Below are 144179 nucleotides of genomic sequence, written 5' to 3'. Positions count from 1 at the left end.
AGCAATTAATTTGGAATTTTACTTCACATGGCATTTAATTCCTGTCTTTTCACTGGTTTTTTATACATTGTAGTTCTGGAGATTTATTGCAATCAATTTTAAAATAAATTATTGTCATTAAATATAACAACCTACAACAAAAGAACAAAACTACAACTTGTTTAGATCATCTCATACACAAACATCTGCTCGGATACATCTTTACCATTTAAATTTTGTAATGATTGTTTCTCAAAATAACCCTAAATGAGGTGGCATTTCTTATATCGCATCATTTCTTATAACACTAAATGGGCAACTTTCCAAAATTATGGACATAGTTTCCTCTTTTGAGCTTGATTTCCAACAAGTAATAGCTATTTGTGATTCCAAGAACATTATTCATCTCACTTGGTGCTTATATAGTTATATACTTCAACATCTATTATGTCATATTTTGGAAAAGTTTTTAACAAAATTTTGGCAGCATGCCGACTGTAAAGTGAACATTTCAAAAAAAAAAAATTACTTAAAAAAGAATCTATATGTAAGAGCATGCGAGAACTTAGATTCACTACCAGCATGCAATACACAAATTTGCATCAGCCATGCAGAAGACATATTTACAACCAGTATAGCAACTCAATCTAGTATTTCACAAGAGATGCAATATAATTTCTGTAACGCCCGAGTTCTTAATCCTGGAACCTGTGCGTTATACCTGATAAAATCTTGATAATCCATAACTCAATACATACGCAGCGGAAAACATAAACATAATCTCCATAAATATAATACCAGAGTTTACTATTTCTATCTATAATCCATATTAACCATTCATCTACCTGTATTCACAAATCGATATACCTCCAAAAACTCAATCCACAACCAGTATTCACAATCATTCCTTTCTTAACGGACTTAAAACATAAAACATAAAAACTTAAACTTAAACTTTATACAACCCAACAGTATTATAAAAATATACCCTTTCTTTTTATAATCCTAAAAAATGCTATGAACCCTCGAGCTCTCTAAGGCCAACCTCGAGGATGTTCTGAAAAAGAAAAATTCATATTCGGGTGAGACACATCTCAGTAAGGGAAGAAATAATATATTAAAATAGCGTGTGGGTAACATGAGGTTTATAAATATCATTTTAATAACATTTGCAAAACGTTATCATAAACACTAAAATCATTCTTTGAGCCTAACCAAACACATGCAAAAGATTTAACCCACGAGATTACCCAAGGATAGGGGTGATTACCCGCCCATACAAGTAGCACCCCTCTGCTCTGATACTTAGGCAACCCGAAGGTTACTACTGAAGCATATCAGGGCACTCACCTTACTCAGTAAGCCCTCTAGTATTAGATTGATCTTATACTCACACAGTTCAAACAAAGGTTACCAACGAAGGCCCCAAGGATAGGGAAATCTACCCACCCATACAAGTAGGTTCCCTCTGCCCTAGTGCATTATGCAGCCTACTGCTACATCTGATACTACAAATGCACTCACCTTTCTCAGCAAGCCCTAGAGCGAAGAGTTTGCCTCGCCTAGCGTAATATGTTCTATTAGCATAAATACTTCTAATATTATATTACATCATTCTTTCTGTCATTATTCAACCATTCACATCTGTTCATGTTCATAGCTTTAACATTTCATTTCATTTCACTTTAAGTAACTCTTTCTCATTTACATCATTCACATTTCACATTTCACATTTCATTCCATTGTCATTTCATTCCATTTTCATTTCATTCATTCGTACTAAAGCTGCTCTTTAGCCGTCATCAATTAGTCCACATAGAAATGAGTTAGAATCTGCTAATACAGCTCCTTTTAGCTGTCATCAATTAGTCCACATAGAAATGCACTAGAATCTGCTAACATGGCTTTTAGCTGTCATACATCTACATGGTTGCATTAACATACACAAGCAGCATAGTTCATTTCATATTTTATTCTCAATTCATTACTTACTTAGCCTGCATCTCATACATGTAACGTATATTTGCACAGAACTTACATTTACTCATATCACACAATTTAGTAATAAAATTCATACATATTCCTATAAAATAAGTCAATCAACTTTTAATGTTCATATATTGAAAATATACCTTTCATTTCTTACTTAATTATCCAAAAAATGTTATTCACTTTCATTTGTTCATCTTTACACATACATAACTAAATAAGCAGCCCTAAGCTCAGAAAACATAATTTACATGATTGACATTTTATACCCACATGAAAACTCATATACATGACATAGTCCATTTTAATTTAATTTATAAAAACATGATTTAATATATAATTTCTCCTTACCTGACTTCTAAACTATGCTAGTAGGATCCCCGAACCGATATCCGAGGAGTTCACTTGGACCCTGAATCAAAACCCTAGTTTAGTCAGATATACCCCCAAATAACTCATTATTTCAGCAGCTTATCAACTTATAAACCTTAAATAAGCATTTAAAACCCCAAAACTAAGAATCTAGACCCTTACCTCAACTAAGGAGCATTCCCTAAAAACCCCAGTTTAAGAAACTGATCCGCTAGATGTGTAGAGAATCTTCCCTAGAACACCGTAGCGACTTCCGTTCAGCAATTCGGGCTCAATTCGGTCCCGATTTGTAAAGAGAAGGCAGAGGAGGCGATTTCTAGAGAGAGAAAATGAATATTTTCTAAATTCTTTGTGTGGAAGCAACCTTGAATCCTTTTATAAATGCTGCTTCCATGTGGATTCGTCAATGAGAAGACAGGGTTCGTCGACGAACTATTGAAGAGACTTCGTCAACAAGAAGATACATTCGTCGACGAAATTCAGAGTTTGAAATTATTCTCTCAGGATTTCTTCGTCAATGAGGGACTGGAGTTCGTCCACGATCTCTAGAAGGACACTCGTCAACGAAGACAGAACATTCATCGACGAGGCTTGCTATTCCTTCCTTAAAAATCTTTCCTTTTTCCTTATTATCCGTTAATCCATTTCATTTATTATATTTCCTAATTATTTTAATTTCCAGGTCATTACAATTTCAATAAGAGTGGAAAGTCTTAACACAACACTTATATGGTAAAAAATACACTAATAAGAAAGGAATATACATTCAAATGGTGAAATTTGAGATTAGTTATTCCCATAATTAATTTCCAGCAAATAAAAACCATCAATTCCCATAAAAAAAAATTGCATTAATTACCTACCTTTTGTTTGAAAGATGAGATTAAATTCTTTGATCTTGAAATAAAAGAATTTCGAAACTTAATTCAAACTAAGCAAATTAAAAAAGTCTAAAGATTTACTTCACATGGCATTTAATTCTGTCTTTTCACTGGTCTTTTATACACTGTAGCTCTAGAGATTTATTGCAACCAATTTTAAAATAAATTATTGTCATTAAATATAACAACCTACAACAAAAGAACAAAACTACAACTTGTTTAGCTTGTCTTATACACAAACATCTGCTCAGATACATCTTTACCATTTAAATTTTGCAATGACTATTTCTTAAAATAACCCTAAATGAGGTTGCATTTCTTATATCACATCATTTCTTATAACACTAAATGGGCAATTTTCCAAAATTATGGACATAGTTTCTTCTTTTGAGCTTGATTTCCAACAAGTAATAGCTATTTGTCATTCCAAGAACATTACTCATCTCATTTGGTGCTTATACAGTTATATACTTCAACAACTATTATCTCATATTTTGGAAAAAAAAATTTAACAAAATTTCGGCAGCATGTCAACTGTAAAGTGAACATTTCTAAAAAAAAAAAAATTACCTGAAAAAGAGTTTATATATATGAGCATGCAAGAACCTAGATTCACTACCAGCATGCAATACACAAATCTGCATTAGTCATGCAGAAGGTATATTCACGATCAGTATGGCAACTCAATCCAGTATTTGACAAGAGATGCAATATAATATCAATAAGAGTAGAAAGTCTTAACACAGCACTTATATGGTAAACAATACACTAATAAGAAAGGAATATACATTCAAATAGTGAAATTTGAGATTAGTTATTCCCACAAATAATTTCCAGCAAATAAAAACCATCAATTCCCAAAAAAAAATTGCATTAATTACCTAACTTTTTTTCGAAAGATGAGATTAAATTCTTTGATCTCGAAATAAAAGAATTTCGGAACTTAATTCAAAGTAAGCAAATTAAAAAATTCTGAAGATTTACCTCACATGACATTTAATTCTTGTCTTTTCACTGGTCTTTTATTAACTACATATCCAAATTTAACTCATCCTTGCATTACTAGCATAAATTTATTTTAGTTTATATACTTTTAATTAAAGCAACGAAAGCTTGTATTCATTAATTTGTATTATTAAAGTTGTCATCTAAAATACTTTAATAGGATTTATAAATTAGATTATCATAATTGAATGAAGACTTATAACCACACGGTTTAGAGAAATGGTTATACACCAATTAGGACAAACCCCATAAGTTCCTAGGACCAAGGGGCTTAGAGAAATGGCTTTAATTATACAAATGAGATGACCTCAATTAAGCTTAAGGAAACATGATAGGCCTCAAGGTAGGCATAGCTCATTAAACGATGGTAGAATGCCATATTCACATCAATTGGTACCCAATATGGCAATGAAATATATGCATCAATTAAGAGATCCCATGGTTTCTTAACTCACACAACCAATTTTGCTAAAAAAAAATACTACGTTTATTTAAAGGATTTTCATGCGTAAATTTTACCTTAAATAGCTTGAGCTAAATTGTAACATCCTTCCTTTTTTCCTTTTTTTTTTGTTTTTTTTTTTTTTTTGTTTATGAAGTTAGAAGATGAAAATGACAATCTATCAACATAATTTGAAAGGCTCAACGGAGAGAATAGTTGAGTATTGAAAAAGGCTACATTAAACAAAGGTACTTCACTAGCAAATGGAAAATTATGTATGAACTATTAATGAAATTTTAGTGCAACTAGCATTAGTTAAGGAACGAGCTAAATCCCTTCAATCAATTATTGACCAACTTCAAAAGAAGGTAAGTCTAACTAAAACATGACACTAAAGATATTCTTCAAACCTATCATACCAATATAGATGATTACGAGTATCAAACCCAAAAGATTAAACTATTCAAAGAACAAAATGCTTAATCATTTGATCAAATGAATTGAGGAATAGGAGGAAGAAATTAATTATTAAATCAAAAGTTAACTAAATCCTACAAAAAAAAGTTTAAGAAGATAGTTTGAAAGGTTTAACAAATTATGATCATGGTGAGCAACGTGAAAGATTTATGCTTTTAGACACGTCAAGCGTCTAAATTGAATCATTGTACACAATTATTTATTTGACAAAATGTTGCTAGTTATCCCAAATGTACACATACAAAACTTATGTATCAAATCATAAATCCATCTAGCAAAATGATTTCCTTTAAATTGGATAGCGTAAATTCCCCTTGAAATGCACAATCACAACATTGTTGAAATTTATACAAACCTTAGGACAATAGTATAAGGCAAGTAGTCATATCCTAAAGAGTAAAGATGTGCAATCAGATAGTTTAAATGGTTCAAATAAGAAATTGACTTTTTTTTTTTGTTTTATATGAATTTTACTTGAACTAATTGAACTATGCCTTTTAATCAAAATTGATTGAACGAAAATTGTTGATTTTTGGCCCAATCAAAGTAAACTAATCAGCCTCTATTGTTACCAATTACACACCCCAAAACCCAACATATTCACAAAACAATCAATCATTAATAGTCAAAAATGCGTGTGTGCTTTTTTAGAGAAAGAACGATAGATAGATAGATAGATAGATATATATATATATATAAAGAGAGAGAGAGAGAGAGAGAGAGAGAGAGAGAGAGAGAGAGAGAGAGAGAGAGAGAGAGAGAGAGAGAGAGAGAGAGAGCATAGATTGTAACAAAAGCAGTATAGATTTACAAAGGAAGGGATATGAAAATAACTAATCAAGAAATAACGACTTTGTACCAACATAGTTCCGCCCCCACAACCTCCTTTTTTTTTTGGCATTTTTGGGGTTTATTTCAGATTTAGAGGACAGACTTTTATTAAATTCACAAAATCTGAATAGTCTACTACTTCCCAATCAAAAAAATCTAACAAACATGTAGCTAATTACATGATAGACGCACAAATTATTAAACCTAATGTAGCACTAAAAATTTAAGCAAAAAGTTCAAACAACAAACCCGCACACATGATAATGCCATAAAAAAATTATGATCAAAAAATAGGTAAACAATTTTAACATTAATGGAAGTATGGAACTGCTTCAAGTTTGAAACTTCATAATGAGAGGAATGCAACTAACAAAAATAAAGGAAATAAAGAAGAAAATAAACAAAAATCTAGGATAACATGAATCATGTCACGAACAAATACTGTTCCAGCTGCACACAAAATTTTATGCACAAATTTATGGATATCAAATTTCACAACCATGAATAAGAACCAATTTTATGGAAGAAAAAAAAAAGCTCACAAGAAAGTGAAGAAGAGTCAGAGTATGACTTACCTCTGTGGAAACAAGGCCCGCGATCAAAACACCCACACCCGATCAATGCCCCTAGTTGAAGGCGCTCCACCCACTAGCCTAGTAGCCTGCAACCCCACTAACTCTGACCGAAGCCCTAGCCCTTTCGCCCGCACTACCCTCCTCATGTACCAAAATTACACTACTGGCCTCCGGTGGTTGATCTCCTCAGCAAAGGCGATGGGGACGGATCCGGACTGTTAGCGTTGGCGACAAAGAAAGATAGAGATACTGAGAGAGAGAGAGAGAGAGAGAGAGAGAGAGAGAGAGAGAGCGAGAGAGAGAGACCGGAGAGATTGAGAGATTGAGGAAAATGAGAAGGATTTGAGGGAAAGGCAGATTGGGGAAACCCGCGTGCGGCTTTACAATGTTAGACTATTAGTGATGAATGTCCAAATTCATCACTAATACTATAAAATAAATTTTTTTTATTTTTTTTTAAATAAATGAAGTATTAGTGATGGTTCCCAAATCCGTCACTAATAATGGGCTAATAGTGACGAATCTCCAAATTCGTCACTAATATTGTGAAATAAATTTTTTAATTTTTTTAAAATAAAATAAATATTAGTGACGGTTCCCAAATCCATCACCAATAATGGGTCAATAGTGACGAATGTCCAAATTTGTCACTAATACAATGAAATAATTTTTTTTTTCATTTTTTTAAAATAAAAGAAACATTAGTGACAGTTCTCAAATCCGTCACTAATAATAGACTAATAGTGACGAATCTCCAAATTCGTCACTAATATTGTAAAATAAATTTTTTTTTTTTTTTTAAATAAAAAAAGTATTACTGACGGTTCCCAAATCCGTCACTAATAATAGGCTAATAGTGACGAATCTCCAAATTCGTCACTAATACTATGAAATAATTTTATTTCATTTTTTTTAAATAAAAAAATATATTAGTGACGGTTCTCAAATTCGTCACTAATAATGGGCTAATAGTGACGAATCTCCAAATTCATTATTAATACTATGAAAATTGATTTTTTTCCATTTTTTTTAAATAAAAGAAGTATTAGTGACGGTTCCCAAATCTATCACTAATAAGGGGCTAATAGTGACAAATCTTCAAATTTGTCAATAATATTGTGAAATAAATTTTTTTATTTTTTTAAATAAAAAAAGTATTAGTGAGGGTTCCTAAATTCGTCACTAATAAAATGTTAATATGACGAATCTTCAAATTCGTCACTAATATTGTGAAATAATTTTTTTTATATTTTTTTAAAATAAAAAAAACATTAGTAACAGTTCCCAAGTCCATCACTAATAATGGACTAATAGTGACGAATCTCCAAATTTGTCACTAATACTATGAAATAAATTTTTTCCATTTTTTAAATAAAAGAAGTATTAGTAACAGTTCCCAAATCCGTCACTAATAAGGGGCTAATAGTGACGAATCTTTAAATTAATCACTAATATTATGAAATAATTTTTAAAAAAAAATAAAAGTATTAGTGACGGTTCCCAAATTTGTCACTAATCATGGGCTAATAGTGACGAATCTCCAAATTCGTCACTAATACGATGAAATAAATTATTTCTATTTTTTAAAAAATTATAGTAGTGACGGTTATTTAATCATCCCTAATAAGAGTTTTTTAGTGACAGATTTAATTCGTCACTAATACCGTAGAAATCGTCCCTAATATTTTTCTGGGATAATTTTTGCGCGAAAAATGTTTTCCCGCGATATTTTTCGATTTTTAGTGACGAAACTATTAGACATCAGGTGCGCAACTGTCCTATGACGGTGAATTATACACCTCAACAGCAGTAGTATGGGAGAGGGAATCAGGCATCTCGCGGTGGTCACCAGGGGCACATAGCTCAGGCACGGATGTATTTTATGACGTCGGGTGATGCCAAGCACGCAGGGGATGTAATTACAGGTATTATTTATGTGTTTTCCCATAAAGTTGTTGTGCTTTTTTATTCAAGTGCGACCCACTCTTTTGTATCTAGGGGGTTTGTTAAAGTATGTGAAATAGAGGCTCAGCCGTTAGGCGTTGAGTTTGGAGTGGCCACGACGATAGGGTCGGTTATTGTATGCAGTAAGGTGGTTAAAGACTACCCAGTGGAGATTCAGGGAAGAAGGCTGCCTGCTAGTTTAATCATCTTCGATATGCACGGATTTGACATTATTTTAGGGATGGATGGGCTAGCCTCTAGCTATGCAAGCATATACTGTCATAGGAAGTAAGTGGTATTCAGGCCTCTAGGGGAGCAAGAGTTTAAATTCATAGGGTTGTGTGTGCGCTCTTCACCACGGATCCTTTCAGAGATTCAGGCAAGGAGATTACTTCTGGGGGGGGTTGCCAAGGGTACTTAGCATATGTGAAAGAAGCACCAAAGGAAGGACTAAAGTTGGAGGATATTCCAGTGATACGGGAGTTCCCAGATGTTCTTCCCGAAGACTTACAGGGTTACCTTCTGATTGTGATGTGGAGTTCGCCATTGAGTTGACTCCAGGGACGACACCAATCTCCAAGGCTCCATACCGAATGGATCTGACTGAACTAAAGGAGCAACTACAGGAACTTCTAGATAATGGTTTCATTAAACCAAGTGTATCACCCTGGGAAATGCCAGTGTTGTTTGTGAAGAAGAAATATGGGTCAATGAGGATGTGCATCGACTACAGAGAAATTAATAGGGTAACAGTAAAGAATAAATACCCATTACCGTATATTAATGACCTGTTTGACCAGCTGAAGGGTACTCAGGTTTTCTCTAAGATCGATCTGCGATGTGGGTATCACCAGCTGAAGGTGAAGTTAGAGGATGTATCGAATATAGCTTTGCGAACCCAATATGGCCATTATGAATTTTTGGTTATGCCATTTAGTTTGACGAATGTGCCTGCAGCATTCATGGATCTGATGAATAGGGTGTTCCACGCATACTTAGATCAGTTCGTGGTGGTATTCATTGATAACATCCAGATTTATTTAAGGAGTACTGCAGAACATGAAACTCATTTGAGGCTGGTACTTTAGGTATTTAGAGAGAAGAGATTGTTTGCTAAATTCAAGAAATGCAAATTTTGGCTAGAATAGGTGGCATTTCTGGGACATGTAGTGTCTAGGGAAGGAATATCAGTAGACCTAGGGCAAAGTAAAGGCAGTAGAAAATTGGGCGAAATCAAAGAAAATACATGAGATCAGAAGTTTCTTGGGTCTGGCAAGGTACTATCGCCTATTCATTGAGGGTTTTTTTAGGCTATCAGGTCCTTTGACACAACTTACGAAAAAGGACAGTAGGTTTGACTGAACTTGCAAGTGTGAGCAGAGCTTCTAGAAGTTGAAGCAACGTCTAGTCAAAGCCCCAGTGTTGACCATTCCATCAGGGGATGGTGGTTATGTGATATGTAATGACGCATCCCAAAAAGGACTCGGGTGTGTTTTGATGCAACAGGGTAAAGTTATTGCATATGCTTCTCGCCAACTCAAGAAGTACAAGAAGAATTACCCTACACATAACTTAGAGCTGGTAGTAGTTGTAGAGACCCGATGAATTATATTAATTAAATAATAAAGGGAGGAGAGGAAAGGAAATTGAAAAAGGGAATTAAACACGGTCTCGTTGACGAACGGGCTTCTTGGGCTCGTCAACAAGGACACGTGTCTCGTCGATGAGAAGATACTAAGAGGCTATTTTTCAGCTCTAAATTTCATCGACGAGGAATAATTGTTCGTTGACGAACTTCCTTCATGGCCTCGTCGACAAAGTGACATGGTCGTCGACAAAGGCCAGTGTATAAATAGCCCTAAACTCGATTTTCTCTCAGAAATTTCACGTAGCACACACACTCTCTCTCTCCTCTTCGGTTTCTTCCCCCTTCTCTTTAAGATATTGAGCCGATCTCTTGTTGGTTCGATGATCCGAGGCTACCACGACACTCCTGGGAAAGTTCTCTTTAACTCTACTGGAGTGGATCGTTGGTGGGACTAAGTTGGAATCCATCCCAAATTCAAGGTAAGGCTTTAAGTTAAGAATTTGGCTTTCTAATAGTTGAAGGAAACGTAGTACACATAGAAATACTGAAGTTTTATTCGGGAAAATATTATTTTCAGGGAGTTGAACGAGGAACCCTGCGGGTGTAGGCCTAGTCATTATAGGGGCTTTTCAACAGTCAGGTAAGGGGATAAACTAAAGCAGTCATTTTCCATGAAAATTGTTATTATTATTATTATTATTATTATTATTATTATTATTATTATTATTATTATTATTATTATTATTATTTAATAGTAGATTAATTTTCAGGAAGCATGTATTATATATGAGCATATTTGTGAAAATGTATATTTGGGGAAAATACTGCTATTATACAGAAATATTTTTTAAGTATGAAATGTCAAGAAATGCGATTTCAGAACAAAATTCACGATTTTATTTAGTTTGTGTGGCATGAATATTATTTTACGAATATTATATCATGTTAAGTTAGATTTATAGGATAAAGCATGTTTACAGTTATTTTCAGAAAATAACATGTTAAATATAGGAAATTATGATTTTAGAATATATGATATGTTCGGCGCAAGGCCGCAGTTATGCATGTTTTCGGCACAAGACCGTAATTATTATGTTATTACAAAATTCAAAAAATGCTATCAGTTTAATGTAAGGTTTTTTATGTAAGATCCTAGTTTTATCCTTTTGTGATATTTTGAGGGTTGTGTTGATTTAGGTGTAATCCCAAAAGGGGGGGTGAATTGGGTATTTTAAAAATTCTTTGAAATCTTATTCACCACTTAGTCCCTATGTCTAAATGTAACCATGTACTTATCAAGTTCTAGTAAAATTATCCAACAAACATACATACAATGTAAGTAAGGAAATGTAGTGCAGAAAGTAAAGAGATAAAGGAAGAGAGAATGCAAACACAATTTTTACGAGGTTCAACCAACCCGGCCTATGTCCTCGCCTTAAGCAACCCACTCAAGGATTCAACTATAATCCTTGCTCCTTAAATTGGGATGGAGCTTCCCTTACAATCCGCTACTTACAAGAGATACAACTTCCTCCTACTCCGCTGCTTACAAGAGATACAGCTCTCTCCTCAAATCCTGTTCACAACTCGAACCATGAATACAATGAAATCTGTAAAACACTCAAAGTTGCTTCCAAGAAAGCTAGTGAGTACAATTCAAATCCCTAATACATAATCATATGATGAAACTTGAAACTCAAAATGTATGAAACGATACAATCGTTTATGAATGATGTGCTTCAACACACAATTTCTTTTTATCAAATCTCCCAAAAAAAAATGATATATTTAAACGCTTGGGAGAATATTAGGGTTCTAGTTCACTTTATAAAAATGCAAAAATATATCTAATGTGAACTTATTCAAAAACTTTGTTTTGAATATTAGACCAATCAAAATCAACAACTTTCTTTCAAATATTCAATCATACAATGATCTTTGTAATAAGCCAATACATACATATATATATATATATATATATATATATGATTTTCAAAGATCACAAACTGAATATATTATTTTCCAAAAAATATCCCTCAATAAAATGTATATTTATGAACACCAAGGATATTTAATCAAGTGTTTTAATATATCCAAAAATATAGATCCTTTAACTAAACACACACTCGATTCAAATCTATTTAACCAATGATGAAACCCTTTATCAAGTAGTGAGATTATCTAAATATTCTATATGAAAGTATACTCACTATCTATCACTCGGCCTATTTCAAACAATAGATTTTGAAATGAGAAGTTTTTTGAAAAATATATATCAAACCAAAATAAAACTTTCTCAAGTAACAAAGTTGTAAAAAAAATCTCTATATGATTAGGAACACTCAATATCAAATTCTCTAACGATATTCAATAAAAGATGATGATATGAGAATCTCTTGAAAAACACTAAACGGATTTACCAAACCTCAATACCAAGTTGAAATCAAGATGTGTAAATAGATTCCCTTTGATTTTCTGAGTTGATTTGCCCAAATTTGATGATTGTAAGTTGGAGTGCAGGCAATCGTATATCAAGACGTTCAAGTTTCTTAATTTTCTTTTCAACAAGATGTTTTCTTAATTTTCTTTTCAACAAGATGTTCTCCTCTTTTCATTTGTCTTGGCTTATGCTCTAGGGTTTAGATGTTCAATATATAGGTTCTTAGACCTTAGAATCAATCTTGACCATTGGATTAAGAAATATCTCGCGAGTTCTTTTAATAAAAATTAATTTTTTATGTTTTTCCACAAGTTCAGGCAACTAAGGTCGATGCCCAGGCAACTGATGTTTCTTAGTGCTTCAAAAAAATCAACCTGAATATAGGGTCAGGTGACTGAAGTGGAGTTCAGGCTCCTGAAGTGATAACTTCAGGCGACCGAAGTCACAGGTTTAGGCAACCGAAGTGCCTCGGCCAGATTCTGTGTTTCACCATTAATTCTTCAGGCAATCGAACTTAATCTTCAAGCTTTTGAAGAAATTCTTTGGACGACTGAGGTTGAGTTCAAGCTACCGAAGTGGCCATTTCCTGAATTCTTTCTTTCTAATTTAAAATTCTATTTTGCTCTCTTTCTTGACTCTTTTATAAAAATATTTTACAGGGTTTTAAAAATATTTCTAAGTCCATGAATGTTCCCTAATGACATTCATGAGACGCATGAGTCCTAAAGTCATTCTAGGATATATGTTGAGCCTCAAATTAAATCATATGAAAATGTAAATACATGAGTTCTAAGTACCCATTCCCATGACGTTCTTGAACTTGTCGGTTGCATCTTCATTCTTATACTCTTTGAGTTCCATGGATCTGCCAAGTTATGTATACTTTATTCTTTATGACTTCCATGACTTGTTATGCTTCCGTGCATGCTTAATATAGTTCATGTTCATAATCTCAATGCACAGATCAAATACCAAGTGATTTGTCATTATCAAAACAGGATTGGACTCATAGAGTCAACAATCTCTCCCTTTTTGATAATGAAAAATACACGAGCAAAAAGTAGATAATGGGTTACGCCTAACAAGGCTCCCCCTCAAATAATGCGTTAAATATTCAATAAATGAAATATGTTTGTGTTCATACACACATTGTTTAGCCTGATTCCAAATGAAATATGCGCATGTTCATACACAAGTTGTTTAGCATGATTCTTCTCCCATTTACACAATTAGTGTTGCCAAACAATTTTTTTGCTTCTGATATTTCAACAATTTTTACTATTATCCTTCTCCCCTTTTTCTTCCAACAATATATGCTCCTGATATTTATCTAGTGATGCCAACAACATTGTTACTCCTTTTAATTTTTGCTCCTTAATTTTATCCCCCTTTTGACATCAACAAAAAGGTGTATAAGAATTAGTGCATGAGTGTACATAACCTTATGTTCTTATTCCATTTGAAATCTTAAAGTTTTAAACTTGTTCAACTAGTAGATTTTACCAAGAAAAATTACTTCTCCCCCTTTTACATCAACCATCCCCCTTGCTAATGCATAAATCTGTGTTGTGGGATGTAAATTGCATTGTGAACATACACAGTGTGCCAAATTTTAAAGATTATATGAGGATACCAAATGTTCATTAATATGATACCAAATTTTTTTCATCTTAAGTGACATTGCTCCCCCTGCATTATCATCTAATATAATTCTATGCAACCTCTCGACTATGCATTAGGCCTAGTTCACGCCTAATTTGGATAAACCTATCCTCCGCAAGTGGTTTCATGAATATATCTGCCCATTGTTCATCCGTGCATACAAACTCTAGTGTTACATCCCCTTTTTGAACATGATCACAAACAAAATGATGTCGTATTTCTATATGCTTAGTTCGTGAATGTAATATGGGATTCTTTCAAATGTTTATGGCACTTGTATTATCGCATCTTATAGGGATTGCTTCATAACTTAATGCTTAATCCAAAATCTTTCAGTTGTTGCTTCATGTATAGCGTTTAAGCACAACAACTACCTGTTGCTATGCATTTAGCCTCAGTTGTGGAAAGAGCTACTAAATTTTGTTTCTTAGAAAACTAAGAGACTAAGTATTATCCTAAGAAATGACAAGTACTACTAGTGTTTTTCCTATCCACTTTGCTACCCACAAAATCAGCATCTGAATAGCTGATAATATCAAAAGATGTCTACTTAGGGTACCATAATCCAATTTCCACGATTCCTATTAGGTATCTAAGTATTCATTTAACAGCTAGCAAATGTGACTCTTTTGGTGCAGAATGAAATCTTGCGCACAAACATACGCTAAACATTATATCAGGTTTACTAGCAATCAGATATAATAAGCTACCAATCATTCCACGATAAAGTTTGACATCTACTAGTATACCTTGTTCATCCTTGTCTAATTTCAATGAAGCGCTCATAGGTGTACCTAGTATTTTTCGATCTTCCATATTAAACTTTTTGAGTAAATCTCTAATGCACTTCGATTGATTTATGAAGATTCCATATTTTGCTTGTTTGATCTAAAGTCCTAGGAAGAAATTTAGTTCACCCATCATGCTCATCTCAAATTCATTTTGCATGATATTAGCAAATTCATTACACAATTCTTTATTCGTAGCGCCAAATATGATGTCATCTACATATACTTGAAATAGGAGAATGTCATCTTTCTTAGTCTTTATGAACAGAGTTGTATCTATCTTTCCTCTTATAAATCCATTTTCTAATAGAAAACTGCTTAGCCTTTCATACCAAGCTCTAGGAGCTTGCTTTAATTCGTACAAGGCTTTTTTTCAGCCTATACACGTGATCTGGATTCTTATAGTTTTCAAAACCTGGGGGTTGTTCTACATACACTTCTTCACTTATGTAGCCATTTAGAAATGTGCTTTTGACGTCCATTTAATATAGTTTGAAATCTTTAAAAGCTACATATGCTAAAAGCATTCGAATGGCTTCCATTCTAGCTACAGGTGCAAAGGTTTCTTCAAAATCTATACCTTCTTCCTGGTTATATCCCTAAGCTACTAGTCTTGTCTTATTTCTCACAACTATCCCATGTTCATCTTTCTTATTCTTATATATCCATTTTATTCCAATGATTGGTTTATCCTCATGTCTAGGAACTAATGTCCATACTTTGTTTCTCTCAAACTGGTTTAACTCTTCTTGCATGGACAACACCCATGATTCATCCTCTATTGCTTCAGTCACATTCCTAGGTTCTTCTTGAGACAGAAATGCAAAATGACTCATCATATTCCTAAGTAGGGATCGTGTGGCTACTCCATGTAATGGTTCACCTATTATTTGATCAATGAGGTGATTCTTTATGTATTTCCATTCTCTAGGTGGTTCATTAACCTCATTTTCAATTTGATTAGATTCAGTGTATGGTTCCTTAAGTTCATTTTTCTTTTCTAAATCATTCTCAATGGATAGTTCTTCAAATTCCTTGTTTAATTCAATTGCATTTTCATCGATTCTTTTGGAGAAGGGATTTGACTCATCGAACACAACATGAGTAGATTTTATAACCGTCAATGTTCGTTTGTTATATACTCTATAGGCTTTACTATCTAAGGCATACCCTAGGAAGATACCTTCATCAGATTTCACATCAAACTTTCCTAGATGCTCATTGTCTCTAAGCACAAAACATTTACAGCCAAAGACATGAAAATATGATATGTTTGGTCTATGGCCATTCCATAATTCGTACGGAGTCTTATTAAGGGATGGTCTAATCAGAACTCTATTTAGTACATAGTAGGCGGTATTCACTGCCTCAGCCCAAAAATACTTAGGTAATTTATATTCGTTAAGCATAGTTCTAACCATTTCTTGTATAGATCTATTCTTCCTTTGAACTACATCATTCTGTTGTGGTGTTCTAGGGGCCAAAAAATTATGGGCTATTCCTATTGAATTGCAGTAGTCTTCCATTCCTTGATTTTTAAATTCTCTACCCGTATCACTTTGAATTTTAGTGATAGTATATCCTTTTTCATTTTGGATTTTCTTACATAGGTTTATAAGTTGTTCACATGCTTCATCTTTGTGACCTAAGAATAATACCCATGTATATCCTGAAAAATCATCAACTATGACAAATGCGTATGATTTTCCTCCTAAACTCTAAATTGGGTGTGGACCAAATAAGTCTAAGTGTAACATTTGGAGTGGCCTAGTAGTGGAGATTTATTTCTTCTTCTTAAAGCTTGATCTTGCTTGTTTTCCTAATTGGCATGCATCACAGATTTTATCTTTCACAAATTTAGTCTTAGGCAGTCCCTTAACTAATTCTTTCTTAACAAGTCTTAAGATTAAATCCATGTTTGTGTGTCCTAGTCTCCTATGTCAAATCCAACTAATTTCATTCATAACAGAGAAGTATGTCACACTCTGTGATGTTAAGTTATCAAAACTGGTGGTATATACGTTTTCACGATGCTCAGCTGTGAATAGTATTTTATTATCAGTTATGTGTTCAACTATGCATTTGTCATGTTCAAAAGACACTTTGTAACCTTTATCACATAGTTGGCTTATACTCAATAAGTTGTGCTTTAAACCCTCAACCAGTAAAACATCATCTATAATTAATGACGAATCATTACCAACTTTACCTACACCTGTGATCCTTCCCTTAGCATTATCTCCAAAAGTGACAAATCCTTCATCCTTGGGTGTGATGGATGTGAACTTTGCTTTATCCTCGATCATGTGACATGAGCATCTGCTATCCATATACCATCTTTCTCTTGAGGATGTTAATCTTAAGCATATCTACAAGACACAATAAAACAACTAGCTTTGGTACCCAGATTTTCTTGGGTCCAGGGGGGTTAGTACTGTGTTCTCCTTCCGCCTTCCATACTTTCTTAATTTTGACATCTTTGTTTTTGAAAGGACAGTCGAAATTTATATGACCCAACCTTTTACATTTAAAGCATGTAATATGTTAGCTTTACCGTGATCCCAAGAGGGGGGGTGAATTGGTATTTTTAAAATTTATCCCCTAGGTATTCCTCCTAATAGCAGAATGTTCACAATCATATGGTCAATCTAGTACATATAATATAGATATAACAGAAATTAAGTAAAGCAGTTTAATCAATCAAACAAGCACCAAAAAGCAGTCAAGAGAGGGTGACACGCAGATATGTTATCGAGGTTCGGTCAACTGCCTACGTCCCCACCTTGGCTAACTAGCACAAGGATTATCACACTAACTTGCTCACTTAAACAGATGGAGCGGTACCTATACAAACCAGGTCAATTAGCACAGAGTTAACCTCAACCTTCACAACAATCCTTACCGGGCTGGATTACCGCCCCCTCAGGCCACGCCTGGAATCACTCAAATTACAATCAAATGGTATAATAAGAAGTGCTTTCACGTAAAGAAGATTTGTACCCAAATGCGTTCAATCACATACACCACAAATGATTTAAAATGTAAGCTCAGTGTGATCTAAATAGTTCAACTCTCAAAGGTATTTTCTATCAGTGTAATGCGTACGTGAGAGTGCCAACAAGCAATCTTTGTATTTCAATATGTTCTCAATCAAGATGCTCAAACAAAGATATCATGCAAGTTTCAAATATTTCAAATAGTAGAATGTGTCAATCATTTTAACTAGTGTATATGCTTGGTTTGCAAAAGCTAAGCAATCTTTGTATTCAGCAAGTAATATAAACTTGAATAAATATTGTCACAAAGATTAATATATCAAACACAAATATCTTTCCAAAAAAATGTCAATATGAATACCACAAGATATTTGAGTAAGTTTGAAAATATTTTTGCAAGTCAAAAACAAATACAAACTTGCTAAGATATTGAAATGAGAATGCAACACTCGGAAGTTCAACACCAGTCTTCTTAGGATAGGTTTATTAGAAAAGCCTCCTAAGAATACTTAGGTTATGCTCTCGTGAAAAAATCGATTCAAACACTCATGAAATGAGAGAGCAAACCTCTAACCAATAACACTCAATACACTTACAAATGATACTGAGGTGAAGAAGGTAAGTTTGAGTGGATTTGGAGATAGTATGAGCAATAGGAAATATTTTGCTTGAGAGAAAAATTTGGATTTTTGTTTTTACTAAACTTGCTAATTTACCCAAATGAAGGGGTATATATAGACATCCCATGATTTTTGACCATTGGGGACCTATTAGGAATTGTTAGAAAAGTTTAATGACATTTTAAACATTTTAACACTGTTTAAAAATATTAACTGCAGTAAAAAATGACGGGCAACCTGAGAGGTACGGTCGACCAGAAAGGTTTCGGTCGACCAGATCTCATATGGTTCGGTCAACCAAGAGGATTTTGAACTAAAGGCGCGGTCGATCGAAAGTGGATGATTTCCTATTTCTCCGAGGTTCGGTCGACCGGACCATTTTGAATTGGCTAGTTCGTTCGACCAGACTGCTGGGATTTTTCCCGAGGACTCTCAGTTGACCAGGTAGTTGGAGTACAATTTTTGCTCGGTCGACCAAATGGTCAATATGTTGACCTCAAGGGGTTTCGGTTGACCGAGGGGTTTTGAACTGCATTGGTTCAGTCGACCAGGGCCTTGGTCAACTGTAGACCCATGCCTGTTTCGGTCGACCAGGGCAAAATGAACTGCCTTGGCCGGTCGACCGAAAGTGCACAATGTGTGCATTTTGGTCCTATTTCAATACACATTCACCCTATTCAAGTGCCTAATGCATGCAAGGACAAAGGTGAGTGTCCAAGGGTTATTTATGCCCAAAATCAAGACACCGAAAGGATCCGGTGTTGGTCGACCAAAGGGTAAACCCTAAGGTCTCTCTATGGTCACTTTTAGTTCGTATTTGGTTTGAGCTTACATAATAAACCATGCATGTGTTGTGTGTGCTTATTACAAACCAAATGTCCTAATTACTATTACAGACCCTTGAATAAATATAAAATACAATAGAATTAGAAACTAGGTCTTCAACTTCACTCTCTTTTTGTGCATTGTGATTTCCCAATATAAGTTCCTACACAAAACCTCAAACGTCCATTAGTTGCAATGAGTATTTGTCATAATCAAAATCAGGCGTGACCTATAAGGTCAACATAATATTTCCATGATAATCCCTAGTTGGAATATATGATTTTGACTCTCTCGTAAAATATCCCATGTAAAAATGTCTCTTCTTTAGATCTTCCTTCCCATTAAAACCAAGTCCTTCCTTTTCTAGGGAATTTCTTTGAGCCCCTAGGAGTTTTTCAAAATTATTTTGTCCTTCTATAAATTTACAAATAATTTCGTATTTATCTTTCAAATCCTTTTCTAACTCCTCAATTTTCAAATCTTTATCTTTTATGAAAGATGCGTGAGATTCATTTTGGTGTTCCACTAAACTTGAAAGTTCTTTGACTTTACTTTTCAACTCATAAATTTTATTTGTTTTCTTCTCAATCATTTTAATAGAGTACATGTATTCTTGTTTCAGTTCATCATATGAAATCATGTCATTTTCATTTTCAGAATCACTAGAATAATACGAAGATGATGAAAATGATGATTGTACCTCAAGGTCAACATGTGCCATTAGACACAGATTGGAAATCTCATTGTCGTTGTATTCAGATTCTGAACAACTAGTGTCATGTGTATTACAGCCGAATTTCAACGCCTTCTTCTTTTTCTTTGAGGCTTTCACTAGTTTGGGACACTCAGGCTTGATGTGTCCAACCTCTCGGCAGTTGTAGCATGTTGGAGGATCTTCCTTCTTTTCCTTCATGCTTGACTCTCCTCTTTCTGATTTTGAATTCCGGAATTTTATGTTGAACTTCTTATTCTTCTTCAAGAACTTTCCGAACTTCTTAGTTAGCAAGGCCATATCGTCATCTGATTCTGAGTCACTTCCCTCACTCGAGCTATGAGATGTTGCCTTAAGTACTGTGGCTTTCTTTGATTTTCTTTACTTTGTTCATTCTTCCTCTCATTTATTGTCAGCTCAAAGATGATGAGCGATCCAATGAGTTCGTCAACCGACATCTCCTTGAGATTTCTTCCCTCTGCTATAGTCGTAGCTTTCGTTTCCCACACTGGAGGTAGTCCCCTGAGTATTTTCCTAATCAACTTATAAGTAGGGTCAGTTTTTCCAAGTGCATTTAAAGAATTTATTATGTGTGTGAATCTAGTGTACATGGATTGTATAGATTCATCAGCTATCATTTTAAATGCTTCATATTCACTAGTGAGCATGTCTATCCTACTGTCTTTTACTTCTTTAGTGCCTTCATATGTAACTTCTAATTTTTCCTAAATTTCTTTAGCCGAGTTACATGTCATTACCCTATTAAATTCATTTACATCTAATGCACAGAAAAGTAAGTTCATCGCAGTAGCATTTATTTGCACTGATTTCCAGTCCTCTTCAGTATATTCATCTTCAGTTTTAGGAACATTTACCTTATCAATTATTTTCATGGGAACATGATTTCCCTTAGTGACTATTTTCCATACCTTCCAATCTACGTTTAATAGGTATATGCTCATCCTACGTTTCCAATAGGTGTAATTTACACCATAGAAAATTGGTGGTCTAGTAGCTGAGTGTCCCTTACCGAATGGAGTTACACCGATATGTGTCATATGATCTCTTTACAAATAAACTGTTAAGTCTATGTAAGCCTGCTCTGATACCAAATGTTGATTTAGGTATAATCCTAATAGGGGGGTGAATTGGGTATTTTAAAAATTCTTTGAAATCTTATTCGCCACTTAGTCCCTATGTCTAAATGTAACCAATTTCTTATCAAGTTCGAGTGAAATTATCCAACAAACATACATACAATGTAAGTAAGGAAATGTAGTGTGGAAAGTAAAGAGATAAGGGAAGAGAGAAAGCAAACACAGTTTTTACAAGATTTAGCCAACCCGGCCTACTTCCTCGCCTTGAGCAACCCACTCAAGGATTCCACTATAGTCCCTACTCCTTGAATTGGGATGGAGCTTCCCTTACATTCCGCTGCTTACAAGAGGTACAACTTCCTCCTACTCTACTGCTTACAAGAGATACAGCTCTCTTCTTAAACCTGGTTCACAACCCAGAGCGTGAATATAATGAAATTTGATCATATCATATGATCAAACTTGAAGCTCAGAATGTATGAAACGATACAATCGTTTATGAATGATATGCTTCAACACACAATTTCCTTTTATCAAATCTCCCAAAAAAAAGATATATTTAAATGCTTTGGAGAATATTAGGGTTCTAGTTCACTTTATAAAAATGCACAAATATATCTAATGTGAATTTATTTAAAAACTTTGTCTTGAATATTATACCAATCAAAATCAACAACTTTCTTTCAAATATTCAATCACACAATGATCTTTGTAATAAGCCAATACATATATATATATATATATATATATATATGATTTTCAAAGATCACAAACTGAATATATTGTTTTTCAGAAAATATCCCACAATAAAATGTATATTTATGAACACCAAGGATATTTAATCAAGTGTTTTAATATATCCAAAATTATAGATCCTTTAACTAAACACATACTCGATTCAAATCTATTTAACCAATGATGAAACCCTTTATCAAGTAGTGAGATTATCTAAATATTCTATATGGTATACTAGGTTGTAGGATTGAACGTTGAATTAAGAATAGGGATAAGAAAATTAGTTAAATATATGGTATATTAGTTGAATGATTTGTATAGGGTATGTTGTGATGAGAGGGTCCTAAGTTAAGTTTATTGTCTTTTCAGGCAGGACCCTGGAGGTAGTAGTGCTCATGCTAGTGGTAATGAGGGTGCTGGGCCCTCAGGCGCTACTGGTAGTGAATCAAATGCAGTACTGCATAGCGTGGCTCAGCAAGTCATGGCTGAGATTGTAAGGAACTCGAGGGAGCAGGGTGGTCCTTCTACAAGCCATGATAGTTCAATCGCGAAATTTATTAAGATGAATCCTCTAGCTTTCTCAAAAGGAATTGATCATGCAGTCGCTGAAAATAGGGTGTAGGAGATTGAAAAAGTATTTACAATGCTGCAGTGTTCTGAGGAGCAGAGGGTGTTGTTCGCTACGTATAAACTAACTGGAGAGGCCGAGAGATGGTGGATGGCAGTGAAACTCCTAGAGCAGCAGAGGATAGTTCCTATAGAGATGACATGGGAGCGATTTAAGGAGATATTTTTTGACAGATATTTTCCAGCCTCATCCAGGGAAGCTAAGATTGAGGAGTTCCTGAATCTGAAATAGAGACCACAAACAGTGCAACAGTATGCGGTGAGGTTCATTGAGTTGTCTCGCTTCGGCCCGTACATTATTCCAGATGAGACAAAGAAAATGAGATAGTTTGAGAGAGGTTTGAGGAGAAATATATATAAGCAGGTGTCGATACTGAAATTGCAAGATTTTGCTGAGCTGGTAGACATGGCGACTATGGCAGAAGTTGAAGAGTGGTTCGAGGTTAAGGAGCAGAGGCAGAAGAAGAGATCCACGCCTTTTGGTTACCAGCAGGGGTTTGGTCGTGGTTTGTGGAAGAGAGGTGGTTAATATAGGGATCGGAGGTAGGAGTCAAGGAATCATGGTTTTCAAGGTATGCAACCTTTTCCAACTTGCCCGACTTGTGGGAAGAGACACCTGGGTGAGTGTCGTGCCAGGTAAGGTATCTACTACCGATATGGGGAGCTAGGGCATATAATGAAAGATTGTCAGGCTCAAGTTAGAGCTGCTCCTGCTCCTAGACATGTTTGAGGAGGTTATCAGGCCCCACGTGGAGGCCAGCAAAGGAATATGGCTTCAACTAGAGGTTTTGCTTTGACACCTGATGACACTGAGACAGCCGGTGACGTTGTGACAGGTATGATTAGTATGCTTTCATTTAAATTTACTATATTATTTGATTCAGGAGCCACACACTTGTTCGTGTCTATGGGATGTATTAAATTATGTGGGGCAGAAAGCAGTTATTAGACACTGAAATGTTAGTAGCTATACCGACCAGGTCAGCAGTGAGGTGTAGTAGGGTGCTCCGGGGTTGTCCAATTGAAATCTAGGGGAGAATTTTGTTTGCTGATTTGATAGTGCTAGATATGCATGGGTTTGATGTCATATTCAGTATGGATTGGCTAGCAACTAACTTTGCCAGTATAGATTGTCATTTGAGAGAAGTGATATTCAGACCTCTAGGAAGACTAGAATTCAGATTTATAGGGTCGCGAGTGCAATCCCTAGCTCGGTTAGTTTCATCTATTCAGATGAAGAGACTGCTCTTGAGTGGTTGTCAGAGATTCGTGGCCTTTGTGAAGGGAATGTCATAGAATGAATTGAAGCTCACTAGTACGCTAGCAGTAAAGGAGTTTACAGATGTTTTTCCTGATGAGTTACCAGGTTTGCCACCTGATTATGAGGTAGATTTTCCTATTGATCTTCTTTTAGGTACGATGCCTATCTCTAAAGCACCTTAATGAATGGCACCCTCAGAGTTGGCAGAATTAAAGAATTAGTTGCAAGATTTACTTGATAAGGGTTTTATACAGCTCAGTGTATCTCCATGGGGAGCTCCAGTACTATTTGTAAAAAAGAAAGACGGGTTTATAAGGATGTGTATAGATTATAGGAAAATTAATAAGGTGACAATCAAGAACAAGTATCCTCTACCCCATATAGAAGATTTATTTGACCAGCTTTAGGGTACATGGGTGTATTCTAAAATTGATCTCAGGTTAGGATATCATCAAGTAAAGGTAAGGGCACAAGATGTATCGAAGACGACCTTCAGGACCCGGTATGGACATTATGAGTTTCTTGTTATACCTTTTGATCTGACGAATGCTTCTGCAATATTCATGGATTTGATGAATAGGATCTTCCACCAATATTTAGACCAGTTTATTGTTGTTTTTATTGATGATGTACTGGTCTATTCGAGGAACTATGAGGAGCATGAGGCGCATTTGAGGCAGGTCTTACAAACACTTAGAGAGAAGAAGTTGTACGCCAAATTCGGCAAATGTGATTTCTGGCTCAATAAGGTTGTATTTTTGGGGCACTTCATCTCAAGTTATTGAATTTTTGTCGATCCTAGTAAAATTGATACGACAGTGAATTGGGCTAGACTGAGGAACATCCAGAAAATCAAGAGTTTCTTGGGGTTGGCTAGTTACTACTGTCGTTTTGTTAAGGGATTCTCAGTGTTATCAAAGCCTTTGACATGACTAACTAGGAAGAACGTCAGGTTTGAATGAGACGATAGCTGTGAGCAGAGTTTTCAGGAATTGAAGCAGGGGCTAGTCACGACACTAGTGCTGATCATCCCATTAGGGGGTAAGGGTTATGTTATCTACAGTGATACGTCCTTGAAGGGATTTGGCTATGTATTGATGCAGCATAGTAAAGTGGTAGCGTATGCTTCCAGGCAGTTGAAAGAGTATGAAAAGAACTACCCTACCTATGATCTTGAATTGGCTGTAGTTGTACATATATTGAAGATTTGGATGCATTATCTGTATGGCGAGCGAAGTGAAATATTCTCCGACCATAAGAGTTTAAAGTACTTTTTCACTCAAAATGAATTGAATATGAGGCAGAGAAGGTGGTTGGAGCTAATTAAAGATTTTGACTACACTATTAGTTACCACCCAGGAAAAGCAAATGTGGTAGCTGATGCGTTGATCAGGAAGTCTGTGGGACCATCACTGGCAGCTATGGAGATTCAGTATCCAATTATGATGGATCTAAAGAGACTTGGCATAGAGTTAGTCAAGAGTGATCCTTATGTATGTGTTGCCAGTTTAGTGTGCAACCTACTCTACAAGAAAGAATTAAAGCTGCTCAGAAAGAGGTTCCAGAATTAGCAGAGGTAATGGTCAGAGTACGAAGTGGTCAAGGAGAAGAGTTTTTTATTTCAAATGATGGAGTTTTGCGATTTCGTTCTAGATTATGTGTTCCTGTTGATGCTGATATCAGAAGGATCATCCTAGAGGAGGCTCACAGATCTTTATACATGGTTCATCTTGGCAGTACGAAAATGTATAGGGATTTGCGAGAGTTTTATTGGTGGAGTGGCATGAAGAAGGAGATTGTCGAATATGTAGCTTAATGTTTGATGTTCTAGCAGGTTAAGGCTAAGCACCAGAGGCCAGCAGGCCAGTTGCAGCCACTTTTTATCCCAGAGTGGAAGTGGGATCACATATTTATGGATTTTGTTTCAAGGTTGTCGTTGGCATTGCATCACCAGAATGCGATCTGGGTGACTATAGATCTTTTGATTAAGACCACCCATTTCCTTCCTATCAAGATCAGTTATTCCATGGACAGACTGGCAGAGATTTATATTTAGGAAATAGTCCGTTCACACGGGGTGCCAGTGTCTATAGTGTCAGATCAAGACCTGCATTTCACGTCACGATTTTGGAGGAGCTCGAGGAGGCTCTAGGGTCTCAATTATCTTTTAGCATGAAGTTTCATCCTCAGTTAGATGGTCAGACTGAGAGGACGATCCAAATATTAGAAGATATGCTTCGAGCATGCATGTTGGACTTTGGGGGTAATTGGACTTAGTTCATGCCGCTGGTGGAATTTGCTTACAATAACAATTATCAGGCTAGCATTGGCATGGCACTGTTTGAGGCGCTCTATGGTAAAAGATGTCGTTCTCCTTTATATTGGGATAAGATGGGTGAGCGGTGTATTGTGGAACCAGAGTTGATACAGCAAGCATATGATAAGGTTTGGCCCATCAGAGATAGAATCAGTGCAGCTCAGAGCTGACAGAAGAGTTATGCCAATAACCACCATAGGAAATTAGAATTTGATATTGGTGATTATGTGTTTTTGAAAATAGCTCTGTTAAAAGGGGTTATGAGATTTGGAAGGAAAGGTAAACTTAGCTCTAGATTCATTGGCTCGTTTGAGATTCTAGAGAAAGTGGGGCCGGTTGCCTACATGATAGCTTTACCACCTGTTTTGTCTATAATTCACAACGTATTCCACATTTCTATGTTGAAGAAATATGTCCCACACCCTTCTCATGTAATTAGTTATGGTGAATTAGAGCTCAGTGATTCGCTAGTCTATAAGGAGGTGTCAGTATAGATTCTGGACAGGAAAGAGTAAGAATTACATAATAAGAAGATTCCTCTAGTGAAAGTCTTGTGGAGAAATCACGCAATAGAAGAAGCTTCTTGGAAACTTAAGGAACAGATAAATCAAAAATACCCACAATTGTTCAGTGGATTTCAATTATAACCAGGTAAAGTGTAAACAATTATGTAATGTTTCTTTTGTAGGTTAGTCAGTGTATGTAGTAGTTTAGTTAGTAAGTAGTATTTTAGTTTTGGGAGAATTTTATTTTGTATATGTAATCTCCCAGAGCTTGGAATGTAACCACGGTATTCCTCCACCATAAGTGAGAGTAGGTAATAAAATAAATAGACCACTTTTCTTAAAGGATGGTAAATCATATGGATAGTAAATTTCAAAGACGAAATTTTTATAAGGAGGGGAGAATGTAGAGACCCGATAAATTATATAAATTATATAATAAAGAGAGGAGAGGAAAGGAAAGGAAATTGAAAAAGGGAATTAAACAGGGTCTCGTCGACAAACGGGCTTCTTGGGCTCGTCGACGAGGACACGTGTCTCATCAACGAGAAGTTACCGAGAGGCCATTTTTCAGCTCTGAATTTCGTCAATGAACTTCCTTCGTGGCCTCATCGACGAAGTGACGTGGTTCGGCGACGAAGGCTAGTATATAAATAGCCCTAAACTCGATTTTCTCTCAGAAATTGCACGCAAAACACTCGATCTCTCTCCTTTTAGGCTTCTTCGCCCTTCTCTCTAAGATATCAGGCCGATCTCTTGCCGATCTGATGATCCGATGCCACCACGACACTCTTAGGAAAGTTCTTTTCAACTCTACTGGAGTGGATCGTTGGTGGGGTTAAGTTGGAATCCATCCCAAATTCAGGGTAAGGTTTTAAGTTGAAAATTTGGCTTTCCTATAGTTGTAGGAAACGTAGTACGCGTAGAAATATTGAAGTTTTGTTCGGGAAAATATTGTTTTCAGGGAGTTGAACGAGGAACCCTACGGGTGTAGGCCTAGTCATTATAGGGGCTTTTCAACAGTCAGGTAAGAGGGTAAACTAAAGCAGTCATTTTCCATGAAAATTATTATTATTATTATTATTATTATTATTATTATTATTTAATAGAAGATTAATTTTCAGGAAGCATATATTATATATGAGCATATTTGTGAAAATGTATATTTGGGGAAAATACTGCTATTATACAGAAATATATTTTTAGTATGAAATGTCAAGAAATGCAATTTCATAACAAAATTCATAATTTTATTCAGTTTGTGTGGCATGAATATTATTTTATGAATATTATATCATGTTAAGTTAGATTTACAGGATAAAGCATGTTTGCAGTTATTTTAAAAAAAATAACATGTTAAATACAAGAAATTATGATTTTAGAATATATGATATGTTCGGCGCAAGGCCGTGATTAATAACCGGCGCAAGGCCGCAGTTATGCATATTTTCGATGCAAGGCCGTAATTATTATGTTATTACAGAATTCAGAAAATGCTATCAGTTTATTTATGATAAATAGTATATGTTCATGTACTATATGTTATCAGAAACTGAATGGTAGTTTAGTTCAGTTCCAAGAGCACAGTACCATAACTATAGAGATCAGTTCAATTCAGACTTGTGGTAATCGCCTCTGCTAATAGAGGAGGTGGGAGATGGATAGTCGATGTGACTTTCAGTATAGAGTTGTAGACGTCCACCTGGCAGTCCGGACCAGGGTGTGGCAGGCCCTTCGTACTTACAAACATTATTGACTCAGTAGTGGTTGGCCAGCCATTGTCGGGTCCCGCCTTCGGGCTACACAACCCGTCATGGGGGGTAATACATAACATTAGCTAACTATTCATCCTGGGTAAATTTCAAAATTATTAGTTATATCATATGATATATGAACAGTGAAATACAGTATGATTTAGTATATTTATGAAATGATATATTTGTTCAACTATGATATTATCAGTGTTTTTAAACATGTGATATGTACTGTATATTTATAGTAGCATGCCAATATTCATGTTGCCACACAACTGTATTTAGTTTATCTTCCTTTACTAAGAGGTGTCTCACCCCATCTTAAATCATTTTAAGGAATCCAAAAAGACAGGTATATCAGGCCCCGCGTCGTTGAGGCGGTTGTACTACCCCACTAAGAGGGTGAGTTTTGAACTAGGGTTAGTGGTTTTTTGATGTAAGATCCTAATTTTATCCTTTTGTGTTATTTTGAGGATTGTATATATACAGTATATGGTGGAATGTAGGTACTCTAGTATACTATGTTATATGGTTGAGTGGATGAAATTTTATATTTACTGTTGTTTAGGTTTCCGCTGTGTATGACAAGTGTGTCCCCGTAACCCACGGGTTCGGGTTGACTATGCTCTTTTATTAATTAATGGTATCGGGGTATTTAATACAATTGATTATGTAGTAAGTAAGTAGGTCATTACAGTAGTGGTATTTGCACTAAAGATCTGGCGGCACTACTTATGTGATGAAAAGTGCAAGATCTTTATTGATCATAAGAGTCTCAAATACTTCTTCACCCTAAAGGAGTTGAATATGAGGCAACCTAGGTGGCTTAAGTTGATTAAAGACTACGACTGTACTATTAGTTACCATCCCAGAAAAGCTAATGTGGTAGCCGATGCATTAAGTCAGAAGTCAGTGCCTGCATCAGTCTCAGCGATTGAGTTTCAGCATGAGATCAGGATGGACCTGGAAAGGTTGGGGGTAGAGTTAGTATAAGGAAGTCACCAGGTATTCATTGTTGGCTTGGTAGTGCAACCAACCTTACAGGAGAGGATTAGATTAGCTCAAATGAAAGATGTAGAGCTGGCAGAGATTGTGAGTGGGATACAAGATGGGTTAAACGCAGATTTCCATGTCTCGGATGATGGGGTATTGAGATTTCACACCAAGATCTATGTACCGAATGATGATGAGATTAAACGAACCATCCTAGAGGAGGCACATCACTCTTTATATACGGTACATGTAGGAAGCACAAAGATGTACAAGGATCTGCGAGGTTCTTTTTTGTGGTCTAATAAGAAAAGAGAGATTGCCCATTTCATAGAGCAGTGTCTGACGTGTCAACAGGTGAAGGCTGAGCACTAAAGACTAACGGGACCACTACAGCCACTTGACACTCCAAAGTGGAAGTGGGAGCATATCTCGATGGACTTTGTGACAGGATTGCCTTCGACGGTGCATAGGCAGAACTTTATTTGGGTTATAGTGGATCGACTAATGTAGACTATGCACTTCGTTCCGATCAGGGTCAGTTATTCCATGGAAAGGCTAGTAGAGCTTTATGTATAAGAGATAGTATGGTTCAGATCGAGACCCATGATTTACCTCTTATTTCTAGAGAAGTTTGTAGGATGCCTTAGGATCTTAACTCACCTTCAGTACCGCATTTCACCCGCAGACAAACGGACAGTCCAAGAGGACTATACAGATTTTGGAGGATATGCTGCGGGCATGTGTACTGGATTTTGGTGGTAGTTAGATCAGATATCTGCCGTTAGTTGAGTTCGCGTATAACAATAGTTATCAAGCCAGTATTGAGATGACACCATATGAGGCCTTGTATGGTCACTGGTGTCGATCTATGTTGTACTGGGACGAGGTAGGCGAACAGCAGGTGTTGGGACCGGAATTAGTTCAGCAGACCTCTGCAAAAGTCGAACTTATCAAGGAGAGGATAAAGGCAACACAGAGTCTGCAGAAGAGTTATACAGATACTCGCCGACTAGTGCTAGAGTTTGAGATCGGGGATATGGTATTCTTGAGGATTACTTTGATGAAGGGAGTGATAAGGTTCGGAAAGAAGAGCAAGCGGAGTCCTCGGTACATTGGGTCGTTTGAGTTCCTATAAAGGATTGGTCCAGTCGCTTTTTGGGTGGAGTTACCACTAGCATTGTCTAGAGTTCATAACATTTTCCATGTATCAACACAAAGGAAGTACGTTTCAAATCCTACACACGTGATCAGTTACGAACCATTGGAGATCGGGGATGTGTTGACTTACGAAGGAAATACTGTTAGTAAAAGTACTGTGGCGTAATCATGCGGTCAAGGAGGCTTCTTGGGAGCTAGAGATAGAATACACCAGAAGTACCCACAACTTTTCATTGATGATTAGTGTTAGATAGACCAGTATGGTTGAACAGGTACGTGTTAGTTTTAAATGCAAGTCAGGTAAGTTAAGTATATTCAGTTTGTCAGTTGTTATGAATTTATGTATGGATGGTCTCTAGGAGAATTATGTATGGTATTGTAAATTCCTAAGATATTATGTGTAACCACGGTATTCCTCCTCCATAAGTGAGGGCAGGTAATAAATTTAGGACGAAGCTGCTATGTGGGTGGCCGCCAGCTCTTCCTAGAGTTAGAGCAGTAACAGTTCAGAAGATGTGATAGAAAATAGTTAGCAAATTTTGAGGACAAAATTTTTATAAGGATGAGAGATTATAGAGAAGCGAACCTGAAAAACAAGGAAAATTAAATAAGAAAGGAAATTTTCAAAAAATAAAATGAACAGCAAGCTTCATCAACGAGGTTCAGGCCCTTATGTGGTTCATTGCCAAAATTCAGAGTCTCGTCGACGAAGAGATTTAGAACGGCCGAAAATATCAAGTTTAGGGTTCATCGACGAAACCTTTCTTTCGTCGACGAACAACCTTCTATAGCTCGTCGACGAAGGCGCCACTTCGTCGACGAATTTGACCAGGGTCAAGAGTCTATAAATAGGATTTTTGTTTGTTTCTTCATTAAGAAATCTAAATCTCTCTCTCTCTCTCTCTCTCTCTCTCTCTCTCTCTCTCTCTCTCTCTCTCTCTCTCTCTCTCTCTTTTTCTAGAACCACGAACCATACTTTCTCTCTTTTGATTCTTCGTCGTTCGTCGCCCGAATCGATGATTGGAGGTTACCACGAGGATCAAGGAGCGAATATCTACAATCCTAGCGGAGTAGATTCTTGATCTCGGGAAAAAGCTAGGGTTTGGTTTTCGAGCGTTTCAGATTCTTTTTTGGAAATATGTAAGAGGATTAAGTTAAGTCAGTTTTTTTATGAAATTGAATTGTTTGAAATGTTTATGAAGTAAGTATATTTATGTTTTCAGTTGATATTTCTAAAATCGACTGTTCAAAGGATCCGTTTTCAAACCTACGATATACGTTATGGTATTTTCAATATAAATGAACGGTGGGAAGCTCGGTTTTATGTTTTAAACTGTATATGTTATGTTTTCTTGGTTGCCTACGGGCTATATTCAAAGTACAGGAAATTGTGTGGCAGGAAAATGATATGTATGTACTCTTTTGAAATCGAAATGATGAATGTTTGTGAAATACTGGAACTGCTTATGAAAATGCAGGATTATGTTTACGCCTGCGAGGGCCAAGATGATGTTTACTACCACGAGGGCCAAGATTATGTTCAACGGCTGTGAGCCGAATTTTATATAACGGCTAAGGTTCGGAGGTTTTAAATGACATGTTTTATATGAAATGAATACGAAATATGTTTTTACTACTTAAATTGCACGATATTCTTTAGGAACCTTAAGGACCATTATGTTTTGAGCACAGTACTGTTGCTAGGAATTATATATGTGGCCATGTGTGCCCACATTGTACTATGAGAGTGGTGTGGGTGGTTTTAGCCGATTAGCCTTGGTAGAGGGTGTACCTTACCTGGAAGCTCAGACTTTCAGGACATAGTAGGATAATCGGAGCACGCAAGAAATTGTGGATGCCTGCATGGACTGTGTTAGATGCGGATGTATGTTTGACTTTGTCTAGATTGATCACCCCAGACTTAGTCCAGCCTTTGGGCAGCACAACCCTGACCACGGGGGTTTATACATGGCGGTTAGTCCCAGGAGGTGTCTTTTATGCATATCTGTATATTTATGTAAATGATGTTATATGATTAATGAATTGTTTATGTCAGGAAAATGAAATGAATGTTTTCAACTGTATAAGTACGTATGATGTAAAAACAGTTATTTTCTGTAGTGAACCGAGAGAGATTATGATATTTTAAATAATAATAGAGAGGGAGGAAATAAGAATTGGAAAAGAAAAGAAAGGGGTTGTAGGCCTCGTTGACAAACGCGAAGCGTTCGTCGATGAAGTTACAATGGGGCTCGTCAACGAGGTGACGTGTCTCGTCGATAAGAAATTACCGAGAGAGGGTTTTAAGAGATTCTGAATTTCGTCGACGAGGAGGGGGTTCATCGACAAGTTGTCTTCATGACCTCGTCGACGAGGTGACGTAGCTTGTCGACAAATGCCAGTGTATAAGAAGGGTAAAAATTCATTTTTGGCCAAATTCTTCAGCGCAGAACCCTCCTTCTCTCTCCTTTTCAGTTTCCCTCTCTTCTCTCTCAATTTTTGGGCTGGATTTTTGCCGGTTTGACGATCTAAAGCCACCACAACACTCCTGGGAGAGTTCTCTGCATATCTACTAGAGTTGATCGTTGGTGGGGCTAAGTTGCAAACCATCCCTAAATAAGGCTTTATACTCAATATTTGACTTTTTGACAGTTATAGAAAGAGTAGTACGCGTAGTAATACTGAACTTTAGTTCTGGGAAATGTCATTTTCAAGGTGTTGAACGGGGAACCCTGCGGGTGTAGGGCTGTTTGTTTTAGGGGCTTTTCAGGACTCAAGTAAAGGGATAAACTAAGCTATATGTTTTTATGAAAATTATAAGTATGATTTTATAGCATTTGATTAATATATATATATATGCATTATGTTCGGAAATACTGTTGAAAACGATACTATATTCTGATTATACAAAATACCCATTTTGTGTGGCATGAATAGATTTTATTATGAAATACTGTTTTTTGGGAATATGATAAAGATATGGATATGTTTTGCCGGCGTACGGGCCGAGCTATGTATATGATTTGCTGACGTATGGGCCGAGCTATGAAAATGATTTGTCAGTGTACGGGATGTGCTATGGATATTATTTGCCGGCGTATGGGCCAAGCTATGGAAATGATTTGCCAGCTTACGATTTGTGCTATGGATATGATTTGCCGGCATACGGGCCGAACTATGGTAAAATGTGAAATACCAACATACAGGCCAATGATTTTCATGATATACGTATACATACAAAATGATATGATTGATTTGATAATTAATGATATGAAATATCCATGTATCATTGTTTCAGTATATGCTCTATGTTATCAGAACCTGGTTGGCTTGGTCTAGGCTAGCACTTGCACGGTACCGATGCTACATGTTCATAATTTATCATGATATTTGTGTTAACGCCGCTGTACGGAGTGGTGTGAGATTGGATGGTTGATGTGGTTTTAAGAAGTGTGTGAGCGCCCCTGGTGTACGACCAGGTTTGGCAAACCCATCGGACTTACAAACTGTACTCTTGACTTGACAGTGGTCGGCCAACCATTGTCAGGTCCCACCTTTGGGCCACACAACCCATTCATGTGGGGGTAATACATAACAATAGTTAGCTAACCTTCCAAGGATGTTTGTTTTTGTATTATTATTTATATGAGATGAATTATGCTATGGAAACCATTATGTTCTGTCATGTTTTGGTTATACATATTTTTCCCAGAAATGATATATATACAGTTTTACTGGTTATGTTTATAATTATATGTATACCACAAAAATGCTCATGTTGCCACACATTAGTGTTAGTATATTTCCCTTACTGAGAAGTGTCTCACCCCAAAATTTTATAAACATTTCAGGAGCCCCTGATAGGGGAGCGGGTAAAGCTCTGTTGACTTAGTATTGTTGATCTGCCCTCTCTGAAGGGTAAGTTTTGGTAGGGACGGTAGGACTTCGTGGAAATGTCCCTAGATTTTTCTTTTGGGATGTATATACTTAAATACAATGGATGTAATGACTCTGGTATTATGATGGATGGTTTTGTATTTATGATATTATAATTGTATGTTTCCTGCTGCTTAGGCTTCCGTTATGTGTACTAATGTATCCCTAGTACCCACGGGTCCAGGTGGATTATGATCTACTGAGTTTTGTGATATTGTATTATATTATGAAAAAAAAAATATGTGGAAATTAAGCAGGTCGTCACATTTTCGGTTATATGAAAAATGGATGTTTTCTGTAAACACTAATGCATGTTGCCCACACACTGATATTAACTTGATTACCCTTACTGAGAAGTGTCTCACCCTAATATACAAATCCTCTTTTCAGGAAATAACAGGTATCGTGCTTGGTAGCGTCACAAGGGTGAAAGTTAGAATAGTCTTTTTGGGAAGGTATGTATGATCTCAGGTCTATGTAAGTTATGTTGTAAGTTAATGGATATGTATTATGGTTATTCGGACTGAACTAGTTGTCCAGTTTTGGATCAGATTGTAATATAGATGTTTAGGAAACCTTTATGCATTAAAGAACTTAGAACTCTGGTAAGGCATATATAGAGAATGTTTCATTACTTCTGCTACATGTTTATTGTTATCAGATGGTATCAGGTACACAGACGTCACTAAAGTAGCACCCCGGGCCCACGAGGCATTCTGGGGCATTACATTATTTGCATATACTCTCACTTAGCACTTAATCTTTGAAAATCATTTTTGAGAGTATTACTTGAATTTCTCCTGATTATTTTCATGATAAATATTTTTGGGAGAAATTATTTATTGCACAAATATTTTTTTCTTGAGCTTAAACTCTAGATTCTCCAAACGCTTTTATTTGTTAAATGTTTATTGGAGAACATATTTATCATTTATATATATTCGTAATTTTTATTTGTGCAAAATTTGTTAAAGAGCAAAACCCTAGGTTCTCCTATATTTTCATTGAAATATATTTTTGGAGGAAATGTCTTATTAGGGTTTAAATTTATTTTGAAAGAACTCTTACTCTGCTGAGCACACTTCATATCATAAAAGAGTGTGTGTATTTGAACTTTAATGATGTACAACTCTACTTGTATTTAGAAGCATGTTTAAATGTACGAAAAATATTTTTATTGTATCAATTGGGTTCAGCCCGTTAATTAAACTGGGGTGTCTCAGCCCCGTAAGTGAGACCGGTTAGGTTTAGCCCAAGAAATTGAATTGGGGAATCTCCGCCCTGTAAGGGAGACAAGTTAGGCTTAGCCTTGTAATTGAGTTGGGGTTTATCTCGCTCCGTAAGGAGAGGTTGTAATGGCTTCTGCTCTACCTGTTTAAGTGAGCAGTGTGAGTATAATCTTTGGAGGCTATGCCTATGGGGGATGTAGGTTGGTTTGGCCAAACCTCGATAACAAATATCATGTGTCCCTCTCTCTGTCTCTCTTTCTCTCTCTCTCCATCTCATTTATATTTCCACACTTAAATTTCTGTATGTGTATGTTTGTTTATTCATGGTTACAATTAATTACATGCACACATTTAAATTAAATGAGATTTAATGCACACATGTATGCCTAAACTCATAGTTTAATTATTTTACATACACATGTGTGCATTGAATGAGATATGATTTGTGGTAAATCGGCTAAATGTTTAAATTAGCCAAAAAGTTTTTAAAACCCAATTCACCCTCCTCTTGGGATCACACCAATTCCAACAATTGGTATTAGAGCTCAGTTTCAATAAGCTTAACCACATTTGCGTAAAGATTGCAACGGCTCATTTTTAGGTATATCCTTATTTTGAGGGTCAATACTGTAAAGATCCGAAGAATTATAGAAATTAAATAATAAAAGGAAGGAGAGAAAAAGGAAATTTTAAAGGGGGCTACAGCAAGATCTCGCGTTCTCGACGAAGTGGCTTATTGGGATCGTTGATAGGGACACGTGTCTCGTCGACGAGAAGTTACTAAGAGGACTGTTGTAGACTCTGACGAGGAGAAGGTGGCTCATCAACGAGGCCATGAGGACAAGCTTTTTATATAAGCTCAAGAACTCATTTTCTTGCGAAACAAATTTACAGAAACCCTCTCTCTCTATCTCCTACGACTCCCTTTTCTTCTCTCTTCGATTCCTACTCCGTCTTTCGCCGGTTCGACGATCTGAAGCCACCACGTTACTCTTGGGAAAATTCTCTACAAATCTGTTGGAGTGATTTGTTGGGTAGGCTAACTTGGGAACCATCCCAAAATTTGGGTCAATTAATTATTTTAATATTTGTTAAGGTATTTGGTATTTATGGGTTGAGAAAAGGTATTAGATGAGCTTATACTGAAGTTTTGTTGGGAGAAATACAATTTCAGGGTGTTGAGCTGGGAAACACGTGGGTGTAATTTTGGAGTAATTTGAGGGCTTTTCCATAAATTAGGTAAGGGGATAAAATAAGCCAGTATTTCCATGAAATTATTTATTAATATTCAGCCTTTATTTCAAGGAAATTATGTATGTTATAGAACTGAGTTTGGAAATACTGCTGTTTACAAGAAAATGATTTTAATACAGTTCAGCAGGGAATATGATTTTGGGCAAATTTTACTAATAGAACAATATTCATTTTGTGTGGCATGAGTATGAAATTCTATGATTTTATGCAGTATCAAAGTATTATGTTTTCAGACTAAGCATGTTATTACAGTTTTCAAAAATATATTAAAAACGGTACAGGGATTTCAAAGTCTGAATGTTATATGATATGCCAACATAAGGGCCATGATTTTTATATGATATGTCGGCATAAAGGCCGAGATTTTTATATGAAATGCTATGCCGGTGTAAGGGTTGTGGTTTTCATGTTTTACTATGTTAGTGTAAGGGTCGTGTTTCACAAAATACAAATGTCGGCATAAGGGCCGTGGTTTATATATTATGATATGCAAAAATACATGAAAATATTATTTTGACAAATGTTATTGTGAAGCAGCTATGTATTGTTATTGGAGATTTACTATATGTTATTAGAACCCGAATAACTTGGTTTAGGCTTTCAGGAAGCACGGTACCGTAGCTATATGATCACAATCATGTATGTGTTAGTGCTACCACATGTCGTAAGGGGCAGTGGGAGATTGGCAGTCGATGTGGTTTTATAGTAGTGCAAGCGTACCTCTGGCATCTAGACCAAGAGGGGCAGACTCATCATACTTATAGACTTATGTTGATCTAAAGTGGTCGGCCAGCCATTGTTAGGTCCCGCCTTCGAGCCGCACTACCTAGTCATATGGGGGTAAGGCATGACACCAGCCAGCTATCTATCCCGGGTGTTATTTCATGTACAGTTATATAAGATGATTTTATGTATAGAAATTCAATATGATATACCATGTGATGATAAATTATGTTTCTCCAAGATATGATACAAGTAGTTTTACCAAATATGATTTATATACTATTACATTTATAACACGGAAATACTCATATTGTCATACACTAATATTGGTTTATTTCCCTTACTGAGAGGTGTCTCACCCCAACTTACAAAACATTTTAGAGAATCCAGTTAGACAGACAGACCGAGCTCTGCGTCAGTAGAGACATTCTATACCACCCCCGTAGGAGGGTGAGTTTTTGAGTTAGGGTCAGATGGTTTTTGGAATATGATCCTAGTTTACCTTTTTGGTATTTTTGGGATGTGTGTATATATATGCTTAACAGATTTGTAGTACTATGGTACTGTAACTGTTGGATGGTACGTATGTATTTTATATTTCCCGCTACTTAGGTATCAGAGTTGTATTTCAAGTATATCCCCGGTACCCATAGGTCCAGGTTGATTATGTTTTATCAGGATTATTATATTAAATGTTATTATGAAAAAAAATTTACGGTAAAATAGGCGGGTGGTTACAAATACTTTGCAAATCCTGTACTACTTATATTATATAGATTTTACCGTTTGATTATTGAAAATGGTTTTGTAAAATCAATTGATTGGAGGATTTGGAAAGTATTTGTCAAACTTATTATATCCCATAGAAAAGTGATTTTGAAATGTAAAGTTTTCTAAACTTGAAAAAGACTTGAAAAAGCATGACATAGTTTTAATGCACATCATTCGAATGCCATGCATATATACTTTGCCTTAGTTACTAATGACTTGATAAGTTCATGTCTTATAGTAGTACTAAGGAATATTTGGGAACCATAAAATTTTTGAAAAAAACCAAGAGAGAGAGAGGAACGCCACCTTGAGCTCTAATGACTAAGAAGGAGTAAACTGATATGGTATATCTTCCTCCTTCTACCTTGTAGCTGATTCATATATTGAGGGGGAGTTCTTTAAAATTCATCCAATAAGCATTCTTAATGTGTGGTTATACCTTTTGGATGATCTGTATGAGCTGAATGCTAATATCCATCTTTGCTGAATGACTATGTTGTGGATGGATAATTTATGACATAAATTACTATTTGAGCTACTACTGTATTCCTATCTGAACTGAACGCTTACAATTCATTATTTGCTTAAATGTTTGATCATACTAAATGGATGGATTATATTTTTGAAATGAAATATTTGAGCTGAATGCCACTATCCATTGCTTGTAAGATAAATTTATTATTTAATGGATTGTCTATACTGATTATACTATTGGATTGCATGCTTGATCTGAATGCCTCCTGCATAGCTGATGCAGTGATGTGAATTGCATGATGGTAGTGGAAATATGTTCTCACATGCTTAAACTTGATTATTATGAATTGTATGCATGAATCTATCAGGTTTTTGTGCATAAATTTTTTGGGAAATGTTCTATTTACAGACAAAATGCTGCCGAAATTTCGGTCGAACTTTTCCCAAAAAATGAAGCCATGTACTAGAATAAATGATGATAAAATGCATGCTAGGTGAACTTTTTGATCATTTTTATAATGCATACAAAATAATTAATTAGTTAGTGTTGATTAAGGTGTAATCCCAAGAGGGGGGTGAATTGGATATAAAAAAATTAAGCCACTTAGTTTCCTTTTACACACTTCTTATCAATTTACCAACTACTTCTTGTTGCTCAATTATGTATGAGTGTGGCAATCCTATCTATGCATGCAATATACTCAATTTAAATATAACGCGGAAAATAAAGAGTAAAAGGAAGAGAGAAGACAAATGTGATTTTATGAGGTTTAGCCGACTTGGCCTACGTCCTCGCCTTGAGCAACCACTCAAGGATTCACTAAAAACCCTGCTCCTTAAAGTGGGACGGAGCTTCCCTTACAAACCGCTGCTTACAAGAGATACAACTCCCTCCTTATCCGCTGCTCATAAGAGGTACAGCTTCCTCCTCACACCCGGTTCACAACCCGAACCGTGTTTACAATGAAATCTGAAAATAACACTCAAAACAATGCTTCTAACAAAAGCTTGTGAGTACAATTCAATTTCCTAGCACATTAACGTATGATATAACTTGAAACTCAAGAATGTATGAAAAACGATACAATCGTTTGATGTATGATATGTGTCAACACATAAATTTGTATTTAATTAAAACTCCCAAGTAAAAATATATTTGAAATGTCTTAGAGTTAACTAGGGTTCTTGGTTTACTTTGTAAAAATACACAAGTATATTTGAAGCGAACTAGTTAACAAAATCTTTGTCTTGAATACAAACTCAATCAAAATCACAAAGCTTCTTTCAAAGTTCAATCTTTCCACCAAACTAGGTTTTTCAATAAAAAAAGCCCTATGAACAGAAAATATATATTTTTTTATATACTCTTGAATTCAATAATCAATGAACCAAGCTAACAAGACTTCTCACAAAATGATATTTACAAAAATCCACTTTTATATGTGTATGCGCACACTCAAGATCTAAAACTCTTTCTAAAGATACTCAAGAAAACACAAGATGTGATGAGAGGTTCTTGAGAAATAAAAACTTGAAAGATCAAACCTTATTAGACAATTGAAGTCCAGTAGAGTAAACAAGTTCCCTTTGAAAATCTGACTTGATTTGCCTAAGCTTGAAGATTTTAGATTGATGTATAGGCAATCGTATAACACTTTTCAATGATCTTGCAACAAGGTGTGTTCTTCTCTTTCTTGTGTGTCTAACTTGTGTTCTAGGGTTTACTCAGTCGTTGGATCAATAAGATACTTCACGTGTCTTTTTAATAAAGAACTGATTTTTAGGCTTTCTCGTGAGTTCAAGCAACCGAACTCAACTTCAGGCTCCTGAAGTGTCAACTTCAGGCGCCTGAGGTTCCAAGGTCAGGCGACCGAGATACTTCTGCCAGGTTCTATCTTTCCCTTTTAATTCTTCAAGCGACTGAACTTAATCTTCAGGCAACCGAAGAAATTCTTCAGGCTACTGAGGTTTGAGTTCAGGTGACCGAAGTCCCCATTTTCTCAAATTTTCATTTCTAATTAAAAATCTACTTGGCTCCTTTTCTTGGGTCTTTCATAAAACATATTTTTCATGATTTTGAAAACATTTTAAGGTCCATGAGAGTTTCCTAATGATGTACATGAAATGCATGAATCCTAAAACCATTCTATGTTATAATGAGCCTCAAATTAAATCATACGAAAATGTAAGTACATGAGTTCTAAATACCCTTTCCCAAGATATTCTTGAACTTTGCCGCTTGCATTTTGATTCTCGTACTCTTTGAGTTCCATGGATCTTGTCAAGATTTCTTAACTTTCCGTGCATGCTTAGTGTAAGTCTTGTTCACAAACTCAATGCACAGATCAAATATCAAGTGATTTGTCATTATCAAAACAAGATTGGACTCCTAGAGTCAACAGTTAGCTAGTGCATGTTGAATTATAAATGGCATGTGCTTAACAGAAAAGCATGCACAATCTTCATGTCATTTCCTAAGATGCTAGATAATTAAATAGATTGGTACATGTTAAATCCTATTATTTTGCGCTGAACTCAAAACATGTACACATTTTATGGACCTAGGAGAAAGTTAGTTCATAGACACCATTCGGTCCTAACCTTGGGATATGAACTTCATGAAGGACCCAAATGGTCAATCATCATGTTATAATATTCAAAGTCCATGTAACGATGAGCAATTGCATGACTTAGGGGGATGCTTCGTATTGTATGCACTCATTGCTTATTTTGAGTTGTGTCATCCTCGTAATTAATCCCCTATTGCATTACCTTTGAAGTATTGCCTTGATTGGCTATCATGTATTAAAATGAAATGTAATATGTCATGCACATGTGTAGTAACGACCCAAAAAAAGAAGAATATTAATTAAAAAAAATATTATTAATTAATTAATTATTATTAAGAAAATTAATTAAATTAAGAAATTTGAGGATTTTGGATATATATATATATATATATATATATGTATATAAAAGTATATATGTAAGTTTATATATATAAGCATATATAAGTAAGTATATATATATAAGTATATATTAAAGGTTAAAGTTTAAAGGATAAAGGAAAGAAAAAAAAAAAAAGGAAAACTTAATTCTTAAGTTTCCTGTAGCAAGCATGAAAAGGTGAAGAAAGAAAAAAAAAAAAAAAAAAGAAAGGGGATTCACGCAGAACAGCAGGGAAAGAAAAGAAAAAAAAAAAAAAAAAAACTCTCTCAGCTCACACTCTCCACTCCTCTTCTTTCTACGATTTCGCGGTGGATTCTTGCCCAATTGAAAATCCGAGAATATCATTGAACTCCATTCTCCGCCATGGACATATCTACCGAAGTGGATTTGTCGTAGGAGTAATGTGGGCATATCTCTTGGGGTAAATCAAATTCTCATTCTTGCCTCAAGTTTTCTTAAATTTTAAGTCAAATTGATGATCGGACACCACCATAAGAATTTAGGGATGATTCTCTACAAATCTAGTAGAGCGAATTTCTCGTGGGGTCGTTGTAGAAATAGCCCAAAATTAGGATAAATGGGTTATCTAGAAATTAATTATTATTTAATTATTGTAAATTAGGAAATGTTAAAATACTATTTTATTGGGGTTGATTTGATTGAATCAGGGTTTGGGTGAGCGTCGCGGGTATAATTTTGGAAGCCTTGCAGGGTTGGTTCAGAGAATCAGGTAAGGGGGAATAAAATTATATCAGTATTTTATTAAGGTGAACCGATTATTTATGATCATATGAAATTTATTATTTATCTATATGATTTTTAGAGCCATCTGAGTACTAGAAAATGATGATTTTGTTTAAGATTTATATTTGGGATAATTACATATGATATTAAAATCATGTGACATAGGAGAAATTTTTCCTAATAAATTACTGTGGTATTTTGGTTTGCATGTGGGGGTGTTTGGAATGATTATGACATGATGAATGAATTGTTATGCTTGACTCATGTGTGGAAATGTATTGATCTGTTGGGATACTGTGTGGAAAATGAATTGATCTGTTGGATTCCTATGTGGAAATGCATTGATGCATCTGTGTGAACTAACTGGTTTGGTTATTCGTATGCATCTCAATATAATGTTGGCATGAGGAGGTTGTTATATTGTCTAGATATAAATCATGATATAATGTTGGTAGGTCGAGGAGCTTGTCATATTGTCATTTATATGGGGTAGGACATTGGCAGGTCGAGGAGCTTGTTCTACTGATGTATGACGGGTAGGTCATGGGGATTGGATACTGGTGAATAGTGGTGCCTGTGTGGGCCACGTTATATCCTGTGTGGATAATAGCGCCTGTGTGGGCCATGTTATGTACTTTGTGTGGGTAGTGGTGCCTGTGTGGGCCACGTTATATCCTGTGTGGATAATGGCGCCTGTGTGGGCCATCTTATGTACCCTGTGTGGGTAGTGGTGTTGTGTGGGCCACGTGTAGATAAGAAGTACGTAGGTGCCTATGTGGGCCACATACTGATATGTACGCAGTTGCTCTGTGTGGGTCACGTACTAAGGACATTGGAAGATGAAGAATGAGATGCATGATTCCTGTGTGGATGTGTTGTGCGCATGTGAATTTAATTATAGCATAAAAATAATGGTATAGCATATTGTGAATGCATGTGTGTGCATGCGGCGAGGTAAACATACCACTGGGGGCTTGCTGAGAAAGGCGAGTGCTCTACTAGGTAGTTTTTTGGTATCAGTGCAAAGGGATGCTAGTTGTATGCATGGGTAGACATCCCAATCCTCGGAAACCTTTGCCTTTAAAATAATAAAGATGTGTATACTGACGGCAAGGTAATTCTTCACCTGAGGGCTTACTGAGTAAGGTGAGTGCTCTGGGAAGTAGTTTTTAGTGTCAAAGCAGAGGGAAGCTACTTGTATGGGCGGGTAATCTTCCCTATCCTTGGGGACTTTCGCCTGCATAAAAATTATGTACTTGTACATATTGGATGTGTGTATGACATTAGATGTCGGGAATGTTATTAATGGTACATTTTCTCAGTTGTTATTGATATTATGTGAGAAGCAATTTATTTTGATATGTAAATATTAAAACTCATTTGTCACACACTGTTATAATTTATTCCACTCTTACTGAGAAGTGTCTCACCCTAGTGGATTAACAATTTTTCAGGTTCTTTTGGAGACCGAGTTTAAAGGCCTAAGCTGGGATTGTATTTGGTGGTTTGCTTTTGGGGTATTGTGGGATACTGATATATGTATAGATATATTTGTACGGGATTATATTTTAAATACTGGTTATGGATATGGATATCTGGATGTTGTAGTGTTTGTTTTTGGGTTACTATATAGAACTCTAGTATTTACTTGAGGATATTTATTTGTGTTCCACTGCGTGCATGTTAATTATGGTATCAGATACAAGTGATTGGAACACGTGGCACCTAAGCCCCACTTGGCAGGTTTTGAGGCGTCACATGTGCTGAATGCTTATTATTTGCTACATACTGAAATCCTTTGATAGGGTGAATATATGTAAGGAATGGTCTTAAATGAACAACATCCTTGAACTTAATGCAAGTAAGCGTGTATGCAAATATATAGGGGGAGTTTAAGCTCCACTCTTAGGAAAAATGAACAAAGAGCCTAATGCCTATATTCTCTGATATGCTAAGTCATGTTACGAAGGATGAACATAGGTTGATTATGCTTAAATGAAATTCATCCTTGACCATTGTTGACCTTATAGGTCATATCCCTGTTTTGATTATGACAAATACTCAGGTATTTAATGTCTGCCAAGTTGATGTGCAGGCATTCTAATTTGTAGATCATAGTGATAGCACAAAGAGAAACTGAAGTTGAAGACCCAATTTACCATTGTATTGTTCATTTCTATGCAAAGGGTCTGTAATAGTAAATAGGGATTGGTTTGTAATAAGCTCACACACATCACATGCATGATCTAATAGGTAAGATCAAACCAACCGTAAACTAAAAATGACCTTAGAAAGACCTTAGGGAATACCCTTCAATTGATCAACACCGAATTTTTTCGGTGTCTTCAAAAAGACCTTAAAAAGACCTTAGGACACTCACCATTACACTTGTATGTGTTAGACACTTGAATAGGGTGATTGTGGAATAAAATAGGACTGAACTACACAAGTTATGCACTTTCGGTCGACCGACCTATACAGGTCATTTTACCCCTGGTTGACCGAATTAGGTCTGAGTTGACATGTTGACCGTAGTCCGGTCGACCGAGCTTCTAAAGCTCATTTGACCCCGATCGACCGAATACCCTTAAAGTCAATATTTGACTTCCTGGTCGATCGAGCGAAATTTGTATTACACCAACCTGGTCGATTAAGGGTCCTCAGGAGTTGTCCCAACGGTCTAATCGATTGACCAACTTAGTTCATTCTAGCCTTGGTAGATCAAACCACGCTAATTTTGAAAAATTGCCTTAGATATGCCATTCTGGTCGACTGACTAGTTAGTTCATTTTCACCCTAGTCGATCGAATCTCGCTAATTTGAAAAATTTGTCTAGGACATACTCATCCGGTTGACCGACCTAGGTAGTTCATTTCTGGCCCAGTTGACCAAACCATATGAGCTTGGGTCGACCGAAAGTATTCTGGTCGACCGGTGCTCTCGGGTTGCCCTACATTTTTATCGTGGTTAAATATTTTTAAATAGGGTTAATTAGGGTTAAAATGATTTTAAACAATATTAATAATACCCTACATGTCCTAATGACTATAATTCTTCCAACAATCTATAAATAGCCCATCATTTGCAAAGATTAGTAGAGGATTATCAATCTTGATTAGGAGAAATTCCTTGAAAATTCCAAAATCCATACTACTAATTTTCTCAACTCATTCACTTATACCTTCTACTATTGCCTAAACTCTCTGTAAGTTGATTGAGTGTTTGTTTGGAAAGGTTTGCTCTCCCTGTTCTGCTTGGTTGATACGATTTTCTTGAGAGACAAACCTAAGTGTTCTCAGGGGACTTTGTTAATAAGCCTCTCTTAAGAAGATTTATATTAAACTTTCGAGTATTGCACATTCATTGCAATATCTTGGGAAGTCTGTATTTGTTTTTAGATTGCAAAACTCTTTCAAAACATTTTCAAATATCTATTGCACTTTATCTTGAAAAATATTTGAAGAGACATTTGTTTATGTGATATTGATCTTTGTGGCAATATTCATTGAATTGTCTATTTTGCTGTATGTAAAGATTAAATCTCTCTTTGCAAACCAAACATAAGTTTAAATCTTCTTTTGTAAACCAAACATATACACTACTTAAGCATCATACGATTGAGAAAATCTGCTGATTGAAATATATACATATATATATATATATATTGTTTGGCTGATATCTTTGGTTGAGCACGTTGATTGAATACCTTGTGACATAAAGATTATACTGGTTTACACTCTCACGCACGCATTACACTGATAGTAAATATATTTAAGAATTGATATATTAAACCATATTGAGCTTACATATTATATCATTTGGTGGTGTATGTGATTGGACGTAACTGGATACATATTTGCTTTACATGAAAGAATAATCACTATATCATTGTATTGTATTTCAAATCTATTGTATTTCCAGGCACGGGCCTAAAGAGGGAGACTAGCCCTTTGAAATAGTCCTGGATTGACTTATACCCGGTTAGGAAAGCTAGGTGTACTATCCTGGTAAGGCGTGTTGGTTGAGGTCAGCCTCTTTAATTTACCTGATTGTAAAGGTTTAGGTCAACCCTGTGCTAATTGACATGGTTGTAATCGGTGTCGTTCCACCTTTAAGTGAGCCTTTAGTGGAATCCTCGGGCTTGCTAGCTAGAGGCGGGGACGTAGGCACAGTTGGCCGAACCCCGATAACATATTGTGTGTTTGTTTATATTTCTACACTTTATATTTACCACACGTGTATGTTATGGTATGAATGATGCACATGATTTAAATTTCTGTACATTATATCTACTTGCACATTTGGGATTATATAGAAAGACCCTAGGTAGTTAAATCATATTGATTTCTGATTTAACCTAGGAGAAAAGTTTAAAATTACGATTCACCCCCTCTCTTGGGAATACACCAATTCTAACAACCGTGAATATACTTATGTGTACATAAGAATATACCTAGGAGATTAAGCCCCATCCTTGAGAAAAGATGTATTATCACTTGTCCCATGGACTCACATTATTATTGTTTCTATTTTTTGAGTTTGAAGCCTTTTTAGGTACCATGAACATCATATCCTGCATTTATTGAATCAATATTTGATATGGATTGATTTTGGGGCATATGAACACCATGCATGACTTAGTGTTTGACTTTTAATGCATGTGTGTTTAGAAATGGTTTTATTGGTGAAATCAAATGGTTTAACTTATATCCAGTAAAATTTGTTTAAGAATGAAAAATAGTACTTATACTGTTTTCTCTCTAAATGACTGTTTTATAATTAAAATCAATATAAGTAGTTGACTGAATCTAAGCACAAACTCAAATTGATAAGGGGAGCATCTAAAATTAATTGTCCATTGTGTTATGCTCACCAACATTGTAGGCTTAGTTATGTTTTGAATCTATTGTGGCATGTGCTTAAATGTGATGTTTATATTGAAAATTTTTTGACTTAAAATGTTGCTTGGCCACAGTTCTTTGTTTAGCCATATGATCCCTATTTTTAAATTTATTTAATATCTTTGGATCCATATGGTTGCATTTTTCTGGTACTTTGTGATTTGTGCTTAAATGATAAACTGGAAAAATAATGCTTGCTTGAGTTTTGAATTAAAGTTTCTTTTTCAGCAAGCGTAAGCCCTCAGTATTTATTGAAAATTTTAAGGGGATATATTTTTATACATATACATATATATATATATATATATATATATTAAAAGTAAGAATTGAACTTATATATAATATATCTTTTATCTTGCTTATGTGCTTGAACGCCTTCATGACTATGCTAGTATTGTATTAAAATTTTATGTCATGAAATTTCGAGTGCTTTTTAAGGGTGTTGCATAACTAGTTCATTGATTATACATGAAATGAATGTGAACTAGTTAGAACAATCCTATGCTCCAACCTACTTTTCATTTGTCGCATGTTTTTAAATTCAAATCTTTTGCTGGGTCTTAAGTTGTACTTAAATTGAAACAGTTTGAGAATATTTCTGGTTTGGTCATATTAACATGTCATTTCAAATTTAAATGACCAGTTAAATTGTTTTGGATGCTTAATGTCATATTTTTCAAACATTTATTTTTATGCCCATAATCTATACTAAAAAGGGGAGAGTTTTTTAAGAAAAGTAAATATCATTTTTAAAAAGGAGGAGTTCTCTTTACTAAATATGTTTCTAAATGATCAAAATGTTTTCTACTTAACTTAACCATTTTGCTATTGACAAAAGGGGCAGAATGTTTTTGAGCAAAATGATAATGACCGAAAGAGAAAATTTTAGAGGCAAATCACACAGACAATTATCTGAGCTTGTGCTTTAACGCAAAATTTAAATGCATGATCATTTGTAATGTCTTATTTTGTGAATATGCTTAAGTTTTATTATTTGTATTTTACATTATGCATATTCTTGGGGTGAGCCTTTTCGGGCTTATCCCATTTTGCTCTTAGTGTTTGTCATCATCAAAGAGGGGGAGATTGTTGACTTTTTGAGTTTGATCCCTATTTTGATACTGACAAAGCACCAGTATCTTATGTGTGCATTTAGTGTGTGAATAGGTTTTTCATTTCAGTACAAACATAAGATACTGAAAAATGGATGCCAACAAGAACATAAAACTCACACTCTCCTAGCGAATTCAATAGAAAATGAAGAGTAAAAGAAAAAGAAATTTTGATTCTACTTGTATTGCATTTAATTTTTATTTTTTTGGTCTGTAATAAGGCATGCATTTGCATGATATGAATGAAAGCTCAGAACGACCGTAGATAGACCCTAGGGACCAATACACTTCACAGAAAACCTTTTTCGTAATAACTAAATCATACAAAAATGTTTAAATTGGTTAGAGTCAAAATCGGGGCAAAAACAAAGCCTTCGATCGACCGAACCCTTATGTACTAAATGACTTGATTGACCAAACCTGCCACGTGAGAAGTACTGTAAAGCCTCGGTCGATCGAACCTTTATATGTTAAATCACCTTAGTCAATTGAACTCGCACTGAGGGCATATTTGTAATTTTAGCATACTCGGTCGACCGACCGATTGTGTGTTATATTACTACGGTCGACCAAACCACTTTTGCCCAGAAGTCAAAATGTTGACGATGTCTTGGTTGACCGAACTGTTTTTGAACTAACCTTCCTCGGTCGACCGACCTATACAAATACACTTTTTCCAACTACTTGGTTGACCGAATGTATAGTTTTAAAAGAGTTTGTGTTAGCTTTACCGTGATCCCAAGAGGGCGGTGAATTGGTATTTTTAGAATTTAACCCCTAGGTGTTCCTCCTAACAGCAGTATGTTCACAATCCTATGGTCAATCTAATACAAATAATGTAAATATATCAGAAATTAAATGAAGTAGTTTAATTAATCGCACAAGCACCAGAAAGCAGTAAATGAGGGGTGACACGTAGATATGTTATCGAGGTTCGGCCAACTGACTACGTCCCCGCCTTGGCTAACCAGCACAAGGATTATCACAATAACTTGCTCACTTAAACAGGTGAAGCGTCACCTATACAAATCAGGTCAAATTACCACAGGGCTGATCTCAACCTTTATACCAATCCTTACCAGGCTGGATTACCGCCCCCTCGGGCCACGCCTAGAATCTCTTAGATATACAATCAAACGGTATAATATATGAGTGCTTTCACGTAAAGCAGATTTGTACCACAAATGCGCACAAACACAAACACCACGGATGATTTAAAATGTAAGCTCTGTGTGGTCCAAATATTTCAACTCTCAACTATGTTTTCTATCAGTGTAGTAAGTATGTGAGAGTGTCAAACAAGTAATCTGTGTATCTCAAGGTATTTCAATCAAATGTGTTCACACAGAATATCAGATAAACCTCAAGAATATCAATCAATAGAATATCTTAATCATGGAAGTATGTATATTCTTGGATTGCAAAATATATAAGATCTTTGTTTTCAGCAAAAATATTTGAGTGAATAAATATTGCAACAAAGATGTTTCACCTCAAACACAAATATCTCCTCAAATGATTTCAAAATAAAGAGCAATAGATATTTGTAAATGATTTAGAAAATATTTTGCAACCAAAAGAAAAAATGGGCTTCTTAAGATATTGTAACAAATATGCAATCTCAGAAGACCTAGTAAAGTCTTTTTAGGATGAACTTATTGGCTAAGTACCCTAAGAATCCTTTTGGTTTAGCTCTCAATAAAATTATACCAATCTCACAACCAAGAGAGAGTAAACCTTCTTATCTAAGCACTCAAGAACACTTACTAATGATTTTACGAGTATTGAATGTAGGCTAGAGTGTATTTGGAAGAGTATGAGCAAATGGGAATCAAAAGAAAGTATTTCTGCTTGAGAGAGATTTTCTTAATCTTTTTGCTAATCGATGCTTAATCCACAAAATGAAAGAGCATATATAAACATACCAAAGTTTTTGACCGTTGGGGACCTATTAGGGATTGTTAGAAAAGATTAATGACATTTAAATCAATTTAACCCTTTTTAAAAATATTTAACCCGCGGTAAAAATGATGACTACTTGAGAGGTCCGGTCGACCAAGAAATATTAAACTAAGGGCACGGTCGACCAGGAGAGGGCGATTTCCCAATTTTCTGAGTTTCGGTCGACCAGGGCATTTTAAACTACCTGGTTCGATCGACCAGACCGCTGGGAATTCTCCCGAGGAACCTCCGGTCGACTAGGTAGTTGAAGAACAAATGTTCTCAGTCGACCAAATGGTCAACTGTTGACCTAGGAGGGTTTCGGTCGACTAGGGCCTTTTGAACTGCCAGTTTCGGTCGACCAGTTGGTTAAACTTTTGATCTCAGGGAGTTTCGGTCGACCATGGCCTTTTGAACTACCTTTGCTGGTTGACCGAGTGGTCAAACTTTGACCCAAGGGAGTTTCGGTCGACCAAGGCCTTTTGAACTACCTTTGCTGGTCGACCGGGTGGTCAAACTTTGACCCAGAGTGTCTCAGTCGACCAGGCCAAAATGAACTGACTTGGCCGGTCAACCGAAAGTGCATCGTGTGTGCATTTCGGTCCCGTATTGAAGCAAACAAGCTCTATTCAAGTGCCTAACAAATATATGTGAAAGTGTGAGTGTCTTAGGGGCACTTGGGGTCCAATTTGAAGACACCAAAAAAGTTCGGTGTCGGTCGACCGAACCCTAAGGTCTTTATATGGTTATTTTTGGTTTGTATCTGGTTTGAGCTTACAAAATAAACCATGCATGTGATGTGTGTGCTTATTACAAACCGAATACCCTAATTACTATTACAGACAAATTTCACTAAAAATTATTACAATTAAGAGCATGAGTTTGTCTTCAAGCTTTGAGCTTTCATGTGCCATTGATGATATGCTAATATGAATGTGCACATGAACTAGATATTTATTAAATACTAAAGTATTTGTCATTATCAAAACCAGGGCGCGACCTATAAGGTCAACAGTTTGGCCGACCGAATCTATATGAATGGTCAACCGACCTTTGTCTTGGTCGATAGAACCCACGAAGGGTTCAAAATCGCCCTTAGACGGTTGACCATATCCTTAGTTCAAAGGTGTCCTAGTCGACCGAACTTACAAAAGTGGTCAACCGAACCTTTACTTGGGTCAACCGAACAGCTTGGGTTAGAAATTTTTTAAGGACTAAAATGTCATTAATTTTTTAATTAAACTTTTCCAAAATACCGAGGGTGTCCCTCAATGGTCAGATTTACTGAAAATCTATAAATACTCCTTCCATAATTCAAATTAACAATTTTGATTAACTCTAAATTTTCTCTATTCCATTGTTAATCAAAGTTTCCCGAAAATATTTTTAATTGTTAAAATCATTCTTTTGGGGCAAAATTTTTATACAAATCTCTCAAACTCTCTTTCATATTTTTATTTCAAAATCATTTTTGAAGAGAGTATTTTATTTAAGACATTCTATTTGCATATACTCTCACTTAGAACTTAATCTTTGAAAATTATTTTTGAGAGTATTGCTTGAATTTCTCTCGATTATTTTCATGATAAATATTTTTTGGAGAAATTATCTATTGCACAAATATTTTTTTCTTGAGCTTAAACTCTAGATTCTCCAAATGTTTTTATTTGTTAAATGTTTATTGGAGAATATATTTATCATTTATATATATTCGTAATTTTTATTTATGCAAAATTTGTTGAAGAACAAAGCCTTAGGTTCTCCTCTATTTTCATTAAAATATATTTTTGGAGAAAATGTCTTATTAGGGTTTAAATTTATTTTAAAAGCACCCTTACTATACTGAACATACTTCATATCATAAAATAGTGTTTGTATTTGAACTTTAATGATGTACATCTATGCTTGTATTTAGAAGCATGTTTATATGTATAAAAATATTTTAATTGTATCGGTTGGGGCTCGTTAGTTGAATTGGAGAGTCTTAGTCTCGTAAGTGAAATCAATTGGGTTCAGCCCAGAAAATTGAACTGGGGAGTCTTTATCCTATAAGGGAGACAAATTGGGCTCAACCTTATAATTGAGCTGGGATTTATCTCGCATTGTAAGGAGAGATTGTAACGGCTTTTGCTCCGCCCATTTAAGTGAGCAGAGTTAGTGTAATCCTTGGGGGGTATGTTCAAGGCAGGAACGTAAGCTGGTTTGATCGAATTTCGATAACAAATGTCGTGTGTCACTCTCTTTCTATCTCATTTATATTCTCTCACTTAAATTTCTGTATGTGTATGTTTGTTTATTAACGGTTACAATTAATTACATACACACATTTAAATTAAATGAGATTTACTGCAGACGTGTATGCCTGAACTTATAGTTTAATTATTTTACATACATGCGTGTGCATTGAATGAGATATGATTTGTGGTGAATCGGCGAAATGTTTAAATTAATCAAAAATTTTTTAAAACCGAATTCACCTCCTCTTGGGATCATACCAATTCCAACAAAATGGATCAATTCGGCCTGACCTATTTATTAAATATGTCATTTTATATCAAATATTTAAAAAATTTTAAAATTAATAAATAATATTTTTTAAAATTAATAACCCATTTATGACCCATTTATTTAAGGGGGGATTTAAATTTACATTGTAATCACTCATCAATAAATTGATCAATTCAAATTTGAACTTGTTTAACCCCCAACCCGTTTATGACCGCTCCAACCTAGCCCGTTAACGGGTTTTGCCATCCCTAAACAAGATCCTTAATTATCATAAGTCGTTTAAGCCTCACAGTCGGACATGTTCAGCATGCCGGTTTACATGAAATTGCCCGGATCCCATCCTTATTCGTTTTCCCGACCTTGACATTGACTGCTCACTCTCATACTGTACTCGACATCCGCACTTCCTCTCTCCGTCGCTCGCTAGGGAACAGCCATGGACGACCTCCCGTTGCAGAAAATCGCAGTGTCGGGCCCAACCCTAGCCTCCATGATCCAACGCCTATCCACCTCACCCGGCGACTTCGACGGCCTCCTCTTCGGCCGCGTAGCTCACGAACTCCCCTGCAATCTTCCCGACGACGACCCTTCCTCCGCTCCTTCCGATGACCCTTCCGCCCTCGTCGCCACAGTCACGGGCTTCTTCTGCTCCACTGCCACCACCTCCTTCTACGATTCCGCGGGCCGCCTCCGCTCCCCCGTTCTTCGCCGCGTCCTCGCCGACCGTGCCCCCGGCCTCTCCCTTCTCGGTTGGTTTTCTGGTCGCCGTAGAACCCCTCTTCGTCCTTCAATGAGGGAGTCCTTGGTCTCCCATTCTCTTTCTTCGGCGTTCCAGTCGTCTTTTCCTCTCGGCAACTCTCTCGATTCCTTCAATTTCAGGCCTTGCGTGTTCATTCTCCTCGCGACTCCCTTATCCGAGCAGATAATCCACACGCACGAGTACCGCGCCTACCAGTATAGTCTGTCTACGGATTCTTTTGATCCCAAATCGATAAATATTATCAATCTTGGCCCTGCTTTTCGTGGGCATTATGGGGCGTTCAACCCTTGTTCTCCGTTTCCAGCATTGTCCTGTGAATTGAGGAGTTCAAGCTCGGTAATGGTGGAGGATAAGGATGAGGAGAGTGTGAGTCATATGAAGCAGATGTCGAAGGACCAGCAGGAGCTGGATATGTGCGCAAAGGGATTTCAGATTGGGAATTTGAGTCGATTAATGGGTTCGGATGCTGCAAATTATATGTCAGGAGTGGAGGACTTGTATGAGAAGATGCTTGTGAAGCTGGAGGGATTGGCCCGGCTTGTTGAGCAGTCTTCAGCAAAAGTTCTTGAGCAGGTGAGTCTTTTTGTTGATGAAGACTGCAGATGAAATTGCAAGGGTTTTGCCAAGGGAATCCTCTGCTGGTTGGTTCTAGGCGTTACCTAGCTTCTCGTTGTATGTTGGATATAGTGATTCACTAATTTTCAAATGCAAATGTCACAATGTCCTTCTAGTTAGTGTAAAGGACAGTTACAGGTTTGACCAAAGAAGTGAAGCATCATTTCAAAAATCCGATGAAACTAACAGATATGAAGGTCTTAAAATTCCACAACGTACTTTTTTGGGATACTTTTATCTCCTTCCTATGCTTGTCTTTTTGTCAAATATAAGGGAAAGTTTGTGCATTTTTGCCAGAGCTCATAGACTTTTGAAACCTCAGGGAAGGTCCACATCTTTTTGCCAAACATCAGGGAGGTTTGTAAAAATTTTGAAACCTTAGTTTGTGTCTTTTTTGCGAAACCTAAGGGTGGTTAGTGCCTTTTTCCTTTCTTGTTATTGCGGTTGTTCTTTTTTTTTTTTTCTAGTTTATAATATTGCTCTCTGAACTTTTGTCAGGAAAATCAAAACATGAGGTTAAGGTACAAAGTTGCTGCTTTGGACTAATGGTTTAATGCTTCCCCAATGTTTTTGTATGATGTGAGGTAAATTTTTTTGGTTACAACTTAATACATTCTCATAAGCTTTGCTTAGTGAAACAATTAGAGTAGTTATCTAGTGAAACATTTGTATGTAATTTTTCATAAATACCATGGACACCATGTCATTCTCTAATTTATGCCTAAAATAGAGTTAAAATTAAATGAGCTAATAATAGTGTGTGGCCAGTATGCTTTAAGTGTTTAACAAAAACATAAACATATATAATCATCGTTTCCGTAATTGTAAAATTCGTAGCCCATTTTCATCATATGAACAGCCCCATAGTATATAACAACAATTACATAAATGTACAGATATGTAGGATAGGACATGCTCTCAAACTCTATACCATGTATAAATCCCCACAATCGGGGTTGACCACCCCTATTGTCTCAATACAGCCTGGGTCCACGATCAAGATGCAAACTCACACTAAGACTGCCCCTACTGTCTCAATACAGCTTGGGTTCATATAGATCAAAAGTATGATGCCCTCACTGGCCACGGATCCGTGCCTACACTATCAGTTCCCAGGGTTCCTAAAGCATATCGTGCAATTTAAGTAATTTAAACACTCTTTTGAAATCATTTCACAAAACACATCATTTCGTGAAATCCGGCCCGTAGCCGTCAAATAAATTTCTTGCATTTTCACAATAGTTCCAGTATTTCACAACATCAACACCTGCCACATAGTTTTCCACATTCGAAAACAACCCGAAAGTAAATATAAATAGTTAATATCACAGTACGAGTTTTAAACAACAAAAACAACATTTCCAACTGGTGAAAAGGTCAAGAATGACAAGTACAATATTTTAAAAAAATAACATTTGAATTTGACCGGTTGGTTTTGAAAATAAAGCTGGTTTACCGAACCGAGGCCGGAAACCCTAAAACCGCCATAACTCGATATCTAAAAGTTATTTCAACATTTCAATCGATTCATATTGTATAAATCACTGTATTAACATAACCCCCTTACTTGCGTGTGAATCGGAGTCTGACGACCCGGAACTCAAGCCCTAGCTTTCCGAACCCTGAACCTAAACGGTTCAAAACAACGGCACGAAAACCCCGAAACCTAATGTTCGAAGAACAACACTTCAGTATAATATGTTACTTTCCTATAATAGATATAAATAAGGCTTATATGTCTTATTTTTATGCAGCAGTTGTATTTAACTTGATGATTTCATTGAGCACCCAATATTCTCCTTTAACAATTTTTAACATGCAAATTGTGCTTATGACTTATGACTAGGCACTAAAGTAATCTTTATGATTAATATTTCGTTGAGGTAATTTGAAGCCTTATAGTAGAGAAAATGTCTTTTCCATTGCAATTTTTATGCCAAGTTGCTTGAGTTTTGTCCTTAGTTGGTATTTTATCTACACAATTATGACCTTCTTTAGCTTTGGAAGCTGCCAATTTGAATGCTGTCCTTAATTAATTCATCATCATGTGATCATATATGCTTGTTACAACCATATGTTGGTGGGGAAATTGTAATTTGTCAACTTGTTTCTATGGACTAAACGGCCACTGCCTGAAAGGACTATGTCCAGGGGACCGCTCGCTGACTTAGACAAGTCTTTTTTGTCGGTAACCCTGGACCAATCAATCGAAGAGGGAGGGGGAGCAGCATCTTATTCGCTCAAAGGGTGTGTACAATTGTTGATAGTTCACCTGCTTGAGTTCCACGATGTGAAATGAGACCTAAAATGCACCACATATAGGCAGTAAGAAGCGCATTGGTCCGAAAGGTTTTAACATGCATATGAAGGAGAAGAGATTGTTTTACGTCAAGTGAATGCCTATTTTTTCATTCAGTTACACAATTTTGCTGAGGGTTATGTGTACATGATGTTTGATGAATTGTGATAACCATACCCATTAGGCCACGTGTTAGGAAGGGCTTAGACGATAGCAAATTATGAGGGTCAAGCTAAAACATAAATAGCATAAGAGTTGGGGCAGAGAGAGAAAATAGAAAAAAAAATGATGGGGCATACTGAAACCAGGTGTGACATCTGACAGCACTACAAACCAGCAACAGCCACCTGGCAGTTCTGAAAAACCAGCAGCAGACACCTAGTGCACGGATGCCAGCACTGCAGGACCCCTTTTGCCACCAGCTGCTATGGTCCTGCCATGTGTTCAGCTGCGGTCTTGACCTTTCCATCCCTGCAAAGCAGCCTGAACATAGAAAAGAATACCACAAACTCTTGCTGAAAACCCTAGTTCGAGAGAGAGAGAGGGGGTCGGGGAGAGAAAGGGAGAGATGGCTCTGCAGAAAATCAGGGAAATTCAGAGAAAATGAAGAGAAAATACAGGAAATTTGGAGGGGAACTTAAACTAAGTTGAAGAAACTGAAAATCAAGGTAGGTGTTCTTAATTTTCATTTATTCGCCTAGAGATTTTGGGTATCCAATGGAAACAAGAGTAGAAACTTGCATAAATCTGACTCCTAATAAGGAAGATTTAAGCTTGTTATTTCTAATTACTTGATATGGCTGCATAATGCATATATGTTTTCTTTGCTTATCATAGTTGCATATCTTGTTTAGTTGGGAAATTTTCATGTGATAGACATTCATCTTGTAAGGATGATGGTTATACTTGCTATGTCAAAGTTTGTGTATGCATATGTTGAATTGTCATAATGTGAAATAGATGGCATCATGGTTGTTGTGGCTGTGAAATTGTGGAATTTGAGCAATTAGGGATTGTGTCTCCTTTGAGTGAAAGACCCTAAACCTTCACAAGGTATTTCCGCTTTAAGCAGTGGTTGGCCGAGCGGGAATTTGGCACTTGTCAGTATTTACACATTAGGTGGTGGTTGGCCAAGCTGGAATTTGACACTTGTTTGAGATAAACTATGCACTTAGTTGGGATAGCACTGCAATGTTGGGAAAAAGAATGTGTAAATGCATACTATTTGGATGTTTTGCGATGGTCAATTTAGATGAACAGATTGCCTAGAATAAAGAGTGTGTTCATGCACCTTATGATCGTGCATACATGTAAGAAATCCCTTGTTAAGTATTAAAATCCTTATTTGAATAAGGAGTTTGTGCATGTCTACTGAGCTTGTGGTTACTCATCATATTCCTTAATAATTTCAAGTTCAAACTAAAGGAGAGCTCCACTTGTTAGGTTTTCCAAGATACTACCATTTTGACATGTATTACAAGTTGGCAAGAAGACAATAAGGATACTAAGCGTGCATTTAGTTTTGGCGGTTATGTATGTGGACTAGAGAGAGAGAAAAATGTTGTATGTAAAGCATAGCCCAATGTAAAGAGCTCGTCACTGGATAAAAAATGTTTTTAGTTGCTTATGAAATATATATATATATATATATATATACGTTTTTTGTTTTCAACAAATATTCACTCTTAATTGGCTTTTAACTTGGTTCCAAATAATGACTTGCAAAACAAGTTCTTGCCTAGGCCTAATTACCCCATTGGAGTTTAGATGGAGTCACAATTGGTCGTGTGCCAAAAAACACGGACACGACATGAATAATCCCTTTGGCCAAGCAAAAAGACTTAAGCTCATTTTAAACAATTCAAGTGCATTATCAAATTGAAAAATTTGAATACCGATGCCAAACGGAGTTTTTATTTCCTGATGGAATTGAGTAAATACATAAAAAAATTCAGACCTACCTTTTAACAAATAGATATAGGTCATATGCAAAAAATCACCCACAACACAAAATATTGATGACCAGCTAAATTCTTGACTCTACATAGACCCCAAATATTTGAATGAATAAGAGAAAACAATGATTTACTATGAGACTTGATTCTATACGGAAAAGATGCCCTAATATGCTTTCCCAACTGGTAGGTAGAACATTCAAAAATGAACTTAACATAAAAAAAAATTGTAGTAGTTTTTGAAGGGATGGATGACCCAAATGAGCATGCCACTGATCAAAGAGAAACACCATGAGTAGAAATTGAGGAAGCCGTATGACAAGAATTGGACCCATCATGATCACCACCGAATAGTACATCCATCCTTATGACGCTCTCCACCAATCCTCTTCTTCATTTGGAAATCTTGATTAAAACAATGAGAAGGAAAGAAGGTCACAAAACAGTTATGAGACTTAGTTAATTGACTAACCGATAGCTGGTTCAGGGGAAATTTAGGCACATATAACACAGATGAAAGAGGAATAGAAGGAAGGGAGAGAATATGGCTAGAATTAGAAACCGGTGTAACAGAACAATTAGCAAGAGTAACCTTAAGAGTATAAAGTGGTGGGGCTCAACCGTTCAAGGACTCGAACGTATTAGGACTACTTGTCATATAAGAGGAAGCATCGGAATCTATAACCCGAGATGAGGAAGATGAAGAGGCAAGAAGCCCGGTTGGACTTGAATGGGCCGTAGTAGCACTAGATTTAAAAGATTGAGTTTGGAGTTGTTGACCATGCAAAAAAGATTGTTAAACCCTTCAAGACATGGTTGATGATGTACTCAATTCCCTAGTGGGGTGGCTAGGTGCATTTGAAGTGTCAACAGTAGAATCGCCCTTTGCAAGACTTATTCACTCAAGCTGGTTTCCCAAGGAGATCTCAACAACAATTAATGATATGATTTTCGTTGCCACAATGTTCACAAATGCAAGAATTGCCACAACGAACTCCTCATCATATTATACAACTGCTGCCATGAACATAATTCAAACCTCATCCTCATCCTCCAAAACTTCCCCTACTACAGATAGAGGTAATATCCATGGCGGGCTTATCGCAGGAAGGAGCCTGAGGAGTCAAGCAGCACACACTAACACCAACAACGTTTTCAGAACTTCAAAAAACCAAACCTTGCGACACTTCAAACTCTCAAAAGTCCAGAACTTCAGTAGGCAATAATGACTACAGAATTGAGCTTACAATACCCTAGGAGGAATTACTTAACCACCAAAAACAGGGCAGGTTGTAGTAAAGTAATACAACAACAAAAACAGCAACAACAACAACAACAACAGCAACTACTACTTACATGTTTTCTATTAAGCATACGTTTCAAATGCCCAAATCATCTAAATCTCCCTGCCCTTATTTTGTCTTCGCCCGGTGCTATGCCTAAATTATTACATATATGCTCTTTCCTAAGTTTATTTTTTAATATTGTACCACTCATCCACTATAATATTCGCATTTCGGCAGCTTTTACTCTTTGTACATGTTGTTTCTAGTTGGCCAACATTCTGAACCATGAAGTATAGCTGGCCTTATTTCATAGCCTTCATGGTAGCTTCATTGATCTTACCTACCAAATAAAAGGTCTGTTCAGGAAGACTATCTAATTCTCCGGAAAGGATCAATTGAAACCCTTTAATTGTTTTCGTTAAACTGACATATTTCCTTGTAGAACTGGTAAATACTTATGCTACAAAAAAGGGTTGTGATAAGAAACGCTCAATTTTTCGTGCTCTTGCTACGGTTAAAAGGGTCTTCTTCTGATAATTCGCCCAACCCAAGAATAGCTATAATGTCCTAGAGTTCTTTGTAACATTGTAAAGTTTGCTTAACTCTTTGCTTAGTTTCATAATGCTCCTCACCAATGATTCGAGGTTGGAGCATAGTTGATGTTGAATCTAAAGGATCTACTGCTGGATATATTTCTTTGCCAGCCAATCCTCTTGATAGTACGGTAGTAGCATCTAAATGTGCAAATGTAAAGCTTTCCTTTTAATTTTATGGGTATTATACGATCATACAACATGCTTGACGCACTCCTCCATTTAACCCAACTTGCTTTAATTTTATGTGTAACATCTTCTTCAATTTCCCCTTCCGCTTGCATAATGGATGGATCCAAGATGTTGAAGTCTAGTAGTGCTAATAATTTCTTGATTATCAAGTTTAATCTTCTCTTCGCTACTCCTTACGTTACTAAAATTACATTTCATATATTTTGTCTTATTCCTACTTATCCTACTTTGGACTCTAATGTAGTTCTCTAAAGTTCTAACTTAGTTTCTACTCTGTTTCTGCTTTCATCAATCAGCACAATATCATTTGCAAACAACATACACCAAGCAATCTTGTTTTGAATATCCCTAATAAGTTCATCAATCTTTGAAGTAAAAAGATAAGAACTCAAAGTAAAAGATGAGATGTTGTCCCAAAGGAACCACATTTCCATCAGGCATCCCTATCATTCCTCCTTCCAAAACCACAAATGAAATAGCTAAAAGTTCCTCTACCGATTTTGGACAAAGCCAACATTCTCCCAAAACACCAAATAACTTATTCCATAACCTCCAAGAAAAATCACAATGCAAAAAAAGATGAGATGTTGTCTGAGAGTTATTACAGCAAAGCACACAAACATCTGAAGAAAGTGCCTTCAATGGTCTCCAAATCTTCAACAAGTTATTTGTGTTGATTCTATTAAGCACGGCCGACCAAATAAAAGCTTTAATTTTTAGGGGTACTTTGGCCTTCCAAATAAGAGAATAAATAGGAAAAGAGGAATTACAACTGTTCTAGGACTCCCACAAGGATTTACAAAAAAATATAACCCCGAATGATCCAAGGACCAAGAATGAACATCTCCCCCCACCCTTAAGAAAGATGACAATTATTCAATAAAATCAACAAGGAGGGCAGCTGAACTAACCCTTTATCATTAAGAGGTCTCTAAAATGAAAATCTCAAGAAGCCAAAGGACTAACTGGATCACCAGAAAAATAGAAATAATGCAATTCTGCCTTGACCTCAAACGGATGAGGCAAGGAAAATATGCGGATGAGACACCATTCCCCAACCAAGGGTCTTCCAACAATGAATCCAAGAACCCCTTCCCACTATAAATTTAGTGTGAGGAATAAATAAGGGATAAATTTGAGCGATAGATCTCCACGAACTCTGCGAAGAACATCTAAAACTAACACTAGCATCCCATCCATTCTCACACAACCCAAACTTGCTTCCAATGACTCTATGCCAAAGGGAAAAATCTTTTAGGGGAAAACGCCAAAGCCATCTAGCTAAGACAACGGTGTTTTTAAACTTCCAAGACCCAGCCACCTCCATTTTAGACCTACACACCACATCTTAACTCATTAAATGATCCCTATGAAGCCTAACTCAAGATGACAATAAATCTCTCATAATTTTCTTAATCTTACTAGCAATCCCCACAGGAATCTTAAAATTGACAAGAAAAACAACAAGATACTAGATAGACAAGCATAAATAAGAGTTATTCTACCCCCAAGAGAGAAAAGAGCCCCCTTCCAACCATCCCACCCTTTCCCACTACTGAATTCCAAAAATCCACAAACCTAGGATTACCCCGCAAAGGAACCCATAAATATGTCAAAAGCCAAACCAATAAACAACACCCCATGTCAAGGACCACTCCCAAGCACGGTTTTCAGGCACATTATAGCTACAAAACATTCCTGAGATTGGCACATTTGAGGCTTAGTAGCTTCATCATAGGCTTTCTCGAAATCCAATTTAAAAATGTAACCCCTTTCTTTCTCCTTCGAATACCCTCCACTACGCTCATTCGCCACCAAAGTAGCATCCATCATTTGTCTACCCTCCACAAACGCACTTTGAGCACTAGAAATGATCTTATCAAGCACTGCACTCGGCCTATTAGCTAATAGCAAAGTGCATGCAGCAGTTTTAAAAATCAGTGCGTAATAGATTTTATGTACATTATGTAACTGTATTGCTGGCTTTGAGACTGTTACAGGGCAACATCTTAGAGGTCCTCCGATTCACAACCATAACGACGCTTATGGGTTGTTACACTGTCAAACTGGCTGTGAGTGACTAAAATAGATTTTTGAGTCCTTTTTATTTTTTTCTGCATATTCCCTTCCCTTTTCCCTTTTATCGAAACTCAAAAGCTCAATTTTAAGTTGACTTATTTTCGTTAGTAATTTTTTTTAATAAAAAATGACCCATTTTGAGCTTATTTTTCTTGACATTAGAATGCATTGATTCAATAACTAGCATTCACATAAACTTAACTTTTTCTCTCATTAAATTACTTGTATTCATATTCTAATTTCTTTCATTTTTTTTTTCTTTTTCTTACACTTAATTTGGAGACAAAAATAAGCTCTATTGCTCTGCATTTTTGTTCTTGTTTATGATATGAACATTCTATGTTTTTGTTTTTTTGATAACAAAAATTCCATAGGACTGAAAGAGTACAAAAGGTGGCATTTTAAGAGGGTGTCTCTGGGCCACAAGGGTCCTTGTTTTGCGAGGGTAGGGGGAGGCTTGTTACTGTATGCAGCCTTATCTTTGCTTTATGTAGAGAGGCTGTTTACTTGGACTCAAAACGGTGATCAATCGGTCACAAAGGAACAACCTTACTGACCCAAGGTCCATCTAAAAGATGGCATTCTATATTTTATATTTCTTTAATATTTACGATTTCTTAGTTTAAACTTATAATTAATAAAGTAGTGAAAAGTATGAAATGCATGTTGCTTCTTGCCAATAACAACTAGAGCAACCAAGGGACATCCAATACTTGTAGCTATATACTATATTTAAATTGATTAAAAATTACTTCAAATCATTTAAAGCGTATGTTGGATTATAGGATCTAAACATTTGAATCTACATATTTTTAAGAAGTTTGCTAATGAAAAAAATGAATTCATGGGCGTGGTATCAATTATCCATCATGCAATGTCCTTAATAGCCACAATTGTTGCACTCTGACCGTCAATGTTATTTAGAACATGGCATGGAGGCCAGCCAAGTTATGAAGCAATGATAAAATAAGGGCAAGTAACCAGTAAATTTAAAGTACATGTCCCTTTTTCTTTTCAGAGAGCTATAGAGAGATCAAAATCACTAGATGGACCATTGGTCAAAAGGAAGGACATTACCTTGAGTTGAATTTAGGGAACAAACTAAAAATGGATCTTCAAATGCATTAGCCATTGGTTGAGGCATAGATTGATCTTTTTGACATTGATATTGTTTTGCAGGGAGGTTTGCTGGTATCAAGGACAACTAGATGATGGAGGATGGCTTGTAGATAATTCTTGGAGATGATATTTTGTTTGAAGATTTAGAAATTATGGATTTTGTTATAAATTTGTAAATTAAAATCATTTAGAAGTTTAGTTAGTTTAGGGTTATTTTTTATAGTTTAAGTACTTTGGGGTTATTTTATAGTTATTTAGTTTACTTGGCGTTATTTTATAAATATTTTTTTAGTTGTAATGTTAGGTATATAAGTACTTTCTTTGAAATGTATGAATCAACTATCATTTGAATGTGTGGAAATACCCGATCCTTGATTTTCAGGGATACCGTTGCAACAATTCTAATTTTATTATTAGTGACTACGTTAATTTAGGAATAAAGAGATTCTGGAAAATTCCTTGTTGTGAATAAACTCGGATTTTGCACAGCGGAAATTAAACGCAGCAACCAATGAAGAACAAATATGGAACACAAACACGTAGTATATATGAAAGCAAGAACAACACCGCAAAGAATTACGTGGTTTGGCAATGCCTACATCCATGGGAGCAATCGGCAAAGTTTCACTATATAAGTGTCGAAGGACACAATACAATACTTCTTACAATGATCCTCTCTTCAAAATGCACTCAGACCAGTGTATAAATAAAGTTCCCTTCAGAGGTTTCCCCCCAAATCCCAACCAACTTAACGTTCGTATTCAAATTTTGAATTCAGATTTGTTGCCCAGAACAAAACCGTTGACAGTTTAAGAGAGCCATCGATGGTTGCTTCGACGGAAAGATACCGAGAGCAGATAATTCTGGATTTCAGTCAAATCGTTGAAGGTTTCTCTGTTTCCCCCAGATTGTTGAAATTAACTATGTTTCTCCTCCTTGTGTATGTTACCTACTCAAGAACTCAAGAAATGAGCCACCAAACACAACAATCTCCACCTTGGAGAATTTCTACCCATTAGGAGAAATTGAAAAAACATAACTCAATGCTCCACCTTGACCTTGGAACGTTAGGTTGAGTCCTTCTCCCTTCTAGCACTTGGAAACATGAAGCAAGTTTAAGCAATGCTTGAACTTTTCAGTAGTAACCGGTTTTGTCAAGATGTCCACTGCATTTTAAGATGTGTGAACCTTCTCCAATATAAGTTCACTTGAAGTAATCAATTCCCAGATCCTGTGGAACCTTACATCAATATGCTTGGTTTTGGCATGGTATACTTGATTCTTCGCCAAGTAGATGACATTTTGATTGTCACAATGCAGCACAATTTCACCTTGCTGTATATCCAACTCCTTGACCAAACCGGTAGGCCATAAGGCTTCCTTTGCAGTTTCGGCAACTACCATGTATTCAGATTCAGTTGTAGACAATGCCACCAAGGATTGTACCATGTACCTCCAACATATAGGTCCTCCAATAAGGGTATATACATAACCCGTTGTAGACCTTTTGTCATCCATATCCCCTGCATAATCAGCATCAACAAACCCCACAATTAATGGACTATCCTATTGCTTGCCGAACATGATGCTATAACTAGAAGTACCTCTTAAGTATATACAAATCCATTTGACGACTTCCTAATGCTGTCTACCTGGATTAGAGAGAAACTTACTCACCACTCGCTGTATGTGCCAAGTCTAGTCTTGTACACATTATGACATACATTAAACTCCCCACGATGCTAGCATAGGGGACCTTTGATATGTCTCGGACATCCTCATCCGTACTTGGGCATTCAGCAGTAGACAATTTAAAGTGACTTGCTAGAGGTGTACATACCGGTTTAGCATCAGCCATGCTGAACTTTTCCAACACCTTCTCCACATAACCGTCCTGAGATAACCACAACCTCCCTGCAGTTCTGTCCTAGTGAATCTCCATCCCAAGTATCTTCTTGGCTGGACCAAGATCCTTCATGTCAAACTCTTTATGCAACAAATCCTCTAACTAATTTATCTTAGTTAAATCATTCGCAGCTATTAACATGTCATTGACATACAATAATAAGAAAATAAGAGAACTATCATCAAGCTTCTTAACATACACGCAACAGTCATATTCGCATCGTCTGTAGCCTATCCTGATCATATAGAAATCAAATCTTTTGTCTCATTGCCTTGGAGACTGTTTTAGCCCGTAAAAAGGCTTCTTCAACTTGCAAACTAAGTGTTCTTGCCCAGGTTCACTGTATCCCTCCGGCTGTACCATATAAATTTATTCCTCTAAGTCACCATGGAGAAATGTCGTCTTCACATCTTTTTGTTCCAAATGCAGATCATAATGAGCTACTAACCCCAACACTACCCTGATGGAAGTGTGTCGGATCACAGGTGAAAAAATTTCATCATAATCTATTCCTTTTTTCTGTGAGTACCCCTTTGCCACTAACCGTGCCTTGAATTTCTCTCATTCCTTTTCTGAAATTGTTTCCTTCTTCTTATATACCCATTTGCAACCTATCGCCCTCATCCCATTTAGAAGCTCCACCCACTCCGAAGTTCGATTCTTATGCAGCGATTCCATTTCCTCAATCATGGCACCCATCCACCTACTTTTCCCCTGGCCGTGCATTGTTTTTGATAGTGCCTTTGGATCTCTGTATAGGAATATTGTCGACTTGCTGGTTTCTCGAATTAAAACCCCTTGCAATCGGGGGACCAAGATCATTATCATTGCCCTGAGTTTCTAACTCCACCTGCACAACATGTTCGTCTTTGCTCCAGTTTTCTGGCTTCTGTTTCTCTTCATCAAATTTTCGAGTATGCTTCACTATAGCTTTCTCATTGAAAACTATATCCCTACTGATCATCACCTTGTTTGCCATTGGATCCCACAACTTAAACCTCTTTACAACCTTTTGATATCCCAAAAAGATGCAGCATCTAGACGTTGCGTCAAGCTTCAATCTCTCCTCACTAGACACGTGAACATAGGCTGGACAACCGAATACCTTCAATCTGGAATAGTCTACCGCAATTCCCGTCCAAACCTCCTCTGTCACTTTCCCCTCTAGTGATGTCCTTGGTGATCGGTTTACCAAGAAACAAGCTATACTAACTGCCTCGGCCTAGAAGTTTTTCGGTAGACTTGAATAAAGCCTGAGACATCGAGTTCTTTTAGCTATAGTTCAGTTCATCCTTTCAGCCGCACCATTTTGCTGAGGTGTCCAACGAATAGTGAAATGTCTCTTAATGCCCTGCTGCTCACAAAACTCTATGAACATAGAATCAGCGTATTCAGTCCCATTGTCTGACCTGAGGTATTTGATTCTCCTCCCAGTCTGATTTTCCACTTCAATTTTTCACAACTTAAACTTGGCAAACGTATCAGACTTCTACCACATGAAGTATACCCAGATTTTCTGTGAGTAGTCGTCAACAAAACTCACAAAATAAACATGTCCTCGTGATGCTACTCTAACATGCCCCTAAACATCAGAATGTATATAATCAAGAATACTTTCCGTCTTGTGAATAGTTGATTTGAATTGTGCCCTATTTTGTTTCCCAAGAACACAAAACTTGCAAAAATTCAGCTTTCATGTTTTCATACCTTTCAAGAGTTTCCTCTTGTGAAGTTCTTTCATATCATGTTCACCTATATGCCTAAGCTGCATATGCCACAAAACGGTTTCATCATATTCAGAATTTACGACTACAGCTTCACCTACAATAGTAGTTCCCTGCAGTGTGTAAATATTTCCATCTAACTTTTGCCCTTTCATCACCGTCAGATTATCTTTGCACACCTTCATAATCCCACTTTCGGACTTGTAATTAAATCCGTTACAATCCAAAGTGTCAAGTCAAATGAGACTCTTCCATAGGTCCGGTATGTGTCTTACATTACTCAAGGTTTTTATAGCACCATCAAACATTTTAATTCTAACATTTCCTATGTCAATGATTTTACAAGAGACATCATTGTCCATAAGAGCTGAACCTGAATTTACCAACCTGTAAGTGCTGAACCACTCCTTATTTGGAGTCATATGGTAAGAACATGCCGTGTCTAGGATCCATGAGTCCGTGACGCGATCCTACTCGACGAAACTAAAAGTACATCACCATCACTGCAAACTAAATTTTCTTCTTGAACTACATTTTCTGATTTTGAAGTCCCTTCATACTTTTCAGCGTTTCCTTTCTTCCAATACACTCCGGTTTAATGTGCCCCTTTTTACCGCACTTATAACACCAAATATCCCTTTTCTTCTTGGATTTAGTTCGGGATTTTTGAGTCGATCCATTTTTGAATTTTCCTCTCCCACGATCATGGTTACCTTTCCCCACAAGTCCTTCTCCGTGTGAATTTTCATCGTAGACTTTCATCCTTTGATGAAACCCCAGCAACACACTTGTCACCTCTTCCAAATTTAGGGTCTCTTTCCCCCATGTAAGAGTGGTAACTAGGTTCTCATACGTGTGAGTCGCTGGCAAGGAATTCTGTAGCATCAACGCCTTATCATCCTCTTCAAATTTCACATCAACCCGCATTAAATCACTTATGATTTGATTAAATGTGTTGATGTGTTGGTTTAAGTTTGAACCATTCGCCATCTTAAGCCAATAAAGATGCTGCTTAAAAAAAAGTTTGTTAGTAAGGGATTTAGACATGTACCGGCTATCAAGCTTTTGCCAAACAGCCGCAGGAGAATCTTCCTCCATGACATGATAAAGCATTTTATCGGCCAAACACATTCGTATTGTAGCAATAGCCTTTGCCTCTAATTCCTTCAAATTAGCCTCATCCATACCTTCCGGTTGAACACTGTACAAGGCCTTCACCATCCTTTGCTGCACAATCAAATCTTTCACTCCTCTCTGCCACAAACCAAAGTTTCCAATTCCATCAAATTTGACAAACTCAAATTTTGTAGAGAAGTGCCCGATGCCATAACAACAATGCATAGCGGAAATTAAATGCAGCAACCAATGAAGAACAAATATGGAACGCACACACGTAGTATATGTGAAAGCAAGAACAACAACACACAGAATTACGTGGTTCGAAAATGCTTACATCCACGGGAGCAATTGGCAAAGTTTCACTATATAAGTGTCGAAGGACACAATACAATACTTCTTACAATGACCCTCTCTTCAAAATGCACTCAAACCAGTGCATAAATAAAGTTCCCTTAAGAGGTTTCCCCCAAAATCCCAACAACTTAACGTTCGTATTCAAATTTTGAATTTAGCCTCATTGCCCAGAACGAAACCATCGATGGGTTCAGAGAACCATCGACGGTTGCTTCGACGGAAAGATACCAAGAGCAGATAATTCTGGATTTCAGTCAAACCGTTGATGATATAGAGAAACTGTTGACGGTTTCCCCCAGATTGCTAAAATTAACTATGTTTCTCCTCCTTGTGTATGCTACCTACCCAAGAAATGAGCCACCAAACACAACATTTCTGATTTCTCTATTAGTTTTTTTCCTATTTTGTAGTTCCCTATATTTGACTAGTTTCCTGATTTTGTGGTAATTGGTATCTCGTTACCGAATATAGTGAAAGGAATTTTTCTTCCTTTCATTATATAAAGGCTATACATTTATCATTAAGGAATAAGAGAATTATTTTCTTCTCTAAAATCAACATGGTATTAGAGCCACCTCTGAACCGTAGATAGATGACAAAATATGGGATGACAATGGCTCAGCAAAGTCAATCCTTCTCTGAAGTCACCTCCCATCTTTTGCCCATTACAGGGCTCAAGCTCAATGGACATCTGGCCTCCTGTGACGAGAACCACACACAGCTAGAATAGAGTCTATTCAGCAAAGAACAAATGGAACTTTTGCAAAAATTGATCAACTAGCAACAATCCTCCAATACCTACCAGATCCTTGGCACACAAAAGGTAATTTTTTAAACGCTCTCAGTGCAACAAGAGAGAAAATCAGCCCGTGGATTCAAGAGCCTCCAATCACGTGACTGGAGATGCAAGGATTTTTAATATTTATAGTCCATGTCATGAAAATTTTTCTGTCAAAATTGCAGATGGGTCTCTCTCAAGAGTAACAGGAATAGGTTCTATGGTTATATCAAAGAACCTCACCCTAAACTCCGTCCTCGTAGTCCCAAACTTAGATTGCAATTTACTTTCTTTTGGCAAACTCACTAAAGAGCTTAACTATGTTACTAAATACTTCCATAACTCATGTGAATTTCCGGACTTGAATTCAGGGAAGACGATTGACAATGCTAAGATGTGCTCAGGGCTCTATATCCTCAAGGTTGGCAATCTTTCGGAACAACAAACTCACAAGGTAGATTCGGACAAGGCAAACAATCAGTCTAAAAAAATTTCTTTTTTTGTTTCTTGTTTCAATAATGATAGTGTAGTTATGTTATGTCACTATAGACTAGGTCATCCAAATTTCGCGTACCTTCAAAAGCTTGTTCCCTCATTATTCAGCAATAAAAATCTAAAAGATTTCAGTGTGAAGTTTGTCAATTCGCTAAACATGCTCGTAACCCTTATTCAATTCAACAATATAAAAATCCCATCCATTCTCAATGATCCACAGTGATGTCTGGGGACCTTCACGTATCAAAAATATTACTGGTACTCGTTGGTTTATTTTATTTGTAGATGATCACACTAGGATCATTTGGGTGTTTCTCATGAAAGAAAAATCAGAGGTTGGGCACATCTTCAAAAACTTCAAAACTATGATTCAAACCGAATTCCGTACTAAAATAAAAATCTTTAGGACTGATAATGCAAAGGAATACTTCAAACACATTCTTGGAGATTACCTACAAAGTCAAGGGATTATACACCAAAGTTCATGTGTTGATACTCCTCAACAAAATGGAGTAGCGGAAAGGAAAAATAGACACATTCTGGAGGTTGCTAGATCACTTATTTTTTCCACTCATGTCCCAAAAACTTCTAGGGGGAAGCCTTTCTCACAGAAACTTATCTCATAAACCGAATGCCTTCTCGTGTCTTAAACTTCCAAACACCTTATCAACTCCTTCTTCAGTCTTATCCCAACACCCGAATTGCCTAAAAAATACCACTCAAATTATTTGGGTGCTCTGTGTTTTTCCATGTTCACCAACAACACAAGTAAACTCGACCCCAAAGCACTCAAGTGTATATTCCTTGGTTACTCTCCAAACCAAAAAGGGTACAAATGCTATTCCCCAGTTACAAAAAGACTATACACTTCCACTAATGTTTCTTTCTTTGAAAATAAACCTTACTACCCCAAATATGATATTCAGGGGGAAAATCTCATATAGGAATACCAACTTTGGGATATTGATGCCACAACAACCAACAACCACCCAAGTCCAAAACTCACCATCCCTCCTATCTCAACTACTCCTACTCCTACTCCAAACCACAGTCACCAGATAGAAACAGAATATGAAAATCTTCCACCTCCTTCAACTCCCTTTGAATGTCCGAAACCTGCAACCAATGGTGAGTTCATTGTATATTCTCTGAAGGAGAAGATTCAAGAAGATTTAGAGCAACAAGCACCTCCCAAGCAAAGTCAAGAATTTGATCCGAATGCAAGAACACATGAAACTTCACTAGGTATCACTAACTCTGAATTCATCATTGATGAGTCTACTGCTAATGACCTTGATTGTACCATTGCTTTAAGGAAAGGTAGGAGATCATGTACCAGTCATCTAGCTTCCAAACATTTGTGGCAAATCTGAACAAATTGCAGGTTCCTAACTCCATTCAAGAAGCCATTTCAATTTTGGAATGGAAAACTGCAATATGGGAAGAAATGCAGGCACTAAAGAAAATTGGAACTTGGGAGATTTCAGACCTATCGAGTGGTAAACATCCAATAGGATGTAAATGGATATGTATTGTCAAATACAAGGTTGGTGGAAGCGTGGACAAATTTAAAGCGTGATTGATTGCAAAAGTGTTCACTCAATCCTATGGCATCGATTACCAAGAGACGTTTGTTCTAGTGGCCAAATTAAACACTATTTGGGTACTACTATCATTGGCTGCCAATCTTGACTAACCTCTTCACCAACTTGATGTTAAGAACCCTTTCTCAATGGAGACCTTACAGAAGAAGTCTATATGGACATCCCTCCTGGCTTTGAAACACAGGCAACTATGAATAAGATATGTAAGCTCAAGAAATCCCTTTATGAACTGAAGCAATCCCCAAGAGCTTGGTTTGACAGGTTCAACAAAATAGTGAAGAAGTATGGGTATTCTCAACGTCAAGTAGATCACACTTTGTTTATCAGACACTCAACCAAAGGAAAATTGGCGATTCTCATTATGTGTGTAGATGACATCATCTTAATAGGTGATTATGAATACGAACTGATCAAGCTCAAAACCTTACTTGCCAAAGAGTTCGAAACCAAGGATCTTGGGAGCCTAAAATACTTCCTTGGAGTGGAAGTAGCCCAGTCAATAAAAGGAATTTTAGTGTCACAACAGAAGTATGTACTAGATCTTCTTAAAGAGACAGGAATTCTTGGGTGCAAACTAGCTGAAACACCTGTGAACTCAAGTACTAAGCTTGGAGCTAATAAGGACAGTGTTCTAGTGGACAAAGGCAGATATCAAAGCATTGTTGGGAAGCTGATTTATCTCTCGCACACCAGACCTAATATTGGGTTGTCGGTTAGTATAGTTAGTCAATTCATGAATGATCCAATTGAAGAACATATGGAAGTTGTCAATCGGATACTGAGGTACCTTAAAATGACACTAGGTAAAGGCTTGTACTTTAGGAAAAACACAAGGAAAGATGTTGAAGTGTTCGCTGATGCTGACTGGGCCGGATCAATAACTGACTGAAGGTCAACATCTGGTTATTTTATGTAAGTGTGGGGAAATCTAGTAACATGGCGAAGTAAGAAACAACCAGTACTTTCTCAGAGCAGTGCAGAAGCGGAGTTCAAGGCTATGGTACTCAGAATTTGTGAGGGAATATGGCTGGAAAGACTAATGAGAGAACTAGGAATCATCACTTCTGAACCAATGAAGGTATTTTGTGACAACCAGTCAACTATTAACATTGCAAAGAATCCGGTGCATCACAACTGGACAAAATATGTGGAGATAGATTGCCACTTCATAAAGGAGAAGATAGAAAATGGGACAGTTAGTATGCTATGCACGACAACAAGTTAGCAAATAGCAGATATCCACACTAAAGCTCTACCAAGGAAGAATTTTGAAGATTTGAGTACCAAGCTTGGCTATTGAAATTAAATATGTAATCCCAAGAGTGGGGGGTGAATCGGGTAATAAAAAAATTCTTAGCGGAATTTCAGTTTACTTTAACCCTTTTTAATTTAAATCACCACAACCACACAATTACAATAACTAATCAGCGACCGTACTATACCAATCAACAATCCTAGTTATATATGAATGCTGAAAAATACAAACCAAACCAAAGTTAAACTTCAGTTATATCAATATTCAGCTCAGAGTTCCAGCAACAATTAATAACTTTCTCAAGACACCAAATCAGTAATATGAATTAAGTAATTTTGATACCTCTGCTGCAATTAGGCACTCAATCTCAATAACTTTACCTCTAATTCTTGTCTGATTTTTAATCCAACAACACAAACCAGCATACAATATGGTAACTTGATAAGTTATTGAGATTGAGTGCCTAATTGCAGCAACAACGAAAACCCAATATTCAGCAAGTTCTCAATTAATTTTAGATCATACGCGCAGATTATAACTTGCAAGAATTAAATAGTAAGGGAAGAATAGCGAACACAAGATTTTTTACAAGGTTTGGCCATGCCTCAAGGAACCCGCTTTGAGGATTTCCTTTCCTGCTTCGTTAACCAGGTGAAGCTCCCCTCTCTTTGTTCAAGGTGGAGACCCCCCTCTAACGAGAACAATCCTCCCGCTGGGCAACGATTCAATAACCTGAACGGTCAATACAAAAACAGCAATACAACTTTGTTTGTACAATGAAAATACTCTTCAACAGAGCAGAATTTTTACACATTAGAGCACAATATACTTCAATAAATCAATATGAAAGTGAAGCTCAAGAATATATCACCAGTAATCTGATTGTAGAGTGTGAATTTCAGAAAATCAGATCAGAATTTCGCTAGGTTTTCAGCAAGAACTCATAGTAGCCATTCAGAATGATTTTCAGTAGTGTAGCATGAATTTAGAATTGTATGTGAGTATTGGTTAACCTAATTTGCGAAAAGATTAACTTGATATTGAGTAGAAACCTTAGTTACCGTTTTCCCCAAGTTTGCTTCAAGTCTGGAAACCCAATCATTCAAATTTAGAAACAAAATCCGTGCTACTATAAGTTTAAAACACAGACATCAGTTGAATAAGCCATAGGGTCAGTTGCTTGATCCCATTCTGTTCTTCTCATTAACAAAGTCAATAGCATATCAGTCGCCTTAGTACTAACTACTTAGTGTTTTTCAAATTCTTAATTCCGAAACTTAAATTTGTTACTTGGAAAACTTATTTTAGACTTTATGAAAATATTTTCCATGTTTTAAAAACAGGTCTCCAAGTCCATAATGAATACTAAGAGCTTCAACTTCAATATTGAGTATGGAAGTACTTACATGAGACTTAACAAGATAAAACTATTTAAGTTCCTAAGTCTTCATGTTGTAAAACTTTCAATATCTATTTGAGCTTTGATCAATACTTCAATATTCTTCGTGTTCCTCATGACTTGTAGCTTTAAGTCTAAGCTTCTTACAAAGTTCTTCAAGCACAATTGCTTGACTTCATAAACATTGGAATCCTGAAACTTAACTTAAACAAACACATTAAGTAACTTTGATTTGTTATCATCAAAACGAGATTAAGCTTATTAACATCTATGCCTAGCTTGAGGGGGAGTGTGGAAATACCCCATCCCTGATTTTCAGGGATACCGCTGCAGCAATTCTGATTTTATTATTATTAGTGACAGTTAATTTAGGAATAAAGAGATTCTGGAAAATTCTTGACATCTCTATTAGTTTGTTTCCTATTTTGTAGTTTCCTATATTTGACTAGTTTCCTGATTTTGTGCTAATTAGTAATGTTACCGAATATAGTGAAAGGAATTTTTCTTCCTTCCATTATATAAAGGCTGCACATTTATCATTAAGGAATAAAAGAATTATTTGCTTCTCCAAAATCAACAGAATGCAGAACTCCAGACTGTTTTTCCCTCTTTTGTATTGGTTCCTCCTTTCCCCTTCTTCCTCATCCTTTTTTTTCTCTGTTCACAGACTCTCTCTCTCTCTCTTTCCAACTCTCTGCTCTGACTATAATATCTGCCATGCTGTCTCTTCTGCTTGTAACGGTTCTAATTCTCCTCCAAGGTTTCTTTTCTTCTGTCTCTGCCTCTTCCTTAACTCTCACTCTCTCTCTCTCTCTGATTTTCTGTTCCTGTCCTACATCACTAGGTCTAAATGCAAGAGGAATAAAGGAAAGAGGGATTGAGGAAACTGGAGGATTAGGAAGATTAGGAAATAACTAAAAGATTTGAAGTTGGCATCTTTGCTGATGAACTGACAGTGGGAAATTCCTATTGAATACAATCGTAGGCTAAAAACACAAATTTAAGTGACATGTGAGTTGAAATAAGTTTAGCCATTCAAGGAGTATGACTATGAACGTTGCAAAAACATTTACATGTATGTAGACAAGAGAGAAGGGGTCTTGAGTTGGAACAACATGAAAAGAGAGTTTGACTGTTAAGAGTGGAAGATGGCTGGATCATTAATAAAATAGCAGGTGACAACAGCATCGACCCATTATAGTTTGGACTAGACAAATGAAATATAATAGAACTATTATTCTGTTGAAATATTGATCCTTGTGCTCTACCAATCAGTTCTGTGGTGTAAGGAGGGGCAATCATAAAATCACAAGGTGTGTACTGGTGTGTGTATACGTGCACAGGCGCTTGCACGCACACACAGGGTGGATCAAAATACACCATGTGTATAACAAGCCATCCCTACACCGCCTTTTGACTTTGTGGATCAGTTTTTGTTTGCTTTTTTTTCCCTGATTTATATTTATGGAGATCATGCACATCAGAGTTCAAGTTTGTAAACCTTTAACCATCCTTTTTTTCGGTAATAATTGTATTGATCAGTGAATGACTTAAAACTTTTAAGTTAGACGTATCTAGTGGTGGAACACTTAAATGTCCAATCAGACGTATCTAGTGGTGGAACACTTAAATGTCCAATCACCTTGAAATTTGCCATGAATAACATGGATAAAATAATTATATCCAGTGGTGAAGTTTTTCAGAAACAAAATTTATGAAGAGTTATGAAACCTATGAGATCCACAGGCGCTTGCACGCACACACAGGGTGGATCAAAATACACCATGTGTATAACAAGCCATCCCTACACCGCCTTTTGACTTTGTGGATCAGTTTTTGTTTTCTTGCTTTTTTTTCCCTGATTTATATTTATGGAGATCATGCACATCAGAGTTCAAGTTTGCATACCTTTAACCATCCTTTTTTTTCGGTAATAATTGTATTGATCAGTGAATGACTTAAAACTTTTTAAGTTAGACGTATCTAGTGGTGGAACACTTAAATGTCCAATCACCTTGAAATTTGCCATGAATAAAATGGATAAAATAATTATATCTAGTGGTAAAGTTTTTCAAAAACAAAATTTATGAAGAGTTATGAAACCTATGAGATCCCAGATTTACACGTGGTTAATTTAATTTTTCCCAATACATGTGCTATATCGTTACATGCAGGTGTGATGATATTAATCATGTATTGTTGGAAGTTATAAGAAAATAATGAGTGATTGACTGGGGAGATGGATCTGCAGTGCTAATGATTTGGTTTTTCATTATTATGATAACTTTGGGATGGAGTGCTGTGGCAATAGTGAATAGGGTTAGAGAAACAAGGACATGCTGTTTACTAGGCAAAATCAAAGGGAGGTTCAATTCCTTCAACTTGACAACCAGATTCTGAAAGGGAAGAGGCCAATTTTGAAGGGAAAAGATAGTCTATTAAAGGAGTCCTAGGAATATTCCTCTATGTTGTGTCCTTTTACACTCATTCTATCGTAGGGTCACTCCATATTCCTTTCAAAAACAATAATTGGCCATAGCTGAATTTCTCATTTTTAGGTTTCAAATTACCATTCAATTTTCTTTTCTACTTCTACTATATATATATATATATATTTTTAAACAAGAAAACTATTTGACATGATTACATTATATTCTATTTCAAGACAATGACCACATGGCCTTAAAATGAGGATAATTTATAGACTGCATGAAGGGGCTACTCCTAGCATTCCTTGTTAATGATGATGTTAATGGTGGGTATTTGAATGAAAAGATGATGATGTCTAGGGCTTGAGGTTACTCTAGGGTGTTCACTTTTGTTTTGTAGTATCTAAATGTTTAGAAATTAAAATTTGTTATTTTTACTTGTTATCCTTTTCTACATAGCTTTGTGAACAAATTTCTTAGTTTGAATGATATGACTTGTATAATCAACCAACTTGTTTTTTGGTAACTACTGTTGAACTTGTTTAACCGTTTTACCCATATTTACTTCCGGGTCTTATCTTGTGCAACTGCAATTGACCATTAGCTTTGGTGGCATTTGGTTTGTGATTGAATTCGAAATTTTGAATCCGAATTGCAATCATAATGTATTGGAATCGGAAGTGGAATGTCAAATTCTTTATGTTTGTCTTGACATAGAATTGGAATTCGAAATGTATACATTTGAATATTTGCAGATATAAGAATTAGAATCAATCTGAATTGACAATTAACTTACTGCATAGAATAGAGTTGTATGCGCATGTACATATGGGTGCGCATGTGTATGGATATGATATATGTATGTACACAATGCACGCATGTTTGTTTACATGCATGTGCGCATGATGGATTTTTGTGCCATCTATAAATTCTTGTGTATATGCATGTGCAGTGAGAAGGACAGTATTGGATTTTTTGAAATTTTTATAGTTTTAATTGGAATTAGAATCTGACTATGGTTAGGAGGTTGGAATAAAAATGTGGGCTAAAATAGAAATTTGACTTCTGCATGGAATGAGAGTACACTCTGCAAGTTGTAATATTAATGATTGATTTCAATTCTCAACATTTAATTTATAGGAATCCAAACACCACCTTTGTTTCATTTGGTTTTCTTTGCTTTGTGCCATTTTTCTATAGAATGTGGATTTTGGTTTATGGTATTATCAAGAAAAATAAATTACATCTGTACTAGTAGGATGCAAGATGAAGCTATTTTTTGGATTGAATATTTAGTGTGATCTCGTTATTATTACACAAGGAATTATTTGACATCAAAGTTCAAGCTATTAGCCTCTACTAGGTTGTATGGTAATAAATGAATACTGTATATCAAACTTTTTCACATTTTTCTGCACCTGTCACCATGGTTGTGATACCATCTCAAGAAGCACTTGACCTAAAAGCTTGAGTTGCTAGAATGTAGGCCAACACTGTATATCCAGCTGTAGCCATTGTAAAATTGTAGTAGATATGATATATTTGCTCTCCTCTCTATCTCTCTCTCTCTCTCTCTCTCTCTCTCTCTCTCTCTCTCTCTCTCTCACGTGCGCTTGCATGCACACACACACATACATACACGCATGCATATTTTATTGATTCTGGTGTGATCATTTGCAGCAGGCACACATTCAAGTATTCCAGTGAATACGTGACAAACCCTATAATCACAAGGTGGCTATCGATGCATCATCATTTGGCTGAGTTTCTTTGTTGGCTGTTGTGCTGCAGATGGCTGGTTATTTTGGAATTGCCGTTGGTGCTTCTTGTGTTTGGTGGTTTTTAAGATGAGACGTGTATTAGCACAAGGGTGTATAGTTGTGGGAACTGCTGTTTGTAACTTCATGCATTTGCAATTTTTGGGGTGTTCTTTAAAATAGGGAATGCTTTAATACCTTCTCTTCTATTCTATTCAATTGTGTGCATGTATTTTTACCCCCCCATGAATGACTCTTTTCTGTTCGTTTTCTTTCCCCTGATTCTGTAATGAGTGCACCTTGGTTTTATTTTCATTTTTTGAAAATTGATTGTATTTCGTTAGAAAACCTTTTTTTATCCTAATAATTATTGATGCCGAAGGGTGCGAAATTTGGGTCAGGTAGTTGATGAGTTTCACTTAGATGAGTTGGGTTCAGGTTAGCAGCAAACAAATTAATAAAACAGTGACCATACATATTCAATTAATCAACAACTGCAAATGGGCATTCAACAAATAATAATAAAATTAATAAATTTAATTTACATAATCTCATTTATATTTCAACAGATTCTAAGTAGAATTGTGAGAAAAAATATCTTAATGGTTTAGTCCACTGATTTTTCAAGTCTTGTGGTCTTATTGAATTGATTGTTTGCGAGCACATAAAATAATAAGATCCCCGCTTTTAGCAAAAACCGCAAACCAGCCTCCCCACCCCCCTCCACTCATTCCTATAACAAAGAAATACAGCATTATATTTTTTGTTTTTTGTTTCCCTGCTGATGTATTATATATATATATATATATATATATATATATATAATATTATTTAGGCATTGTAGGTTTGACAAAAAGATAGAGACGTTCCTTGAGATTTAAAAAATTGAGATTTAAAAAATATAACATGCTTCACTCGATGTTTGCTAAATAGACATAAATCTCTCTTAAAAGAATTTATCTTTTTATTAAATACTAGAGATATTTGTGTCTTTTTGACAAAATTCAAGGGAAATCCCTGAAATTCTTGAAACTCGAAAGAGATTCCTAAAATTTTTAAAATTTTAGGAAATGTCATTGTTTTTTTGTTAAACCTAAGGTCTTTTGTCCTATTATTTCATAATCAAATTAAACTTAGTCAAATAAACTTGAATTTCAAGTACTAATTAGAGAGTCGTTTGAGATAATAAGATAGATTTAAGTTCAATCTTAAAATTTCTAAGCCGAGTTTAGTTTCGTCATATTATGTGGAGTCTCTAGAACCATCAAAGCGCTTCAAAGCTTGTAATGTTGGGTCCTCTAAATTGCATCCTGTTCATTTCCTTTGGCATTCTCTCTCCTCGCAAATTGGTATATTTCATAAGAGCATCAGAAAAAGTTCAAACTCATTCATACAGGCAAGCACCAAAAGTTGCAGTAAAGACAATAGAAAATCTTCCAGAGCATACAAAGCCTTTCTGAAAAAAACAAAAAAATAAAAATAAAAAATCCAATTACACCCAAGAAGAATCCTTTTCCATACAGAGGAAGAAAGGTTCTGTGCATGGGGGGGGGGGGGGGGGGGGGGGGGTTGATTTTATGTTTTTGCGAATCTCACATATACATTTTGCGGTGAAATGGGTGTGACCCAACATGAAATGTACATATATTAGAGTCCTAATTCCTGATCCTCGGACCATCTAAGCACCATTTTTGCAGTTTACACGAGGCAATTCCAACATAAGATTTGGGAACCTCATGGAAGACAATCGCATACCTTTGTACTAGATAAACGTTACTCTCCATTTGTTCGCACAAAAGCTGTCATGATCTCCGATTGCTTAGCTGCTCAAAGTTACTTTGAACAAATGACTTATTAGGAAAATAGCTATGGGTGCAAATCACTGGACAAACACCTGATGTAAAGCATTGACTGCTCAATTGATCATTGATGTCTGAAGTACTTCCTCTTGTAATGCCTCGCAAACCCAACGGCATCCACCATCATCAGCAGGCAAAACATTTTTCCATCCAAAACTCAGTCATTTTTGTGCTCCATCTTAGACCAAATCACTTTCCATGGTCCATTTTTTGTGCCCAACCTGAAACATGCGCACATGCTTCTTACAAACGTTTAGGTAGAAAAAGCAGTTTAATATTCTCAAAGTTGTGGGTGCATTAGATTCCAAAAAAATAAAAAGCAAGCCCCTAGCCCAAGTTTGCCAATGCTATACACCTCCCAATTAGCTAATACACAAAACTAGCAAAAATATAAAAGCACTGATAAAGGCTTCCCTTAACACATTCAAAGCCAATTCAGTTTCTACCGATGGATCCTATATCAGGCATCATAATTTACTAGGTCCTAGCATTGTTTGATCTTGATTAATCTGAAATTTCCACACTCATGGGTATTTTGGTAATTTTGGGGTTGTTTACTACTGCAGGGGATGTTTTCTGCCATGAGGTCAATTATATGAACCCATTTCTGCAGTTTTGCTATCTAAGGCATATCCTACAAAAGTTGATGCAACATAAAATCTTTTTCTCTTATTTTGTTCCAAATTTCCCAACTACGCCTCTTCCTACTTTCATACTTTTCATCAGTATTCTATTTGGTCTATGTTATTGGTGACTATGGGCCTCTTTGGTTAAGGTTTCTAATACATTTTTCTGTATTGTGAACCACAGGACACAAAGACCACGACAAAATTTACATTCACTAAATGTTTGTAAAAAATTGTTTTCAAAAACATATTAAAAAACACTCCTAAAAAGTACAGGTTCACAAAAAATGATTTTAAGGTTATGCATGAACATATGTGTGGGCTATAATCCATTTTTTTAATAATAAGATTAATTATGATAATAATAATAATAATGATATTATTATTACTATTTTATCAACAAACTGCCACTTGGATCAACCTCAACCAAACACAATTCCAGTGTTCTCATTTCTGTGAACAATTTCAAAAACAGTAGAGGACTTTTCCTTTATCTTATATTTGACAAGTGCTGCTCCAAACTTATAATGAATGTAATATGGCTTTCAGAGTTTTACTGTTCATCCATTTTAACGATTTCATTTTCATTACACTTATTTTATCTATGTTGTTTCCTAATTTGAGCAATGCACAGATAACATAGCTGCTCTGTTTTTGTCCAACAAAATTCATTTCTATTTTAAAGGTGCCTAACAAAAGATAATTCATTTCTATTTTAAAGGTGCCTAACAAAAGTAATTTTAATCTTTTCTCTTCACTCCCTTACGTTTTTTTTTTCTCTAATGCATACTTCATGTTTTCTTTCTTACTTCCATTTATTGTGAAACTTAGGATTCCAAAGTTCTAACCTAGATTCTAATCCTCCTCTAGTTTCATGTATCAGGACAACACTGTCCACAAACAATATATATTATGAAACTGCGACTTGAATATGTCTAGTTGAGTTTGAGTTCATCCAAGCAAGGAAGTAAAAGATTCAAAGCCGACAATTGATGTAAATGTGATTGAAAATTTCCTAGTTTCTCTTCTATAATCTTATTAGTAGGTCATTGCTATATAATCATTATCACTATAGCTCCCATCTTTTCTAGAACCTACCACAAAACCTGCCTAGGTGCCCTATCATAATTCTTCTCCAAATTCAATATTAACTATATGCCAATCCTCTTCATTTTATCGAACTTTTTCATCTTTCTTAGCATATGGCAAACATTTTCTGTATAACCTCGTTTCCTGTCCTAATCTTTGACGGATCTTTCAAAAAGCTTCATTATATGGCTTTATGTTGGGGTTGCAGTACAATTGGTTGTTTTACTTGGGATGCATCTCAATTTACCCCCCACACTGTCAATTGCATCAGTTTCATCCCTACACTTTGCACAAATCTTTAGCTGAACCTTCAATCCATAATTACCTTTTGATTTACACTGGTGATAAATGTTGAATAAAAGTATCTAATATTTAGAGGAGATTTAATTGGTCTTGTACTTCAAACCCTAATGGGATGGCTGGCTTGCATTTAATACTATCCTTCATATGTTTAAAGTTGCATGCAACTCTTCACCTGTAAAAGATTCTATTGTTCTGCTCCAGACAAATGCGCCACAACAATAGTAGCACAAGACTTGAGAATCTTCCCTTCTTTTAAAGCAACAATACCTTTAAACTTCTAAAATAGGGGGAAGAAAATGAAGAAAAACTTCCCAAAGACAAGTAAAACACTAATTGTTTTCCAGAAATGCCAAATAAAAAAAAACAAAAAAAAAACTATTACACATGTGCCAGGAGAAGGAACAAGGACCAAGTGTGCATTTAGTGTTACCCATCATTTTGGAAACAAAGGGCATACACATTAGGAAAAAAATTTATACGGTCTTCTAATTTTGAAGCAGATCATTAAAATTTATCCTATTAAGATGTAGAGCAAGAAAAGGCCATGGTTTTAGTTGGAGAATTCGATGTGCAAAGGAAACTGAACCCCATTTGGATCACGAGTAAGGTGGTTAAAGAAAAATTTATAAAAAAATTCCTTAGGCATCTGAAGTCCAAAACCTGTTCAGGCAGAAACACGAAAAAATGAAATACCCTAACATTTGAAAAAGATAGTTGTTCCTCTTTTATCCAAATTCCTTCTGAAATACACCTCTCTCTTGATCATTCAACAAAACTTTTCGCTCATATTCTAAACCATATATAACCTCAAACCATTACCAATGATCCTATAATTCTTCCAATAATAACCAAATTCCTTTTTCCTTACATAAACCCTAAACACCAAAGTCCTCGACAACTTGCATATAACTAACTATAAGCGACTACAGGTAGTTTTATTCTTTAAGAGCTGTCCAGCATGCTGGTCTTGCCAACTAGTTTTTTCAGGAAGATATCCAATATGATCCTCACCCCAGCATTCTTTGCATTAGGGGGCTGCTCCTGCAAGCACGCTTATGATTAACACCCGAAGACCTTTTACCACTGCTGCAGACTATGACCTCTAAATTTACTACATGTTCTACTACCTTAACCTAAAAAGAGGAAAATGAAAAGGCCCAAAATGCATTATGGCTAGTTCATAGCTGAAAAGTAAGCCACCTTATAGTCCTAAACATACCAAAATTAACACACTAACGAGATTTTTAAAAACAAAAAATTAAGAGATGTGATTAAGCAAAATTTAGAAATATGTTCACCAAGAAACGGGTGTTCGTCAAAAAGATTTGGTGCCATAGTCTATTATTCAGCATTTAGAAGCTTATTATGCCATTAATTAATTATAGAACTGTTAAGCTTGATATACACAGTTGGCCCACAACCTAACAGCTTATGCTTGTAGGTATAGTGGTAATCTAACAAGAACAATAGAATTTGTCCCGTAAGAAAAGAAATTTGTTACCTCCAAATCCCTGCTGCTACACGCAATGTCATGAAGAGGAACAATCCAGTCCAGACTCCAACCAAACCATATACCGGAGCAGCCAGAAGCAGGAACACTGAAGAGATCAATCCAACTAGAAACTGGTAATCACAAACAAGATGAGGAAGAATATGTGATATACTAAAAATGGAAATGGTAATTACAGATAAGTACCATGGAGTAGGCAGCAAATCCAAAGTCTGAAACCCCATAGTAAAGTCCATCAATTACAAATGCAACAGCATTAATTGGTTGGGATCCAGCAACAAACTGCAAAAATTTAATTTCAATGTAAAATTATCAATATCTAATTGCAAGATGAATATGCAAAAAAAAGCATATGAAGCATATTAAATTAAAACTGAAAAAAAAAAATTCAGTCTCAGTTTTATTTATTTATTTATTTTTGGTGGTCTTCTTTCTTGATAAAGGTTTTGACAAAACAAAAAAAATTGGATGGCATGGAAAAGGGCAAAGGGGTATGGATTCTCTAGCAAGAATCTAATCATGGATCATTTGAACTTTGGAACTCAACCACAAGGCACCAAAACAAATCTGCTTGTTGCTTCTTAATCATCTCAACATCAATACTTATTGGTTGGTAGAGATTAATTCCTCCCATATATCCTTTAGAGTGCTGTAGCAATAATTGATAGACCTATTATCTGGATCAAACTTGAAGACTTTCTTATGCAGGTCAAAGATACGAGCCTAATTCTTATTTTTGAGAGAGACTCTTGTGAATATCATCCCAAATTGGCAGTCCCATGAAACCTCACATTGGCAGCAATTCTTGGTTCCATGTATTAGAAAACAACATAAGTAAGAAATTATTCTATTTTGTCTTGCTTTGATAATTTTTTGAGCCTGGGGAAGGAGAGTGAAAACTAATATTTAAACTAGCCTTTTGCATTGTACACCTTGATTACTTGAGTTTTACAAATTTGGAACAGCTAGTTAACTTGAGGGCTGTGATTTGCACATTTATATTATAAGCAGAGTTTTTCTTTTTTCTGGTAGCGCCAGAATGACAGGCCCTCGAAAAACAAAAACAAAACACACAGGATACTGAAGAAAAACAATCAGAATCTGCCAATCCTCATTGAGAACTTAGTTGAAAACAAAGTACCAGACCAGCAGGAACAACACACCAGGCCAAAAAACAGGTTGTGAACAAATCACTTACATCTCAAAGCACACAATACAACACAAATTACTTTGGAGTCATCACAAAGACAAAGGTATCAGCCATGACCACAACAAAACAGCAGCTGTCACAAACCAGCAACTACAATCTGGGAGGACGCACAGGGATGAGGAAACCACCAACAAGAAGCATCACACCAGCACAACAGCAACCAGAAAAACCTCAGCAGCCTGAGAATACTTGAAGACATGAAGAAAGCCATGCTGGAAGTCCAAAAAACCAGCCACAATCACATCAACAGTAGTGCACACACAAGGAGCACTCACAGTCCTCTACAGGATAAGAAGTGCTAGATCCTCACTTTAGGCCATTGGCCAACAATGTATATGAAGCCTTTACACTCTCCCACACATTCAGCCCAATTGTACATGGAGAAATAAACAAATGATGAATAACCCAATTGTATGGATTTGATGATTTGGTATCTTATGCTTTCATTACCAGTTGCAAAGATCCGGCTACTTTTCAAAAGGCAGTGCACGACCAGGAGAAAATTAGGTGAATGGGTACTATGATTGAGGAAATGGAGTCATTGCATAAGAATCAGACTTGAGATTTGGCGGAACTTCCAGATGACTGCAAATGGGTATATAGGAAGAAGGAGGTAATTTCTGAAAAGGAAGGAGAGAAATTCAAGGCACGATTAGTGGCAAAGGGGTACTCACAGAAGAAGGGAGTAGATAATGATGAAATCTTCTCACCTGTAGTCCAACATACTTCCATTAGGGTAGTGTTGGTATTAGTGGCTCATTATGACCTACTTTTGAAACAAATAGACGTGAAGACAACATCTCTCCATGTTGACTTGGAGGAGCAGATCTATATGGTACAACCAGAGGGATTTAGTCAACTCGGGCAAGAGCACTTTGCAAATTGAAGAAGTCTTTTTATGGGTTGAAATAGTCTCCGAGGCAATGGTACAAACGGTTTGATTCCTATATGATCAGGACAGGCTGCAGGAGGTGTGAGTATGATTGCTGCGTGTATGTGAAAGATCTTGATGACGGTTCTCTCATTTTCTTATTGTTTTATGTTGATGACATGCTAATAGCTGCGAAGGACATAATTGAGGTAAATCAATTGAAAATTTGTTGCATAAAGAGTTTGACATGAAGGATCTTGGCGCAGCCAAGAAGATACTTGGGATGGAGATTCGTCGGGACAGAATTGTAGGGAGGTTGGGGTTCTCACAGGGAGGTTATGTGGAGAAGTATTTGGAAAAGTTCAGCATGGTTGATGCTAAACCGATATGTACACTCTAGCGAATCACTTTAAATTGTCTACCCCTGAATGCCCAAGGACGGATGATGAAATCCAGGACATGTCAAAGGTCCCCTATGCTAGTGCTGTGGGGAGTTTAATGTATGCCATGAACAAGATTAGACTTGGCACATGCAGTAAGTGGGGTAAGTTTCTTTCTAATCCAGGTAGACAGCATGGCGAAGCCGTTAAATGGATTTTCAAATGCTTACAAGGTACTTCTAAGTATATTATCATGTTCGGCAAGCAACAGGATGGTCCATCAGTTGTGGGGTTTGTTGATGCTGAATGATAGAAGGTCTACAACGGGTTATGTATTCACCCTTATGGGAGGACCTATTTTGTTGGAGGTTCATGGTACAATCCTTGCTGGCATTGTCTACAACTGAGTCTGAATATATGGTAGTCACCGAAGCTGCAAAGGAAGCGTTATGACTTACTGGTTTAGTTAAGGAGCTGGGTATACAAAAAGGTGGATTTGTGCTGCGTTGTGATAGTCAGAGTGCCATCTATTTGGCGAAAAATCAAGTGTATCATGCTAGAACCAAACATATAGATGTAAGGTTCCACAAGATTCGGGAGTTAATTTCTTCAGGTAAACTTGTACTTGAGAAAGTTCACACATCTCAGAATGTAGCAGATATCTTGACAAAGCCGGATACCACTGAAAAATTCAAGCATTGCTTTGACTTGTTTCATGTCTCTAGTTGCTAGAAGGGAGACGGTCCCAACCTAACGTCCCAAGGTCAAGGTGGAGCAACGGGCTATGTTTTCGATTTCTCCTAAGGGGCGTATACTCGCCAAGGTGGAGATTGTTGTGATATGTGGCTCATATATTGAATGGGATGCATGTACAAGGTGAGAAAATGGTGAAAAATCAAAGTGTTGGGGAGCAGTAGGGAAACCGTCGACAATTTGACACTTGATTTCAGGAAAATTACATTCTGTCTGAAACCATCGATGGTTTGGCCCAATCTGTCGACGGTTTGGCTCTGGAACCCAGCGTAGATTTTTGAATTTTGAAAGAGGGACGTTAAGTTGGTTGGGGTTTGGAGGGAAAGCCTCCGGGAACTTTACATATACATTGTTCTTAATGTATTTGTCATGTTGCAAGTGTTGTAAGTGTCTTTGACACCAAATAGTAAAATTTTTTGCCAATTGCTCCTGTGGATGTAGGCGGTGTCGAACCACGTAATTCCTTGTGTTGTTTCTATTACTTTCATACATACTGCGTGGTTGTGTTGTTCTCTTGATTTATCATTGATTGCTGCATTTGATTGATTCAAAATTCCGCTATGCAAATACAATTTATACAACACCTCAAGATGACATCCTTCAATAATAGACTACCATGTCACGTGCATGACTCGATTAATGAAAAAAAGATATGACACGTGGTTAGGATATGGGAAAATAAATGGAAACAAATGTCAAGAATGATAGGCGGACACTTGAGCAGCCTAAGAAAAGGCTAACAAGTGAGGACTACCTTTAGTGAACCCTAATTTGAGCCCACCAAGCCAAAACTTTCTAAATCATCCCAAAACTAGGATTGGTAAAAACCCTGCCATATCAATGCCAATCTTGACCTCTTACAAGAACACAAACATAATATAATCAAAAATTAATTTAGTTATTATGCACAAGCAAGCTCAACATTGATCAATTCTACAATCTAGGGCAAAGAGGTAATTATATGCATTTAAGCTATTTGTATCCTTCTTGTAATAATCTCTAGTTCCCAAAAAAAAAATGATAAATTAAAAGAGAAATTGCAAATTGGAGTTTTAATCTCAAATTTGAAATTAAAGGAAATTCCATTCAAAATTTTAAAAAAGTTCTCTAAAATTTTGAGATTGTGATAAGAATTAAGAATCACTTAGGAAGAGATAGAAAAAGGGTGGATAACAAGACAATTCCCAAGAAGCACAAGCGTGGATTGTGGCAAGTGAAAGTATTCTGATGGTGGAAGGGAGTCCAAAGTGTGTTTAGAGAGAGAAAGAGAGGGCTTAATTGAGTGTCAACAGCTAAATAACTCTACCAAATGGATTTCTGATGTTAGATTACCACTTTAAAGCGTAAGCAATAGGTGTGGGCCAACAATGTATATAAAACTTTAATATTCCGCTGCACGTGCAGCCCAATAGCTCGTGGAGAGATCAACAAGTGATAAATAACACCCATTAGAGGGAAATCCAATAATTTTTAAACACAGAATAAATGCGGCAACAAGATTAGAACCAAGACCTCCCAACAACCAGCTTTGATACTAGGTTAGATTACCACCTTACCTAAAAGCTTAAGCTGTTGGGGTTGTGGGCCAAGAATGTATATCAAGTTTTAACACCTGGCCTAAGAATTGTCTAGGAAGAGATAAAAAGAAAGAAAACCAACAACCTATATCAAGCTTTTAAAACTGATTTAAGAATTGCTAGGGAAGAAATAGAAAGAAAGAAGACCCAAGAGGCTAAGAAACTAGGAGTAGGACATCAATCAAGTTTGAATAACTTTAGTGCTCTGATACCATGTTACAAACCTGAGAAACCTAGTTGATTAGCCCATGACCAATCAGAATAGGGTCAGAAGAAGAAGAATAGAAGAAGCTGCTGGATAATTGAGGAGAAAAAGCTATCATCCAGTGAGCATCTATCGCATATTGCAGATCTTATTTCTATTCTATAAATCTATCCTTGATAGGGAGTAAATGTTGACGAGGTGCTGCATCATCCAGATCAGATATCCGAGCGGCCATCTCACTCAATCGGCATGTGAGGTGCTATGTCAACCAAGTCGGTTGAACTATACAACTCAGGCTGAACTGATCATCTGGCCCAGTTGTCCACAGTGGAAACATTTACTAGGAAGTCGGTACACCCCTAGTAATGAAATCCAGTATATCATTTGATTGGATTAAATATGCTTATTATGAGGGAAGTTACAAAAGGTGTAATGGACATCCAAACAAAAAGGCAGGGAAGGCTGGAAGAAAGATACAGAAATCATTCCAACTCTTTGAATACAAACAATATGTGAGACCTTTTGACCGACTAATGCATCGGAGGGCCATTGGCGGACCCCCTTCTGGTGTGGTTTTGCTTTGCAGGTTGTTGTTTGGAGACATTTGAGCCCCACATCGAAGAGAGTTTTCATCTACATTGATCTGCTTAATTTTAGTAGCATCAATCCTTATGACAAAAAATATGCCCACACATGGTAAAACATGAATACCCTAGGCAATAACCTGCTGCTATTCTAACAATCTGCTTTATGCATAACCCAATAATTATGCATCCCTTGCATGTGCCTGAGCATTGAGTATGCATTCATCATCCCTGTGGGCAGCTACATCAGCCATTGTTACTCCTAAAATCATTCTTGGGATCCAAAAGAAAGGTAAAAGGCTTTCAGATAGAAAGATCAAATTCAGGAAGTAGTTTCTTACCCAGACACCAGACCTGGCAATTTTCAAAACTTCCACATCTGTGCTAAATAAGCTAGAAAATGCTCCAAAACCGAGCAGCAATATAACACCCAAAGCACTTCCAGTAATTAAACCAATCTGCATGTAACCCAAATGAAAGAATAAATATTTTTCTGCAGAAGTTGGAAACCAACTCGCATAGACACTATAAAGGCAAGGATAAATTAACCTGTAGAACCCTATAAATTACTTGGCGTGCTTGTCCATAATTTCCCTGAGAATAATTGCTGGCAAGAATAGCCTGTGAAAAAAATGTCAAAAAGTTGATGAAACAAGAAGAGAAACATCAAATATTAAACTCATACAGTTCCTGCATGTTTCTGTTAATTATTATCTGGATTTGTTATGCATGCCAATGAATGGATGTTGAAAGATCAAATTAGCGCCAGAACTTTGTGAATGTGACTCCTCAATAGGAAGGCTTCTATCCCTGTTTTTTGTCCTGTTGATCTGCAAATTACAGTTGCTAATTGACCAAGCAGAGTGCATGCAGCAAAATGGGATAAAAATAATTTGGTCTCATGCACTCATTATGTCAAAAATTGTGATTGGAAAATTGGGTATAGGGTAGATGCGAACACTATTTGGAATAGAATGACTAACCCTATCATAAAGATGGAAAAATAGATTTTAGGTGAGTTCAAAGGAAGATACTTGGGCAGTGAAGAAAGTTGATGGTCCGATCAAGAAGTCCAAAAAGCCATTAAGAAAAAAAGAAACTGGTATAAAGCATGGCAAAGTAATAGTAATATAGAAAACCTTTTTGAAAAGTATAAAGAGGCAAGAAAAAATACAAAAAAAGGCCATTATTGAAGCTAAACATAGAGCTCATGATACTTTATACTATACCAGATACAAAAGAAGGAGAAAGAGACATTTATAAACTTGCTAGGGCTAGAGAAAGAAAATGCAAAGATTTTGGTAACGTAAAATGTATAAACAATGAAAATGATAATGTCTTAATTAATTAAAGAAGAAGACATAAAACAAAGGTGGAGGAGATATTCTGATAAGATATTTAATGAAAACCAAATTGAAAGCTAGAACTTGGAAGTGACAAACAAGGAAAAGACAAAAAATAGGAAATCTATTCGCAAAATTAGAGTCCTTGAAGTAAAGATGACTTTCAAAAAAATGAAAAATGGGAAATCTATAGGAACAAATAACATACCAATTGAAGTTTGAAATGTTTAGGGGGATAAATGAAGTACATGGTTAACTAATCCATTCAACATTATTATAAAAACCAAGAAAATGCCATAGGAATGGTGGAGATGCATGTTAATACCTTTATACAAAAACAAAGGAGATATTCAAAATTGTAATAACTATCGCGGAATTAAAATTTTGAGTCATATGATGAAACTATGGGGAAAGGGTAATTGAATAAAGAATACGTTTAGAAGCAAGGGTTTCAGAGAATCAATTAGGTTTTGTCAGGGAGATCGACAACAAAAGTTATTTATCTTTTAAAAAGGTTAATGAAAAAATTTAGGGAAACAAAAGAGGGACTTGCAAATGGTTTTTATTGACCTAGAGAAAGCCTATGATAAAGTATTTAGGGTTCTTTGGTGGGTTTCAGAAAAGAAGGGATATGCAATAGATATATTGAGGTCATTAAGGATATCTATAATAGAGTAATGACTAGCGTGAGGACTGTAGGAGGGGAATTTAGAGAATTGCCAATCACAATGAGTGTACATTAAGGTTTTATAATTAAACTTGATAAGGAGGAGTATTGGAGAGACGATTAAACTTGATAATTAAAAAATTAATAGTAGTAGTAGATTTCAATATATTGGATCTATTATGCAAGTGGAAGGAGGAATTGAAGAGAATGTATTACATAGAGTTAAACCAAGTTGACTAAAATGGAGAATTGTGCTAGGTAGGCATGAGCATTGTTCAATTAAAACCGAATTAACTAACCGAACTGACAAAGTTCGGTGAAGAAGGTTTGGGGAATATATTCAATTCGGTCGATTTGGTCAGAGTTTCATGAAAACATTGGTTTTCGGTGATCACTTTGGGTGATGCAATTCTTGGTTTAGTTAATTGAATTAACCGACTGAAATAATATATAATAGAATACAAAATATATTTTCATAATTTAATTTTTATTTCCTTGGGCTTGGGTCCTTCCAGGGAAAACACCCCTAGCCCCTAGGCCCCAACCCCAATCTCCAAGTCCTAACTCCCCCTCTCCCTTGGCCCTTATCCTCTATGTCATTTGGAAAAACCTAACCCTTGAGTCTTTCAAGACTTCAACCTCCTTCTTCAGCGATTCATTCGAATCAGTCTCAAATTCCCTTCATTAGTTTGATTCTTGTGATCCTTTGATCTCCATCATATATTCGCCATCCTCTAGAGTTGAAAATTGAATCACCAATTCACCATCCTCTGAGTTTGAGTCATGATCCTCTAGGACATCCACCTCATTGATCGTCATCCTCCTCCCTCCACCTGCATTGCTGATTTACTATTAGAAGATTAAAAACTGAAGTTTGAAGCTTGAAGCCTTAAAGAGTTGAAGGTAAGGCATTTGTCATGTTTTTGGGCCTTTGGCAATTGCCATTTGGCAATTCTGAATCAGATAACTTCAGTTAACCGAATTACATGAATTGAAATTCGGTCTGCTGAGGGTTTGGTTAAGTCCCTCACTTCAGTCCGGTTAGGCTTTTTGGTAAACCAACTTTCTTCGGTGAATTCGGTTAATTCACCGTATTGACTGATTGCTCTACCCTAGTGTCGGGCGTGTTGTGTGATCATAGAATACCTTTAAAACTAAAAGGAAATTTCTATAAGATGGCTATAAGACTATCCAAATTTTATGGATCAGAATGTTGGGCAACTAAGAAACATGTACAAAAAGTAAAAGTTGTAGAAATGTGAATGTTAAGGTGGATGAGTGGTATAAAATTAAAAGATAAATTAAAGAACAAGTATATACGCAATAACTACGCATGGCACCGATCAAAGACAAGGTAAGGGCAGCTTAGATGGTTTGGGCAATTGAAACACAAGCCTAGTAGTGCATGTGTGAGGAGGAGTGAGTCATTGTCTTTGATATTAAAAGGGGTGGGGGTAGATCCAAATAACTTAGAATGAGATAGTGAGAAAGGATTTAATAGCCCCTAAGCTAGTACATGAAAATGCTCTCGATTGAGTGAATTAGCAGAAAAGGATTCATGTAGTTGACCTTGCATAGTGGAACTTAAGGCTAGTTGTTGTTGTTGTTATTGTACACTTATTATGTCAAAATTCAGTCAACCAACAATTTGACGCAAGGCATATTAGTAAGAAATTTGATTATGTTGTAAAAGGACAAGAAGCAAGACCTTGGGAAGATCCTTGTTGGAAAATAATTCAGAAGAATCAGGCCAAAAAATTGTTGGGTTTAATTAATAGTTAATTGTAGGATTATGTGGGGGCTTGTTTATTTTAGGGGCATGTTGTAAATTCATGTAGTTTTAGGGGTATATGTGTAATTTCGTGTGTTAGTGGCTTTCTTATAAATAGAGGGTGAAAACCATGTAAAAGAAGATTTGTTGATGAATTTAAATTAAGAAGTTAACATGAAATTTCCCCCTTGTATCTCCTCTTTCCACTTGCCAATTCTTCTTCCTTTCTCTTCTACATTTTCTCATGGTTGTAGATCCTTGATATTGCCCCGCAAGCATTTGGTATCAAAGCCCCAGATCGATCTCTGTTCTTCCACTTCAATCCCCCATTTTCCTTATCCGCTTACCTCCCTAAATTCAATTTTGAAGAGAATTGGGGTTGAATCAGCCAACCTAGTTGAAACTGGTATGACTCGGTCTAAGTCGGGGTTCATAGGTGGATCAACCTGTCTCTTTATTTGAAAAAAATAAGGACACGTTTATGAGAGAGAGAAGACTCGAAATTGCGACCTGAGGTAGAAGAAGAGAGGGAGTTACACTGAATAAAACATCCCCTGTGGTTTGCACATGCCATATATAATAAATAAATAGTTTGCACATGCTATAATAGTGCATCACAGAAAAGGTAACTTATATTTGCACACAAAAATTTAACTTTTATCATTTTAATTCAATCAAAATCTTCTTTTACCTTTTAGTATTTTTATTTGACAAATATTAATAATAGTTATTATTAACAATTAAGTTCCAAGAATTTTTTTGAATAAAAAATATACAAAATTTTATTTAAATTGTTATTAGTAATTAAATATATATTGCAATTGACTATTTGAAGATTATGACTAATATTTTAAAAATATATTTTAGATTAGTGTAATATTATCGATAAATATGTGAACTGGTTCCACCACCAGCTAACCCAAGTCTGATTGGTTTGACCAACGCAGTGACTTTACCGAGTCAACCACTGGTCCAAGTTTTAAAACCATCTTCTCTATTCTCTCTCCAACTCTCTGCTGCCATCAAAGTTCTAATATGTAATTTGCCTTTCTAAGTCTCTCTTTGTACTTCTGTAATTCTCCTCCTTTCCTTCTGTTCTTCTCATCTTCTTCCATTTCTCTCCCCATAATTCCCCTACTTCTCTTAGTTCTCTTCCCTTGTCCTATTTCCTGATCCGAACTCTCTTTTTTATTCTAATTCTCTGTTTTGTCTTGATGTTTTCTTCTGTTCTCCCTTCTTCCATTGTTTTCTTCTTTTCTCTTCTTCATTTTTTAAAATTTCTATCACTCTCTATTTCTGATTTTCTATCTCTGTTCTACATCAATAACCAGTCCTAGATCTCAAGAAAAAAGAAAAACCACCTGCAACTTCTCGAAAAACTATAGTTCTGCCCCTTGATTTCAAAACCCTAATTTCCAGACAAAATTTTGGAGCACCAGCATAATGTCAGAGACAGAACCCTCTGAAACTCTTTCCTCTAAAATTTCATCACTTCCCAACTGCTGGTGAAGCCCCACACGCTGGCCAAACATCTCCTAGCAGACAATCCTTCAAAATCCCCAACTTACTGTATTTTTCTTATCACATCACCACCGCCATTACATATAATCCCCACCCGCTGATCTACCTTCTCCTAAACTCTCATCACTGGAGGACCCTTGCGGGAGGCTCAAGCGCCCCACATGCTAGCAACGTGCATGAGGAACCTAGCCATTTTGTTTTGTATTTTCCAGTCTTGCAAGAAATTGCTCCAGCCAAGATATTTCTAGTTTTCTCCATGATATTTTGATTGCAAACACGATATAAAGCAAGCAAGCATGATAATTTCATACGAAATTTTAGAAATGTCATTGCCAGCAAAAAAAATCAGGTTTTATTCTTGCAATTTGTGAGTTTCTAAGGGAATTTGTTTCATTTCTATGTGATAATCATAAGTGAAGGTGACCTTGAAGATAGTTCTTGAAATTGAGAGTCAAACTTGTGGTTTTACATGAATAGATTAAGAATTGTGGTCAAATTGTGTTAACGACTTTCGATGATACATAGTTGCAAAGGATAAATGTGTAAATCCATCAATATGGCGACAAATTATTGGAAAAGGAATGTCATTTATTGACATGATAACGTGAGGATCAGGTAATACATGATACATCTTTATTAACATTTTTATTGTAAGATGTCATTAGTTAATATTGAATATTGTTCTTATATGTATCGTTTTTTGGCAATTTATATGGATGCCGTATATGACGGATATCTGGGCGGCACTACCGCATATCTGCTTAAGTGGAGTAGGAGTCTGGCTTATTCACACTCCATTGATCTATTTTCAGATTCTGGAGTGGCACCTTTCAGACAGAGTCTTGCGGCAGCTCGGGCTGAGGCAGTTAATCCCCCGTCCACCTCACACAGTGTATGACCCAAATGGTAATTACGCAAATCTCCGTGACCACTATAACACTGACTATTTACATACTACAATCGTTCCTTCGAGATGTGGCAGCTACGATTTGACCATGTTGTTCACACATTGACCAAGATTTACCTCCCTAGGCCTACCCCTTTGAGGGGCCAAGGATGGATACAGTCAGTGGTATTGGTCCATCACTGTAACACCCCGAAAATTCTGGCTATATTTTTTTTTCCATTTTACTTAATAAACTCTTATACCACAAACTGTAAACAAAATCAACCCGGACCCAAAGTGGGGTTCTGGGGATACACCTGTTCATAAATACATATCAACTGTGCAGCGGAAAACATGATATACCTGAACCTTATACACAATACCAGAGTCCTACTAACTTCATAATTATACATATACATCCCCAAAATCCATAGAAATATTCTAAGGACTCACAAAAAATTCCTCTTCCAACTCAAACACTTACCCTGCAGCCAGGGCAGTGCTAAAACCTCCTCTATCTCGGAGCTTGCTCTGCTCGTCTGTTTGGGTTTCCTGAAATGTTTGAATTCTAGGGTGAGACACCTCTCAGTAGGTGGGATAGATTAGCATCAGTGTGTGGCACATGAGTTCTATTGTGTTATAAACGTATATTGTACATAATTAATTGTAATATAATTTACTGTACTGATAAGTCAGGGAAAAATATGTTCTGTATAAGTCTGAAGAAATCGTATTTTGACATAAACATACTGTGTCGTAAGAAATTTCTGTATGCATATAAATCGTTTGCTATATCTGTATAATACTGAAATTTTCTGTATGCATATAAATCGTCTACTATATCTGTATAATACTAAAATTTCTGTATGCATATAAATCGTCTGCTATAACTGTGTAATGCTAAAATTTCTGTAAGCATATAAATCATCTGCTATATCTGTATAATACTGAAATTTTTCCTTGGATGGATAGCTAGCTGATATCGTGTATTACCCCCACATGATTGGGTTGTGCAGCTCGTAGGTGGGACCTAGCAATGGTTGGCCTACCATGCTAAGACGAATTTGACTCGTCTGTAAGTACGATTGGCCTGCCCAGCCTAGTTCAGACTGCCAGGGGGGCACTCCGCTACACTGGGCTCAATCGACTATCCATACACCGACACTCTATCTAAGACGTGTGGTGGCACTAATCTGAACTGATAGCTATGGTACCGTACTCTGAAACTAAACTAAGCCACCCGGGGTCTGCTATCATATAGTACATTTCATAAATAAGTATAATATAACTGTTTCATGGTTCTGTGTAAAATATGTCATAATAATGTTTCAGAATAAACTGTTATAAATATATCTAGTCACGACATCTAGGCCGACTGAAATATCACGGCATCTGAGTTGGCTGAAATATCACGACATCTGGGCCGACTAAATTATCACGGCATCTGGGCCAGCTGAATTATCACGGCATCTTGACCGGCTGAATTATCACAATATACTGAAAATATCATAAATTTTGTACTGCTTATAGATTTTCTAAATATTTGTTATAAAAAAATGTTTGTTCTTTGTAACCATAAAATAATTTGACATGCTAATATCTGCAATAAAGTATTTATAATCCTGCCACACAAGTGAGTGCTATTCTATAATATGTTGACTGTTTGGGAAGATTATATTTTTTTGAAAAATAACAATAAATTTGTTTCCAGGGTTTTCTCAGTTCAATCATTAGATTTCCCAAAAACTTACATTAATTCATATATACAATTTCTGAATCAAATACTATATTTTAAACGGTAAACTTTCTGCAAATACCTGACATAATCTATCCCCTTACCTGTTTCCTAGAACTATGCTTGCAGGGAATCCAATACTATGCCTGTGGCATCCGCACAAAGCCTATATCCATAAAACCTAATTCAATCAACTCAACGCCAGAATAACAACCATTCAACATACCTAGGCTCATATATTACCAATAACTAACTAAACTTTTAAAAATAACCTCCTTGTCTTGGTTTTGGAGTGATGCCTGAAATGCTCGATTCACAAAATTACTCTAGTTAAACTATAGAGAATCGCTGCTGGAATCCCGAAATCACGTTTATTAGCTGATTCGGGCTGAAATCAGGCGAGAAATCGAGGAGAGAAGGAAGGAGAGTCGCACCCCTAAAAGAGAGATTTGATTTTCCTTAATAAAATGAGCTGCATGATGCTTTATATTCAAGCTACTGCCAAACAAAACCGTCGACAGTTTTCCTGAAACCGTCGACGGTTTGACTTTTAGCCAAACCTTTTCACCATTTTACCCTTAACCGTGCCGTAGTAATTACAAAACCGTTGACGATTTTTTGCTCCCCGACCAAACCGTCAACGGTTTGGTCGACACTAAACAAAATTCCTTCTTTTCCTTTGTTTTTCTTATTATTCCTATTTTTCGAGTCACCACAATCACTGTTCGCTGCACAGTAGGACCGTCGGTCTGCATATGACAGTGGTGAGTGAATAAATTATTCAATGCATATGATTAACATACAACTATTTTCAATAACTCATTAACGTTATTATGAAATTTTGTTACAAGAGCAGATGATGGGGGACATTCAACTATCTGACTATGTACCAGACTGTATAGCTAGATCGAGGGCAGCGATTTATATGAATATCATGGCAGAGGAGGCTTGGAAGTCAGTTTATAGGGCTGCCACTACTGACGATGATGATGCAGATGATTGCTGCAGTCGACGATGATGCCGCAGTTGTTGAGCAGGCGCCACATAAGAGAGGTTATGCTAGGCCTTGCTAGAGGTGTGGGGGGGGGGGGGGGGGAACACGCTCGAGGACATGGTTGAGCACCAACCCAGCTACCATAGTTCAATCAAGGGATTGATGATTATACAATACAAGCAGCGGAGCAGTTTATACCCGCACATACGTCCCCTCCTGGCATGTTGAGGCTTCTACTTTGTGGTCGCAAAGGCCATATACTTCTATGTAGGGCTCATAGGATCTATATGGGGCATCTAGCAGTATACCATATGTATTAGAACCACCGCAATCCATTTCGTGATACCCACCCCCAATCTACCTGGACATGAGTGATACCAGCACTTCTCAGTTTCATCACCGATCTCGTTCAATCTGTTCGTTCAAATGTCGGAGGATGATGCCCTCTTGCAGCAACAAATCCTGGGGACATCCCATGTTAACAAGGATGCAAATGGATGTGGGAGACGGTGACGGACGATGTGCCCACAGAGCATAAGCAACCAAGTGTGCGGCCGTAGAGACAGAGGAGACGCCCACCTTGTGGGACATGATTGTATATATTTTTGGAACATGATTGTATATCTATATATATATATATTTCTTACAGTGTGTATGTTCTTTTATTCCACATTAATAAAAGGGAAGCCGTTCCTTTATTTCTGCATTTTAACTTCATTACATATACTTGTAAGCATTCAGCAAACCTACATTTATACTTAGGAATACAGACATACAATAAAAAAAATATAGCAAAATAATGGGCTGCTGAAGTGTTTGTCATTAGAACTTTGGAAAATTTAAATAAGGGGATTTACAGGGAGTGAATATGAATTCAAGCTGCTACGGTGTTCATTAGAGATTTCAGAAGTACTGGAAAGATTGAAAATTGTGTACTCTTGGACTTATAATATTTCAAAGAGCCCATTGGACATTAGCAAAAAATTATTAATGCTCCCAATGCACTCCAACACTTGCCCAATTGACATCAACATTTCATACCCTTTTCATTATGCAAAGTAATATTATAAGACTCTCAACAGACAACTGTTGTGTTATTTTTTTAGTTGGATTAAATTAGTCTATCTTTTAAGAAAGCTCGTTTCATTAAACTTGAAAGTTGTGGAGAAGTAGTATTTATTTTTAGCAACAACTACAAATTATCACCCTTTTGTTGGATTAAAAATTGTTGATTTGGCACATCTTTCCTAACTTATAAATATAATATCCATCCTTTTTTGTAGTTAAACTAGTGAGAAAGTAAACGAAGAATGATGTAACAATCTTCCAACATTCAATCAAAACCATCTTTTCGATAGTTGGTTTCAGTCTTTCCAATAGTCGGTTTCAGTTTACGTGAATTGGTGTATTGCATGCATGGGAATATAATCGACCTTTGGAAAGTTAGTTAACAAGGTTTTTTCATGTACTAGCATAAGTTGGCCTAGGAGCTCACAATCTCACAACACCTTGCAGAATAATAGGCCGCCAAAGTGTTTGTCATCAGAACTTTGGAAAATTTAAATAAGGGGATTTATTGGGAGTGAATATGAATTGAAGCTGCTAGGGTGTTCTTCAGAGATTTCAGAAGTACTAGAAAGACTGAAAATCGTCCACTCTTGGACTTATAATCTTTCCAATAGCCCATTGGACATTAGAAAGAAATTATTAATGCTCTCAATGCACTCCAAAACTTGCCAGATCAACATCAACATTTCATATCCTACACATATATATTTATACAAAGTAATATTATAAGACTCAGTGGACAATTGTTGTGTTTTTTTTTTGGTTGGATTAAATTAGTCTGTCTTTTAAGAAAGCTCGTTCCATTAAACTTAAAAGTTGTGGAGAAGTAGTATTTATTTTTAGAAACAACTAAAAATTATCACCCTCTCTCTCTCTCTCTCTCTCTCTATTATAAACTTTCTTTTTCCAAAATTAGACTTCTCAAATACTTATTGTCAAGTTAATCATACAAAGTGTTTTTCCCTATAAAATCTTATTTAGACCAATGAAATATAGGAAACTAGAGTATTCAAGATAGGCGGACAATAATGAAGAAAATATGGATCGATTTGAATCTTTAAATCACTTGTAGGTTTTTCTCATCCCGAGAACACTCATTGTCAGATTTGAATATGGATTTGTGTGGATTTAGAAAAAAAGAACTATATACATAAGTCCTGCAAGTTAAAGTCCAAAATCCAAATTCCACACACCCATACAATAAGAATTAAAATTCTACAAAATTAAAGAAAGAATATTTTTCAACTATATATATATATATATATAAATATATATATATTTTTTAAAAATAAAATAAGGTGCCATTTTTTGTAATTATTTAAAAAACTAAAAATTATTTGCACGAACAAATAGTATCAAAACTGCTTATTATTATTTTTCTCTTTCCTATAAATATTGTAAAAATAAAAAATTAACTCATCTTTTATAATTTCCTTTTAGCCCTTTTTAGAATATATTTATTTAATTTTTCTATTTCTCAATAAATCTAAAACAGATAAAGATATAGGAACAAAATTATAGCGAAAATTTCAAGTAAAAATATCAAAATAAAAATTTCAATGAAAAATATCAAAACATAAAATGAGAGTACATAGATGCATGCATTGGCATAACCGACTTTTGGAAAGTCGATTTTTTTTGTTGACATGACACAGTGCTGACCCTGAATTTGATGCAATTTTTTTTTAATGAGAACTGACTTTCCAAAAGTTGGTTCTCTTTGTTGACATGACAAGTGCTGACAAGGGTAGGGAACCAAATTCAGTTGAACTAAAACCGACTTTTCAATAGGTGATTTTGGCTTAAACCGACTATTAGAAAGTTGGTTGCGCTTATTTGAATAATTATTCGACCAACTACCCTACAATTGTGTTTATTTTATTTTAATTAAAATATTTTCATAAAAAACTCAAAAAAATAAAGCAAGTTAAGTTAAAATCTACCTTCTCAAGCCACCTATTTACTTGTGCCCCTACTTAAATTCCAAATCCCAATTAAGCTCTCACTTTACCCCCTAACCATAGTAACTAAATAGAATTAAAGTAATTTACTAGTTTACTAATAAACTTATTATTATCATAAGTTATTTCACTTATTTGACTAATTTATCTATAATTCATTATTCGCTTATTAACTTACTTAAGTCAACTACCAAAAGTAATGGGGTAATTGGAATTGGGATCTAATGATTAGTAAATTAGTAATTATTTTATAATACCAATTACATATTTATCCATGTGTAAATTATTGATTTATTATTATTAAGTTATTAATTACTTATTAACTTACTGTAAATTAATAATATGAGTCTATAACTTGTTATGATTATGTCAATTACCTATTTAACCGTATGTAAATAGTAAATTATCATTACTATTACTAATTTACTATAAATAACTTATTAATCTATTATAACATTAGTCTATAACTTTATATGATTACATAAATTACCCACATATAAATTATTATTCTAATAATATTTACCTCATTTAACTTAATATTTATGTTATTTATTAATTTTATTTTGATTTAGCATTTGCACAATTTTCTTTTAAAACTATTCATTAAGTTAACACATAATCATTGCAGCCTTGTACGAGGTGGAACTATTTGACAAAATGTTTGAAGGAAGAAAACAAGATCCAACATAGGAACATGGGTATCCAATATTGGGTGTTAAGAATGACTTTATTTGCAAATATTGTGGTACATAGATAAAAAGTGGTGGAGCAACTCGACTAAAGATGCATTTGGAAAATAATGATTCATAACATAATATAAAATTTTGTGACAAAGTAACTCATGAAATAAAACAAGAAATGAGAATTTTCTTAGAAAGAAAAACAATAATTAAACCAAAAAAGTAAAAAAATGGAGGAAATAAAAATGAATAGCATGGAAATTTAATGCAACCTTTAGAAATTGATGAAAATGATGATGTTAATGACATTGTGTACCTTTCTAACATTTCTCCCTATGAGAGATCTACATATTGCCGAGCATCCAATGCATCAAAATAGGCAAAACGAGAGAAATGTCAGAGGGGTACACAATGTCATTAGCATCATTCTCTTTATAAATTTCTAAAGGTTGCATTAAATTTCCATGCAGTTAATTTTTAATTTCTTCCATTCTTTCTACTTTCCTTGGTTTAATTATTATTTTTCTTTTTAAGACAATTCTCATTTCTTGTTTTACTCTTGGAGGTACTTGGTCACAACATTTTATATTATGTTGTGAATCTTAATTTTCCAAGTGCATCTTTAATAGAGTTGCTCTACCACTCTTCATCTATGTACCACAATATTTGTAAATAAAGTCATTCTTAAAGCTCGACATTGGATTCCCATGTTCCCATGTTGGATCTTATTTCTCTTCCTTTAGACATTTTGCCAAATAGTTTCACTTTCCTACAAGGCTACAATGATTAGGTGTTAAATTAATGAAAGATTTTAATATAAAATTCTGCAAATGAGAAATCAAAATAAAATTAATTAATAACTTATTTATTAAATTAAATGAGGAAAAGATTATTAGAATGATAATTTACACATGGGTAAATGAGCAACTTAAGTAATCATATAAAGTTATAAACTTATGTTATAATAAGTTAATAAGTAATTAATAAGTTATTAATAATAATTCGTTAATAATAGTGTTAATAGTTTACTATTTACATATGGGTAAATAATATAATTATAAAAAGTTATAAACACATATTATGAATTTATAGTAGGTCAATAAGTAAATAATACCTTGGTAGTTAGTAATAACTATTAAGTTAATAGTTATTAGTATTTTGCAATAATAATAATAATGATAGTAAGTAAATCCAAATTTAAGTCCTTGGTTGGAGGTGATATGGGGGTCATGATGAATAGTTTATACTACTTGGACGTCTCTAGCTAGTAGCATAAGCTTCTAGATCCAAGAGTTGAGTTGACGGAGTAAAGCAAAGTCACCAAACTATAAGGTCAATTCATTTAATAGTTGCAGCGTGGTTTAAAAGCCATCTGATAATCTCAGTGAAGCACATAAAAATTTTATTCCCAAATCTTTGGCAGCTGACACAGACCAACTACAGAGCCAATAGTCACAAGTCCAATCAAAAGAACCGCGCACCCATGTCTCAAACTACTTTCCAGAACATCAATGAAGTCCATGCCTTTGTCATGCAAAAATATTTTGATATGCATAATTATTCCAAATATGGAACAGTTCAAAACATAGATGCACTGAAATGTGGTTTACCTGACCAGCCAGTGCCAAGGCGTCCATAAGCAAAGACACTGCCAACCAAACTTGTAAGCAGATCTGATGACCAGCCATTAGTATAGGGCCCTCTGTTGCTGCCATAGATGTTGCTAATGTCATAGTTACAAGCACTGCTAAAGTCCTGCCAATTAGAAGGCCCCCTGCAAAATAAGATAATCTCATTAAAGGAAATCATTTCATGTTACGGCATTGCATGATCCTCTTTTATTTTTATTTTTTTCTTTCTTTCATTATGTAGCTGCACCATTACATCGATAAGATGCGGTCTCTTGGGTGATCAAGTGATCCCAAGGTAGTAACATTTCCTCATCCTAAAGTAAGAACATTTGAACATTATCAACTTCAGAAATTCTGGTAGTTCAAGGAAGTACGGTTTTGTGGCCCTAGGAAATGGTAGTTGTTGTTTTTTGTCCCACATTGGTAGAATAGTTCCACATTAATATAAAAGGTTGTTTTGAATTTTTTATATTATTTGTCCCACATTGGAGAGAAGTTTTTTTTGAACTTAAGGTTGAAGCTATATAAAGAGCTCAACTTTTCATTTGTAAAACACACCTCAAAGTTGTACTTTGTCAAGAAGTAGTAGATTAATCATCGACGCCCGAGAATGTAGGTAATTTTATACCGAACCTCGTAAATTTCTTGTCTTGTTCTTTTTACTGTTTTATTATTAGTTTCTGCATTACTTTAATTTCTTATATATTCAATAGCAATAGTTGTAGTATTAGTGTTTGGCACAAGTGGGGTGCCCGACACAACAATTGGTATCAGAGCTAGGTTGAATAGTGTTGATACGAAGGTGTTCCTCTGTTAGGATCTTTGATTCCATGTTTGATGCCTAAGAAAGACCTTATCTAAATGAGTGCTTAGAGACCATTGCGGCTCAGTCGCTCCCTGGAGGTCAGCCTGGTCAAAGTGGAATTTCATAGGATAAAACAGAGTAGACACAATTGGTACGTACTATTCATCCTAGGCCTTTTACTTTGTTGGTTACTATTGAATATATAGAAGATGGTAGAAACTAGTGCAGCAGTAGAAGAAACTCTGTCCACACGAACTCCAACCCCTTCGGCTTCGACATCATCATCGAAGACGATAGCTGATGCTCGGTTTGAGGCGGAGAAATTTGATGGTACCAATAATTTTGGTATGTGGCAATGTGAGGCGATGGACATCTTGTATCAGCAAGAACTAGATATTGCTTTGGATGATAAACCAGTAGATATGGGTGACAGAGATTGGGCAATGATCAATCGTCAGGCATGTGGTACGATTTGTCTGTGTCTCGCCAAAAATAAGAAATATTGTGTTATGAGGGAGACATCTGCAAAGAAATTGTGGAAGACATTGGAAGATACATTTATGACCAAGAGTCTGGAAAATCGGCTCTATTTGAAAAAGAAATTGTTTCGCTTCCAGTATCAACCAAGTATTTCAATTAATGACCACATAAATGCTTTCAATAAAATTTTGGCTGATTTGTTAAATTTGGATGAAAAGGTGAAAGATGAGGATAAAGTCATATTGTTATTGAATTCTCTACCCGATGAGTATAAACATTTGACCACCACTTTATTGTATAGGAGAGATAAAGTTACTTATGATGCTGTTTGTACTGCATTGATTAGTACTGAATGCAGAAAGAAGGATCAGAGGGTTCATAAGGAAACAACAGAAGCATTAACAATAAGGGGACGTTCTCAGAGTTGTATGTCTGGAAGGAAGAGTAAATCTCATGGGAGGAGTAAATCTCATGGGAGACCTGCTAAAGATGAATGCGCCTTTTGTCGTGAGAGAGGGCATTGGAAGAAAGATTACTCTAAATTACAGCAGAATAATAAGGGCAAAGCACATTCTAATGCCAATATAGCCAACGATGATGGAAGTGAGTCAGATTTTTCTCTTGTTGGAACATCTTCGTCAGATTATTTTGGTGAGTGGATTTTGGATTCTGGTTGTTCCTATCACATGTGTCCCAATAGGGAATGGTTTTCTAATTTTGAAGAATTAGATGGTGGGGTTGTTTTTATGGGAAATGATAATACTTGTAAAACAACTGGAATAAGATCAATATAATTGAAATGTCAAGATGGAACTATTAAGACCTTGACTGATGTTAGGCATGTTCCAAGCCTAAAGAAAAATCTGATTTCATTGGGTGCCATAGAATCTAAAGGGTTCACTATCACTTTGAAAGATGGAACCTTAAAGATTAAATCAGGTGCGTTGGTGGTGATGAAAGGAATAAGGAAAAATAACTTGTATTATTTACAAGGTAGTACAGTTATTGGCTCAGCAACAGTTGTTTCTGAGAAAGATGCAGGTTCAGATACAACCAGGTTATGACATATGCGATTAGAACATGCAGGAGAAAAATCTTTGCAACAATTAGCAAAGCGAGGTTTGTTAAAGGGTGCAAAAGTGTGCAAACTTGAATTTTGTGAGCATTGCATTTTGGGAAAACAAACTAGAGTGAAATTTGGCACAGCAATCCATTAGGCTGAAGGTATTTTAGACTACATCCATACAGATGTATAGGGGCCCACAAAAATGGCTTCGTTGGGTGGTATGCATTATTTTGTCACTTTTATTGATGATTTTTCCAGAAGAGTTTGGGTGTATTCTATGAAGCATAAAAATGAAGTGTGTGATATTTTCCTTAAGTGGAAAAAATTAGTTGAAACTCAAACTGACAGAAAGGTTAAACAGCTCAGATCAGATAATGGTGGTGAATACAAGAGTGATTCGTTTATGAAGGTATGTCAAGATAGAGGTATTGCTCGACACTTCACAGTTCGAGATACACCACAACAGAATGGGGTGGCAGAGCGCATGAATCGGACATTGCTGGAGAAAGTTCGATGTATGTTGTCTAATGCTGGGTTAGACAAAAGGTTTTGGGCTGAGGCTGTTAGATATGCGTGTCATCTCATCAATCGTCTACCATCATCTGCAATAGGAGAAAAAACACCCGATGAGGTATGGTCTGGAAAGCCTGCTAGTGATTATGGTTCTTTACATGTATTTGGTACTATGACTTATTATCATGTCAAAGAATCTAAGTTGGATCTAAGAGCCAAGAAAGCAATATTCTTGGGGATAAGTGCAGGAGTCGAAGGATACCGTCTTAGGTGTCTAGAGACAAAAAAAATGATTTTAAGTAGGGATGTGACTTTTGATGAACTTGCGAAGATGAAGAAAACAATACGCAAGGAGTCACGAGTTAAAGAGAAGACTAGTGGTACTCAACAACAGGTGGAGGTTGAGGCAATTTTGGGAAACCCAGTGAGAAATGAGACTACACAACGTAACTCTCCAGTTACGGTGGGGAATAGTGTACAAGAAGAGGAGATTTCAATTCAAGAATCTTCACAGCAACAAGAATCAATTGTTTCTCAAAGCCCAACATGAGAAATTCGAAAACCTGCTCGGTATACTGATATGGTGGCCTATGCACTTTCAGTTGTGGATGATAATGTTCCTTACACTTTCAAAGAAGTAATGAGGAACTTTGAATCAGACAAGTGGAAAAGAGCAATAGATGAAGAAATGCAGTCTTTTCATCAGAATCAGACTTGGGAGTTAGCCCAACTGCCCAAGGGTAAGAAAGCAATTGGTTGCAAATGAGTGTAAAGAAAGAAGGATTTCCAGATGCAATAATGTTCGCTTCAAAGCTAGATTGGTAGCTAAGGGCTACGCACAGAAGGAAGGCATTGATTATAATGAGGTATTTTATCCAATTGTTAAGCATTCTTCCATTCGAATTTTGTTGGCTTTGGTAGCACAATTTGATCTTGAACTAGTTCAACTCGATGTAAAAACTGCATTTTTACATGGTGATTTGGAAGAGGAAATCTATATGGCTCAGCCAGATGGATTTCAGGTTGCTAGAAAAGAAAATTGGGTAAGTAAACTGGGTAAATCGTTGCATGGTTTAAAACAGTTTCCAAGACAGTGGTACAAACGATTTCATCAGTTTATGATGGGTCAGAAGCATGGTTTTAAATCGCGGTAGCGGGTAGCGTAACGTAACGGTAACAGGTGTAACGGGAAGCAGGAGTAGCGGATGTTACATAACGGGAAGCGGGTGTAACAGCCGTGAATTTTTTTGAAGCACGCACAACCTTGTGCATATTAGCGTACTTGCATGTTTTAAGCTTTTGGCCATTCTTAGAGAGGGTTTTAGTGTATTTTGGACCCTTTAGTTCGAGTAACTAAGTTATTTGGTAAGGGCAACAAGTTTACATTTGTTTTAAACCATCATTGATAGAAAATTACGTGTGTGTGCGTATTTATACTTCTCATTGTTCTTATCTGTGATAAATTCTTATGTGTGCTAAATGAATTAATAAAATAAAATACATTATGCACTCCATTAATCTATTAGACACATAAGACATACGAATAATATAAATATAAAATAGCTAGAAAAGAAAAAGGGTTGAAGTTGAAAAATAAAGAACATAAATATCACATTACTAATATTATTAAAAAAAAATTCCTAACAAGTTAGTATTTTGAAATTGTTAATTAATGCATCTATTGTGAGTATTTAAAGAAAAAGTAAATTTTGTATCATTGTCATCCTCATTATAATTTTTTCCCCCTCTTGCCACTTGGTATATTGAGAATGATATATGAAAGAGAGAGAAAAAGTGAGAAGAAAAAGTAAAAAATAAAATATTTTTTTGGTGTAACAGTCCTATAGCGGTTACGTAGCGGCCGTAGCGGCCTTTACGTAACGGTCGCGGTCCGTAACGGCCGCTATGGCCGTGATTTTTCTTCCCACCGATTTCGCGGTGTGTAACGGTATCGGTAACCCAAAAAACCTTTACGTAACGGCGTTACGTAACGGTCGCGGCCTTTATTTAAAACCATGGTCAGAAGTACATCAAAAATAAACATGATCATTGTGTTTATTTTCGCAGACTACAAAATGGATCTTCTATATATTTACTTTTGTATGTTGATGATATGTTGATAGCTTCAAAGAATAGGGAAGAAATCAACAAGTTGAAAAGTCAGTTAAATCAAGAGTTTGAGATGAAAGATCTTGGTGAAGCAAAGAAGATACTTGGCATGGAGATTCGCAGAGACAGAATGAGAGGAAGAGTTAGTTTATCTCAGAAATAGTATTTGAAGAAGATAGTACAGAGTTTTGGCATGTCTGAGCAGTCAAAACCAGTAAGCACTCCTCTTGCTCCTCATTTCAAACTTAGTGCGGCTTTATCTCCTAAATCAGATGAGGAACGCAAGTATATGTCACAGGTTCCTTATGCAAGTGCTATTGGTAGTCTGATGTATGCAATGGTTTGTACTAGACCTGATATTTTACAAGCTGTTAGTATGGTGAGCAGGTATATGCATGATCCGGGTAAAGGACATTGGCAAGTTGTGAAATGGATTTTGAGATATATTATGAATACAATTGATATTGGTATAGTATTTGAGAAAAATAATACTATTGATCAATGTGTTGTTGGATATGTGGATTCGGATTTTGCAGGTAAATTGGATAAACGTCGATCAACTACTGGATATGTTTTTACATTTGCTAATGATCTAGTGAGTTGGAGGTCTACCTTACAGTCTACCATTGCCTTGTCTACAACAGAAGCAGAGTACATGATAGCTTCAGAGGCTGTTAAGGAAGCTATTTGGTTGTAGGGTTTACTTGAAAATTTGGGAGTTGTTCAGAAGCACATTGTTGTGTTCTGTGATAGCCAGAGTGCTATTCATTTGGCAAAGAACCAAATCTACCATGCATGAACGAAGCACATCGACGTTCGGTTTCATTTTATGCGGGATATTATTGATGGAGGCAAGATATTTCTTCAAAAGATTGCTACAACTGAAAATCCTGCAGATATGTTGACAAAGATTGTGACAACAATCAAGTTCAAACATTGTTTGGACTTGATCAATATCCTGCAAGTCTGAATATTTTTGGAACGCGCCGATGATGTGGAACTCCAGAAAATGATGGTGATTGAAAAATTTATTGAATTTATCGTCAAGGTGGACATTTGTTGTTTTTTGTCCCACATTGGTAGAATAGTTCCACATTAGTATAAAATGTTGTTTTGAATTTTTTATATTATTTGTCCCACATTAGAGAGAAGTGTTTTTTGGACTTGAGGTTGAAGTTATATAAAGAGCTCAACTCTTCATTTGTAAAACACACCTCAAAGTTGTACTTTGTCAAGAAGTAGTGGATTGATCATCGGCGCCCGAGGACGTAGGTAATTCTATACCGAACCTCGTAAATTTCTTGTCTTGTTCTTTTTACTGTTTTATTATTAGTTTCTGCATTGCTTTAATTTCTTATATATTCAATAGCAATAGTTGTAGTATTGGTGTTTGGCACAAGTGGGGTGCCCGGAACAACAATAGTTGGGGAAGACTATTGCCTCATGGACCTTCCAATGAACCAAACAAAGGTTAGGTGCCTTGTTATTGTAAAGGCATGCATGGTAATCTTTTATACTGAGTGAACTCTGACAAACAATTAATATGGAAGCAACCTTTTTGAAGCCATTTTCATTGCATGAAAAAGCATGTCTATGCTGCTAATCATGATCCCAATCAGTTGACCATCTTTTGCTTAATTCAGGCATTGTTTGTACATTTTTTGGTTCCAGAACATTTTATTTAATAATTTTCTCAATGTCCACAAAACTAAAGCACAAAGCATGTATGCATGCAAAGATATGCAATACAAAATTACAAATAAATGGGGACAAATATTAACAAGATTTTACTCGTAGAAGTTTTAGGTTTCCCATTACACATGTTACTCAGGAACAACTAACAGTGTAGCACAAAACTGAGTCATAGAATATAAGCTCATTACGCTTGCTTATCTGTTAAATGACTGCCAACAAGGAGTCGTATACATGCATGTGCTGATCATAGGTTAGATTTAAATTTTTTTGTGAAAAATACACTGAAAACTGAGAGAAATTGTAAATCAAAAAAAAAAAAGAAAAAAAAAAGAAAAAAAAAGAAAAAAAAAGAAAAAAGAAATACATATGATCAATTTTACCAATGTAAAAAGTTTGAATCAATTTTACAAGGCTTAAAAGGCTAAGATTATCTTCGTGTCATGATCCCACATTAAGCATGTACTAGGAAAATCTTGGCCATCTAAAGATGATTTAGTCTTCGACCTTGGGAAGCACTTTTAGGGGACAAAGCCATGAGGCTCTATAGGCTAAAGCAGACAATACCACACCAAAGTTGGGCCTAGACTGTTACATCTGGTATTAGAACCACCTTAAGGGATTGATATGTGGGTGGACCCTATATAGCGGCGTAGATGCCACACAGAGGTGCGGCCACTCTGATGAAGGTGTCAGAGATTCGAAGAGGAGCTTTTCACAATCCCACATTGGGTGTGTACTTAGGAGATCATGGCCATATAATGATGGTTTAAGATTTAACCTTGGGAGGCACCTTACTATGGAATTAAATACTGCAGCAGATCATGACAAATCAAGTGTAACCGCATCTTGATTCTAGGAGTCCCCAATGGCTACAAAGTTATTTGCTTTCCATGTATATCTCATTAATATATTTCCTTGTTTATAGTTTCCTGTAAATCCGATTCTATAGACATTAGACAGTTGTAAACAGATCCTCAACAATTGTACAGTTACTAATATAAATATACATCATCTCGCGGCATGGACAAGAGAGTTTCCAGCATTCTTGCTTTATCTCTATGGTATCAGAGTCTATCATAACCTTTGTTTTTCTGATCCACCAATATGGCCTCATCTCCTTCCAACTCGGTTACTCCCATAAACATCCATAATCTCGTCACAGTTAAGCTCACCAAGGACAATTACCTTCTCTGGAAAACATAGATCATCCACTATCTATGTGGTCAGCGCCTGTTTGGGTTCATTGATGGAACCATCTCTAGTCCTGGCCCCATCATTCCTAATCCTGAAGCAGCAACCTCCCAAACCGCTCCCACTGAAATACCAAATCCCAAATACATTACCTGGTATAATCAAGATTAGGTTGTTCTAAGTGTCCTAGTTTCCTTCTTATTCGAGAATATCCTGGCACAAATGGTCGGCCTCACAACTTCAAGAGAAGTTTGTGTCACCCTCGAGAGAATGTTCACCCCTCACTATTCTGCTCGCGCCATACAAACTCGACAATTTTTTGCCTCCACCAAGAAAGGTAACTTGTCAATTTTCAATTACTTTCAAAAAATGAAATCATTTTCAAACAACTTGGCTGCCATCGGACAGCCTCTTCGAAACCATGAATTTATAGATTACCTTCTTGGTGGTCTCGATACTTCTTATGATGCTATTGTCACAGCAATTTCCACTCAAATTGAAAAAATGACTTCGGAAGATATGTTTAACCATCTTCTTGCGTTTGAGTTATGCCTTGAGCAGCAACAAACTGGCGTTGACACATCTATTGGCTCGGTGAATGTGGCCACAAGGAATGACTCTAGGTCGTGTGGTGGAAAACATCCTCAATAGCAACGCTCTTCTCAGAACCAGTCCTATGGTTCCAACTCCAACAACAGAGGAAGGGGACATGGAAATAGAGGAAGAGGTGGTCTACCTCAAAAGTACTCCTCCAACCCGATACCACAATGTCAAGTTTGTGGTCAAAACGGCCACACAGCCATCCAATGTTATTACAAGTTCGATCATGCCTACCAAGGCACTCCTCCTAATATGGCGGCTTATGTTGCATCTCCCTCACCACAACATGATACCAACTGGTATCCGGATATTGGTTCAACAAACCGTCTCACCAACGACTTCAGCAACTTGTCTGTGCAATCAGAACCTTATCTTGGCAATGACCAGATTCATGTCGGAGACCGGGCAGGTTTACCTATAAAAAATATTGGTTCCATAACCCTTTCGACCCCAACAAATTCTTTTATTTTAAATGAGTTGCTGCATGTACCTCAAATTAAGAAGAACTTGATTTTTATGAGCCAGTTTACGAGTGATAATAATGTTTATCTTGAATTTCACTCTTTCTTACTTTTTGGTGAAGGACGAGGCAACGGGGAGAGTTCTTCTGCGCAGCAAACCTAAAGACGGCCTCTACATTTTTCCAACCTCCGTGACACCAACAAACCATCATTAAAAATACCTATCTCAACGAGCGCCTTTTGATGTCTGGCATTGTTGGATGGGTCATCCTTCCTATCAAACTGTCAGCCATCTTGTTTCCAAGTTCTCTCTACCTATTTTGTCTGATAAAATTTCGGGTGTTTGTAAGGCTTGTCAACAAGGAAAAAGCCACCGCCTTCCTTTTTCTAGTTCTCAATTAATTTCTAATCATCCTCTTGAATTAATTTTCTCAGATGTTTGGGGTCCATCTCCTATCATGTCAACCAATGGAAATAAATATTATGTTTCGTTTGTTGATCATTTTAGTAAATTTACATGGTTATTTCCAATCCCAAGCAAATCTAATGTCATGCAAATTTTTTGCTCGTTTCAAAAACTTGTTGAACGCCAATTTAATTGTAAGAAAAAATCTGTACAAACTGATTGGGGTGGGGAGTATCGCTCTCTTCACACCTATTTTGCAAATATTGGCATTCAACACCGAATCACATTCCCCCATATGTCCCAAAAAAATGGGTCCGTTGAACGGTAACACTATCACATCATTGAAACAGGCCTCGCACTCTCATCTCATAGTCGTGTTCCTCACACCTATTGGGATAACGCTTTTCTCATGGCCACATATCTCATTAATCGCCTTCCCACCACCCCTCTTGGCATTTCACCATTTGAAAAACTTTACAAACATGCTCCTGATTTTTCATCTCTAAAAATATTTGGGTGTGCTTGTTTCCCTTTTCTTCGCCCCATTGAATCGCCACAAACTTGACTTCAGATCAAAACGCCGCGTCTTCATTGGCTATAGCAACTCACACCGAGGATTCAAGTGCCTTGATACTGCCACTAGCAAGGTATTTGTTTCTCGGCATATAATTTTCGATGAAGGGTCTTTCCCTTTTGCAAGCCCAGATGCAAACCTAACCAGCCCCAATCAAGCCCACATACAACTCTCCCGTTTACTCTCTTAAGAAACGACATAAATTAAAGCCCACCTCTACCGTTGTCACCACAAAATGACTTGTCACAGGCCACAAACTCATTAACCCCAACGACGCCGTTTCAAAATAATCACCCAATATCTTCCTTTTCCTCGTTACCTCCTTCTCCTTCTTCAAACATATCACCACCCGAAATAAATTCATCTTTTCCACCCAACGACTCTGCTCTCACGACACAACCACCTCAACAACCAACTGCTGCTGAAGAACTCCCTGAGCACCATCCTCATCGAATGGTAACACGATCTCAGAACAATATCATGAAACCAAAGAAGCATACAGATGGAACCGTTCAGTATCCACTGCCACAAGCTTTTCTTGTTACAGATAAGGTTCCAGAATCTCCGACCTGTTATACAGAAGCCTCCAAGCACAGTGAAAGGCGTGCAGCCATGGATGAAGAATTCACTGCGCTAATGAGGAATGGAACGTGGTCAATAGTTCTTGCCAAACCTGGTCTCAATGTCCTCGGCTCCACGTAGCGCAAGTTCGATGGCTCTCTTGAACGGAGAAAGGTGAGACTCGTTGCCAAAGGGTATCACCAACAACAAGGAATTGGCTTCGATGACATGTTCAGCCCCGTGGTAAAGCCCACCACCATTCGGATCATGTTAAGCTATGCTGTTTCAAACCAGTGGCCGATCCTTCAAATTGATACAAAAAATTCCTTCCTTCACGGCAACTTGACTGAAGAGGTTTATATGCAACAACCTCTTGGCTATGTGCATCCCAGCTTCCCAAATCATATTTGTCGACTACACAAGGCTATGGACTGAAACAGGCTCCACGAGCCTGATACCATCGACTACAAAAGCATCTACTCTCTCTCAGCTTTGTGAACTCATGCTCCGATACTTCTCTTTTTACTTGCAGACAGGGGCCAAATTCATTGTTTCTCCTTGTATATGTTGACGATATTCTGATCACTGGGTTGAGTTCACTGGCCATCTCACAACTGACCACTAATCAGAGTCAAGAATTTGCCGTAAAATACCTCGGGCACCTAAAATATTTTTGGGCGTGGAAGCACATAAACTAGCCGAAGATCTTCTCCTTTTGCAAAGCTAGTACATCTACAATCTTCTCCAACGAACAAAAATTATGGATGCCAAACCTATTTCTTCTCCAATGTCCTCTTCTCAGAAATTATCATTGTTCTTACGTGCCACTTATTTGGATCCTTTAAATTACCGAAGTGTAGTGGGGGCGTAAAATATCTGTCACTAACTTGGCTAGATATCTCATTTGCAGTTAATAAAGTCTGCTAATTCATTCACAAACCCACCGAAGAACACTAGACAGTAGGCAAAAGGATCCTTCGGTATCTAAAGTTTTTAATCAATTTTGGTCTCCTTATTTGGCCAAGCAAGTTGACACAGCTATCTATCTACTCCGATGCTAACTGGGTAGGTTGCCAAGATGATCGAAAGTCCACCTCGGGTTTCTGCATTTATTTTGGTGACAACTTAGTCTCATGGAGCTCTAAGAAACAACCAATGGTGTCACGTTCAAGCACTGAAGCAGAGTACCGTGCGGTTGCACATGCCATAGCTGAGTCACTTTGGGTACAATCCTTGATGCATGAAATTGGTATTGTTTTAGCCCAACATCCAATCCTATGGTGTGACAACATTGGTGCCACATATCTCACGGCAAATCCGGTATTCCATGCACGAACTAAACACGTGGAGATAGACTACAATTTTGTCCAGGAAAAAGTTCAACAAAAAACTCAAGAAATTCGCTTCATCTCAAGTAAAGACCAGCTCGCTGATGGTCTCACTAAACCAATCATGTTAGCAAGATTTGCCTTCCTACGAGACAAGCTCAACGTGAATTCATCCCCGCTGAACTTGATGGGGCATATTACAGAATTAAATATTGCAGCAGATCATGGCAAATCAAGCGTAACCGCACCTTGATTCTAGGAGTCCCCAATGGCTACGAAGTTATTTGCTTTCCATGCATATCTCATTAATACATTTCCTTGTTTATAGTTTCCTGTAAATCCGATTCTATAGACATTAGACAGCTGTAAACAGATCCTCAACAATTGTACAATTACTAATATAAATATACATCTCTCTCGCTGCATGAAAAAGAGAGTTTCCAGCATTCTTGTTTTATCTTTTACACCTTAGCCGTGAGGCCCAATTGACAAAAGTGAACAATAACTCACCAAAGTTGGGCCAAAACAGTAACACTTTGTATCACACTATATATGGGATGCGAAAAGCCAAAAACCACAGCATAACACGATCCCACACATCTAATTGATCTGTGTACCTCTCTAAGGTGTCCCTGATGTAGGATATTTCAATTAGAAGCAGTGTAGCAGGAATTAGGGTTAAATTATTATAGAAACGTTAAGGTAAATTACAAAGCAGATCCATAATGTCACTCTAATCCTCGAACTTTCACATTCAAGCTTGGCCCATTACTCTTTAAGGATGTCATAAAAACTGAACTTGAAACTTCAATGATCTAATCATCAAGATTAAGACATCAAGGAGTTAAGTGCAATTGAGTGAAATTTCAGAAACTTGCTGCATAATTTACTGAAAGCTTAAAAATGAAGATAAATCTACAAAATATTTTAAACATAGAATGAGGGGCTTCTGAGCCACTGTCATGGTTTGTTAGAAGCAAACATGCTACTTTAGTAATTAAGTGGTTTGAGTGGGAGGGAGCATTCTTTTTATTTCATGGTTTTTTTAATCATCAATATATAAGAGGACAGACTTGGAGCTGTACATATGCTCCAGGAACTGCTGCCTAATTTTTTCTCCTCTTTTATTCTTCTCCTCTTCTCTTCCACTCTTCTCAATCTCTAACTGTACAACATGGCATCATAGTACTGATCTCCTCTAAATCTGCGTTATCTGAGTCGATTTTGATACTCTCCTTTTCATTTTTTTCCCTTATCTTATGCTAATCAGTTCTCAAATCTGATTTTCTGGATGAATTGAGAGTCATCTAGGGACACTCTTCCTCTTGGTTAGGCTGTGCAGTGTGTGTTCTTGGTGGTTCGCTGATGTGAAGTCAGTTATGCTGCTGTTGCTGTTCCACTGTTCCACAGGCTGGTTGTCAGATGATGATAATGTTTTTATGCTGCGTGTGTTTGTGATTGATTGCTTGAAATCTTGTATCAGTTTCTGGTTTGTTTCAATTGGTGTTCGGTACTAGGCTCCTTGTTGCTGTCAACCAAAATGGTTGTAGCTGCTGCTAGGTTGTTTATTTAGTGCCCATGATGCTTTCTTGTGGGGTTGTTGCCAAGTAATTCCTCCTATGATGTTGTAACTTCAGATCTTTTGTAACAGCTACCTCCTGAAGTTCTGAAACTTTCATGTTCTAAAGAGCTGTATGTTTTGGATCTCTGAAGTTCTGAAGTGCTGATCTGTGCTAGTGTGTGCTGCCTCATTGTGCACTGTAACTTGGTTGTTCATTCCTTAAGACTGGTTTGCACTGAATGCAGTGTATTGGAGGTGGTTTTGATGGCCTCTAAAAAGAGACTTCAGCTAATTGTTTAACATACAGATCACATCCATCAAATTGGCGGGATCCTCCAATTACCTGTTGTGGTCACCAGCAGTGCGTGCATATATTAGCGCTAAAGCGAAGTCCAAGTATCTGCTGCATTCTCTGTCTCCAGACCCCAAGGGTTATGAAGATTGGATGAAAGAGAATGACATTGCTTGTGTGGTTGTGGAATGGCATGAAACCACAACTTGTTGCAAATATGATGTTTCAAAGGGAAATCAAGGCTGTATAGATGATCTTTATGAAACATTCTCATAAGATAAAAATCAAGCTTGTGTTTTTGACCTATATGAGATGGTTTCAAATATAACCAATGGGTAGATTTCTTGGCAACCAAGATTTTATCTGGGTTAAGTCCTGATCTTCAACCTATCTGCAATCAAATTTTAGCCAATGAATCCACAGCATCCATGAATGAAGCATATGCTAGACTTCAATGGATCACCAAAGATGGCCCTCGGTCTTTTTTCTAAGTTTCTTCCTGTGATAAGCTAACATGATTAGCATTGCCTCTAATTGTGGTAGGGAAAGTCTCGAAGGACGAGGATGAGGTATGAATAGTGGTCATGGTAGAGGTAGCGTGTGAGGACAAGGAGTTCATTGGACAATTCCTTGCATTTGCACACGTTGTGGCGAGGACATCATATTATTGATCACTATTGGGATCTCCATGGGAAACTTACTTGGGCCTTACCGGGGGTGATTCTGAGGTTGACACTTCAATGCACCTAGCCACTTCACTAGGGAGTTGAATACATTCTCTACCATGTCCCGAGAGGAGTATAACTCAGTAAAAGTGTATAAAAATCATGTTAGCATGGTTCAACAACTCCAAAGTCAGTCTTCTACATTTATGTGACCTATTCAGGAACAACTGGGCTCCTTGCCTTTTCATCTCTTCAACCTCAGTTATTGAACTCCTTACTAGTGCATCAGCAACTCTTATAGAGTCGCAAACAACCAACCATATTCTCTGTCTTCAAGTCTTGGTTGAGTCTGTTCCTCTCTCGCCCTATCTTACTTTATTGATAATAAATTTAATGATAAGAGCATTTTCTTCTCCTAACCAGATGTGTTCATTTAAAGGAGAGAAAGAAGTTTGTTCTTTCAACCGGGAGTAACAAATAAGCCCATTTGCTCTAGAATGAACTTCTCCAAATATGCAGTTAGAGATAAAGAACACATTTCTCAACTACTTCAATTCTAAGGGGTGATTTTGGTGCCTCCTCTCATATGATAGTAGCCCTAATTTATTTTATTCCTTGAAACCGACTATTTTACACTATGAGGTTACTCTTGTTGATGGCTCGGTTACATTGACTTCTAGTTGTGGAACTATTCTTTAGTTTCCTTCTATTCCTCTTGCCTATGGGTTATATGTGCCCAAATTTCCCTTGAACCTGTCATCATCTAGTCAATTATCTAAACCTCATAACAGTTTTGTGACCTTTCCTTCTCATTGTGTTATTTAGCATCTCTAGAACAAGGGGATTGTTGGAGGGCTTGAGAAGGATGACCTTTACTATATCAATGATGGCAGCAACCAACAGATCCACTTTTTTCCATACAATGTCTTCAATTTCTACTTATAGTGCTTGTAGATCAATGGAATGCTTGTTTGGGTCGCCCATCCCTTCAAAAATTGCAACAAATTTTACCTATGTTCAAGCCTATTTCTCATTTCAAGAGTTCTATGTGTCAATTAGGAGGGCAATGTAACCGTTAGTCATTGTTTTCTCTTATTTGTTTAGAGATTTGGGGTCCGTATAAAGTCAATAATTTTATTGGTTATCAATACTTTGTGTCCTTTGTAGATGATTTCCACGTATGATCTGGATCTATGTGTCAAAAGATAGGTATGAATATCTTAATTGTATTACTCACTTATACCAAGAAATAAAAACTATGTTTGTAATTACTATTCAAAATTTTCATCAGATAATGCACTTGACTTTGTTCAAAGTGAGTTTCAGTCTTTTGGTTAGCCAAATGGATTATTCATAAAACATCATGTGCAATGCAGTAGTTGAACGGAAAAATAAAAATTTATTTGACATGGCATGGTCTGTACTCTTTCCTATGCATGTTTCTTAAATCTTTTGGGCTAATGCCCTTTTTAGAACATGTTTATACTAAACAAGATGCACTCTAGTGTCCTACTGGGGCAAATTCACTTTTCTTTCATGTAGCTAAAAACATTCATGTTCTCCATTGTGTATCATGTCTTCGGGTGCACATGTTTTGTTAATGTTCCATGTACTAGTCAAAAGAAGTTCTCTCCTTGAGTTGTTAAATGTGCTTTTTTTGGTTACTCTAGAACTTAGAAAGGATATAGATGTTTTGATACCCTCATTTGCAGGAAATATGTCAGTGCAGATGTTATCTTTTTTTAGGGAACACCTCATTTCCCTAATGTTGAGCCTCCTTGGATGAATGTGTTTTGGGTTCATCAACGACTTTAGTTCCCCTTTGTGCAATGATCCTTTTGTTCCTCCCTCTATCCCTTGGGAGAAAACATCTGCCCCTTCTCTGAATCCGTTAATTAATAACCCAAAGAAACAATTTTGGGTTTATAAATGATGAAAAGTAGGCAGAGACATCATACCACCATACAACCACCTTTTTCGCCTTTCATTGTTAGGCTTCTAATTCTAGAGACCCAACCTACATAACTTGGATTCGCCAATAGCTCACCGAAAAGGTACCAAACATGTACTTAGCAATCCTTAGTTTCTTATCCTATTGCTCATTTATGTTTTAGTTCTTCACCTTCCCAATCCTATTCATTATTTTGGCATGTCTATTTCCTTTGTTTCTATCCCTCCCTCTCATGTCGAAGTGCTTGTTATGTTTGGGTGGAAGCATGCAATGGATGTACAAATGGATGCCTTGACCACTCGAGGGCATGGTACTTGGTGGATCTTCCTTCAAGTGAGCAGTTGGTAAGATGTTGTTGGGTCTACACCATCAAATTTCTTCTTGATGGACTTTATACTAGTTAGACATGAAGAATGCCTTCTTGTATGGAGATTTTCAGGAAGAGGTATACATAGAACAACCTTTAGCATATTGTTACTCAAGAGGAGGATGGTAAGGCATAAGGCCATTCATGGCCTGTAGAAGTCTCCTTGAGCTTGGTTTGACAAATTTAATATGTTAGTAGCTACAATGGGTTCTATCTAGTGACTATGATAATTCAGTCTTCGTGTACAAAAAGTAGACAAATCTAACGAGTGTGGTACTTCTAGCAGTTTATGTTGATGATATTACTAGCAGTGAATAGAGTGGGATTGCAAATGTCAAGTAACAGCTTCAAGAAAAAATTAAAACCAAGGACTATGGTACTCTGATTACTTTCTTGGTATTGAGATTGTATAGTGCAAGAAATAGTTGAGAGGAAATGTCTTCCTGTTTGTTCCAGGATTGCGCTCCTCGGTTCAAAGTTTTGTAAGTACGAGCATGCTTGTATTGTTAGCACCGGAGGAGTCCAAAGGTGTGCTTAATACGCATGGGTGAGCACCACCTTGACCCAAAAGCTTAAGCCTATTGGGTCTTGGGTCCAACCATGTATATAAGCACCAATCATCCACTCACTTTTTCCAATGTGGGACAAACTCACAAGTGGAATTTTCAACAATTTTCCCCTCTCTTATGAGTTCCAATTGCTCCCCCTTGAACGAAAACCATCTTCTCCCTCATGAGACTAATTCTCCAACAATTTGCTCAAGTAGGCCTTACCACCGCACCTTATGTGTCTTGGATTGTATTCCACATGGGCCTCCGAACCAATCCTACCTCCCACGTTTTGACCCCTATTCAAATCCACCTTCCAGGCCTATTGCTCACCTAGAGTTACGAACCGTCGGCTCTGATACCACTTTTTAGTACCGGAGGAGTCCATAGGTGTGCTTGATACACATGGATGAGCACCAACTTGACCCAAAAGCTTAAGCCTATTGGGTCTTGGGCCCAATCATGAATATAAGCACCCATCATCCACGCAATTTTTCCAATGTGGGACAAACTCACAAGTGGAATTCTCAACATGTTTTGCCACCATGCAAACAACATTAAATGAGGGAACGATTAGCTTATGATCTTCCCCAACTTCTGCTTACACTTATGTGACCAAATATGAGGACTGTACTTCAACGTCATCAAGCGTCATCAGAACTCCCGAAAGAACAGAGGGTAGTGATTAGACCACTAGCTACTTCCATTGACCTAACCAATCCAGCATCTCTAGGATCTTAGGTCCCGATCCTATACTTCAAAGGAGATGGCTTTCCAGTCTACCAACCCATGACCAAAGCCGGTCATAAATGGTTTGACATTGACTGTATGTGTGATAAATGTCTTAATGATTCTTTGTATAAGTCTAATGAAGAAAAAGTCAGAGGAATAAAAAAGAAGAACAACTCCCAGTGAAAACTCAAGAAGAAATACGAAGACGGAGATCCAATATACGGCTTGTTAGGAGAGCCATCAGGAAAATTTGAGTACTATGTCAAATATAAAGGAAAGAAGACACAAATTGATGATGGTCTTCCCTAGGTTAAAATTCTAAGACCTTCAAGCTATGATGGTGACTTTCCACCATTAGAGTACGAAGATGTGAGATCTTGAACAAAACACTCCTGAAAGTTAAGAGATCCAATTGTTATCAACCCAGATGGATCTACTAAGCGTGTGTCTCCAGTGGAGGCAGCTCTTAACTAGCACTCGGAAAATGCCCTTGCCTAGAATAGATTGTTACAAAAAATTGTTGATAACCAGAGGGAGTTAGCAAACAAAGTGCACTTATGAATCTGGATGCGCTTTGCAAAAAGTATGACATGTTCAGGAGATTCCAAAAAAGGCCTGAAGATAACCAGAGAATGCAAGAGGAAGGATCTTCTCATCAAATGCAAAGGAGAAAAACGGTGCTCCTGTCCGACGGGAGAAAGAGAGGATGTTTATCTTCCCAGAAAGTCCAAACAATCCAAATATAAGGAGAAACGCTGGAAATATCTGAGAAAGAAGAAGCACAAGAAAGATCCAAAGGATCATCGATGTTACATCTACAATCAAAAGGGGCATTATGCAAGGAAATTTCCCCAAAGAAAAAAGGGAATTAAGTTGATTCAAATGATGCATAAAGTCTCAGAATGGGATTCAGATGACAACATCGAATCTGTTTTCTCTATGGATGATAAACAAAATGAAGACTCCATCCTTGCTTTCTAGTAAAGCGAACAGATGGACCTATCAGACTCTTTGGGAGAAGAAGATAAAAATTTTGAGAGCTATCAGGTCAACCCAAATCTGGAATGTTCCCATATTCAACCCATTAACAATGAATGTTACCCAATGGCATCAACAGAAGAGGAAGTTCATGACCTCTGCTCTATCCAAGAGTCTTTGTCAGCACAATTCAAGAAAGGAGACTACGTGTCACCCTTTGCTCCAGTCTGGATACTAGATGATAAGTACTCAAAACCAATCAAAGTTATTGCATTCTTTGACACAGGAGCAACATGAAGCTTCCTAAATTCAAGCATTCTTCCCAAAGACAAATGGAAGCCATGTAATCAAGTTTCAAAGTGGCAAATTGGGAACATTTTTAGGTCAAATTAAAGAGTGTACCAATCTATATTAAGCTTAATTCAGAATTCTTAATCAAGGCCACATTCTTTGGGTCAAACCTTCAAAACAAAGATCTCCTCATTGGGTTTGACATCATCTAGCACTTAAACAAGGTTCAGTAGACAAAAAAAGGATTAAAATTCAGGTCATATCTTTTGCAATGGCCCAAGACCCCTAATCTCTTCCATATCACTCAGTCCATGGAAGAAATTAAGGCCCAATTGATCCAGGCAAACTGTGCAGCCACTCACAATGAACTTTTAAAGAAATGCTTAAAGCCATTGTGGAAGAATCTAGAGTTCTTTGTCAGTCTTCCCTTCAAGAAGAATGAAGATATCAACCCCACAAAAGCAAGCCATAAGGGAATGAATCTAGAGCACTATTTACTGGCCTAGATTGAGCTTATCCAACTGCAAGAAGAAGGAATTATTGAGCCCACAAAGTCACAATAGGCTTACGATCCAGGCAAACTGTGTAGAACAAGCACGAGGAAAACTTAGGCTCGTCATCAATTATTAACCCCTTAACCATTTTCTTGCTGATGACAAGTTCCCATTGCTAAATTGGGCCATCTTATTTTCACAATTATCGGAGACCCAAATCTTCTCAAAGTTTGACTTGAAAGCAGACTCCTAAAAATTGGGCATCCATCTAGATGATAGTCCCAAGATAGCTTTCTGCATACCCAATTTCCACTACAAATGGACTTTCATGCTATTTGGGCTTAAGGTGGCCCCATCCATCTTCCAAAGGGCAATGATCAAGATCTTCTAGCCCATTCCCCATCATTCCTTGATCTAGATTGATGATATCCTCCGATTCTTGAAGTACATGGTATCCTATGCTAAACTCCTAAATCAGTTTAAGGAGATTGTGGCACATTATGGAATCATACTGTTCTGAAAAGAAGATGATTATTGAGGTTCAAGCAATTGATTTCCTTGGGATGAAGATAAGCCAAGGGAAGTATGAATTACAACCACACATTGTAACACAACTCAGAACTTTCCCAGACATCTAGATGATGACAAAGCAACTGCAACAATTTATTGGTATTGTCAATTACATGGTAGACTTTGTCCCAACGCTAGCAGTCTATACAGCACCACTACATCAGCTATTGAGAAAGATGTGCCCCCACAAGAATCCATACACACTGAAGTGATAAGTTTGGCTAAAGGAATGGTTATGCAATTTCCACCTCTACAAATTCCTAACAAGGAAAAAAGAATCCTACAAACTGATGCAAGTGACAATTACTAGGGTGCAACTTTAATTGAAGAAAAATAAGATGGGACTAGGCACGTCTGTGGATACAAGAGTAGAGCATTCAAAGAATATGAATAGCATTATCACTCCACGTTCAAGGAGATCTTGGCGGTAAAAAGAGGGATTGAGAAATTTGAGTTCCATATAATTAGGCATACTTTTGCCGTAGAGATGGACGAGTCATCTTTTCCAAAGAAGATATAGTTCAAGCAAAAGATCCTCCCGCAAGGACAACATCCTTAGTGACTTCCTTTCAAGGCCAACCAATCTCCAAGTTCTCTTCATCACGGCATCCTCATATTCTTCAAGCTTATCCAGTTTAAAAAAAATGAATCCAAAGTCTCCCCAGTAAGATCCAAGACAATATTCTTTGTCGTACCATTGATAAGGGAAACACCAAAATGATACAAGGGCTCTAGTTTATTTTTCTTTTCAACTATGGTTTGGTTGATGCCCCACTAAAGTATTTTGACTGCACCCACTCTGTCCCTACCTCAATGGTCTTTGGGTCCCCACTTTGTCCTATATTAATTTCCTTAAAGAGGCCTTCCTTCTACTTTGGTATTTAACCAGATCATATCGTATTGGTATGGTCCTGCACAAGCCAAGGACATATGCTTTCATAAAAAATAGAAGGCAAAGGCCCCACAATATAGTTACCTAAATGGTTGGTTCCTGTTTTTCAGAATTGAACAGTGGGTTAATTGGCTTGATTTTATAATAGGGTTCCCATATTTACTGGTTACTTTCCATCTTAAGGGTGAAGTCCAAACTCAAGGAGGGGAGAGATATGTCAACATCTTCCCCATACATGAAAGGATAAGAAGTTTCAAAGAAAATCCATTCGCAGATCTTCACCTATCAACATCCCACTGGGTTGAAATGAGAAAGAGTACGTGTTATTTCAATAATGTTGATCCAGAGAAACTACCACAAGACCTATTCAACCCAGTGCATTACCAAGATGATAGAGTAGCCAAGACTACCCATTACTAAATCTTGTTCCCCCACTTCTATAAAGCCTACAAAACAAATAGGTTGGCACTGTATTATGTGGACCAAACAAGTAATAATGGAACTATTGACAACTTGGAAGTCATGGCCCTTTATCCAACAAAGGAAGAATAGGAATACAAAGCAAGATATAATCTACAAGATGCCACGATAGCACCAACTTAGCTCTTTGGCTTTTTGTGTCTTTATTAGCTTGTATTGATAGCTTCTGTATTGTCAACTTTAGCTTTATGTCATGTGTCTTGTACTGTCAGCTTTAACTTTAGAAAAGTAGCTTGAGAAAAGTAGCTTTAATATTTGTCATAGGTCTTGTAAGGAGAATTGAATATGCCACAGCATATTTCCTCTTTACTCCATATAAGGAGTCCTCTAGCCCAAGGAGGGGTAGAGCAAGTGAGAACTAAGAGTCTCTTGTAATAATTCTCTTGCCTTCCCCTCTAGTCTTGTATTTAGAATGTTTGATTAATGAAATATTTCTCAATGTGTTTCGTGTTCTATTCTTCCTTATTCTATTCTTTCTTATTATCGATCCTACACTAATTGCCCAATTGGTATCAGAGCCATGGCAGTATGCTCTGTGGTTGCCACATCCCATGTGGATCCTACACATTAGAACAAAGATGAACAAAGCCAGACTAAACCTTTAATTCCAAGCATTCCTTTTCCTTTGAAGTTATCATAGAGTAAGACCTAAGGTGCCCTTGACCTGTTGAAAGACTGTGAAAGGCTGTGTTTTGGTCGAGCAGAGCTAGATTCTCTGGTGATTGATAAGGAATAGGAATGCTTTGATTGGTTCAGTGCTTTTTTACTTTACAAGTTGGGCAAGAGATCTGTTCATTCATAGGTTGTGAGAAGAGGTTCTGAATGTGTCAATTAAGGAGCCATGTCTTCTAGAGCCATGATCACTCCATCTCCATCCCCCAACTCTTCTCCCAGATCTTCATCTGTGTTTAACTTAGATTGTCTTGATTATATGTATAAAGTATATTATGTACCAAAGGATGATCTTGTCCCTCAAACCAAAAGTCCCCAAGTCACAAACCCATACTATGTCTATGAAAAAACCAAGTATCCTTTAAATCTCCTGAAGAAAGTCACTAGAAAAACAGCTGTGCCAAGAGGCGTCGAAGAGATCATCGAGGCATCACCCTTTGATTCTCGCCAACTTTTAGCAAATGAAGCAGAACTATTTGTTACCCTAGAGTTCTCCCCAGATCTTTCATGAAAGTATTTCAACCAGGGATATACCCATATCCATATGGGTGCGGTCAAGCTGTACCTTACCTTCCATAGGAGAAAAAGTTTTCCGGTTTGCTCTAGGATTGAATCAACAGCAGCCTCCACTGCTCTAAAGAAGGATAAGCAAAAAGTTGGAGAATCAACTAGCCTAGATTGAATAGAATAAGGAAGAATAGAACAAGAAACACACTGAGAGATATTTCATTAATCAAACATCCTAAATACAAGACTAGAGCAGAAGGAAAGAGAACTAAACCTCTTCTCACAACCTATAAATGAATAGATCTCTTACCCAACTTGTAAAGTAAAAAAGCACTAAATCAATCCATCCACCCAAAGATTAGAGTATGACAATCGAGCAACTGCATCAGATCCCCAAACTAGTAATTCTCCATGATCCATTCTATAAAGCTATGAAGAATGGAGATGCTACAAAGAATCATTAAAACATTCATCACACGTACAGCCAACATCAAACCATTTGTGGCCAGTTTTGGTCATGGATTGGTAGACCAGAAAGACATCTCCTTTAAAGTACAGTATTAGGACCTGAGAAGAAGACGAGCTTGCCAGAGATTCTTGATCCTTTGGGAAGGAGATGTGAACATCACCATCCGAACGCTCTCCTTGTCAATTACGATTCTACCCTTGTCCTGAGCAATGTCCATATCCCAAAGCAAAAGAGGTTTTGAATGTGTCAATTAAGAACCATGTCTTCTAGAGCCATGATCACTTTGTCTAAATCTATCTCTGAAAAAATGTTCCTAGGACTTGATAAGTGATTCTAGTATGTTGGAAGCTACACAAGTTATAATCCTATGGATCCCAACATGAAGTTGTCTAGGGATGTTGGAGTAGACTTTGAAGACAAATGTTGATATAGGTAGTTGGTTGGTAAGTTGATCTATTGAATTAACATTAGACTTGGCATATCCTTTTTTGTGGGAGTAGTGAGTTAGTTTATGAAAAATTCCCCACACTTTGAAGCTATTTATAGGATTCTATGGTATCTCAAAGACTTTATTGGTGGACATTTGATATATAAATATATTAGAGTATTATTAAAAAATCTTTGCAATTGAAAAATTCTCATAAAGCAAATCATACATGCATTTAGTTCCACTACTCTCACAATGGTATGCTCTTTCCCGCCAAGAACTCTCAATTGCTCTTCTTGCTCTTTGAATCATTTCCATGGTGTTATTAGTTATTGATGATGGGGATTTTCTAGATCGAAAGGAAGCTTGGATAAAGTAGAGAATGTCGAGGCTTTTTTCATTCTTGAGAAGAATTGGTAGTGCAATCGGTGGGATTGATTTTCTTCAGTTGCAGCAACATGGTTCTCACAGGGTGATGCAGGGGCAGCATCAAGCATCTGCAACCATGAAACAATGTAGGAAGGGAAAAGGGAAGAAGAACAGGGAAGACAGGAGAGAGGAGATACAAGGGGAAACCTCACGTTCAGTTCAATTCAAATTCAACATCAACTGCTTATAGTATGACTCTCACATGCTATTTATAAGAAAGCTTCTAACAGTGAAATTACACATATACCCCTAAAACAACATGAAATTACAAATCAACCCTAAGAATAAGATACATATTACAAACAAGGCCCCAAATACATGTAATCCTAAACTAACACACAACTAATTACTAATTAAACCTAGCAATCGCTTAACCCGATTCTTCTTAATTATTCTCCAACATGGATCTTCCAAAGATCTTGCTTTAATTTTTGTCCCACAGGACAAGAGTTCTCATCTCTTGCTGGAAGTTTAAGCAGGGTTTACATAACTTTTTGGATTTTGTTGATTATTGGAAGGTGATTCTTGTGACGAGGGCAGGGAAGTTCCTAGAATTAGGGCACTGATGGAAGGAAAGATATTCTATATATGTCCCTAAAGAATCCAAAGGCGATGGGTGATCATTTTGTGGAAGAGTTTGAAGCTTTGGTGAGCTCTTTTATGTCAGGCATTGATGGAGTTGGTAGTAAAAAGATTATGAGAATCGATGCTGGAGTCAAATAGTATCAGGAAAAAATGATGCTGTTGGAGTTCGCTCAATTCCTATGGATGGAGTTTGCTCAATTCCTGAGGATGTGCTGGTGGTGGTGTATATTCAATGTGGGGGGGGGGGGGGGGGGGATGCAAGAGGAGATCCTGCAGTCAACACTGCATGATCAATCTATGTCACTAAGGGAAAAGGTTCTGGTTGAAGAGGTGAGACCAGAGGTGGCTAGGGTTCTGTGCATGGACAATGGGATGATGAAGGTTAGGTGGGCAAGGCCTGGATCTTTGACAATTAATATAGACATGGGCCAGTTGTTTGAGAGCAAAAAAGGCCTTCTAAAATTTCTGATAGGCCTGCTGGTAAAGGAGGCCCAAGAGTAGAGTTTTGATTCTATATTTTGAGCTAGTTTATAGAGGATAAAATTCAGCAGGGTATATCACAGATGGGCCAGTCATATGAGCAAGCCCAAATGCCTAGTCAGGCTTCCAATCAAAATGAGGGTCTTCATTTAAAAAAAAAACTGTGAGGCTATGGGAATTAATCTCTCCTGAGAGCAGAAGCAAGATGCTTTCAGTACATATCTTCAATTTTCTTCAAACAAGATCTATGGTGGTCAAGAGGAGAGAAGAAGCTGTTCTGAAAACAGAAAAAAAGAGAAGGAGGTGGAATCAAAAGGTGGGTTGCTAAAAATTCCACTAACTTTCTCAAGGGTGATGTGTCTCTTATTCAAGAGAAGAATGATAGTAGGTGAGGTTCTAGGATTCAGTTTGGGGGATGATCTTCTAAGAATCTAAATTCTTTTGACGTAGAAAATCAGGACTTTACTGTTGAATCAGAAAGGAATTCAGCTGATAAGGGATTAAAATGGATAATTTGAAGAATCAAAAGGTTCATGCTTGCTGTATGGAAGTTCATTTGGGTTTCAAAAGGAGGAAATATGTTGAAGATAATTGAGAGTCATCTGGTGAGAAAAAAAAAAAGAAAATTCTTAAGAAAGATTTTTAAGGAGTTTTAAGCAAAGAAGAGGAGCTAATTGGTGAGAGGGCCAATACGAGTACGGATAGTAAGAGATGGTGGGATGTTTCAGAGGATGATAATGTAGGCAGTAGTGATTTTGAATGTGACAAGGGTTTACTTTTGGATCAAGTTCAGGAGTAGCAAGGATTTTCTTCCGTCTCTTCTTCTGATTGTCTAGGGAATTAATCTAATGGGCTGCTTTCTCCTCTAGAAGGTTTAGAAGGAATTAATATGTTTGAGGATGATGTTTATAAAGAAGAATTGAAGATAAAAGATGGAATCGTGCCACTCTAGCTTAAGAAATTTATGAGAAAGACATTCAAAGTCGGAGTTTGTTGGATAACTTGCATCTCATGTCATTTGATGCTACAAAATGAAGCCAATAATGGACCAAACACAAGACGCTAAAAAAAAAAAAGAAAAAAACAGAGCAAAAATAAATGAAAACAGAAACCAAAAAACAAAAAGCAGTTAAAAGGCATACACAATTACATCAGACATATATTTCCTAGACTAAAATGGATTTTTGCTGCCATGGACCCAAAGTCCTTTTACCCTTATCCATCCTTCACTTTTGACATATATGTAAGTTTTTTCAAATACACAAGGGATCTGATATTCATACAATTATTACTATGATTTTTCTAAAAAATGAGAACTGCGTAAATAATGATCAATGTTGAAAACTTTACATAGATTATTATCCACAAAATAATTGCACAAGGATATATTGCTTGTCAAGGTCATAGAACTTAATTGGAAAGAAACTCACCAGATTTTAGATAATTTACAACCCTCCGCCCGTCAATGTTTGGAGTGGTGAGTAACACTTTATCATTCAATTTCCAAACTAGGATAAATGCAATCAGATACCTAGAGCATGATAAGTTAACAAGAAAATCAAGGACAAAGAGAATATGATGCATTGTTATATGTTTTTACATTATGCAAACATTGATATTACAAACTTTACCACATTTTTGACGTACTCAGATGTCACAGTTGCAATAGCAGCGCCACCAATCCCAAGACCAAAGAGAAATATCAAGACTATATCCAATATTGCATTTAGCAAATTGCCAGCACCTGATAAGTCATTAAAATATTTGTCACAGGCAATCAACTGCATTTTGCAGCATAAGTTAAAGCTTTGAAATTGAAAATGGAGTTGGAGCATAAATCAGTGAGATAGCAGTTATTAGTTCTCCTTTTTTCAATGCTTCTGCAAAGATTTCTCCCCTATTAAGGTAGCTTATATTGAAAAAGGATTATCTTTTTCTCTACAATTTTCCATTAATTGAAATCATTACTAAAAATTTGTCATAATTCATCAGGTTTGTTTGACTTTGTTGAGCAGCGGCTCATCTTCCAAAGGGTTATAGACAACTTGAAGTTTTTAAATAAGTGAGTGATTTTATGCAAAGGGCCTTTGGGTCCTCCATGCACAAAATCTCCCAAATAGGAAAGACCTAATGGTGTGTACTGTCATAATTTTGTATGATGGTATTTGGGTTACTCATATTGGGTCCATGTACATAGAGCATTTTTTTATTTTGCAAAGACTCTGTGGAAGTAGGCACACTGCTGAACCATGGAAATTGTAGGTTTTTCTTTTTTTCTTTTTCTTTTGATTTGTTATATGTGTGCATAACCTTATGTAGTGTTCGCAACAGATAATCTGAAATTGAAGCTTTAGAAATGAAAATGTAGTCAGCCCAATTTCCAATTGCACAGCCCCCCCCCCACCCCCCCACGCGCATTTTTTTTATTATTATTTCAGGTACAATTTCACATGGCTGAATTCCACAAGTATGTTTCCATTACAAGATAGCTTTCATTCCAATTACATGTTGTAATCACAAACACCATAAAATCAGCTCAAATATTTCTCATTATCTTCTACATTTACGTCTGCCAATAATTAACATTACCTTGAGACTCAATTAATGCCAACCATGAACCCAACAATGGCATGACAATGGGGGAAACAACAACAATGTCACCATAATGTCAAGGGTGAGGTGACATTTACCAATTCCTCTTTCTCAGTATTTTGCAATCGAACGACATTTTAACTAATTCTGTAGCTTATCGTGCAAAATTTTTCTCTTTTTCTTTTCCATTTTCCATTAACTTATATTGATAAGAGTAATTTAGTTTCCTAAACCATGTTATGAGGCAGGAATATCTAAGCAAGTTAGACCAAGAATAAGAGAATAGGTTAAAATAATAAATGGAGGGAGAGAAAGAGTAGATTTTGTACATTGAAGAGAGAATACTCTTACAAATCATCTGACTCTAATATATCTTAGTAGAACAAAAAATACCCTTAAGACAGTGAAAAAGATCTCTATTACACTAATACACCCATTCAAGCAAGGCATGTATAAACATCTGACACCAGCTTAAGGCAGGTCTAAACAAACTCTTTATAAAAATGTTCCCTAGCTAATTACAAGACATGACAAATGAAGCAACCACAATCTTCTTTGTCAAATAATCCCACCCTAAGATACAATCTACCTCAATTTGCTTCATTTTCTTTTAATAGCAGCTTGATAATCACAATTCAAATCCATGGTTTTTCTTGCTATAACAGTTCAAAATCATAGGAAACCCACATTCTGACATAATGAGCCTATGCCACATGTAGACAACGAATTTTGTCCAAATTGAAATTAATAGGAGAATAGGAGAATCTATTTGGAGTTCCTCTTCCCTTTTTCTACATCTTCATAAATTTCAAATTTGAGCCCTCAATTGCACTTTTAAGGCTTAAGTGAGCCTCAATTGAGTTAATTTAGGAGTTATACAAGATAAGGATAAGCTCTTATCCTTGGAAGAGCTTTCTCTTGTTGTCAAAAGCCCTTTTAAGACAAGGATGGGGTTTCCTTGCTCTAAAAGAGCATTTAGGTAATTAGAAGATTGGTGGCTAGCCATCATTCTCCCCTATAAATAAGAGGGGATGGCTCTTGCAAGAGGAAACACACTACAAGGAGGGAGGATACGTCCACTCACCAGGAGAGAAGAAAGGACAGCAAGCTAGAGAGAAGAGCATGGGAAGGAGGAAGAAGAAAAGAATAGAAAGAGAAGGAAAGAAAAAAGAAGGCTTACACATTGGAGATCAAAGATTCAAGTTAAGAGAAGGAAAAGATTATCCCAAGCTTAGAGAAACCAAAACCTCAAGGAGATCAAGGTAAGTCCCTCATTCTCCAACTCTTCTTTGCATGAATTCATGATTGTATACATGCATGAATAATTAGACTTCATAATCATGTTATTTTGGTGATCAAAGTGAGATTTTATACTCCTTCTTCATGTATGGGATAAAGCTGCAATTTTTCTCATCATTGTTATGGTAAGTTCTTAATTTTAGGGTTTGAGTGCACATGATTTGACCATCAAAGCATGCTTAAGGGTATTTTTGATTCATCAATTTTACGTCCATAAGACATCCAAAGGGTGTAAAATAGGTTAAATAAGGTTCCTAGGGTCTAAATAAGTGGAGAAACAAGTCAAAAAAGCTTGGTCGTTACCATGGTCGTTGGCAACGGCCAGCCAATCTTTATATAGGTCACATTTCATTAGGTTTTGGGCTATTTTTTGGTTGGAAAAGATTGAAGGAGTCTAAGAAAAAAAACAGCACTCAATTTGGAGTTCAAATGAAGAAGATATGGCCGTTTGAAGTATTAGAGTTCTAGCGTCGTCACTTGCGACTTTTTGGAATAGTAACTCAAGCGATAATTTTCCCCCACACGTGCTGCGCATGCTGCCTCCCTAGACTGATCGACCGGTTCACCCGTTTTTTATTTTTATTTTTATTTTTGTTTATTTATTTAATGATCTATTTTTAATTTTAAAAAATCAATAAAAATACATTTTGATCTCAAAAAATTATGAACAAGTAAGAGGTAGCCTAAAAAAAATTCTATTTTATTTTTAAAACAATTTCGTAATTTATATTATTTAATTATCATTTTTTTTTAATTTGGCTGTTTCTAATTTTTAAAAATATAGTTTATTTTAGGTTTTTTATTTAAATTTCTGTTTGGAAAATTTAGGAAGCCATTTTGCAATCTTTAGGGATTTTTTGATTTATTTTCAGACCTCTTAGATTTTTATATTAATTTTTCTTGTGTTTTTAGCCTTTATAAATTAATAAAAATTCATAAAAAATTATAGAAAATTCCTGAAGAATACTAAAAATTTCTAGAGAGCTTTTTTCTATGTTTGAGGTTTCAAAATTGTTTTGAACCCTTTTGCATCCTAATTTGAGTGTAAGAATCAACTAGTGCACAAAAATCGAGCTTCTTCAATTCCTAATACCTCATTTTGGGGATATTTACTTATTTGCAAGTGCTTGGATGATTGATCTGTGCTGAATTGCAATTGCATGACACTTTTGTAATTTTTGTAGAGCTCATAATGGTTTGAATTACCTATGATGATTCAATAATGTGTGATTCTTTACAATATGACCAAAGCTTATTATGAAAGCATGATTGAATCTCTATTTAAATGTTGAATGGTCTGAATGAATGGTAATATAAAAAAACCCAAACACATTTAATGAATCCAACAAGAGATGCCATAAGGAGGATCAATAGCACTCCCTATTGGTTTTCTTGAGGTGAGGGAAGCCTTGCATTCCAAATCGGAATACCATGGAATGTAAAGCGGAATAATACCTAAAGGCAAGGTAATTTTAATAACATCAAGGACAATTATGGTGGATTGGTGATTAGATGATTTGAATTGCTACTAAAGCCAACAATTTGCATTTGCAATCCCTTTTATCCCACCGCCAAAAATAATGAAATCACCAATGTAAACCACTAGAAACACCAAACTTGTATCCTTCGTTTGAACAACAATGCTGCTTCCATGGTTGCATTTGTGTTGTGATTTCTCAGTCCCCTTTTTCTAGGTGTACTTTTTTGAGCTTCTTGTACTTCTATTTTTCGGTGGGCTTCCTTGCTATGTGGAAGTTTCTATTTGAAATTGCAGAATATTTTGTGCCTCTTGTGTCTCCTAGAGTGTTTTTCACATGGCTTCTACAGATAAAGTCTTCACTACAATGTGAATGTGCTGATTACAACATTTAAATTTTTTTGGGAGAATGCTGGTTATTGTAGCACTTGCATTCTCATTATGGGAAGAAAAACTACACTATTGATCATTGCTGGGATCTCCACAGGTGACCAACCATGACAAACAAGTTTTTAACTAACTGTGATGTTGAAGTGGATTCCTCTTAAACCTGTAGTCATCATAGGATGGGCATGTTATCCACTAGTCCCGATAGGATTTTGATAATCTGGTCCATGTAGTCCAACAGATTCGAGCAAAGCCTTGTATTATATGGTGGTATTGTGGCCCATTCTAGTACAACAAGGTTCTAAGCTTCTTCATCTTTCAACCCTTGGATAATTGATTTTAGTCCTTTATCCCATACATAGTCTTAAATTTCCACGAAATTGTTGAAATTTCCATCAAAATTTCCAATTTCCATCACCCTCAAAATTGAAATGGCTGTTGATTTCCGTTTTACATAATTTCCGTCAAAATTTCAACAAAACATATGAAATTTATCAAAATCTTGAAAGTTTAGCAAAACTTGTCGAAATTTTAACTATAGAAAGAAATTTCCTCGGAATTCAAATGAGAAATTTAGGAGCGAAATGAAATTCCTTTCTTAATTTATTTTATTTTTTTATTAAAACAAAAAGATTATTACAAAGGATTTTGAATTATTTGACAAAATGAACTTACAACAACATTTTTTTATCTACATTCATGTCTAAATTATCAATATTTATATAATAAATAATATTTAAATGATTTAGGAATTTAATTTGTATTAATTGGATATATTTAATGCACATTATCTTACAAATATGTTTAATACACAAATTATATCACAACTTGTCCACCTCAAACATATCATAGATGTATTAAAAAGATGAGATGGAACATTCACTAGTACCGAGGGGATATGTATAACATTTGGAAGTCATTCGCAATAAGCAATTAACAGTTTCTTGCATTAACTGGTTTTTTTGTGGGTAGACCACAAGGTGGGTGGGAAAGCTGTTTCCAAAGTGCCCCTAAAATACTGTATCAGAGAAATTAAAGCTATATTTATCAATAAATGAAGAACTTCTCACTCTATGTGCTCGTTTATAGAGAAGTCAACTCTCAAACCACAATGGTATATGTCTTAATTTGTCAATCAAAACAACACGTGGAGTGGTGCAGGGTCAAACATGAGTCCAAACCAAAATGGTACCGATCTTTGTTTGTCAATCAAAACATAATGGAGCGGTGCAGGGTCAAACATGAGTCCAGGCTGTTGGCCCACACATGTGGGTGCTTTTATTTCTGCTTGGGAAGATGCAGCCACTGGTGCATGCGCAGCCTCGTGGAGCATGCGCAGCCTCGAGCATGCGTAATTTTTATTGCTGCTCTATCTCATGTCTCCTTTCTGGTATATATAAATACGCTGCTTTGTAAAGGATAGTACAGTGAGAGAAAGTATACAACAGAAGAAGAAGTGAGCTGTGTGAGGCAGAGAGGTTAGGAACAGAGAGTTGAGCTGAGCTGTGTTACTCCTCCTCTATTGTATTTTTTCTCATTGATCATATAGTGAGACTCCCTCTCTCCCGTGGACGTAGGCTGAGTTTGGCCGAACCACGTAATCCATTTGTGTTCTGTGTGATTGTGTGTTGGTGCCTTTGTGTTCTGAACCGTCCCCTTTCCCCTAACACAGGCTCACCAGGAACAGAGCAGCGCTATGTCAGGATGTGGGAATCAGTGCCAACAATATCAAGGATTTTTGGGAGGTTGCTGGGGTCTAGGACACAATGAATTCCCTTGTAGTCAAGAACAACCTACCCCCCTGGAGATGAACTGATGAAGTTATTTGGATTAGAGTAGATGACATACTACCCTGCTCAGTGTGCAAGATAAGCTTTTCAGAGCCATGCCTTCAATATGAGGCCATAATTGTGGCAACCACAGTGAGCAAAGTTGTCGTGTTTTGGGGGGAAATTGTTGGGAGTACTTATTGACTGAAAATGGATGAACAAGGTAACAATAAGGCCATTGAATTTTGAGATAACTGTGACTAAACCCATTACAGAGACTAAAGAACATTAGAGCCTAAAAGTTACTCATTACAAAGTAAATTTTATGTTTTTGGTGACTATTGAAGATTAGAAGTTTAGAACCCAGAGGTTACTTGTCCTTGACATATTCAAAGTTTAAAATGTGTTCAAATTTAATCAGATAACAAAAAATCATCAATGCTAAGGACCTGTGCAAATTATTTTGAGAGTTTGAGATAATCTTTTAATAGCCACTAATGCATTTCAAATGTTGAACTGGTAAGAACAAATAATACGCTCAGCTATGGATCCAATACCTAAATAATTTTGCTTTATTAAGCTTTTTAATTACCAAAACTATTGTCATCATAATTTAGTTCGAGTTTGTCTCACATTAGCACACACAAACAAACACACATACACAGAGAGAGAGAGAGAGAGAGAGACACGGCTCAGTTTTCGTGTCAGCCAAGGAACAAGGTTGACAAGCTCTTCTACAATTGGTTAGCTCATTAAAGTCCAGGGATAAGGGCTTATTTCTCGTAAGTAGCCTTGGTAAAGAAAATAATCATTTGTGCTCGCTGAACATGAAGTTTCATTAGATACTCAAATTAGTCTGTGGATTTATCAATACACATTTTCCAGGGGTACTACAGATATCTACACTTTTAATTATTTTCTGATATCCTAGATTTTCAGAAGGGATAGATCCATTTTGGCACTTTAATTTCATCTGCTGTAGTGGTACTTCTACCATCCATCCTTATTGCCTAGGATCAAGTCTTCATATTTTTTCTAGAAGCATTCACAAAAGAGTGGTCTAGAATCTTGCCCTGGGCTAGGCTTAGGGTTCTCTTATCAAGGGAAAAAAATACATTCATGAGCCAATAAACTTACACCACAGACAGCGCTTTCTTTTATGTAGATATCTTAGATATGAACTTACTAATAGAACACTCCAACTGGACCATAGGGGTGGATGGGAGTGTGGGTGTGCATGCCTCTCCATCTCTCTCAACGTGATACATTTTAAATGTGGGAATAAAAACGGTTATCTAAAATTCCTAAAAAGTTGGCATCTTATTGTGCCTGCCAAGGGATTTGTTTTCATAAAATACTACACTGAAAAAGTGTAAAGTGCAGATAAAACATATTATTTGCAAATATTAACAACAGCATAAATTCAGTATAAGAATTGCACAGTATATGATTTAGAACATATATCAGTTCATAAATTTCCTATATTAACTTTTCAGTGTAGAACATAACAAAAGAAACATCAATGTGCAGAATCACTTACCAATGGCATATAAAGGAGTCTTGGTATCCATGAATCCACGGAAAGTGCCTTGTGCTGCGAGTGCAATGACAAGTGGTGGAGCGCCAAAGGCCCTTAGGGTAAGAAAGTGCTCAGCAGGTATGCGCATTGGTGAATCCTGTACCATAGCAAATGTAGGTTAACAATTCCACACATAGTTTCAAATTAACGTTGGTAATATAAAATGATACATGCAATATGAAATTATGTGCTCATAGCATAGTAATAGCATGTGCAAATAAATGGCAGAATTTTACTTCTTGTCAACAAGCAAACAGTGACCCATCAGCCAAGAAACTAACAAGCCATAGTATATATTTTCCTCTGAGAATTGTGCTAAGAAATTCATGTGCAGCGTATGTTGGCTCCCCTAAAGGTTTGATATTTTGTATATTGAAGGTAAAACTGAAAGATCATTATAATAGCACCTTTATAAATTTGCATTTGAATTTTCATCAACCTTCACAGGGAAAAAAAAAGAATTTCAGGATGTTATGGAGTGGACTAAAAAATTTTATTAAGATAATGAATACCCACTCACCCCTTCCAGTGCAATCCCTAATTGTTATCGTTATGTACTGTTATCAGTTATCAGTTATCTCTCCGTTTGGCTCCCCACATACAGTGGAGGTTGCAAGTGAGAAGGGTGTTAGCCTGTTATAGATTGTTCCATTTCCAAGCAGCTGAAACTTTTAGATCAAATGGTTGACAAACATGGTATCGGAGGCATTACAGCCTCAAGGTTCAATATTTGAATCCTAGACAGACCCCAACTATTCAGAATTTCTACATCTTGAGTAAGGAAATCCTCATAAGTGAGGGAAATATTAAACTATTGTTACAGCTTAATCCAAACGCTTAACCTATTTGGGCCAAGATGTAGGTTGACATTCCTTGATGTACCAATTCTTTCCAAGAAAAAATAAAACAAATACGTGGGATATGGGAGAGGAAACAGTATCTATATACTCTAATAATGAAGGGCTCCTTAATAGGATAGAGCATCTTCCATTGATGAATGTCGCTTCTATTCAATTGAGATATGCAGCAATAAGGTGCTATGAATAGTCATCAACTCCCAGGAAAGAACAGAAGAATGGGACTTATTATGAGACATACAATGCATTACAACGTATGATCGTTATGCTTCAACCAGATTACTCTATTCTACTTCTTAGAAAGAAAAGAACTTAAATCAAAATACTTAATAGCATGGCGATACATTTATACAAAACTTATACTTCGAGCACACGCATGGATCCGTACATAGTCAAATGAAATCCAATCCACGAAATAATTTGATCAATGGACAGCATCGTTGTGGTGAAGGTCGTAATGCCAGAGGCATCATTACTGCAGGGCATAAAGGGTAAGGTCATAAACATCTATACCGTAAAATCGATTTTCGATGGAATGAAAAAGATGTATATGGTAGAATTGTAACCATAGAATACAACCCTAATCAAAATGCCTTTGGTAGAGTTATTAGGCAGAAGTGCTAGTATGGGACAATCCACTTCAACTCTTTATAGTTCACACACTTTTGTATTGCCTCTTCTTACTACCGTACTTATGTTAATTCATTTCCCAATGATACATAAACAAGGTACTGTGGTCCTTTATAGAAAAGATAGACCATAAATATTTGGAATTAATCATTCTTCATTTGGAAAAGGAACAATAAGTTTTCATTGCTACAAGTATGGATTATTGAAAAGAATAAGACATGTATTTGGGTAACACCCTATTTAAAATCTTTTCTGTCACGAGTTAAGATAATTTTGGAGGTGTATTTTTTAATAGTCTGGTCCATGATGGCTACAGCCATGACCATCAAAAGATGATGAGCCTAGTCATAGATCAAGGAAGCAAAGCTGGATTTAAAAGCTATAAACAAGTACAATGTAAGCAGATGCAAGTTATTGCATTCTTTAAAGACAAGCACACATGATCACAAATAGAAAATAGATAGTTACAGAAAAGAGAAAATCAGAGTAAAATACAACCCAAAAAATATTAGACGAGCTAGGAAGTTCTTTGGAAGAAGCTTGTTGCACAAGCTACCAAGTTCATTAAGAAATTAACAGAGCAACCTACTGTGTCCCTAAATATATGCACTACGTAGATGCCTAATAGGACAAGGGAAATGCTAGGTTATAAGAGAAGACACCATGGCCTATTACCTATAAAAAAAAATGGCTCTAAACAAAATAGATTGAATACAGAAAAGAATTTGTACATAATGTTAACAAGACATATGTTATTGGTCTCTTTGGAAGAGACAATCTTTCAAAGGTAGTTTAGCAGGGCACCATTGCCTGTGTTTGTCTCCATATGCAGTGAGGTTGCACACAAAAAAAAAAAATAGAAGTTTATCCTGATATGTATTGATGGTTCATTCCATGACAACTAGAGCTTTTGGGGCCACATGGTAGTTTAACGCATGAGATCTAAATAGTTGGGATAACAGCATACAACGTTTCATGCACATGTTTGCAAGAAAAAAGCTAATGTTCATTCAAAAGAACAACTATTTATCACACGCTTAGTAATAACCAAGCTACCACTTCTAACAGATATTGCTGCAACAATTAGGAAGCATCTGAAAAAATAAAGGAGATCAGTTCCCAAGCTAAAAAATCATAGTTGGCTAAGTCCACGCACCACAGCAATACCCATGATATTCATCAAAAAACCTGAGCCTAAAGAGAGTGCAACAGTTTCCATAATCCCAAAGCTAGCAGCTAGTGCTAAAGAAGTTGATACTGAAGGTAGGTGCTTCTTGCCTTCATAATCACCCAAACAATCTAAACAAGAAGCTCCAACAATACCATGCTCATTAGATAAACAAAGAAAAGAATTCATGGACATAAATTTAGGGTTCTCTTTTTCTTGTAAAATAAAATTTAAATTTAGACAAAAGGAAAATTAGAACATAAATATAATAGCACATCATATAAGAAATAGGACAAAAGACATTGACCTACCTTGAGGTTTGGTAAAAAGACACTGACCTCCCTTGATGTTTCAAAAATCTCAGGAACCTCCCCAGAAGTTTCAGAACTCCCATAGACTTTCCCTAACATTTGATTTTTGGGACACTTATACCCCTTTAAACTTTTGAGTTTTTGCAAAATATAAGAGAAAATCAGTGTCCTTTTAGCAAATCTTAGAAGAGGTTTATGGAATTCTTGAAACCTTAGGGAAGGGACCTTGGTTTTTTGAAACCTCAAGGAAGGTTATTGTCTTTTTGCCAAACCTCAGGGAAGGTCAGTGTGTTTTGCCCTAAGAAATACCTGTGCCAGTATTTATGAAATCGTTATCACCTTTACTAAGCAACCCCCGTTCTTCAGCAACAAAAGAAGTAGTTATGTTTAGCAAAGGAACATTAAACAGTTTTGACACCAAGTTGAACACTGAAACCGACACACCAACTGCCGCCAGCTCAACGGATCCTACACAACATAGAGTAATGCAAAACTAAGCTGTTTCAATGTATCAAATTACTATATAAAAGGGATAACAAAGACATAAAGAAACTTGATACTTATCATCATCAGGTTCTGTCACCTATGAATGAAGTATCATTCATGTTGCCCAAAGCTAATGGAGTGGCAAATTCACTCACTGCCCACAACCCACTCAGCAAAGCTCAACTTCAGATCTCAATCGGTGAAAGAAGTTTAAAGAAGCTAAGGAAGCGTTTATTTGTTAAATTTTTTTTTTAATTTCTTACTTTAACTTTCCAAATAACTACAAAATGTCACTTTGTTTTTAAGTTATTCTAACATTTTTATGGAAAATTTGGAATATATATATCATTGTTTATATCTGTGTCCAAAACTTTAAAAAAAAAAAAAAAGGATAAGAAGGTAAGGTGGCATTTTTGTAATTATTCAGAAAACAGAAAATGAATTCTTTTATTTTACTAATGGATTAGAAACTTAGAACAACCAAAGGTGCCATGTCAATTAGCCTGTAAGCGATGGTAACTCAAAAACTTCTGATATTAAACAAGTAAAATGACAACAGAAAACCCTCAAGTAAATGAAATCGTAGTACCCAAATGGCCAACAAAGGCAGTATCCACCAGTGAGGAAATGGGGTCAGCTGCAAGAGCCAATGCAGCAGGCAATGCAACGGACATAATCTCCAACCCCAGCGCATCAACCTTAAACTCGCCTCCTCTGTAAATTAACATTAAAAAATCACTCAGCACATTCAATGTCTCGAAAATTAAACCTCAATCAAAACTTAGGGTACCTTAAACGGCCAAGAAGAACAGAAATCGAGCTGAAGAAAGATGAACCAGAAGGCGGATTCGGGTTCGGATCCAGACTGCTGACCTGTTTGGGGGGTGTCGACGCATTTGATTCTTGGACTGAAGTTTCTAGTGGAGCGTTTGAGTTTCTGCGAGAGGATGATTTAGGAACGGCTCGAAGAGGAGCTGAATATATGGGGTTTCTGTGTAGCGTTGGGAATCTAGACTGTTGGGTAGATAAGTAGAGAAGGCATCCATGATGATGCACAGAGTGAGCACCAAGAAGATGGGAGAGACCACTCGCCATCTTTGAATTGAGAGAGAGAGAGAGAGAGAGAGAGAGAGAGAGAGAGTTCAGGGAGGTTGAGATTTGGATAACCCCGGGAAACCATATGTTATTGCATAATTTATCTGCAAACTAATTTTTAAATAAAAAAAAAAATAACAACGGATAGATTTTGCCGCACCGAACAGGAAACGTGGATTTGGAGAGAGAGAGAGAGAGGGAGGGTGTGTTTTATTTTTCATTTTTATTTTTAAATAACCCAAGTTTGGTTAAATTACTCCGGCCATGTTGTTGAAATATGACCCATATGAAATGAAAGGGTAATGGACATTTTTTATTATGGATTAAGGTGACATTTGACTTTTAAAATTTTATGAGAGTTAATGGCAAAGTGGAAGAGTTTTTTCCTATTAAGGTCTACTTTTATGAGGAGTGGGATAATGGCTATATATATATGGTTGGAAATTATCTTCTTACTACCAATCCCTTCTCTCATTAGTTTATCCATATGATCTAGAGAAGAATAGAAATAGAAAGAGAGTTAAGCGAGAGAAATGATTCCTATAAGTCTTCTTCTATGGCCGATTTTGGTATAGTTTTCTTAAAACTTTTATTTTCTGTATGAAACTAATACATGTGATGATCATGATAGTTAAATATCCTAATTTAGGAAATGAAATACGAAAAATTTCTCACACGTGGTATCAGAGCTTTGATTGAAACTATCATGATTTTCCTTTAATATAGAAATTTATTTCATTAAATGTGTAATGTTTAGCGTTCATGATGTTTGTTTGTTTGATTTCGAAAAATTCTCATATTGTTTGTCAGATTTAATAAAATATTAATGGAAGCATGTAGTGGCTGGATTTATTGGATTGTAATGTCATGATTCCAAAATTGTCATCACTTTTTATAGTGATATATTGTACTAATTACATATCTAAGGAAAACTAAGTCTAGGAAAGTAAGACTTAAATGGTCCATTCTGACCCCCCATTTTCCTAAAAATTTACCTAGTATAATTTAGTACAATCATTATTGGCCCCCACTACCACGTCATTAACGTCACATCAGCAAACGACATCATAACCGCTAGGGAATATTCCACTAGTCAGGAATATTTCGTTATGCATTTAGTATAGACTCACTTATGCTGGGTTAATAAATGTATTTATACATGCAAGGGCTAAAATGTTATGGGCCGAATTTTATATATCTTTTATGATTAAATTCTTATTTTGGGATATTATTTATCTGCTTTGAACATGGACAAATTTTTGCTTGAATATTTATCAATCAATGTTTATATTATG

General features: G+C 36.3%; 2 protein-coding genes across 6 annotated transcripts; one reads left to right on the top strand and one right to left on the bottom strand.

Annotated features, from left to right (window-relative positions):
* The first annotated feature begins 53336 nt into the window (after positions 1-53336).
* Positions 53337-79179, top strand: LOC131168243 (uncharacterized). 2 transcript variants are annotated; one of them, XM_058127544.1, is made up of 3 exons: positions 53337-54446; positions 54987-55072; positions 78755-79179. In XM_058127544.1, the coding sequence occupies exons 1-2, from the start codon at positions 53550-53552 to the stop codon at positions 55032-55034; spliced, it is 945 nt and encodes a 314-aa protein (XP_057983527.1). In that variant the 5' UTR covers positions 53337-53549; the 3' UTR covers positions 55035-55072; positions 78755-79179. The 2 variants fall into 2 exon arrangements, with proteins under 2 accessions (XP_057983527.1, XP_057983528.1); XM_058127545.1 differs by having other exon boundaries at positions 53342-54446; positions 78758-79179.
* A 1239-nt stretch (positions 79180-80418) lies between these two features.
* On the bottom strand, positions 80419-142944 carry LOC131168161 (protein DETOXIFICATION 44, chloroplastic). Of its 4 annotated transcripts, none has more exons than XM_058127420.1 (13): positions 142580-142944; positions 142379-142503; positions 141613-141771; positions 140981-141123; positions 138299-138434; positions 130882-130978; positions 130665-130765; positions 104035-104198; positions 90348-90419; positions 90140-90256; positions 84405-84500; positions 84210-84331; positions 80419-80911 (listed from the first exon to the last, which is right to left on the bottom strand). In XM_058127420.1, the coding sequence occupies exons 1-13, from the start codon at positions 142882-142884 to the stop codon at positions 80848-80850; spliced, it is 1701 nt and encodes a 566-aa protein (XP_057983403.1). In that variant the 5' UTR covers positions 142885-142944; the 3' UTR covers positions 80419-80847. The 4 variants fall into 4 exon arrangements, with proteins under 4 accessions (XP_057983403.1, XP_057983404.1, XP_057983405.1 ...); XM_058127421.1 differs by having other exon boundaries at positions 141643-141771; positions 142580-142892; XM_058127422.1 differs by having other exon boundaries at positions 84210-84306; positions 141643-141771; positions 142580-142892.
* Between the last annotated feature and the right edge of the window lie 1235 nt (positions 142945-144179).

The sequence above is a fragment of the Malania oleifera genome, chromosome 11 (assembly GCF_029873635.1).
Source record: "Malania oleifera isolate guangnan ecotype guangnan chromosome 11, ASM2987363v1, whole genome shotgun sequence".
In the NCBI taxonomy this organism is placed as follows: domain Eukaryota; kingdom Viridiplantae; phylum Streptophyta; class Magnoliopsida; order Santalales; family Ximeniaceae; genus Malania; species Malania oleifera.
This window is presented reverse-complemented; position numbering and strand designations above follow the sequence as displayed.

What these genes read in the sequence shown, in the direction of transcription:
- LOC131168161 (XM_058127420.1), bottom strand. Translation starts at nt 142,884, where the DNA reads ATGGCGAGTGGTCTCTCCCATCTTCTTGGTGCTCACTCTGTGCATCAT. An exon ending in TTTCATAAATACTGGCACAG is followed by an intron (nt 141,124 to 141,612) that starts GTATTTCTTAGG and finishes CTTCTTGTTTAG; the next exon opens with ATTGTTTGGGTGATTATGAA. An exon ending in ATTGCAACTGTGACATCTGA is followed by an intron (nt 130,766 to 130,881) that starts GTACGTCAAAAA and finishes ATCATGCTCTAG; the next exon opens with GTATCTGATTGCATTTATCC.
- LOC131168243 (XM_058127544.1), top strand. Translation starts at nt 53,550, where the DNA reads ATGGACGACCTCCCGTTGCAGAAAATCGCAGTGTCGGGCCCAACCCTA. An exon ending in CAGCAAAAGTTCTTGAGCAG is followed by an intron (nt 54,447 to 54,986) that starts GTGAGTCTTTTT and finishes AACTTTTGTCAG; the next exon opens with GAAAATCAAAACATGAGGTT.